Source organism: Pholcus phalangioides, unplaced genomic scaffold (assembly GCF_987345545.1).
Source record: "Pholcus phalangioides strain wild (caught in Gottingen) unplaced genomic scaffold, Ppha-v1.0 ptg000008l_1, whole genome shotgun sequence".
NCBI classification, from domain to species: Eukaryota; Metazoa; Arthropoda; class Arachnida; order Araneae; family Pholcidae; genus Pholcus; species Pholcus phalangioides.
The window spans coordinates 46,285,717-46,416,885 of NW_028301601.1; the positions used below are offsets into that span (position 1 = coordinate 46,285,717).

General features: G+C 39.1%; 4 protein-coding genes across 9 annotated transcripts; 1 reads left to right on the forward strand and 3 right to left on the reverse strand.

Annotated features, from left to right (window-relative positions):
- Positions 1 to 19,180: 19,180 nt before the first annotated feature.
- Positions 19,181 to 27,429, reverse strand: LOC149084404 (phospholipase A and acyltransferase 2-like). The gene is made up of 2 exons (XM_089234795.1): positions 26,648 to 27,429; positions 19,181 to 19,662 (listed from the first exon to the last, which is right to left on the reverse strand). Exons 1-2 carry the CDS (start codon positions 27,155 to 27,157, stop codon positions 19,453 to 19,455), a joined length of 720 nt encoding a protein of 239 aa, XP_089090921.1. The 5' UTR covers positions 27,158 to 27,429; the 3' UTR covers positions 19,181 to 19,452.
- A 6,799-nt stretch (positions 27,430 to 34,228) lies between these two features.
- On the forward strand, positions 34,229 to 68,329 carry Ars2 (arsenic resistance protein 2). Of its 6 annotated transcripts, none has more exons than XM_089234798.1 (18): positions 34,229 to 34,406; positions 37,669 to 37,798; positions 37,953 to 38,066; positions 41,591 to 41,737; positions 43,951 to 44,124; positions 48,057 to 48,226; positions 50,328 to 50,424; positions 50,564 to 50,600; positions 51,468 to 51,591; positions 55,658 to 55,954; positions 56,121 to 56,269; positions 57,951 to 58,091; positions 59,159 to 59,350; positions 61,510 to 61,671; positions 62,197 to 62,613; positions 62,729 to 62,915; positions 63,070 to 63,142; positions 68,114 to 68,329. In XM_089234798.1, exons 2-18 carry the CDS (start codon positions 37,680 to 37,682, stop codon positions 68,118 to 68,120), a joined length of 2,607 nt encoding a protein of 868 aa, XP_089090924.1. In that variant the 5' UTR covers positions 34,229 to 34,406; positions 37,669 to 37,679; the 3' UTR covers positions 68,121 to 68,329. The 6 variants fall into 6 exon arrangements, with proteins under 6 accessions (XP_089090924.1, XP_089090923.1, XP_089090922.1 ...); XM_089234797.1 differs by lacking the exon at positions 68,114 to 68,329 and adding an exon at positions 67,159 to 67,685; XM_089234796.1 differs by lacking the exon at positions 68,114 to 68,329 and adding an exon at positions 67,506 to 67,685.
- A 4,146-nt stretch (positions 68,330 to 72,475) lies between these two features.
- On the reverse strand, positions 72,476 to 87,079 carry LOC149084406 (protein AAR2 homolog). Its single transcript, XM_089234802.1, has 5 exons — positions 86,997 to 87,079; positions 79,468 to 79,780; positions 77,406 to 77,540; positions 74,049 to 74,271; positions 72,476 to 73,041 (listed from the first exon to the last, which is right to left on the reverse strand). Exons 2-5 carry the CDS (start codon positions 79,772 to 79,774, stop codon positions 72,561 to 72,563), a joined length of 1,146 nt encoding a protein of 381 aa, XP_089090928.1. The 5' UTR covers positions 79,775 to 79,780; positions 86,997 to 87,079; the 3' UTR covers positions 72,476 to 72,560.
- Positions 85,381 to 86,997, reverse strand: rngo (DNA damage inducible 1 homolog rngo). The gene has a single exon (XM_089234803.1). It carries the CDS (start codon positions 86,744 to 86,746, stop codon positions 85,625 to 85,627), a length of 1,122 nt encoding a protein of 373 aa, XP_089090929.1. The 5' UTR covers positions 86,747 to 86,997; the 3' UTR covers positions 85,381 to 85,624.
- Positions 87,080 to 131,169: the final 44,090 nt, after the last annotated feature.

Consider the following 131,169-nt stretch of genomic DNA (forward strand, 5'->3'; position numbering starts at 1 on the left):
TATCACCTCTTAAACTTTTTCCCATCTTTTCTGAATCATCCTGCATATGGAAGCTGAATAAATTTTGGATTGCTATATGGAAGCTGATAACTTCTTTCAAGGCAGTATGGAAGCTGAATAATTTCTTCGAGGGCCATGTGGATGCTAAATAATTTATTCCTAGGCCGTATAGAAGCTGAATAACATCTGCATTGGCCATATGCAAGCTAAATATTTTCTTCGAGGGCCATATGCAAGCTAAATATTTTCTTCGAGTGCCTTATGAAAGCTGCATAGCTCCGAGTGTCAAATAGAAGTGCAAACGACTAGTTAGTATTAAGCTGACCACATTATATCAATCATAGACACGAAAACGGAAAATCGAATCTATATAAGGCCATGACGGGAAAGTGTGCAAGAGTTAGTTAACATACATATTGTAAAACGCTTCTACAAGGATCATCAAGGAAAACAAAATGAAAAGGCGCAACAACGAATGTTCTAGAAAAACAGAATGCTGGAGCGGAAACGTCTACTGCTCTTTAAATTACAATGTTTGTTATGCTCAACGAAGCGTTATCTGCCGTATAATATACTGTGTGTATATTAATTTCTCCAGAAATATTTACAGCCGGTAATTGTTTTGGAGAAAATATACGATGTCGAGAGATTAAAAAATGGAAGATACACTGATTGCCACTAATAGCCGGACATCCGTAGAGAAATTCTTAACTGGAGCCTGTATAGTGTTGGTATGAATCATTCACTGCTGTCACAGCCTTCTGAAGAAGTTTCGGTTGCCGTTTGCAGGTATTTTCTTTCTTCAGCGTGATTTGGTATGGCTTTCGACCAATGCTCCACCTTATCCCAGAGATATTCTATTTGGTGCAGACCAGTGGGCCCCCAAACTTCTGACACCGACGCACACCGTCTTTCCAAATCGCGAAATTAGCTGGGGAAGAAAATCAAAAATAATGAAGTTTTCGTATGGGAGAAAAACCATATCAGTGTGTATAGCAGGCCGTTCAACCCGTTGCTCGCGCACACCCTGAAGTACTCAGAGTGGTCAATGCTCGTGTCGAGATTTCGTACTCGCGAGCACTAGATCAAAAAGTTCCAATTAAACATTTCGAAGGAATTGCATTTAAGTATTGAAATCATCGTCATTTCATGCAATCGCATGCCAAACTTGTCGTCAAGGTGCTGCTCTTCTTTTGATGATGGGTACAGAACAGGCAGTGCTCGTGACTGGAAAAAGGTTGAGGACCTCTGGCGTAGAGAAATGTCTGTGGCGTGTCTTGAAGTGTTGCTTATTTCTTGGTATTTGTAAGCGTCGGAGGTTCAAAGTTGGGTGATAACTCACTCAAATAATATTTTCGTTGAAATGTGATGAAAAACCCAAGTTTCTTAGCTTATTACTCGGTTGTGTTTGAGTGAAACCACAAAAATTTTTTTGCCATTCGTTTTCAGGTTTCTTTTCTTTACGATTCTTTGTTTTTTAGCTCTTTGTATAATAAATTCTTTTAAAAAATGGCATTTTAAAGTTTTGCTTATTTTTGAGTGGTTTTAAGAACAAAAAGTGATTTACGAAAGAAGTTCATCTTTGCTCAACCACGAAACTTCTTTTCGAATGTTTAACATGTTGTTGGTGAATGTGTTTTGTGATTCATTGCCACAACTAGCCACCCTTTTTCTTTAAAATAATCTTTGAAATTACCTTACGTATGACTTACATAGTGCTAATAGTGCAATGGACTTGCCATTTAGGAAGTCCAAAGAGATCTGTTGATCAAATAAATTAATGAAAATTCTACACATACTAAATTTAAACTTTCTTCCTCGAGCTTAGAAGTATTAAGTTTCGTCTGAATATAGAAATGCTCAATAAAAATCACGAAACAAGACCCTATCGTGTTCCTTCGAAAAGACTTCATCGTGATTAAAAGGAAATGTCAATAAACCATGGAAAATACTCCATAAAGATCAGAACAGGAAAATTTTCCAAGACAAATTGACTTGAATAACATTTCATTTCAAGCCGAGTGCAACTCAGGTCTATCGCCATCTATGGGCAATTTACTACCTAGTTGAGTTGGGTGCGTACCTAACAGTCCGAGTGCGTATCTAGTGTTGTGTATGATTTTTCAGTGCTGCCATCTATATTTCAGAAGTGAAGTGAGTGAAGTGTAGTGACTGAATGATTCAGTCATTACACTTCATAAGAATCATCATCTTCCGTAATGACTGAATATTTGTACTGCATGTTGCTCTCTGTGGCGAGACTTTTTAACGGGGAGACTTTTTTCGCATTTGCGCCTTGAGAAGTTGAGAACCACAGAAAAACGCTATGCGAGTCCGTCACTATGACCACTCGACCACCACAGCGGCTGACATGAGGAACAAGAACCCTAAAGTACAAAGTGCTGTAGAGGTGGGTTGGTAAGATACAGAGTTAGAGATGGGAAGAGTTCAGGGTACATGGGTTCAAATCCACCCACCTCCAGATAATTACATTTTTGTGGTCGGCTGAAGTTGGTTTATACAGGGTGTTCTGTAAGTGCTGACGCGGCGTATACCTAATGAATCGTTTGTCGTAGAGGGGTACGGTTTTAATTTAAAAAAATGCTCAAAATTTATTCAAAAATTACCCTGTACCAGTTTTGAGAGTGAAAATACAGTGTACCACAAAATGAAAAAAAATTAAATTTTTCACTATCTCTCCCTGTCCTTTAACTTAAAATTAGAAAGTTGTTGCCTTGCCTTGTGTGTCTCTCCTGAGCCCGACAAAAAAAAAAACAACTTATATATATAATTGGCCGCTGTGGTGGTCGAGTGGTTATAGTGACGGACTCGCGCTGCGAGGATCCGGGTTCGAACCCCACAGTGGTGGTCGGCTGAAGTTGGTTTTCTGTGGTTCCCAACTTCAAGGCGCAAATGCGAGCCGATCTCCCCGTTAAAAAGTCTCGCCACAGAGAGCAACAGTCCTACAACGATAAATCATTCAATCATAACACTTCACTCATAGTTAGAAAAACTGGTGGCAGATGGCAGCACTACACGTAACAAGCATTACAGAGAAAACAAAAAAACTTCACGTCAGGTTTCACTACACGTACACGCACATTCCCGCATGTAGGGCCTCCAAAAATGGCTCGGGGATCCATGATGTTCTTAAGTCAGCCACCTCGTTGGGCAGTTTGCCTGTTGTGGCGTTGTATTTGTATTTGTAAGTCTTTTGATGAAGCAGAGCATGAGCAAACTTTGCTATGCAATACACCGTCGATCTGGCCAAAGCACGGCGATGAATTTCACCTGCATCACTTAGAAAATTTTTAAAAGCAAAGTTTCATTGCTGATGGGTTTTTTGTTTGTTTGTTTTTTTTTGGTTTTTTTTTGCAATTTTTCATATTTTATTTTCGAAGTGTTTTACTGAGAAAGCAATTTTTTTTTTAAATGAAAAGCTTGATTTTTTTTTTTTTTTTTTTTTTTTTTGCACGCAGTTATTGAATTAACTGCTCCGAAAAGAAATATATTCAATGTGGCATTTTTTGTTCAAAATACTTTGGTATCATTATTTATTTGAATGTTTTTCGTTTTGAGAATACGAGGGAAATATTATTATTTTTTAAGTACAACCAATCAAAGAAATAACAAATATCAGAAAAACTGAAAACAGTTAATTAGAAAAAGTAATTTTTGTTTTAAAATGCAGAGAATTGCAAAAAAATAAAAACTGAAAACGTGATAATCGTGTTAAAATGATTTTAAAATAACCGAATGTTATTATTATTATTATTTGTTTATAATTCTCAGTATGTGTGGATCTGCGTTTCTGGCGTGGATCAAAAAGAACTTCCAAAAAATATGCATTAGTTTTTGCGAAAATATTTTTTTCCTACTAAATTCGCTATATGGGCCACTGTGCGTCGCTTCCGTGTACTTGTGAGCATTCACTTGTAACTCCTTTGAAATAAAGATTAATTGCCAGTGGCTCTTTTAGTATAACGGTCATTTAACCACGGTGTTCTTGCCCTGGTGATTATTCGTGCATGTCTTCCTTGCCCTAGTGATTATTCGTGCATGTCTTCCTTGCCCTAGTGATTATTCGTGCATGTCTTCCTTGCCCTAGTGATTATTCGTGCATGTCTTCCTTGCCCTAGTGATCATTCTCATCCACTTTTTCCACGTCTTTCTCATCCCACTGACCATTTAAACAAGTCTTTCTTGCCCCATTTGTGCAAGTCTACTTTACCACCAAAGATCTTTTATGCATGTCTTTCTCGTCCCAGTGATTATGCACACATCTTACAAGACCTGGAGATCATTTGTGCATGTTTTCCTTGCTCTGTGACCATTTATGCATCTCTTCCTGGTACTAGTGTTTATTATGCTCAGCGAATCCTCATGTGCCGTATAATATTTTATGTGTATATTAATTTTTCTAGAAATATTTACAGCCAGTGATTGTCATTTAATGCATATGTTCCTTGTCCTAGTGATCATTCAAGTGTGCCTTTCTTGCCCAAGTGATAATTTATATATACATATATTACTTGCCTTCAAGATAATTTGTGCATGTCTTTCTTGTCCCAGTAATCATTCATACATATGTTTCTTGCTTTAGTAATCATTCATGCATATGTTCCTTGCTTGTCTTCCTTGTCCAGTGATAATTCAGGGGTCTTTTCTTGCCCTAATAATCATTTATACATGCCTTCTTCGCTATAGTGATCATTCACACGTGGGTTCCTTTCCCAAGTCATGATTTATGCATGTCTTTCTTTCTGCAGTGATCGTTCATGCTTATATCCCCCTTGTGTAGTGATCATCGAGCCTTTTATTCCTTGCCCAATAATCATTTATGCGTGTCCAGGCCCGTCATTTGGGAAGGGGGGGGGGGCTGGCTTTGAAAATACACTAAAAATGTGTGTGGTATATATGTATATATACACATACATTGAGTACATGTCCTTTGCTCCCCCTGGAAAAAGTTGAAATGACGGCCCTGTGCGTGTCTTTGCCTTAGTGATCATTTGCATATGAATCTTTTGTTCTTGCAGCCATTCATCCGTGACCCTCTTGCTCTAGTGATAATTTTTCTAACTTATATTGTTCACATTGTGATGTCACAAATCAGTATCCTCTACCCGGCTCCGTGTTGTGGCATTGAGTCGGGGGACACCCTTTAGAAGCCGCGACACACAGTTTAAAATCCACTGGTTTAGTTCACGACTTTGGGTCATCCAGTCAACTTCATTCACTCTAATTGCAAAGCACCGCTTTATTCTGCATTTCGCTTCATTAACGGGTGTTATGTTGGGAAGGAAAAGGGGGCCTATATTCCAAATCATTGCCACAGGGTCAATAGCACAAAATTGCCCATATATTAACCTCACCGGTTTCGGTAATAAAGATTCCAGGCCTAAAAATCTACAGAAATTCACTCCTGAAACAAAACCAACAATATTGTCACGAAAAAATCTCGAGGATACAGCCCCGTGAAAAAATACACCACGAAAGCATACGGAAGAAAACAGAAAGGCTCTAAACAGATTTTTAAGCACTGCCTAGGAGTATTTATTCTCTGACAACAACAACAAGCGATTCTAACAAGGTCGCTCGCGGCTGGTGTGTGTGTGTGTGTGTCTGTGTATACGCGTACATAACAGCTAGCCTACATACGAAAAAAAAACAAAAAACACAACAGCTGTGTTTGCTCCAAAATCAAGGGCACATGGAATAAATGTAAACGACCGCGACCAAAAACACATTCTTCTCTAGGCGAGGTGCAGGCCCTTCAATATAAACAAACACAAATATATCCGAATATAGGCCACGGATTAGCGAAAGAGACAGAGAGAGAAGAATTCGTCGCGTCAGCTATAGCGTATAATCGTATTTGTTGACTACATTCGTCTAAGCCTCTTTGAATGCACATAATCGAGGTTTAGAGCTAGGCATGGCTTCAATTTGGAGCTTTAGAAATGGGTTTCTTTAATTAACTTGGATTCTTCCGCTATAGGAGTAGTGGTGAATGTTCGAAAGGATTCATGGAGAATTTATCTCGACAAGAAAATTCACTGACAACAGCTCACCCTTGAAAGATTGAATGGGTGACTGAGTCAGAGAGCAAGTGAGAGAGTGGTTAAATGAGCGTGTGACCGATGTTGAGCAAGTGACTGAGTCAGTCAACAAGTGAGCGAGCAGTGAGTAACTTAGCTAGTGAGCAAGTGAGAAAGGAGAGAGCGATTTCAGCGAGTAAACAAGTGAGTTCGTGAGTGACTTGTCCACCCAGTTTCTCAATCGCTCACTAACTCACTTACTTGCTCACTGACTCGTTCCTTCACTTACTCAATTTTGCGACGGCGAACTGTGATTGATATATACATATAAATTATATATATATATTGATTAAATATTTACATATATATTAGTTTTTAAAATTTTTTTTTCCTTTCAGTGAATTGTTTGTCGGTGAATTATCCATTCGATGAATATCTTTACGGTGAATTTTTCATTCGATGAATTTTCTAAACGGGGAATTTTCCGTCAATCAATTTCCCATTCAGTTAATTTTTCGAATTTTCCTTCCAGTGAGAGTTTTACTTTCTGTGATTTTTTTCCTTTCGGTGAATTTGGTGAATTTTTCTTTCGGTGAATTAGGTGAATTTTTCTTTCGGTGAATTTGGTGAATTTTTCTTTCGGTGAATTGTGAGGCGATGAATTTTGTGGTCACGGTTCGAAGAGTATTTCCATCACCGGATGCGTCAGCTTTGAGAGCCTATCTATTACGGTGCTGGCAAAGTTTTGACGGTATAATTTAACGGGGGAAACGACAGTGTTTTCTTTTAACGCCTTGTAGAACATTCTTATTATGTAACCAAGGAGCCTGGAGTTTAGTGATTCATGGTGTTTTTCTTGGCCTCTCGCAGCGACGACCACCATCACCACCGCCAGGAAAAGATCCAAGAGTCTTCTCGTTTTCCCACCACTGTACTTTCTATAAGCAGTGGCGAATGAGGGTGACCTTGGAAGGCAAGGAGTGAGTAGAGCCAGCCTATGCAAGTTACGTTGTGTTTGTATATTCCATTCTACAGGGCCAAGAGCCCGACCGCTGCTGTCAGATCCTTCTTCTAGAATGTTCCTTTGACGGGATCCACGTTTTAAAAAATCGCCTGCTTCAGCAACAGTAGCCAAAAAATTCTTCTACTTTTTTTTGTTCTTCCTTATTCTTGAAGAAAAGAAAAAGTGAAGAACTGAATAACAATGATGTCAGCAGCGTAAAATCAAGTTCTCGTCGATCAACTGGAGCTTGCTTTTCTTTCCTTCCGCTGTCTCAATAGGGCCATTTGTTTTTTATCGCCTCAAGTAGTGAGTGTACCAGAGTACTAATTAGATTCAAGTTTGAGTCGCACGTGAAAACTTTCCGGAACGTCTCAATTCAGAAAAGCTCCGTACGATTCGGCCAACTGCAACTTCAGTATCGAAGTACCCTTCCATCACTGAATTTATACCTTTCATGAGCTTTTCCAGTCCAGAATCGCTACCATTACCAAAAACAGTGATTTCCTAACGTTTGACACCGATTGTTTTACTGCCCAAGCATCACATACCCCCCTCTTTTTTCATGATCAAAAACCCGCGGCTTTCTTGCTCTTTTGATCGAATACTCGTGATTTCTTTGCCCTAAAGCCAGGGCCACACTCATGTAAAGATTGGGCTCAATATGTTTCAAGGTTAGTCATGGCCGAGTAGTGTGACCACTCCACCATCGGCAATGGTCGTCAGATATTGGGAGCTGGACGATATTGAAAGGCTGGTCGAAGAGAACTGAAGATCTTTCAGTCTCTAACCCAAGTCAAAGGAACCGCCTTCCTTCTCGATCTTCCAATCAGTCTCGCCACAAATTGGTCGCAATGCAAGAACGCAATGTAGAGTGTTCTGGAAGCAAATATTCGCCAAGGAATATTGGGACAAGCTGGGCCGGTGTATAGACAACCTATGCCACTAGTGCTTCATTGTAGCATGGGGAGGCAAACATGGGAAGCAATTTAAAGCAATTTCAAACATTTTATTTTAGCAATTAGTAAGCATACGTAAAATTTATGCGCAATTTGATCGAAAAATTGGAAAATCGAACAAAATGTATTGAGGCGAGTGTTAAAAAAAAGAGTTTTTATTATCGCCCTCTTCTGTTGACTTGAATTCTTAATTTCTGAATCGATGCAGATTAAAGGAATATGTTTATCTCTTTTTCATTGGGGGAAAAACTTCTGTTGTAAGTTATTATTTTTAATAAAGTTTATTGAAATCGAGCTCAATCATTGCATCAAAATTCTCTGTGATTGAGCTCGATTTCAATAAATTTTATTAAAAATAATAACTTACAACAGAAGTTTTTCCCCCAATGAAAAAGAGAGATAAATACCGGGTTGATAGCTTCTTTTTTTAAATTTTTTTGTGGTTGACGAACTTTATTCCGTTTTACGTCAGTTTCGGTTTCAATTTTTCGCGTACTCAAATAAATTAGCTTCGGTTTTCAGCGTCATCTATCTTTGAATTTGAATATTACTTTCTAATTTTACACGCACAAATTCTGGTCGCGTTTTTTTCACTTTCTATCGGGGTTTTTTTTCATCCTAGAAATTCATTTCTCAATAATTTACAAAATAATTTATTATTTTGATAAGTAGTGCCAACTTATAAAATAATCGGATACTGTTAAACATTGGTTAATACAATGTTTCTTGACTTCCCATGTGAAGCTACTACTACTACTAAACCATACATGTACCTCGTCCATATTCCTCTGCGGAACCTCTAACGAATTAGTACATGTTGTAATGTGCGTGTACGTGTAATGAAACCTGACGTGAAATTTGTTTCTGTGTAATGCTTGTTATTTCCAGTGTGCTGCCATCTGCCACCAGTTTTTTCTAACTATGAGTGAAGTGTTATGATTGAATTATTGTAGGCCTGTTGTTCTCGGTGGCGAGACTTTTCAATGGGGAGATCGGCTCGCATTTGCGCCTTGAAGTTGGGAACCACAGGTAACCAACTTCAGCCGACCACCACAGCGGCGACGGTGGGGTTCGAATCCGTATCCTCGCGATGCGAGTCCCTCACTATGACCACTCGACCATTAACCTTTACTGCGATAACCCCGAGATATCTCGTGAAATTTGATCTACTTTATTTCTTCGGTCACCCAGAAATATCTCGGGTTCTTAACACACTTTCATTTCCAATGTGGCAGTTATAATGCGGATCAGGAAAATTTTCAAAACCGCTCAAAGGGCTGAAATAACGTTAAAAAAAACTTAATGCAAACGACCTGTCTTTCTAAAATTGGGAGTGAGGGAAATTTTTACTCATTTTTTCTGAAGAAAGATTCAGCGTGAAGGCAATCAACCTACACCCCTACAACACGGCCCTGCCTAGTGATTCCCGCCCACGTAAGATTACGAAATACTTTGTTTTCATACTTGTAACTTACGTCATCCACGTATGAAAAAGCCCATATATATTAAATATTACAAGATTTTTCATATATATATTCGGCAACACATATACATCTGATGCCAAGTGAGTAGACTTAAAAAAGAAGCCTATTTGTGATAAATATAAAGGCCGAGAAAAAACGAATGTCAGTAGAATACCAAACTTTATTTTTGGAACGAAGCCAAGGCAATAACAAATCGGCCAGAACACTTTCACAAAGCTCTAAATTTTCAAACTGAAAACGAGGAAAGAACACACACACACACATAACATCGGTAAAACCCTTGCGGCCTATAGTATATTCGAGAATGAAGAGTTTAAAAAAAAAAGATGTTGGCAACATACGCTGCTCGAACGCAAACTACGTCAGCAAAATTCCTACGGCTTTTACTGTGATTTATGGCTTCTTTTATTTTATTTTTTTTTTTTTTACAGCCGTTTTAAAATAGTGAAACCTAAAGAAACTAACGCCAAGGTCGACTTGGAGAGATCGTAGTATAAACACGTCAACATTCAAATGAATGACATAAGAAATAATAATAAAATAGAGAATTTTTATTAGGCTAACGAAGAGAGACCGAAAACCGGCTTGATTGGCATCTGCTTTGGCCGTTATGAAAGCCGTTTTTGTCATAAAATAATCTTAATTTTGCAAATTTTAACTGATTTTCAGCACTTTCTTCCCGTGTACAGGGCCGTCTTCAGGTTATCGTGGGCCGTCGGGCGAAGAGATTTTTCTGAACCCCCCCCCCCCCCCCCCCACCTGACTAGAAATGCCTGACTACTAATTTGTGTGTGTATGTGTGCGTACGTGCGTGCTTACTGTCGAGATATTCAATCAGATCTCATGTTCATGATGTTCCCCTGTGCACTTGAAACCACCGAGCCGTTCCGGGTGGGCCCATGTATGTGCATTACTGTCATCAATGTGGCCTGACTTTTATTTCCTCTGAAAAGAATTTTGGATCACCCATGCATCGCTAATGCACGTTGTGAGGCCAATAAAAGTGGCAGTGGAAGCCCGGTTGAAATTTATATTAGATGCTGTCATCAGATGAGACGTATGATGAACGTTGAGTGATGTCGAGGGGGATATGCCCAACGATTTCTATCTATTCAGAAATTCATATAATTTTCGGGGAAGTCCCAGGTATTATGGGTGACAGTGAGTCAGTCATGCAGTGATTAAATAGAAACATGAGGGAGTTACCCATCACATATTTATCATATTGAACTTTTTTTTCCTGTGGAATACATTTTGATCCACTGTGATTAACAATTACTCTATCTCATGTCATCAGCGATTTTTCAGTGATTTTAGTTACAATTGGTAACTTTTCTCACCTGTGGCATCATTTTTGACGATGATTCAGGAAAAATTCCTGTATTTTCCCATATTCTTCTCCGAGAAATATGGTCAGCCTAGTAATGAGTATAAATCTTTCTTCCCGGCATCATTAATGTTGTTTTTATGTCCTTTAAAATTGAGATATTGCACTATTGTACTATTGCACCAAGGCAAAAAGACAGAGAACGCAGCTAGGGTTTCTCTTCCGGGATCCCGCACCTATAACGCAACCATGAATTTCCCGGAAATTCGAACTCATCCTCGGGATCCCGGAAGAAGAATAAGGTTGAACTTTACGTTACCGTACGTTCAACCTTAAGGTTGAATCACGTTACTCTGTACTGAATTAGGCATGCTTAAGCAATTTTTATCACTAGAAGCTCGCATTTTAGAAGCTGCAATCAACAATTTCTCTAATAAAATTAATCATATTAGAAGAGATAAATTATTAAATTAATGAATTATACACACAGTGTATTTAACACTTGACGAAATCTACCGCGTCTTAGTTTAGCATTGGCAAGACAAGAGATATTTTGTACAGTTAATTTCTCAACGGAACACTTCTCCACACACCCCCTTCGTTTAAAAATCGGAAGAAAGCCTAGTTCATTAGAAAAAGATATGGCATTTTTTACAGAGGGTTTAAATAATTTCTGCTGTGCCACTTAAAGGGTTAACTAATCCGAAATTTTTCTAGTCCTAGAAAAATTGCTGGAAGTGTAGAACGTGAAGTCAGCAAATCTCTGTTTCAAAACTAATTCAATGAAATGTTGTTTTTTTTAAAGAAAAAGGCCAGGCTCGAATTGTTTTGGCAATGGCAGAACTGCCATAACAAGCATTACACAGATAAAAAGTTCACGTTAGGTTCACAATACGTACACGTACATTCCAACATGTACCGATTCGTAAGAAGTTCCGCAGGGGAATATAGACGAGGTCGCACGTGCGGTTTAGTGGTAGCTCTAATTGCTTGAGGGATTGGTTGTACTTTACAAACATTGCAATTACTCCGAAAGGGGGGAAACCCCCAATTTTGTAGTTTTATAAATTTTTCTGAATTTCTTTTTAAAATAGTTTACGCTGCGATAATTCTTCTAATTAATGAGTATATTGCAGTGTAATAATTTAATTATATTAATTTATTGACCTCAGGCGAATTAGCCCCGGGCGCAAGAGAAAATATTGGGCCCCCTTGAATTAGAAAAAAGTGTAAAGTTTGGGTTTTTCGGGGCCCTTCAGAAGTCGGGGCGCCAGCTGTTAAATCCGCCTCTGCTCACCCATTGCTAAATATTATTGTAGGCTTAAAGCACCATTGGCAATCTGGGGGGTATTCACCGACAGAGTTTAAACTAGTCACAATTTTTGGATAAGAGATCGACACGGATTAGTTAAAAACCTGAATTTAACCGGTCCACGTGGATCTCCTATTAAAAATTCTGTGGTGTTTGGTCAGAACATGATAACTCCAAAATCACATTTTTGAGATATAAGCATTTCCATTGTCATTCAAAACTTCTAAAATAAAGCATACACATAAATACAAATTAAAATATCATACATCAGAATGTTGTTTAGCCGTACGCACGTATTTGTGCATTTATCTCACTTCTAATTAGTTATAATTAGCAAGACTTATTACTAGATCAAAAAGCCATTTTTTAGAGATATCATGTTCTGACCAAACACTACAGAATTGTGACTATCCGTACTAAAATACATTAAAATCGGTTGGTGCCAAGACAGCGTGATAGCAACCATGGAAATTCTTTATTTCTCGCCATGACAAAATATATCCTCCTTCCAAAAGAAATTGGAACTTGGTTGTTGGAGAACGATGAAACCTAAATTCCTGACCACGGGTAAGCCAAACAAATAGACAGATAGGGACCTCGATTTCTCCTACGTCAAACCGGCAAGCTTTTTGAAAAATTGCGGATTGTGCTTTCGATTGGAATCTGGAGATGGCGCTAGTTCTCTTTCGACAGAACTGGTTCTATGAGAAGCCGCTGCCATATAAGTCAAGCAACCGTTAACTGAATTCTTGCCGCCAATTATTTACAGTTGGTGCAAACTTCTGCAGACTGAACTGAGTTCTTCAACCGTTTTCCAATCGTAAACACGATTTATGCCCAGCTATAGACGAAGAGCACCCATGTGGCAACTTTGACAAATGTTTGAATTAAGACCAGTATAATATTAGTTCTTGAATGCAACTTGAAATAGATGGTTTCATTGAGATATGAATCAAGATCTCGCCGGTATGAAATCATACAAAAGCATCATGTACTCTTGGGTCTTCCCATGATCCCCCCGATCCTCTGGAGCAACAGGTTTGAGGATGGCTGGCCTATACCCATCCTAAGAAGTAAATCTCTGACCATGCCCCCCCCCCCAAGGGTAGGGCTGACAGGGCTCCAGTCCGGAAGTCCGGGATGATTCTTGTCTTTTTTTTTCACGTTATAAATTCACTGTAGAGGGCATCGCCAAAGATTGTGTGGGGACGTGACCTGACACATATACATAAACTTGAGTCAGTACTATATAAAATGGCAATTCTTCGATGCAACTTGTATGAGAGTATTCAATTGGGATATATATATATATATTTTTTTTTCCCCCATCAAAATGTACAAGGTGCCAATAATTAAAGTTGGTGTTCTGCAACAGGGCTATCTTGAGGATTTTGTCTGAATTTTCTGAGGGTCTCCTTACCTAGCTAGAAATGCCTACCTGCCAATACACATCCCTACTCTCGAAGATTTTAACCAAATCTCATTTTCATCATGATTCATCTGCACTTGAGGCCCAGGGTCGAGCGTTACTGGAAACTATTGCAAAGAGTCCACAGGTTACGGATATAATGGGTTCCGGGATCAAAAGTATTCAAAATATTTCATTCATAATCAAAAACAATTGCATTTCTTTTCCATAATCGTATGAAATAACCAGATATGATTCTCGTTGGCGAATCCCTTTGTTTTTGCTTCAGATAACATCGTTTTGCTCGTATATTTGACACGCACACACACACAACTTGAGTCATCGTGACGGTAACGATGACATCCTATTTGGAAAGGAATAAAATGATGTTTTAACTTCACGGAAGTCTTCTTTCTCCGTCCCGAGTTTTGTTGACGGTTCGGATAATCGAATAATGGCATCCGCGTGGGATGATTCACTTTCGTTGATTTCTTTTTTCAAGGAAAATAAACATGTTTATTTTTATTTTTGCCAAACGAGATTATCTCGTCCATTAACGTGATTACATTTTTATTCTCACGTGTTCATTCGCCTTCGTCTCGGCGAAGGACGTATAAGTTCCCAAAAAAATGTAAACACTTTCCTTATTCGTCAATGTCTTTGAAAATATTTAGATTACACATACGGCTCAACCCGCGGACCAAATGTGGCCCGCGAAGACATTATTATATTTTAATGAATAAGTAAAATGTGTGGATCACCGATCTGGGTATTCTTGTATCGATGAGCGGCGTGGGTTTTCTGAACACTGTTCAGCGGTGGTCAAAAAATCGAATAGAAAATGCTCGTTTTCATTCTCAAAAAGGTCTGTCTCTTCGCGTTCTCCTAAATTGATCCTTACACTTTCCCGGGGCTTACTTCGTCCTGGATTGGAGTATGCCGTCAGATTTTGGAGACCATACCTGCAGAGGGAACATAGACGAGGGGGTGCAGCAGAGAAGCTCCAAGCGTGCTCTTGATGGCACACGGGGCTTAAGCTATGAAGACAAACTTGATTTTTTTGAAAATGCTTACATTGGAAGAACGCAGATGTCGGGAGGATATGATTGAAGTGTTTAAAATTTTCAACGGGATGGATGAAATGGACCGTCAATCAACTGCTTGGACATGGAGACACCAGTATCGATTGGTAAGGGTAACAATTCGAGATTGTGGTTCAGGAAGTTTTTCTCCAATAGAGTTGTGAATATATGGACTAGCTTGCCTCGGGGGAGGGTCGTGAATTCTAACACAATTGACACGTTTAAAAAGAAATAGCATAACATATTGAGATAAATCGAGAAGCCATCCATACCTGGCCGAGACAAAGATAATTTTTTTTTTGGGCAGTATATTTATAGTATTTTATCATAACATTGGCTTTTTTACTACTTTTATTGGGTTGCTGTATTTTTGATATAGTTTAGATTTGTATTCTACATCCATATTTTTATGGGCATCTTCTTCTTCCAGCCACGTCGTTGGACATTTTGTTTGTTGTAGGGCCATTGCATTTCGTATTTGTGGGAATATTCAAATTATAGTGGCATATCTATAATTGAAGTGTTTAGACCGAATAACAGTCTGTGTCGTTTTTTAAAAATTTGTAGGAGACACAATAAAAGTCATCGTTGAGTAAGGGAAACACGTTTTTTGCATGGGATTGCTACTGTTGTGAAGGTGCATACCAACTACATATGCTTGTAGGAACTTACTTTAGGAACGCGTAACGGAAGATATATATATGGAACGTTATTCAGTCAAAAACGCGATATTGCAAAAATGTAGCACGGACCGTTATTCGACCGAATACTTTAATTCTAGATTGATCCTCTTAGTTAAATTCTAACGTGGAGGTGGAGGGGGCGCTTACTTTCCCCGAACTATTGTGTTCCTAATCAGGGCCATCATAATAAATTTGGGGAGGGGAGTTCCAACCATTTTGGGGGAACCTCTTTTCACATCATACTTCTCCAAAAAGTACATCGATTTATAAAACTGAATGGAATCATCAAAATTTTTAGAAATATAGATAAAATCTCTCTTTTGCGGACATCGACGGGACAGAAAAATTTGTGCGTAAATGAGAGATGACCGTTAATCAGGGGTTTGAAATGCATATATGTGTATGGAAACTTTAATTCTAGATTCCTTTGACACTTTTTTGACTGTGATTGATAACTTTACTTGCCTTTGGCCTTTGTGCGTATCTTTTGACTGTAATTATCTTAACGCATGGGGCCCACTCGGACATGGCCCGGGGGCCTGAAGAGCAGGGCTGACCTCACTAAAATGGTAACTGGTTAAAATTTTCGAGAATTCACCATGTAGGGCCTCAGGAAAATAATTTGGCCCGGGGGCCCATGACGCTCTTCATTCAGCCCTGGCCTTTGTCTGTGTTTTTTTTTTTTTTTTTTTTTGCATGTAATTGACGGACTCTACTTGCCTTTAATTATTCTTTTGGCTGTGAATGGTAAATTTTACATACCTTTGACAATTTTTTTGCTTTAAATGACAACTTTACTTTCCTCTGACAGGTTTTTTTTGGCTTTAATTGGCAGCTTTACTTCTATTTGATAGCTTTGTTGCGCTAGTTGGTAACTTTAATTGCATTCGACAATTCTTGAGATGATTGGCAATATCCCCAATGGCTCACGATTTTCCGTATTTTTATGAAGTAAATATATGCTCAGCTCAGGTATTTATCATGTTGAATGAATATTGATTCTTTTCTACCGGAACATCTTTCGCGATCGGGAAGGAAACTTTGGCTGATCGCATTTGACCCATGGGCTGGAAGATTTGCAATTCTGGTTCAAAGTGTGTATTCAATTTTTTGGGCCCTGTTATATACATGATTTTCTCATCATTGTATATACTATTTTGACGTGAGATGATCAACCATCGCCAGCTCTCACAACTCCTGATTGGTAAACGATGATTATGAGTTCATGACTCGTCTGAATCGAATGTAATGCGTCACGCTTTGTTTTCGAGGAATGATAGAAAAAACACAAACAGCAACACTCGGAGAAATTGGAGGTCGCGCCACGTTACGACGTAGCAATCGAATTTATCAATGGGCTCATTATGTTCGATTATCGATAGATGATTGCGTGAAAAGAACATCTACATCAGGCATGACCGTTGACTGCCCAGAAAGACCATCTTAGGATGATTTTGCGCTCTTTTCCAAAGGGATGGACGGTCTCGGAGAGCTATTATAACATCTGTATCAGTGGTTTCCAACCTTTTTAGGCCATCAGGGCCGTAACTAGAGCTTTTGTCAGGAGGGGGTGCCCCCCCCCCTTCCGGCGGTAGACTTCATAGTTCCATAACCAAGTTTTTTTTTAAATGTAAAAAGCATTCTTTTTTGCTTTGCCATAACGGAGCTTTGCAACCCCCCCCCCCCCATCCTGGTTCTGTCTCTTTCCCTCGTTACTTGTAACCAAAACCGCTCTTTCCGGGTGTCTGACAGATTATTACCTCCTAGAAGAGAACCTCCTACATAGAACGTCTCTAGGAGGTAATGGACAGATGCGGTCAATGGCATATTTACATGGGGGGGGGGGTTGCTTTTAGCGGGCTATCGCCCAGGGCGCAAGTTCAGAGAGGCAGAAAATTTGAGGAATGGATGGCCAAGAAAGTTAGTAGAATGGCAGAAGGGCGTCAAAATTTGCGTAATCCTCAGTAAATCCACCTCTGCCCAGACATCAAAGGATTTGGTGAGTGAGTGACCAAAAGAGTGACCTAGAGCATGTGTGCAAGCCTGTGAGTGACCAAAACAGTGTGCAAGCATGTGAATGACTAAAAGCGTGACAGAGAGAATGTGTGTGAGCATAAGAGTGACCAAAAGAATGACTTAGAGACTGCAGAAAAGGGGATGACAAGAGGGTTATAGCACAAAGTGGCAAATTCGAGGAAAGAGAAGTCAAAAAATTAGGATACAATGAGAGAACGGTGGAAAAATTCGTATAGCGCCTACATGCGGAGAAACCGTAAATGCGCCTCTGTATCCGGTCGCACTGGGACCCGCGTTTTGGGAGGGCCCCATGTTTTTAATTCTGCATTTTAATTTATTCTGAAATTATATTTCTTTTACTCATTCTGAATTTCCATGGGTGCTAGATTTGCCTCTGTCAACTATTTTTCTTATTCTCCATTCATCCATTTAGAATATCATTCGTTCTCAGACAATTTATTTCATTAGGTCCTAATTTTAATTGCTTTTGGAATTATTTCTTTCATCTATTTGAAATTTTCTTCGCTTTGAAATTTCTATCAATTATTTTTGTTAACTTACGTTTAATATTGCGTCTATATATACTTATATATATAATACTCATATTTATTTTATTTTATTATTTTCATCATTATTATTTTTCAGCATTCTTGTATATTTTGTAATAATGTATGAATTTTCGGATGACAAATTCCCCTCGACCACAGAATATATAAGATCGGGGCTAAGAGGGCCCCAAAATTATTAACACACCTCTGGCCCCGCTTTTATTTTCGCTTCGACTTCTTGTTATTCAAAAGTCAACTCTTATTCACCTTGAGAGAGCCAAACAGGTCATTTACTCAGTCACAAAGCAGTAGTTCTTAACCAGGAGTCCTAGGAGAGACTCCAGGAGATCTGTCAGCAAAGATAAGAATGCTATTATTAACTTATTGTTTTTACATTGCTATAAACAGAATATTATTACGTAAAAAAAGATTTGCGTGGCCTTCATTTTTCTTCATTTCATTCGCGCAAGGGGTCCGTTTACTTCATCTTACTGGCACAAATTGTCCGGGGAACACGCAACGTTAAGGACCCCTGGTCAAACCCCTTGTGAAAAAAAAAGAAAAAATTGTTTAAAAAGTAGCAATTTTTGAACCGATATAAAAATTGTGGGAGTTCCGAACCTTAATAGAAAAAATCATTCCAAATTGCTTTAAAAATCGAACTGCCCTCTTGTGGGACGTGGGACCCCACTGATCTATAAGAGTTTATGTTTTGTTTTTTTTTCCCCGTGTTTTCCACGAATATTTTTTTCCTTACTAAAATCAAGGATTCAAGTTATTTTTAATGATAATTACAGTAGATTCCGTTTTTATAACATCTGTCAAAAAACAGTTATGAAAAAACGTTGTAAGCTGGAAAACGCTTCAAACGGGAAATCTTAATGAGAATTAAGTAGAGTTGAGACCACGAAAGTAAGATGTATGCGGGAAAACGTTATAAGCGGGATCGACTGTATCACTGTAAATATGAATATTTATCTCACATGTTCGTCATGTTTCATTTTTTTTTTTTAGAATTCATTTTAACCCAATTGTGATTTGCAGAAGTGCTTCATTTCCCGCCATTGGGGATATTTCGGTGATTTTAAAAGCAATAATCAATAACTTCGATTGCTTTTGGCATCATTTTTTGACTACAATTTGAAATTGATTTCCCCTCATTTTTCCCATGGAAATCTGGTCAGCTTACGTAATATCAACATTCGGCAGGATTTCTGCAGATGGCACATTTTCTCATACAGAAATGAAGCCTAATGCACATAATGACAAAATTGAACGTCGAATCCTCAAACAAAAAAAAGCAAAAGATGATCGATTAAACTATTTTTCTCCAGAACTTTATTCAAGAAAATTTTACATTTGGATGATGAGATCATTACGCCGGGATGACGAGGATGATAATAATGAGCATCACAAAAAAGGGAGCAAAACACACTGTACATCGTTCGCATCGCGTGTATAAACAAACGTAAAAACAAAATCAAAGGAACGGGTCGCACATTCAATGTGCCTCGGGAAAAAAATTGCAACGCTATTTACAAAGTAACTATGTATACGTATTTACAAAATACCAACACGTGAATCTGATGATTTCACGTGCTAGCAGTCTCTTCAGCAACGACATTCGTAAATTTCGGTGGCGAACGGCTCAGAGGCGATCCGGAAGAACCGAACCTGGGTGGCGAACGACTCATCGGTGACCCGGGTGAATTCAAGACCTCGTTCAGACTGTTGACTAGAACGTTGTGGCCGATGGATGAGTCTGAGGACAGCGTCCGCATGACGTTCATGGTCACCATAGCCTTTAATGATAGGAAAAAAAAATACCATTATTAAAACACATACACACGCAATGTATAATTTCATATCATGGCATGCAAGGAAAAGCAAAACCACAAGCATCTTATTATCAGAGGCGTATTCACAGGAGGGCGACTCAGAGAGCTATAACCCAGGGCGGCATGTTCGGAGGAGGAGCCAAATTTGAAGAATGAGTGATCAAGAAAACCAGCACAATGGGAGGAATGCGGCAAAATTTGTATAGTCCTGCAGTAATATCATGAATCCGCTACTGCTTCGAGAGCAAGACACCAGGTAGGTCAGTGAGCTACCAGAAGAGTGACCAAGAGAGTTTGCAAGCATGTGAGCAACCAAAACAGAGTACAAAAATGTTTAGGGAACAAAAAGAGTACAAGTACCGGAAAATGTTCAAACGTGTGAGGGAACCAAAACGGTATGCAAGGTATACGGTTGAGGGATCAAAAGAGTTACCTAGCGAGCAAGGGTCAGTGTATAGAGCAAGGGTACCAAAAAGTTTACCTAGAGAGTTTACAACCATATGAGTGAGTAAAACAGTGACTGAGTGATCAAAAAGTGATCTCAAGAGCAAGGAACCAGGCCAGTGAGTGACACAGAGACTGACCTAGAGTGTGCAAGCATATGAGTGACCTAGAGTGTGCAAGCATATGAGTGACCTAGAGTGTGCAAGCATGAGTGACCTAGAGTGTGCAAGCATATGAGTGACCTAGAAAGTGTACAAGCACGTTAGTGGCCTGGAGAGTGTGCAAGTATGTTCCTGGCCTGTAGAGTGTGCAAGTACGTTCCTGGCCTGGAGAGTGTGCAAGCCTGTGATTGCTCAAAACAGTGAGCATGCCTGTGAATAACCTAGAGAATGTGTGAGCATTTGAGTGACCAAGAAAGTATGCAAGCATTTGAGTGACCAAGAAAGTATGCAAGCATTTGAGTGACCAAGAAAGTATGCAAGCATTTGAGTGACCAAAATAAGAAAAAGGCGTATTCACGTATTCAAGGTTGGGAGGGGGAGGGGAATAAGCGGGCTAATACTGAATGAGTGGTCAAGAAAATTAGACATGATGGGTCTGAGGACAGCGTCTGCATGACGTGCATGGTCACTATTGCCTTTAATAATGAGAAACATACCATTATAAAAATGTATGATTCCACACGTGGAATGCATGCAGTGAAAAACAAAGCCATAAACATCTTTATATTGCATAAACTTCCCGCCAACATGACAGAATTTGAATATTCATTTTTAGAGCTGCGATTGTGTTCCTCGTTTTGAAAATTTTCCCAGTGAAAAACAACATGTTATTGTTGCGACAACGAGAACGACGACATCAGCTGCTCGACATCATCATGCGTGCATTCGCGATATCTTTCGTGATGGTTGCACTGTGCATTGTCTGCATAATTGATATCTCACGCTCGCGCAGGTGCGTTATTCAAGAAAAAAGCCAAATTGTATTTCTGAATATTTTAGGGGCAGCAAAACAATTACCCATTTCGAAAACACGTGTTCGCACGCGTTTTTCATCAGCATGTACCAGGTGTGCCAGAAGTGCGTGAAATCTCTGCGAATGAATTACATATGAGCAAATGCTGGAAAGTTAAGGCAGCACCAAGGCTGCTCAACCTTTTGGAGAATGTCAGTGACCTGCAAATGAACTGCGGGTCACTTAAGTGATCTGGGACTGTGCGGCGGTGACGATGTATACGATCTTATTCCGAACTTGAATGATCTGTATTATGTTCGTGGAACACTTAAGTGAATTGTATATGTGCCACGAGTGACTTTAGGGATCCTTATATGTGTCGCGGGTCACTTTGGTGATCTGTGAAAGTGTCGTGGATCACTTAAGTGAGTTGATTATGATCACTATGCCACGAATTGCTTGAGTGATCTGTAAACAGCTGTGGGCCAATTAAGTGATCTGGAACTGGCATTCACAGTGAAGCCGCAATGTAAATAAACGCTGTTGAAATTAACATGAACTAAATCTTTTTACAAAATTATGTTTGAGCTCGCGAGACACATCAGACAACTCCGAGGACCCCCATATGACCCCGCGGGCCATGGGTTGAGTATTGGTCTGCACCAAAAGTATTGTATTAAACGGGAGATAAACCATATATTTCTGGTATGAGCAGTTTCTTCCCCATAAGCGAGCAGAGAACTCATAAGCTTTGCAAAAACTGCTAAGGGGCAAACATCTGGAGACCGTCCTCATTGCGGGGGAGGTGCCATATAGGACGAACTGTACTAACGAAGCGCCGAAGAAATCTCTGGACCGAGAAATGCTAAAGCTAGGTCCACACCCACACAGCGCTACGCCACTAAACTACCACTACGCTAACAAAACCTTTTTTTATGCGCAGCTTTTGGAATCACGTTGCGCAGCGTCATCGAAAAGTTTACGACTCTGTGCAGCTGCATATATTGCATATGGCTAAAATGTCTTTGGTCCCAACAGATGTGCCGACGTGAAGAAAGCACATCAATTTATGTTGAGGCGAGTTCAACGTTGCCAGACAGCGTTCAGTTGCCCGCTCCCAGGGGGCGTACCTGAGGGGGGCGATAATAGTTACGGGTACAATATAATATCTATCCTATGAGATAACATCGAGAGGGGAATGAGGAAAAAATATTCTGAGCACAGGGGGCAGCTTCTCGCATGAGCGAACGGGCACGCGTGCCCAGGGTCTCAAATGTCCAACTTTCCTGGGACAAAATTTCCACTTTCTTTCGATATTTTATTTTTCCACAAAAAAATATTAACAAATATTTTTAATTTTTTATCATCTTGAGGGATCATGGGTCACCCCCCCCCACCTTTTTCTGCTGCGTACGCCTCAGCCTCAAAAAATGCCATGCATATATAAGAGGCTCCCAAGAAGCTGTATCTGCTTAGGGCTCGAACTTATGGGGAACAAGACCTGACAGAGGGTCAATGAACAAAATAGTTTGAAAATATATGGATTAAGTTCATATTAGTTTTAAATGTAAATGTTTGTTATTCCGCCCTTTAGAGAAATCTATGTGAATTTCTGCCAGATGAATGCATGTTTAAACCCTCTACCGGCCGATTTCCGAACCTTTTTTTCCCTGAAAATCCACTCGTTTTAGTATAGCCACACAAATCGCTTCGTTAATTCTTTCTTGGGCATCAAGTTTTCAAGAACTTTCCATACATCCGACATACTTTGTGAATTCAGACTTTGTGATTATATTCGCAGAAAGTGGTCGGAATGGTGTTTGGAGGTGCTTCTGAGCGTGCCCAATAAATGATACGGTTATGGTATCCGATTTAACGTTGTTAGACCCGTAGTCATGAATCGTGAGATTATAAAACAAATGAAGGCTTTCTTCACCTGCCCAAAAACTTCATGATACCAAATGGATGAGTCGGCAGAACTGAAGATGACGAACTAATGATGAGTCTGAATATTTTTGCTACCAATGCGTACCTCATTACAACGCATAAAATTACATTTCTTTTTATCTTGCAGTACTTTTTCGGCAGCAAAATAATGACTGTGCTATATTTCCTGAGTTGTTTTCCTTCTTTGTTTCCCCCCCCCCTCAACTTATACACGCATTTTCAAAGATATTTATATGATAAACATTGTATTATTGTAAACACAAACATTGGATGACACGATGACTCATTGAATCGAGTGCGTCGCCACTTCGAGTGTTTATGTTATATCGAATGTTATGAAATGGCTCACTCGATGCCGTTACGAAGTCCAAAATGGTCTGAGATGGCCAGATAATTCGAGCGCCGCTGTGGTGGTCGAGTGGTCATAGTGACGGACTCGCATCGCGGGGATCCGGGTTCGAGCCCCACCGTCGCCACAGTGGTGGTCGGCTGAAGTTGGTTTCCTGTGGTTCCCAACTTCGAGGCGCAAATGCGAGCCGATCTCCCCGTTAAAAAGTCTCGCCACAGAGAGCAACAGTCCTACAAACAGTACAAATATTCAGTCACTACACATCACTCACTTCACTTCTGAGATATAGATGGCAGCACTGAAAAATCATACACAACACTAGATACGCGCTCAGACTGTTAGTTACACGCACTTACACTTCCGGCACAACTCACTAGGTAGTAAATTGCCTAAGGCAATAGACCTGAGTTGTGCTCGGTTTGAAAAAAAAAAAGATAATTCGAGCAAATACGATTTATTTCTGTAGTGGTAGCCAGGTCCTATCCAGGACGGTGTGTCGGGAGGGCCGAATTGTGTAAGTTAGTTGGATAGTCCCGTATTCTAGGGGACAGACAAATTTTCACACATTATTTTTCTCTTGAGAGGTGCGATCGGTCCTATCAACCTTGTCTGGATCCGCGCCAGTGCAGGCAGACATCTTAGAATGGAGCAAATTCAAACATCTTCAGCTGCGAATGGAGAAAGGATCTTCAACGGCAAATAAATCCGAGGCAGGCATCTCCAGCTTCGAACAGAGAGAAAGCAGATATCTTTCTGCTGCTGATGAAACCGAGGCTGCTAATGAAACCGAGGCAGACGTCTTCAGCTGCGAATGGAGTGTAAGCAGGTATCTTCAGCTGCAAATAAAGCGGTGGCAGGCATCTTCAGCTGCGAATAGTGTGGAGGCGGATATCTTCAGCTTCGAATGGAGCGAATGCAGAAATCTTTTGCTGTTAATGAAGCCGAGGCAGACATCTTCAGCTGTGAATGGAGCGGAGGCAGACGGATCCAGGATGATGTGTAGGAAAATGATATCCCATATCATTCCGCTCTTGGGAGGGGCGATAATCCCCATCGCTCCCTCTGGATCCGCGATTGGTGGTACCTGTTGCATACTTTTGTGACCAGTGGACTTGCAATGGCAATTGGGTTTTCACCTACATTTCTAGTCTGAGTGAGGTGTAGTTATTGAATATTTGTACCGTTGTAGGTCTGTGTGCATTGACGTCCACGAAGGGGAGGGGGGTTGGGGTTCTAACCCCCCCCCCCCCACCTTGAGCCAAGATTGTAGGCTCAAGGGATTGATATTTTTCACGAAAAAACGTAACTCCCTAGAAGGGAAAAAAATCTGGAATCCGCCCTCGAGAAAATTCTGAGTACGCCTGTGTGTGTGCACGCGTGTGTGCACGCGCGTGTGTGTTTTGAGGATTTTTAACGGGGAGATCGGCTCGCATTTATCTGTACTATCTTTCTTTTCCACTAAGTGTAATTTATGAGCTATAATTGGTAATTTCTTCCGCAATTGGCAATATTTTTGGTTATGTCCCGTATTTTTCCCTCAATAAAATATGGTTAGCCCTCCTCACTTCCTAATCATAATGAAATTATAACACTGTCATTTGATAGCATCTGATTTTTTCATACTTTAAAGCTTGAGTGCAGAACCTGTTCAGTCCGCGGATCATGAACTGACATGCATAGGGTGGCCATATGACCTGTATTTATGGGGGCATTCTCGTAATTTTCGCCATCATGTTTTTCCTCGTATTTTTAACGAAGCTTACTCGAATTTTCATAATTGACTGAAATCAAGGATCGAGATTATTTCCATAACTTATGAATTATATGATGCTAATTATATAATCTATTGTGACTTTCAGTAGCGCCCCCCCCCCATTTTTCCGCCACTGGTGATTTTTGAGCAATTTCAACGATATTTGGTAACTTGGTTGGTAATTTTTGGCTATAATTGACAATATTTTTGCCCATAATTGGCAATTTTACTTTAACAATTTTTTGGCTATAATTGGCAACTTTACTTACTTTTCACCAACGGTTCTCAACCTTTTTTTGACTCGGGCAGCCCTTTTCGGTATATAATTTCTATGACGGAGCCCTGTTTGACTCGAGGAGCCTTTTTGGTATATAATTTTTATGGCGGACCCCTGTAGATCTCTCTTTTTTTTTATTTGTCTATCAAATTTACTGATTTATTTTATTTTCCTCGAGTTGCCGCGGAGCACTGGTTGAGAATCGCTGCTTTTGACAATTTTTTGATGATAATTGACGATGTCCCATAAGGAATCCCGATTTCCCTAATTTTTATGATTAAAATATGATCAGTATTTTACTAGTGACTCTTTTCTATCAGAACACCGTCTACGGGCCATTTGACGCGCAGGTCGGAGGGGTTGCGTGCACCCCCTGTTATAAACGTCTAGCAAATGTCAACCTCAACCTTGGATGTAACGACACTTCAATTATAACGACATAATTTCGGGGAATCGTCGATGTCGTTACTCATTAGGCCGTTTAATGTCTTTCGTTTTAGGGCTATTGTGGTATTTTATTTGCTACGTAAGCCACTTGGAAGCCAAATAGACTAATGGCCATCGAATTTAAATTATGCTTAGAAAGTCTCATATTAACTATTATCACCAGGTTTTAGTTACGCTGCTGATTGATTTTGCAAATACGTGAGGACCGTTTGAAGCACGTACCGAATGGCTACGAAGTTTGAATTCAATGTCCCGCTTTTCAAACAGTCCTCACGTACTCTCACATCATGAATGCTCAAGGGGCACGCCATTGCAAACACAGCATAGACACCGGAACCTGGCAAAAAGGGGGGGGGGGGTCAAGGCTATTTGAGCCCCTTCTTAACACATTTTCCCCCTCCAAATTTTACGTACATACAATGCAACGTACCATTCCACTTCCTGCGTACGGGCTTGCCCGTATATGCTAGACGAATGACGATTTTAAGCCACATTAATGTTTTCTTCATGTCGGTGCCTCTGAAACACAAAACTCACCAGCATGCACCAATCCGTCAGAAATCCCCCCCCCCCCATCAGATTATAAGAGGTCCATCTCAGTATTAGTAACAGGCAGTAGCACTTTTACTTAATAATTAACTATTTAAGGGGCAAAATTAATTGTATCAAGGTGTTTGATGTGCACACTGCGTGCACATATAAGCCACGTTAATTTTGATGACCATTTCAATGTCACAAATGATATTAATAAAAAAAATGATGATTTCTCTCGACTTACCTGGTCACTCCACCCATGTCCATACTTCCATTCAGTGACGTAGTGCTCGCTGTTCCTCGTCAACATGTTGAACGGCACGACCTGATCCAGCTGCGTATAAGCGTTCTCCACAACTCGATCAACAGAAAAAGTCTCCAAGTTCCTCTCCTTGGCCCCAACGATCTTATTATTCACTCTGACGCCACTGAAACCGGCCACATCTAATATACTGGACAGCTTGACGGTAGCATAGTCATCAGTCGGTATATCCGAGTCGGAATCGAGTCCACAGACGTGCACGACGTTCCCATCACCGACGTACAACACCCAGTCCGTATATAGAACTCTATCGATCTGAACCAGATCGCCGACCGTCGCGACAAGGTCCGAAGCACCCACGAAAGCGCCAAGTCCAAATACATCAGCCCTGATGCAGAGCTTATTGTCTCCGGACGACTTCTTGGAGTCCGTTCCGATAGGCGGTGAAGCCCTCGCTGGTCTCGAGCGGTTCGTCTTCTTGTCCTCGTACATCACCAAAGTATTCTCTAGAGCTGGCTGGTGGAATAGGTTCTCGAACTCCACGAGCAGATCAAATTGAACAGAAGAGGCCGTTTTCACGCTGTTTTATATAATATTAATGGGTTCTATCGCACACACTCCCCCCTTGATGAGACCACGTGCTATCAATATGGTAACCACACAGATAAGGCAGGTAAACAAAAACAGTGTTGTCTTCCTTGTACAGCAACGGAAGAGATTTGATTCAGACTCGAACCAGCAGCTATGAATGACTGGCTGTGAATATCCTCTATCTACTCCTCTTCTTCTTCGTCATTTTTTTTTTCAAGGTTCTTTTTCCATCTTTCGATAGGCTGCGCCGCTGGCTTGCGAAATCACAGCTGCGTATGTGACGTCAAAACTCACACACACACTCCCAGCGTGTAACAAATCTAAAAAAAAATTATGGTTGTGGAAGCGAAAGAGAGAGAGAGATGGCTTTTTCTTTTCTAAGACTCTGAGGACAGCCAGTATAGCAAAAAAAAAAAAACTTGAATAATAATGTCTTTTATGTAATTATCAACATAATCTCGGCCATGACCAAAGAATCTACGTCGTTCGAAATCCATCGAGAAGTTATCTAATTTTTTAGAAACAAACACTGTGGGAAAAAAAATACCGCAATACTTCGGCTAACGAAGATAATTCGTTCCGGAACCATATTCGTTAGCCGAAATCTTAGTTAACCGAAACGCGATTTCAATATCAATCAAATTTATTATTATCATTATACAAGTTCAAAAAATATGAGAAAAATGTAGAAAAAAAAATTACCAAAGAGTCAAGTAAAAATTAGTACGGAAAACGTAATATTGAACGGATAAAACTGAATGTATATAGTACTGGATACATATAAAACAAATAAATGGCAATAGAGGAGTGCAATTTAAAAACAGTTTTTACATGTTGCATCAAAAAAAAAATTTTTTTTTAGATGTTAGAATAAGAAAAACAATTAGATTCAGCATGTAAATAAATTCAACTATTATGATTTTTAAGAATTACACACATGAGAAACAGAAAAGCATTCTGATGGTGATTTCATGTGTATTGTAGAATTTTGGAATTTTTCCCATAGGTTTCTAAGGAAATCGTTTAATTCGTTCTAGAAACCGTCCAAACTTTCCAAGTAACCTTCAGAAAACACTAATGTATAAGGAGCATTGTACAGAGTAAACTGACCAAGGCCGAGACATACAACGTTCACATCAGCAGAAGGAGAATTTAAAGAAAGATGGAAAACTATATATCTTTCCATTTTACACTTTTACACTGTATATTACATTATGTAGTCGTGTTCGTGAGCCATAATGGAAAAAAAAAAAGTGTATGAGGTGAGTTGCTTTGTGATTTAGTCAGCTCATTTCTTTCTCACAAGCACATGAAGATTGAAAACATAAATTCCTAGAGTCAGTGTCGTCTTAAGGCATGGGCCCACCCGGGCACGGCCCGGGGGCCTCACAAAAATGAGATCTGGTTGAAATTTTCGAGAAGTTGTTAGGTAGGGCCTCAGAAAAATCAATTGGTCCGGGGGCCCATGATACTCTTAAGACGGCCCTGCCTAGAGTGCCTAGAGTCTACGCCCTAGACGTCTAGACTGGTGATTAACAAAGGCACACAAGGGGGCAATTTGATTTTTTGAGGGGGTGGGCAATTCGGGAATGAGTTTTTCTACTAAGGCTTGGAACATTTCAAAACTTTTTTTTTATATCAGTTCAGAAAAATTTACACTTTTTAAATAATTTCTAGATGACTTCTTTTTCTTTTTTTTTTCCTCTTTCAGTGATCTCTTTGAAAGAGGTTTGAAGGTTTGATAGAGGTTTCGATTGGCACGAAAATTTATCTCACGATCAAGGACGGACTTGAGTAGTTTGTGGCCAGGTGCAAACACAGCTTTTGCGGTTCAACTAAAACGGGGTTTCCCACTCACCAGTGTCCATGATGCACGTCAAGTTTACATTGGCACCCGAGGATAAACGTCAAACTACTGTTTCATGTTCATGAAAAATAATCAAAAGCCATTCGACATTAAATTTGGACGATAGTGTCCGCTGCCCAGCGAAAAAATTGCAAGTGACAGACACTTCTTGATCATTTTCAGAAAATTGTTTAAAACATGGAAAAACGATTAATTCTAAAATCAATGAAGGAAATAATTTCGGTGTTGATGAGAGAAATAATTTTCCAGAACTGATAAAAATTCAACATTGCTGAAGGAAATAACTTTTGAGTTTTTCAAACAAATAATTTAAGAATAAGGGGGGAAAATAATTTATATATAAATCTATCAGAGAAACAATTTCGTAATTTCTGATAGAAATTCTTTCACAAGCGAAATAAAAGAATAATTGTATAATTATTGCAAGAAAGGATTTCGAGATGTACTGAGAAGGACAATAATTTCAAAAGTACCGAAAAAAATAATAATTAAAGAATCATTTAAATGGATTTCTGATTAAAATTAATTAATTTAATCAGTAATTAATCAAGAAACCTTTTCCAGAATTGGTGAAAAAAATTAGATCAGAACTAATAACAGTTAGTTAGCAAGAGAAGTAATTTCGTAGTTAATAAAAGTCTTCAATTATTTTTTGTCTCCGTTGAACTCGGGGCTCCCCATTGGATCCCTTATATTAAGATGTCACTAAATTGCACGAGTTGGTATCCCGCAGGATTCACGGGAAGGTTCGATTTGGCCTGCCGTGTCTGAAAGGTTGAAGACCCTTGCTGCACCGGAATGAGAGACGGCCATTGGAAGAGGGCCGCTAATAATTGTTATGCTGTTTCAATTTTAATCATGTTTTACGTCGTCTAATTTGAAATTGAATCAGTGAAATTTCATAGCATCCACATCAAAGCCTATAGACACGTCAGTGTTTATTTTGGGAGTTTAGACATTTCTTCAATTTTTCGGGAAAAATACGTGATGAATTGTTCTGAAATTTTGGGCATGTAAACCTAATACTTGAGTTTACGCTTTTCAGTGAAGATTTAGTCACGAGTGAATTTAGGGCAATGTTTCTTAAGCAGTGTCTTTTTCTTCTAATGGTCCCAATAACCTTATACCGCCTACCCACCCCCTCCCTCGGGACCCTTTCTACCAATTGAATTGTTTTGTTTATTTTCAGTATATTTATAGTGCGCACAAATTTCATAAATAAGGCCTGTCTCTCGGCCTTTGGGCTATTTTGGGTTCAGTGAGCTTTCCCGTTGTACTGTTTCTATGCAGGGCTGAATCAACATCATGGTTTCCTTGGAAAAGTGATGTTCATGATGAGACCCATGCTTAGCTGGACGTGACAGTTTACGTATTTACATCCTTACTTGAAAAATCACAGCACCAAATCTCATCGGGCAGGTCCCCCCCCCCCCCCATTGGACAGGAAACCCCAAGGACATGCTCGAATGGGCCCCATATTTAGGATCGCCCTGATTCTATGGGCAGTTCTGAAGGATTCTTAAAGTGGTCAACTCCACTTTCAAATGCTTTGCTTTCTCGAAAGTCTAAGTCGCTCCTTCTATCCCCCACAAGCTCCTCTTTGGTTCAATTATCTAAACCATGCGTATTTTATTTTCTACATGGGGTTTATTTCACGACGTAGGAATGTTTTCACATCTCTCTGTAGTCCCCTTAATTACCTGTCCTGGCTCACCTTCCATTGGATTTTCACTCGTGGCCCACTTAGAACATCCCAGCGACGATACCACGGGGGGGGGGGGTCGTCAAAGGCAGGTGAATTTGCCAATTATAGCCAAAAATACTTGTCAAACGAAACTAAAATTGCCAATTATCCAAAAAAAATTGACAAGTACAAATAAAATTGCCAATCGCAGCCAAAAAAATTTGTCGATGGTAAGTAAAGTTGTCAACTATCGCTGAAATCGCTGAAAAAATCCCCAACAGCGGGAATTGAAGAGAAGAATTACAAGAAATTAAAATGCAGTTAACCAGGAAAAGTATGTTTTCCCCCTACACATGTTCACACGCTTTGAAACCATAGAAATTCCCAGAATTCAAGAACCCGGAACTCAAGCTGCAAGCAGGGCAGCGATACGATGTTCAAACCATGGACCAGCTTGCTCCGGGACAGGGCTGCAACTGGATGCTTGGTCAGCCAGGACAATCACGCGTTTTGGCTCCCCTTGTAATTTTAAAGTTGAGGTTGTAGGGTGAAATTTACACTCCCCCTGGTCCAATGGCCGGGTCCCCCAACCAGACTCGCCTGCTCCCTAAGGTCGTCATGCGGGGGGGGGGGGTGGAGTCAAGAGGGTGAATGCTTCCCCCCCCCCTTCCGGCTTTAAAAATACTATACAAATGGACAAACAAGGCGAAATACATGTATACATATATTGAGTATATGTTCTTCGTCATCCCAATCCCGGAAAAAGTTGAAAAGATGGGCCTGCTGCTTTGCAGGCCTGCTCCAGGATAATATGTAAAAAAAAGACAGCTGGAAAACAGCTCTAATGCCGTGCAATGAAGGAGGCAGAGAGAGAGAGGGGGGGGGGGGGGTTCCACCTAGTTCCATTCAAAAACAAAGAAAAAAAAAGATGCAAGCAACACTCAATGCTGAGTCCCAGTTGTGCCACCTGTTGTGAAAATTGGTAAAAGTGAAGTTAAAACGGTGCGCACTCAGGCATCCTCCTTTCTCAGTTTTCGAATATGGTACCGCCACTGACGTAACGCCGGGTTTTCCTAGGTGTATAATTTCCGCGCCGTGTGCAGCGTGAAAAGGCTGATTGGTTGAAAACTTGAAATTCGGGTTTTTTTGACCAATCAGAGTTTTCACTCTGCACGCACTGTAGAAACCTGCTTCTAGGAAGAATCCGACTTAAAGCAACCCAACTTACATAAATAATATAATTGAATATATCGTGAGAAAATTCAAGGAAGATGCGGGGAGAGCTGTGTGTTGGGTTTTCTGAAAAATGCGGTACGTATGGCAAAGGACGTTCTACAAACTTTTATTTCGGCTATTTGATTCATTTCAGAAATACCGTATTTTAATGTGTATGTGGAACCCCATGGTATTTTAGGGCCTTTAAATTTGAAAAAAGTTGAAAAGATATATGCATATTTAATACTTATGTACAAGAAACACATATTTCTGGGACCCAATTTTTTGGCAAATACACGTCAAAATACGGTAAGCCTTAATTATCGTGCAAATAAACCTGACACACTTTTCCCGCCATTTGGCAATTATTCAGATTTCTGCCGTGATTAGCGATTTTATGTACGTGGAAATGTCCTCTCCCCTTGTTAATACAACATTCCTGTAAAGACTGGTTATACTTTTCGGAGATGATGATTACAAGGAATAAAATTCATCTCTGCCCCCCCATGGGGACTCGAACCCCACTCTCTCGTTTGCCAGACGAGTGCTCTACCAACTAAGCTATGGAAACAGATTGGTCACTCCCTTGGAGGGAATTCTATAGAATTTAGTAGGCGTACGCAAAGGGAGGGGGGTTTGGGGTCTAACCCCCAAGCCGAGATTATAGTGTTATTTTGCAGGAAAAAATATCACCCCCCCCCCACTTTGAGAAGGAAAAAAGTAGTAGTCTTCCCGATTAGGCCAGTACGTCCTATAGATATTGTATCTAGGAAGTAATGAGTCTCGTATATAATGAGTGACTCGAAACGTTACGCCGTCCTCCAATAACAATTTTTATTTATTCATTTTTATTCATTTTTTTTTTTTTTTTTTTTTGCCTTGTAGCATTTGCCACGAATTCACAATGGCACTAACAATTTTAAGGGAATTAAAATTAATTTAAAACTCTAGAATACTTTAAGACATTCATTGTACTTTATGTGCCTATTTAAGTGCCTTATGTGGTGATGACGATGCTCAGGTATAAAAAACTAAATTCTTCATTCAGCTTTGCTCCCTATAAACAAAGCTTACAAACTGACTTGTAAGATCAAACTTTCAGTTCAGTCATTTACTCAAGACCCAAGGAGACATCCAAAACTCCAAAACAAAGGACCTCCAAACAAGCAGACGACAGGTAAGATCTTGAGAACTGAATTTCCACACTCCACTTTATAGTAAGTAATGTGCTGCCATCTAATCTCAAATTTAAAAGTGACTCATGCGGTGATGATGAAGTTTAAAGTAAAAAAACTGTATTCTTTATTCCACTCAGTTCCTTGTAAACAAAGCTCATAAACTGAACTGAAAGATCAAACTTCCAGTTCAGTATCTCTCTTTTTCAAGACCTCAGGACACATCCAAAACAAAGGACCTCCACACAAGCAGACGACAGGTAAGATCGTGAAAAGTGAATTTTTCCACACTCCACTTTATAGTAATGTGCTGCTATCTAATCTCAAATTTAAAAGTGACTCATGTGGTGATGAAGAAGTTTAAAGTAAAAAAACTGTATTCTTTATTCCACTCAGTTCCTTGTAAACAAAGCTCACAAACTGAACTGAAGATTTAAACTAAAAGTTCGGTTATTTTATTTGAGAATAAGGAATCGTCCAAAACAAAGAACCTCTTTTAATGAGCAGACGACAGATAAGAAGTTGATTTTGTTCGGTTCCCTACAAGCTAAGCTCACAAACAGAACTGGGAGTTTAAACTTCCAGTTCAGTAATTTCTTCAGGACTCAAGGAGACGTCCAAAACAAGGAACCTGGAGAGAAGCAGACGACAGAAATTCTGATGCTTGATTTATATACAGTTGGTGCTGCCATCTAATTTCGAAATTTCAGGCAACTCATGCGATGATGAAAAAGAGAGAGAGAGAGAGAGAGAGAGAGAGTTTGTGTTATTTTTAAGTGCCTTATGTGGATGATCGATGTCGAAAAAAACTTGTACATTAAAAAAAAACCATTTGATATATTTTTGTGGTGCCCATTTTGTACTGATGCCCTAGAGATACAGCTTTTGCAGCACTGTTACAGTGTTCAATTTCAAACCAGACGACGAATGAGATGATTCAAAAAAGACGCTTACCCAAATCGGTAGACTCTAGCCGGAAATATGTAAGCTACACCAAGACCAAAGCTGTAGAGTAACTTACAAGCGGCTTTGACCGAGTCCAGTCAAGTCAAGCGTCAGACTTTTTTTATTTCAACGGCAGTGAATATTTTCATTGTAAATATATCATTTCTGGAATTGAAAACGCTCGGAGAGGCGAAAGCTTCCTCTCTCGGTATTCGCGAATCATCACCGATCATTTAGGACAATCGGATCATCAACATTAGCTCGGTGAGAAACTATCATTGTTTTGAAAGTCATTTTCTTTGTGAATCGTGGGTAGGCTTAACTTGTTTCCATGGGTGTGATTCCATAGACCCTAATGTTATAAACTTTATTTCTCGCTTTTTTTTTTTAAGCCTTTGTATATTGTTTACAATGTGATAAATGATAAAATAGAGATTCATTAGTTGCTTGTTTATCATTGGTATTCTTGAAGTAGCCTTGATGGATAGGTGACCTTTGTGTGTCAAAGGATCCTAGCGCTAGACTTGAATTGTCAGCAGCCACAGATTTGCTTTGAATTCAAGTATAGCCCCTATGTACAGTTTGTTATGATAGAAATAAATCCAATTTACTTGGGAAAGTTATAAAATTTTTCTTATATACATAGTATTTATTGATTTTTTAAGGTATGGCGAGAGTTGAACAGTTGAAATATATATGCTTGTGCTGGGCCGTCTTAATAGCATCGTAGGGCCCTGGGCCAATTGATTTTCCTGAGTCCCTACCTACTTCACCAAACGCCAATTCTGGCCATATCGCTATATTGAAATTTGCAGCCATTAATGAGATGGGGTGGAAATCGAAGACAATGTTTATCCGTGGTTGCCTCGATTAGGGAAAATATCTATATCCTCCCTCGAATTCGAACCCGGGACCGTGACAGCAACCTTCATGGTCTTAGATGAGCATCTTACTGCCACTCCACGCGGGCACTTGAGACCCAAACTGGAAAATTCCCGAAAAATTCAACTGCCTCACATTTTTCTGAGGCCCCTGTTCTCTTTAGAGCCCATGCATTACGACAGCACTGTGTATGAGATTATAATCTTTCTCTGTAGTGCTCCTCTCCCCCATGAAGTGCTGTTTTGGATATTCTTCGGTTTCTCATTTGCAACCTCCTCACATGTTTTTTGTAGCAATAAGCACAGGTGGCACTAATTCTGCTGGGTTTTCAAACAGGTTTTTCTTTTTTTCCTTCTCATGACTATTATTTCCTGGAAGTTTGCCATAATTATTATAGGCTGTGGTATTTGGATTTAGTCTGTTAGTATATGCACGTTTTCAGAGCTTGCTTTCTTGTTCATTATACATTGTATTGTACCTGTTTTCAACAGGATCGATACATGGATTCTCTCAAATTTCACATATTTATATTTCAAGTAATTTTTTTTCCATACTGGCCACTATACCCCACAATCATGTTTTTATTCAACCTATATATAGAAATGTCCGAAAACATGACAAGAAGTGCCCAAGAGTTCTGTCAGGTGTCTCTTGCCAAAGAGAAAAATCGCCAAAAGGGGATAATGCTGTGGCTATTAAATAAAAAAAATGAAGGGCGAAAACAACAGAAACCTAACAAACGAAAACAACATTCTTAAACTGTGTACGACATGGAGATTAAAAGGATTGGAAATAATAAAAACGAAGACTCTTGCAAATAACACAATGGTCGGAGCAAAAAAAGCTCTCTGGATTCAATAAAAAAACAGTTGCAAGATTGAAATTATAATGGCTAATATGTAAAAAATTTTAAATGGAAATGCGAAATATGCAACCTGAGAAAAAACAAGGTATTCCAACAATAAAAACTGAATGTAACAACTGGGAATATGGTGTACATGGTGCGATGTATAAACAAACAAAAAAATAAGCTCCAAAATATTAATGGGCTCTCTGTTAAAAAACACGATGCAAAACAAAGGCTTATTATTGGCGACCTCTTCATAGTTATGTCGCTTTCAAAAGACAACCAACAGTAAAAAATAGAATGGCAACCTAGAAACATAAAGCGGACAGAAGAATATGCACACGGAAGATAGCCTAATGGACGGCCATTGATGACCAGGAAGAAAAAGCACAAACAGGGCAGATAGGAAGTCGCCGAAGAAAAAAGGGATTGTTATATGCTACAGCTGTTGTGCAAAAAAATTGATAAAATAGAAATATGAAATGCACAACCTCAGAAAATGAGACATTTAAACCTGGTTTTCCCGAGGAGTAGAACTTTTGCGCCGTGTGTAGAGTGAAAACGCTGATTGGTTGAAAACCTGAAATTCAGGTTTTTTTACCAATCAGCATTTTCACGCTGCACGTGCTGTAAAAATCTACTAAGAAAACCTGGCTTTAGGTGTGGCTAGAGTTTGTTTTGTTTTATTCTCAAGCCTTGGTGGGTGACTGAAGTTGGTTTTCTGCAGTTTTCCAACTTCAAGGCGCAATTGCGAGTTAGTCTCACCTTTGAAAAGAAATCTCTGCAGAGAGCAGGCGGACCATTAATATAACCATTATATGCAGGCAGACCGTTATGCCATATTTGCGTAATATAAAAACTCAGGCACTTGTAATTTTCATTTAAAAATAGACAGATGGCAGTGCCGCCATTATTAGAAACAACAATAATTCTGACAACATAAGTACATCAGGACCACACATAGACTCAGAACACAATCATTTGGGCAGGGCTCTTGACATCGTAAAAAGATCTGGGCACCAGATTGATTTTTTTTATTTGCCAAAAATTTTTTCCCCCACAAAAAATATTTCTTTAGACTTTTCCAGGAAATGGTGCTCGCATTTGGTATTGATAGACATGCTGATACAGACTTGATAATTTTCAGAAGGTTAAACTCCTGTAGCTTTCTTACAAAAATCTGGAAATTCACTTAAAAATCTAGCAAACTGGGTGTCCGACTATTCTAAAGAAATGTCTAGTTTTTCCTGGAAAAACTGACATCACTCATGTGAAATCAAATAACATCAAGCAAGTGTAACAAAAAGTCAGTGTTCTTCAAAAGTTGATTTTTTTTTTCTCCATCTTCCGATGATTTTAGGGTCATTCGCGCAGAATGTTTGTTCACATCGTTTCTGATTGAACACAATATATATATTTTAAAATCATGCACCTTTGAAGTTTTGGCCTCCAATTTCACTTGTTTTTTGCATAGGGATTTCATTCCTAAGGGTTTAACTTCCATGTGTGTAAAATCCTTATTTTATTTGACTTCAATTTTTAAGTAGGGATTTTATCCCTTATGCTTTAACTTTTATGTGTGGAAAATCCCTATTTTATTTGGAAAAATCCCTTTTGTATTTTATTAGGGAGTGGTTTTAGTATAAAATACTGGGTCCGCTCGAAAATCTCCCTAATTTTAATTTTCAAAAGTTGAATGCTTTTCATCATCCTTGGAGTTCAGTTCAATTTCAATAAAACTGTATTGTGATGATGCTTTAGTTATGTTTCAAAGTTTGATTTCTCCTTATTCAATAGTATACTTGGAAATGGCAGACAGTGACGAAGAGTATGACAGGCGACGTGCTCGTGACAAATTCAGACGAGAAAGAAGCGATTATCAAGAGAGGAGGGATGATCGAGGAAGACGTGACGATTGGTCTGAAAGGTAATTTTTTAATGTTATTTTTCAGCATCTTCTGTGAACTTTATTGTTTTTGTTAAATTTCTTCGATGTGTGAATTTTGTGACATAATTTTTCTATTCATTACTTGAAGAGAAGCTATTTCTTGACTCAGTGTTTTGAATTAAATTTCAATCAGGGATAGAGGGAACAGAAGAGATTACAGAGACTATGATATAAGAAACCGACGAGATCGATACAGTCCAGTTCGTCATGAAATCAGTCCTCCAATTAAACGCATGAGGCGAGACTGGTGAGTCTGTAATTCCTTTTTATATTTATTCTGATTGCCACGTGTTAAATAACTTTTCATTCATTTCATATTGAGGTTATCAAACTGAAATAAACTTATCTAGCGACATGTGCAAACTTTTTTTTAAGTATGCTGGGTGTCCAAATTTGTCAAAAACTTCACCTATTTCTCTGTTTAAGAATTATTTATATAGAGTCTTAATTCCCCCCATTCTAAAACATATATCTTGTTTAAGAAGTATTCCTGCTTAATAAAGTGAAGATCTGATATAATGAGTATGGCTTATAATGAGTGATTGCTTAATAGTTAATGTTAAAGATACGAAAAGTATATTTGGTCATCGCGAGTTGAAAATTAGGATGCATTTGCTGTTACCTCAAAAAAATTCTCAAAAATGCCAATTTTTCATTCTTGCTCCTCAAGAATCAAACATGACTTATCATGGCAAATGCTCCAGAAAAATTAGTCTGAGGTAATTCTAACAAAGAATGGGCACAGAAAAGTCAAATTGTTTGGCTCTTCCACTTCAGGTGTGTCTCATTTAATGTGATTAATTGGTTATGCAAAATAATCACGTTAAATGAAATCTCATAAAGTGTGGATTTTTTTTTTCAAAGAGCCTGGTATAATAGGCTAACTCTTTTTAATGAAACAGACAAAATTTGGCTGACAAGCAGCATTTTTCATCTCTTTATAAAAACTTCAGTAGCAAAGCCAAATTATTCTACATATTTCTCACGAATATAAAAATTATAGTTTCACTGGAACCTTTTCTTTTTTATTAAATTTCTCATGGTATTGTCAATGTGTTAACATTGTTCATCAGTGAGATATGCTAAGATAGAGAAATCTGAGAATTTCTCTTGTATTTGTTTCAGCTACCTCATCAAATCCAATGCATTTTGTTGTCAAAGGATTTAACTATGTTATATGAGTTCAATTTACAAGTCCATTTTCACGATTAATGCTAAACTCCTAATAAATTTTGCAGGTTGGAATTCTTAAAATCAACTTTTAAAAATTGTGTTATAGCAAAATCACAAAGTGAGGGATACCTGTATACTTTTGAGATATGTGATTTTGACTTTTGTCTCTCCAAGCAACTAAGACCACTGGACCAGAATTTACAGTTTAAAGTTGTTTCCAATGGCTGAAAATATCGTACTAAGAAAACTTTCCGATTGGCAGAAAAATGTTGATGGTTGACTGTGGATCGTGGTTTTCCATTTTCATGGTGAAAATACAAGCCAATCTCACATTTAAATAGTCCCCGCACAGATAGCAATTAGGCGTACAACATTAAAAAAACCCATGCATGACACAACAAGCAAGACTTGACCTGTTGAGTTTTCTGAATTCTGAAGACAGGTGACACTACTTCAACACATGAAGCATTCATAAGAAACAAACTTCAAGTTAGGTTCACAACACATTCCAACATGTACTCATTCATTAAAAATTCCATAGAAGAATATGGATGAGGTGCATGTGTGGTGGTAGTGATATAATAATTGAGAATTTTAAATGCTTTGTTGGCAGAAAAAATACTGCGTTGATAACACAAGAATAATAATCGCTTTAATAATATGAGATTCTATGTAAAAATTTATTAATAAACTGCTGAGTGACAGAAAATGGCTAAGCAGTTCTGTTCATTCATTTAATATTAGAACAAAGTAATCTAAAAGACGTTTCAATGCAGATACAATAGGAATTTTATTATCTCACTGAAAAAAAAAGGGAGATTCACTAAGTTATAATGAGAAGTTTGTTATAATGGTAATTTTCCTCATGATTGTGGACTGTCATTATAACTGACTTTTACTGTATATTGGTTTTGATGACTATCGGGCAGATTCCACTTACTATTTTTTTAACATCCCTTTTGCTTACTACAAGGTATTAAGTAAGATAACTCTGGTAAGATGAGGATAAGTATGATACAATGCATGCAAGTTAACAGGTAGTGTGACTTGGGCTTTTTAATTGCTTCTTGCACATTCTTTCCTTCTGATCAACCTCTGAAGTTTTTCCTTCAGCAGCTCTTCACTCCCATTTAATCTGTTTTGTGACAGTGCCAGATTGTCTGGGAAAATGTAATGTCATAGTTGTATAATTTTTTTTAATTCAATAAAGTTAGAGCTGGAATAATATCTTTGAAACAAGATAAGTCTGGTGGCAACGTCCTGGTATTCATGTACTGTTTTGATTTAAATAGGAATGGTGAGGTATGCCTATATATAGAATGTTTGGGAGGAAAGACATATTTCAATTATTTTTGGAGCTCAAGAGAGCTGGTGTCTGGAGTTTTCCTGACCACAAGTTTTTCTTAGATTAATTTGTAGGTGTTTTCCAAGTAGCACTTACCAAAAGACCCTTTGTTGAACACAGAGAAAACCCAAAAGACATCCTGGGCCATTTCATAGCAGAAATTAGAAAAAAAATGTAACTACTAACTATGTTGTAGAAACAGCCTGTGGATTCCTTAGCAAACTCTGTGGACCACCTTCTGAAAACTGCTGATTTATAAGAAAAATGTGTACAAAATATGCATTTCAATTGCGCGAGAATTTATATTTTTATTCCCCTAGAGAGTTTAATTTTAATTTAAGTCTGTATTTGATCAAAAGTGCTTTTTATCAGTAAAAACAGTACATCCTGCATACAGATTATGTTCAATTTCAGCTAAGCATATATCTTTTCAAGCTATATACCAGATATAACATTTTTTCAGCTTCCTTTATTTTTTTATTTCATTATATAGGGATCCGATCATTATCTCATTAATTTATAGAATTAGAAGAACAGTTGAGCCCAGTCAGGGGTTTACAAATCAAAAAATAATTTATTCACCAGCCGAAATTTCAAAGATGCAAAGCATCTTTTTTTCCCAAAAAAAAGTTTAAAAAGTTGGTTTTTTTTGGTTTGTCCAGGATTTTCCAACCCCTTTCCATGTTAGTAGACACTGATATAATTTAAAAAAAAAATTGATTGTTTTCAGATCCCAATCTAGTAATGAAACATAAAATTTTAGGTGTTCATTTTCTAGTCACCATGGTGACCTGACACCTGGGATTTGTCGCCCTGGCCTAAGTATTAGTAATATAAAGTCTAAAATTTGCTTGTGCTCATTCTTGCTCATTATGTCCAAGAAAGGATAAGAATAAGAAAATCATGTTTTTAGGAAACACTTTGGCAAAAAGGTTTTTTTTGTTTTTTTAATTGTATTTTTTTCTATTTAATTTATGAGAAAAGTTTTCAAACTTCCTGTTTTAGCAGTCATGAAAGCATGAAATGTCTAATGCTATTTATTGAACAGCAAAGATAGTTATGGAGATCCTCATATTAGCTATGAACTTGTATTAACAATGCTCTTATGAAGCATGTTTGATTGTATTTACCATGAATGGTTTTGTTTCTGGACCATATTTAAATTTCCAGATGTGATGTATCCCATTTAGATTAATGTGATTGCAGAAACTATTTGAGGATTTTTTTTAAATATATATTTTTAAACGAATTAGGGAAGACAGAGGAGGATATGGTGGTGGCTATGATCCAGGTTTTCCTGGTGGTGGTGGTGGCGGCTTGATGGGTGGACCACCTTCTAGCTGGGCAATTCATCAGCCTCAACCCCAACAGCAGCAGCAACAACAACAACAACAACCAAGGTATTAAAGCATGGCATTGTACAAAAAAAAATTCATATTCGCATGAGAGACTCTGTAGCCCAGGTCTGTAAGGCCCTCATTGTTGTTTGTTCAGTTCCTACATACTTCTATTCAGAAAAGCACATCACTTTTGCATGAAATATAGGGGGGAGGGGGTCATACACCAGTCTTTTAACAAGAGGCTTGGAAGAATTGTAAAAAATTAGAACATTGCCCCCATACCAAAATCAGCCTCAAACTGTTGGTCCAGATCTGAATTGGCGCTTATATGCAGAAAATCATTAAGTATGTTTTTCTATGTCAGAAACCAATGAATTGTAGAAATAATTTGCCAAAGGCATGTTTTAATTAAAGGCTTTAAGAAATCTTTGTTTTGATAACTGGGATGAATATATTTTTGTTATCATAGATCAGGGCTTGACAAATTAGAAAAAAAATTAGCCGTCAGCCAAATTACTTTGGAGCCAATAAATTGTTTTCCCCTCTAAAAACTGACCAAATAATTTTTTCAAGCTCTTCTGGGCTTCAGTGACCTTTTCCCATGTTGGTGGCAATGCTAACTTAAGTCCTGAAAATTTTGCATGGTCCCCAGACTCCAAGTTAGTTATTACGCATAGAAAATTTCAGGCATCAATTCCGTTGCACCCAGGATTTGTCAAACCCTGTCATAGAGTTAATGCCATACATTGAAAGAAAAAAATGAAAAGTTTAACCAATTTATGCCGGAGGTTAGAATTTTGGAATTTTGTTTGTGATTTCAACTTTCTAAAACTCCATATTAGTAGTAAATCCATTTGTAGCATTCACCAACTTTATGCACAATATTATTCTATCTATCCTCAGAAAGCAAATCCACTTGACAATTCTGAATAAATATGATGGTTTTAAATGGGAAAATATAATTAAATTTTATTTGACATCTCTTCCAAAACTGGAATGTCAGACACATAAATGGATTAAGACATTTGATAAATGCTAGTCCTTGAACTGCTCCCACCACTCATAGAGAATGAGCTTAGTAGGCTGCTGAATTGCTTATCAATGTGTTACGATTTGGGGAAAATTGTCTCTTGCATGCATGGAGACATATCTCTATTTTGAACAGTTTGTGAGTTAACTTAATCTGTCACTGATACCTATGTACTTGGTCAGTTGCATATACAATCAGTCATATGTATTTCACGCTTCTTACACATATCTTCAGTGAAGTCACTGGCGCACTATATACCTGTAATTTCACAAAAGGATGCTTAAAAATTTAATTCATAAATCCCATTTTACTCTGTAAGGATCCTGGTATTTTAACGACCTGTGTGAATAACTTAACTGATCTTGCAGGGTGTCAATGAAATGATGGCTTATGATGTTCCCAAAAGATATATCATGAGCTCAAAACCAGTTCAGTCTTTTTCAGGTTCTGTCCACACCAAAGCATTCACTTCAGGAAGAGAGATAGCATAAAGGTAGCCTATGTGAAAATTATAGGTATATGTTTAGCTGTCAGTGCCAGCCTGTCAGTGTAAAAAGTTGAAGATGCTGTTTGAAAGTGATCGCATCTGTAGACCAGTTTAGTTAACCTTTGTGTATGTAATATGGTGGTGGTGCTGTCACTTAAATTTGATCAAGCACTTTCTTCAAAAGCAAATCTATAACATCCCATCTCACCATACCAGTCTTTGCACTTTATGTTTGATAATAATTTCAAATTAATATTGTATTGTAATACTCATGCAAAAAATCATGATTACCCTATTTTGACGTGTATAAGAAACTCTTTGGTTTTTTTGATTTTTTTTTTTTTTTTTGCTTAAAATTTGAAAAAAAATTCATCAAAGATATCTTTTACTTTAAGCTATATATTACAAATATATATTTTTTATTCATCATGGAAACCATTAAATTCCTCGTCTCTCTCGTCTGATAAACCATAATCAACACATCAACTAATTCATTATCGGAATCACTCTCATAAGTTGCAAGGAATTGAGTAATTTAATATCTATAATACAAATGCTATTCATGTGTGTTGTATGCATAAGAAACCCCTTCGTTTTTTGGACCCAATTTTCGGCAAAATGGGAGTTCCTTATACACATTACAATGCAGTAAATCTGCATTACCAACACTGATATTCTGCTTCAAATTTTTTTATTAGATGGTTTTTTTTTCCTGAGTTATTCATAAAATACATTCTAATAAGTTTATATATTTAGGGAGATGGAATCAGGACTAACTCAACCTCCAATGATGACATTCAAGCAGTTTCTAGCTTCGCAGGACGACGCCATTGATGATCAAGAAGCTGTAAAAAAGTACAATGAGTACAAGCTAGAGTTCAAACGTCAACAAATCAATGAGTTCTTCCTGACCCATAAAGATGAGGAGTGGTGAGTGAGATTACCAAACTAATGTGTTCCTTTGCTGTAAACTGTTATGTATGGCTTTTTTTTGCTCTGTTACGGTATTCACAGCCAAACTTTGTTATAAGTGAAAAATTCACATACCATGTATGATAACCTATTGGTTACAACAGATTTCCCTACCTATACTGATTGACTTGTGGGGATTATCTTGCTTGTGGGTCCAAAAGAATTACCGTTTCGCTGCATATAAGCTGGCATGCCAGGTAAAGAAATGGCGAACCAGCGGGCTAGATAATTTTGAGGGGAGGAGAACATGGTAAAAAGGGGAGGGGTGAGATTTTTTATGAAAATGTCTTTTTTTTAAACATGTTTTGGCTATATTTTTTAAGATTATAAATGTAAATTATACTCAGTGTGTGACTAATGAGATTCTCACTTACTCCTGGAAAAAAAAAACTACTAAAAATGGCTGCAAAGTAACTTTTACAAAGATTTGCCAAGATATTTTGAATTGAACTGAAATAAGCTATGAGAATATCGGAGAGATAAAAAGGAAATAATTCACTGAAATATCCCTATTGAATCTTGTGAAATATTTATGTATTCCGCTAGTTTGCACTATTGTGGATAAACATCTAACTAATAGGCACATATCACGATGCTGTAGATTTACTATTGTGTGTGATGTTAGAGTATGAATTATCCAAAATATGAATAGGCCTACATAATTATTGGTTTATATAGCAGTAAACTATATAAAATTGAAAGGTATAGTGAGAAGAAAAACAGAGTAGAAAATCTTTGATCTTGAAGTAGAAATAAAAAAAAATACTGGTCCTCTGAAATATAGGGAAAATTTTTTTTTAAGAGTCTCACCTGCTCGTCATTAATATGAATGGGATGTATATTTTTCCTTTTCATCATTAGTTTTCAATACAACCTCAAGAACATTCTTTTCTTGACTATTACAAATCGAACCAGGTTTTCACTCTACTTGACTTATTTTTGAAAATAAAGTTTTCAATCTAAAACTGGGAGAAATATTATGGTAGGTACTATTTTTTCAATCGCCCTGCAAATTGAAATAATTACAGCTTAAAAGTTTAATTAAAGGAGCGTTAATCCTTTGCATTTTTAATATAGTTTTCAGGTGGTCTATGTACGAGATATGATCCAAATGTTAATAGGTATTTTCAGGAATGTACCCATGTGACAGCATGGCCGATCCAAATGTTAATAGGTATTTTCAGGAATGTACCCATGCGACAGCAGGGCTGGAACTGGGGGTGGGCAACTGCCCCAGACAGCAAAATTTAGAGAGGCGGCAGTTTTAGATGGGAACAAGAAATACTGTTATATAATTATCTAATTTTAAATTTATAAAGCAAAATCATGGTTGCTCTGGGCAGCAAAAATCCTAGTTATGGCTCTGTGGCAAAGGCACAATGGGCTGTTTAATGACATTTCACTGTTCCCTGCCTAACATCAGTGGTCACGTGAAATTTTTTTAATGAAAAAGATACATAATGCTGGATTTTATTTAGGCAGCATGCATGGGGAAATAGTGGTTTCCAGATCACTCCAAAGCTCAATCCAGCTTTAAGTTATGTTTACTTTCATATTATTTTAGCCTTTCAGATAATAGAAACAGTTAGCTGGTTTTTGTGTAGGGTGAATAGATTTCTTTTCTTTAGTATATAGCATAGAGTATTGTAGAGAGTGGCAAATCACAGGAGCCAGATTACCATGGCGATAAGGAAATTTTATATTGGTGCCTGAAATTTCCCATATACGATTGTTAAATTGGAATCTGAGGATACCATATTTTTGTTTATTTCATGACAAATAATTAGCTTCTAATTTTGTTAAGGGATCATTAAGTCATGGAATTTCTTTTCATAATGTGAAGATTAGACACTCAAAATGAATTTATTAAAATCCTTATTCGGATTGCTGCATACAATATAACACCAGTTTGGATTGTCCTTTGTAATTTTGCTAAATATACAAATCCTTTTTTTTCTTTTCCCATTGCTTATAAACAGTGAACTTAGTATAAGTAATTGCTTAGGCCAGCAGTTGCTTATTGATAATTTTGAATGCTTAAAAAAAGTTTTTTTTTCTCTCTTGCATGCATGGAGAGATATATCTCGTGTTAATACAGTTTAAGGATTAAGCAACAATTCATGTTCTGTAGTGTCTGCAACTTAAAATTCATTCAGAATTTTATTTTATGCAATGTTTTTCTTAGATTTTTTTCCCTCATTATGGAATCAGCAGTGTTAGCCCAGTCATTTTTTAATTTATTGAATACGCAACACAGTAGCCAACCCCAAAACAAACACTTCTCTACTTCCCATAGGGATAGTTTTTCCATGAGTCGTACTACTGAATTATTTTACATAAATTTCCTGCCAACATCAGTGATACATAAATATATTATAAAAGAAAGGCTGCAATTGAGCTACATCAAATATACATGGTGTTCGTAAACTGTTTAGAAAAAAATGTAGGGACATTTCATTAGATAAATCACTCATCTATTTTAGTTAGCCACTCTGCCAGGATTTTATGTAAAACTCACCTGAAATTTCATATTTTTGTAAAGTGAAATACTGTAATTTACTCAAACCAACTGTTTAAACTATTAAACTGCAACAAAAACTTTTTTGACCAAGCTTTAATTTAAGATCTTTATGGGCAGTCTGCTATAAAAGTACATTTCTTGAGATGTCCATTACAAAACTTTTGGATCATATTTTGTACAAATGCATCAGTTATAAAGAGAGGCGAAAGATGTCCAATTTTCACAACCAAAATGAAAGGTAACGTAGCTATTTGGAAAATATTTGCGTCTTCTAGTTGTTAGATAACTTTGATCCTTTGTTTTTCTCCATACAGCATGAATAGAGGTGGCCACTTGTGCTATGGACTTCCATTCTACAAAAGGAATATACTTATACAACATATAATACTAAAATTTTTGCTGCCTTTTTTGTGTGTGTTTTAATGGAGTGATATAAAATTCAGTGAGCTGCTCAATTGAAAACCGATCTGCAGAAATTCAGATTAGGATTGCTGCGTACAATGCAGCATCTATCGCGTTGTTCTGACATAGTTTTGAGATTTAGGAAAACCCCATTATAGGGGTCGGTTTATGCTCACATTGTGTTACTTCCGTCTCAATGAAGTCAAAATGGACATATGTAAGTCTATTGCATTCAAATTATTGGTTGATTTTTGTAGTGATTTGTGATTTCATTATGTAAAAGAGTTTTTCTGAATATCTGTTAAATTTATTTTTGCTGGTTTTTGTTTTTGTTTTCAGTTTATAAAAAAATATGCGATTTTGTAAATTTATGTTGACCTTAAAATATTTAAAAGGGAAGGATTTCTCTCTCCCCTCCCCCCCTTCCTTGTGTGAACCGCACTCACCATTACGTGATGTTTAAATTAGTATGGATTTTGATGCCAACAATATCTTTGTTCCAGTTAAATTTGTTATGAGAATTTGATCCTACAGTAATTGCATAGATTATAGAAATTCTGACAATTTTTATTCAATTTGCTTAGTTTTCACAAGAATCATGAGTGGGATAATTTATATATTTGAAGCAAAAAAGAAAACCTTGCTCTGTGATTTTGGGAGCAGTCTGTGATGTGTTCATTGAACCAACACACGTTCTGCTGGCAAATATCATTGCAAACTGTTTTAATCAGAGCTCATTCTTGCCTATGTTTTCACTAAATCTTACAGAAATAAATGATTAGGTTTGAAATGCTTGCTTCTGGTACATATTTAACTGGCATTAGAAAAGTCAGGCTGGAAATTATATCAACTGAAAGTTCTCAATATTCATAAAATTTGAAGTAGTTGTAAGAATAAATTTCATGTAGGCTTGGTATGTTAAACTTTGGTTTGTTTTTTTATTTTTCTTTCCTTTGTGATACAAAAGGTTTAGATTGAAGTACCATCCTGAAGAAAGTTCCAAGAGGCAGGCTGAACTTGCTGCTGCTCTCAAAACTCGACTCGATGTTTTCATGGACTTCTTTGAAAAGAAGATGGTGGATGAAGTGAAAGTTGATGTGGAAAATTCTGAGAAAATTATCAGATTCTTAGACTCTGGTTGGTTTTGTTTTCTCCTTTTATTTTTCTTGTTACAATTATATTTATTTCAGTGAAGCACTCACTAACTGCTCTGTGAGAATTATTTTCCGAAGTCTCACTTTCGATAACCTGTTATACTTATTTTTATATTTAAGGAGAGAAAATAGGGTATTGTTTAGCATTTTTCCAATCAGTGTATATTTATTTTTATCTAGTCTATCCGCTCTTATCTGAGTATCTTGTGCTATTGGATTATCTCATTAAACATCTTCAAAGAAAAAAAATGAGGGGTTTTTAAAGAAAAAATGGTATGCAAGGCAAACATTGCTAGCTAACAGATCTTTAAACTATAGGGAAATTTTTTACTACTTTCATTGAAATTAAATCTTTATTTAATTCATTAAAATTTTAAACTGATCAAATCCTTTGAAGGGAGATTGTTTTTGATAAGTTTTTATTTATTTAATTTTGTTCTGCCTGTAGCAGATTTACGAACCTTATACTTCAGTGGCACCTTTGGAAAATTTACTTATCTCACAACACCACTGCTCAATCTTAAAGCCCTTTGATGGCTCCCTAAATCAGTGGTTCTCAAACTTTTGTCGCTCGCAACTCCCTTTTCCAGTTCATGTTTCATCTGCCGTACCCCAGAATGGTTAAGTAGATATTTTCACTCATAAAAAAACCACTTCAAAGCATAAGTAAGCATGCATCAATATTTCAAACTTGTCATGATGCCCCTGACAAAGGTTGTCAATGCCCATTTTGAGAAACATTGCCTTTAATAATTATGACACTAGTTACGGATAATGGCCTATAATTTTAAACATTCAATAAAATTTTATTTTCCAAAATATCATGTGGGAATCCCTAAAGCAGAATGCTTTGCATTGTTCTGCAACGAGCCCTAGGCTGACTGGAAATTTTCTGCAGTAAATATTCTCATAATAGTGTGTGCAATTTTCTTAAAAATTTTAGATTGTTTCATAGTAGCATTGATTGTCCTACGATGTATGTCGCAAATTTCTGCATATTCTATTTTGTGAGTGGACACATCCTTGAGTTATCATTGACCCATAGAATTACTTTTATTTGAACACATGTAATTGAGCCCTCTGGATATAAAAATGCTAAAATCACCCAGCTTTACATTTTCTTCAATTCAGAATATTCTTTGAGTTCCGAATTTACAGTAAAATCTTTTGTCGAGCTCAACTTGGATGGAGGTCAGTCAGTTCAGAATATCTGGGTAAGCAAGAGAGATTGAAACTGGTGTAAAATTAACTACGTATGTTATATATATTGAATCGGTTGGGTGCTGTATTCCAGGTCGATAAGATACTCGCAGAAAGTACCTTAGGACGTTTAGAGTTTGATACCCAGTTCGCGCGTCCTTGTCAGAAACCTTCCTTACACAGGAGTACAACAGAAACAGTGACCTGACCACAGAAAAATATTGCTACTGCAGGGAGTCCTGCATCAAGGGGTTAGTGCACCAACTTCTCAATGAGTAAGAAAAGTAAAAATAAGGCTGCCGCTCAGAAACAACAATAAATTGTAGGTCCCAGTCTAATTCGCCCTTGCAGATCGTGGTGTGACAAAAATTATCAAAATTTAATCTGTCAGGTGCTTTGAAGAGAAATATTAAATTACACAAATGCTACCCAATAATTAGGCAAATAAATTACAATAAAAGGGGGCAAGGTTTAGTTTTAAAACCAGGGAGTTGCTTGAGCATTGTTTTGCTGTGCAAATATGTGATAGTAATGCGGTGCCACATAAAGCCTGGTGTGTTATTCTATCTAAACATGTAAATAAAATATATCTTATTTTAGTTCTGAAATTGTCGTAATTATCAACGATGGGTAGCATCCCTCAGCCAACGAAGAGCCTTCTCAGTAACATAACAAGGTCACTTATAACGGATAAAGAAACAATATTTTAGGCCCAATTAGAAAAACATTAACAGTTTAAGGAATGTCAAATAAGAGGGGTTCTGTTGTATATCTCTATTGTATATAATTTTTAATTTCGACAGTAAATGCATAATTGCTGTGTACTAGAAGTATGAAGTTAAGGTTCTCAGTTAATGAAATTGGTTTTGTATTTATTTAATCAGTTGTAATCAAGCTGGAAGGTGGTACAGATTTTGATTTAAAAATTCTGGATCAGATTGCAGAGGAAATGAAAAAAGATGTTATCCCGCTTCCCATCATGTGAGTGCTTGGAATATACATTAGAAATGTTGTAAACTGAGAAGAGAATATCTGTGTGTATATGTAACATGATAAATAGTTACTCTTTTTTCAGGGCTTTTTAATTTATTTTTATTTTTGTATTTTCTATTTTGTGTAGTGTGAAGAAGGAACCTGGTGAGAACAAGGTGGAAAAGGTGAGTACATTCAAATTCTGAGTGTCATTCAGTATTTTCCCATTTGTGACTATTGATCAGAAAATTGTGAAACTTTAGTAACATCTCTTTGAAGAAATGGGGAAAATGTCTGAAGACCAAAAATTTCTATAATGTTGGATGTGAAATCACTGTTCATAAAAGAGTTTTACCTGTAGTACTTTTGCCGCGTGGCAGTCAAGTGGTTAGGAAGCTTGTCTCTGACTGTGCAGGTCTGAGTTCGAATCCTGGTTCAGGCATGGATGCTTACTAACACTAACAAATTCCCTGGAAAGATCATACGGATCTCTTGGGAATACGTAGGGATTACGTTATTTATTTCAAAACATGTTTTGTTAACTCAATTTCAGAATCTTTAGTGAAGCAATAAGAATGTGAGATGCTTGGATACCCTGTGATGACATTTGACCAGTTTGGTCACGTGTTTGCAAATTTCCATTTGCTGGATCAGGGGTGGCTTAAACTTATGGCACACTATACTACTTACAATATTTCGCAAAGGTTTGCCAGCAAAAAAATTTCAAATTTTTCAGGGAAGTAGCTGTCTGTGAAATGCAGGACATATGGCAACCTTAAATGAGACCAGTAACACACAAGATTCTTAGGCAGCTGTGTATTGGCACAAGTTAGAAAATGATTCTTCCCCCCCCCCCCCCATTGTGTCAGATAAAACATTTAATTATTCATTGGTTTCTGTAACTAAAACAGCTTATAAAGCTTTTATACTTGCTAAGATTAAGCATGATTGTTATTTTTCTTCTTTATCTCAAAAGAATTTTTCTTTTCCGAGTGCCGTATTATGTTTGTAGGTAGCTATATGAGTTTTAAAAATTTTTCTATATTTTGTAGCAAGATAACGAGTCCACAAAAGAGAAAAAGAAAAAAAGGAGGAAGACTTCTCATGATTCTGATTTTGTTGATAACGATGAGAGCTCTGTTTCTGAGTCTGAATTAGAAGATGACGATCCAGTTGGTAAGTTCATGTTTTACTTATCCTTGAGGGATTATTCAACATTTAAAAATTGGGTTTTTTTTTCATGAGAACCAATTAAAAAAAACACAACAATAACACGCATAGAGAAGAGTCTAACTGGAGGTTAAAATTTTGTACCCCTGGTTAATCCACTCCCAGACAATCAAGGTTCTACTGTATATTTACTTCTGTACTACCATATATTTTTAGCTAACATTGTTGAATTTTTTGCATTCTTTATACATTGCTAAAAAGGTAGTTCCATTACAAAGTTCTACTGTATTTGTGTTTATTATTACAAAAAGTTTCCAAAATTGTTAGAGTTTAAATCAATGTAAATTTGCAAAAAATTATTTTCATCAGAACATCACTGTCAGCATCGTCATACTTTGAGAATTCTGCCTTCAGAGCCGAGTCCACATCACGTGTTATGCATTCTCTCTTTTTTTGAGTGAATGTCAGAATCTCTCTATTGCAATAATAAGAAAAAAAATAAGTCTATTTGTAGTTGAGGAATAATATGTATCTGACATTCGAGTGTGAATCCTGTATAAATACACATAATAAGAGCCTATTTAAATTGACCACCCAGGGGCCCTGTATACTTATCACCATGGACAGGTGATAACTTTTTTTTTTTTGGAAATTGATGTTGCCTTAGTATTCAAAAGATGCCTTTCAAGGTTTTAAGAACTTATACCAAAATCTAGGAATGTATTTTAATATCTTGAGGTTCCTCGCAGACCCTAAAGGTCGAGCAAAAAGACTTTTCTAAGTACACATTATAAAAATCTTTCTAAACATAAATGAAGTTGATGATTTTCAAAAAGCATTCCCTGAAAAAAGAAAAACACTTAATTTAAAAGTTATTCAGTGCATGAGGCAAAACTGAATATATATATATATTAACCCAGAGACATACTCACAAGTCAAGAGTTCCATACATAAGTAATAACTGACAAGTAAATATGCAGCATTGCTGTTGTCACAGCAGTTAAAAGGAGAATTTTTCAAGCACTCCGAATATAGTGATTGATAGAGGGAGATGAAAATAAACCTTTATTGGGAGTGGGGACTTTAACCATGTTCCAAATTAAAAAAACAAAAAAAAAACATAGTTTGACGATAAAGGTGTCAGGAGAATGCCTCTATTGCTTCCTCTGTAATCACACTGTTATTACATTTCACTTTTTTGCAAAACAGTCCACTTTTTTTTTTCAAACAATGGAAGAGTACTCCTTGATTTTATTCTGGCTTGAATGAAGCCTTCATGACTCTCGGTTGTTGATACAGCAAGAGATGCTTCAGTTACAAGTTGTATGCACCGTTCAACTGCTTGTGTGTGACACGGAAAATTCGGTATAGGTGGAAAAGCAGGTTCAGATAATTTTTGTGGGTCCATTTCCTGATTTTTTATAATAGGTGGTTCAGTCACTTGCACTTGATCCCATGCAATTAGTTCCGAATAGTGCTTAGTAGAAAAGTTTATTTTCAGGACATGGAATGTACGGATTTCTGCTTCTGATAATCCTTCATTTCTAATTTTCAGAATTCCCTTGATTCCCAGTTCTTTGTAAATGAGATTCTCATCTGAGAGTAAGAGTAATAAGAGAGCAATAAATTCTCTGGGTGGCCATAGAAAGTGTTCTTTTGAATAACTGGGTCAATGATGCATAATATTTTGCAGGTAAAAACCTGGATAACTCCACTAAATTGAACAAATGTCTTGCTCCATCAGCACATGATGACTTTATCTTAATGTTGAACCACATTGGTTATGTACGCAGTCAAAATACTAAGATTTTCATTGGGCTTTTCTGTTGCAGAGTATAACCTTAAAATAGCATTAGCTACCTAGCATGTGAAAGTTTACCTGGGTCACAGTGTGATAATGAAGCAGGTAAATTACCCATTTCTATTGTCCATACCATTTCCATAAGATATCTCTAATCTGCACTTAAATCACTGTTGTCACTATCCATTATCGGAAGGTTATTAGAGATGATTGGTTTGAATTTCACAATATGTAATCTTTCACAATTTTTTAGACTTTTTCCGATATCACCTTGAAGCCTGTATTGACTGATGGAACATCCATCTGGATGCTTCACAAGATGCCTTAGAGGTAACTCATTGAAGTGAAAAGGACAAATAAGCCATTGCAAGGGATGGCCTATTTCTTTCTCTATTAATCTGATAACACAATTTTTACAACCAGTATTGGTAACAGTTCCGTCGCATCTGATCGCCATCAATTCTTTCATATCAAAATCTTGCTTCAAAAAGTCTAGGATTGATGCCTTTATATCCCTTGCTCTACTGCTTCTGGGAGTTGTGTGACCGAGATAAATTGACCCGGATTCCTGCAATATAGTTATATGTTCTTCAGATGTTATACGTTCTTCTTTCTATGGAAAGAAATCACCTTCTTTGACATTAGCTAAGGTTTTGTCTTTTCAACCATCAAAATATATTCCTCACACATTTATTATAGGAATTTTATCTTGCAAAAGAACTCTGTGTGATGCTCTTTCACGCCTTATTTTCATTCAGTCTATTGTCATATTTGGCTTCTTTCGTCAATAACCCAACATCTTCCAGCACAGCATTCGCAATAATTGCTGTTGATCAATCAGACACACCAGTTCTATCACAAGCAAGAGCAACATTTGATAATTTAGTTCTCATCTGTGAGGATGATGGTAGATCAAAAGCAAATGAAGTACTTGCTTCGGCACCGATTGATGGACCAGCTTCTGTAGAGGAAATGCTAAATTCAACGGTAAACTGTGTTTGGCTCATATAGATCACTTTCCTCAGAATCGTTGGATATAGATGAGTTTTCAGTGGTTGATGTACTAGTTTCTGCCGTTTCTTCTTAGATAACTTCAAACTGGATATCATTTTCCTTTTCCTTTATTGTTTTTAAATTTCTTTGTTCTTAGGACATCTACTCAACCAATGGCCATCTTGCGTCTACTTCTTTGATCTTGCAAGAAATCTTGCTCTAAATTTGGGACCTTTCTGAACTTGTCATACTTAGTCTCCAAAATCACATATGCATGCTGCAATGTTGAACAATTTCTGTGTTTCGCACTGAAAAGATTTCAAGTTCAACTTGAAAGTTTGATAATCTTTCCTTGCTTTCATATTTTTCTGAAGATTCTTGTATTTACAGTAAAAGTCTTTGAAAATTATGCATATCCGTTGGTGAGAAACCGTAGGAATTGAAGCAGTTTTCCAAATATTTTCTATCTTTTGACATGATAATTTCAAGAATGTCTGCAATAGCTGGATTTTTTCTTGATTGTTGTGCCTTCAGATTGCATTGAGTCAGCAAATAACAAAGCATAGCATCGCCATATGTGGGCAACAGCCGAGAATCCAACTCTTCAGGATTTCCTAAAATGTCATAACGATAAAAGCTTTTGGTCGTCATTTTGACTGCTATACACCCTCTCAGTTGAGGGATAAGATTGCAAATGAATACTGAAAACAAGGGAAAAACATAGAGATCACTGAACGAATCACGTGTTCAGGGGAACATAAAAACGTCCTCTGTGGTGTCATGTTACAGAATTCCACACCTGCTTAAAACTTTAGGGGCGATGAGGAATCTCAAGAAGTTTGAATTTTGTGGCAAAAATTAGGAATGGTATTTCTTCACATGAAACTATTTCTTCAAGTCCCTTTGCAATCTTGAACAATAAAGGCATATTTTAAACTCCATTACAATGGCAATTTCGAAAAAAAAAATTGTTCCACCCTAATGTACATGTAATACACATTTTACAGTGAAGATTGTATTTGTTAAGATATTAAGAACACTTGCTGGCTAGTTACTTCACCAGGTTTTACTTCATTTGTGTGACATTGATCATTTGTGAATGCACTCTGAAGGAATTAGATCAAATTTTTGGCCCAGTTCTAAGTCACATTCTTGCTGACTTTCATGATTATCTTCCTTTCATTTTATAAGGAACCTTTAATTAAATAAAGAAAAATAGAGTATTTCCATTGTTTTTGGTCTTTGTAAAGAAAATTCTAATCTGTGGTAACTTTGCAGATGAGAATGGAGAGAAGCCATCATCAGAAAGTGGTGAGATCAAGAAAGAGAGGAGGGATTCTGATTCAGTGTCTGAAAAAGATGATACTGTATCTGAGAAAATGGCACCTGACTTGGAAAAAGAAGACAGCAGCAACAAATCCGATGAAGAAAAAGTTATCAATAAAGAAAAAGAATCTGCACAGCCACAAGTGAAGCAGGAACCAGAGGATGAAGATACAAAAGAAGAAAAAATGGATGGCAGTGATAAGGAAGATGGTGAAGAAGTTGATGAGGTGGAGAAAGTTAATTCAGAAGGTTTGTATATTTACGGGAAAAAAAACTTTTTAAGTGTTTACTTGTGTTTAAGTGTTTTAAGTGTTATATTTTCAATTTGAACTATCAAGTGCAATAAACTTTTAAAAAAAAGGTGTGGATACTGGAGTTTAAATATATACCGATGCTCATGTTAATAATATTACAGGAACAGAAGAAACTAAAGATGAAGAGTCACAATCTGTTGTAGAAACAAAAGAGGAAGAAGAAGAGCCTAAGCCACGTGCATTGCACAAGACATGCTCAATATTTCTACGATATTTGGCACCAACCATTACAAAACAAGAAGTTGAGTCGGTGAGTGATTTCAAGTTCAAGAAAGTAATGAAATTCATTTTTAAAGGGTTAATGCTTAATTTTTATAGCAAATGTCTGAACTTTTAAAAGTCACTGAGAGTCAAACCTTATTAACAGGAACAAAATAGACCAAGGAATTATTTTTCATATGGATACATTGAACCAAATTTCATGCTGTCAAGTAAAGTTTGAAGTTTTTTCTTTGACACCAAATAAATGTCTGATGTTAACAAGGTTCGACCTTAATTTTTTATTTTTTTGATATTTTTCACAACACAATTTATTCCTGAAATTTACTCTTTTAAAACTTGTATTCCAAAACAATGTTTCCCCATATCAAATAATAAGAAACCAATTAACTTTCTCAGTGCTATCAAAGTGAAGTTCTCCAGAAAACTGTTAACCAAGTTCACTTACGGTCTTACAGCCGTAGTGCTACCAAAGTATTGATACTTACACAAAAATGAATCTGCATGGCTTAGTACAATGTCATATGCAGAACTAGCTGTTACTTGTGGGGCTTCGCTCATGTGGATTTGTGATATGAAAATTTCCCCTTATTACCCTTTTAGGGGTTGAATTTGGAAAATTTTCTTGTTAGTGAGCCTCTCCATTGTAAAATAAAACTGTTGACCAAATTCTATATAGCTTCAGTGCTTTCAATTCGGCGATGATGAACGAGTCAGTCAGTCGGCATGTTAATAATACAAGGTGTCCTGTAAGTCCTAATTCCACCTTTATCTCATCAACCATTTGTTGTAGAGTATGGGTTATAATTTGGAAAATGCTCAAAATGTGTTCAGAAATACCTCTATGTTTTGAGAGTGAAAGTATAGTGTCATAAAATAAAAACTCTAAAGGTTGATACGGTCTCGTTGTCCTCTAACTTCCAATTAGAAAGTTGTTGCCCTGTCTTTCCTGAGACCAACAAAACAATTCCACATTTCTAAGTGCAGTGTCTGCTGAGGTATTTTAATTCAAAAATTGGGAGAGTTGGGAACAGAAAGTATAAATGGTAGAAAGAAGTGTTGTCTGTTACTTTATGCTGTTCTTTCCCCCAATTTTGGAATTTAAATCTCTCAGTGAATATTGCGCTTAGAAGCATGAGTGGTGGTTTTTTTTTTAAGAAGACATGGAGACTGTAAATTTTGAATTTTTTTTTTGTTTTTTTGTCACTGTTGAAAGAAATTGGTACAGAGTTACAGAGTGATTCTTGAACATATTTTGAGCATTTTTTGAATTAGGATCATATCTGTACAGTTGAAGAAATAAAGGCCAGATTAGGACTTACAATACACCCTGTATATAGATGAACATAAACACAAGATGAATAAAGTAATCGTTTCATCTTTGAAATACAGTCTAACCGTGCTGTTGGCTTTTGACTAATTCAAAGTATTGGAACAAGTTCTTTTTGTAGTTTTTGCATGTTAAACCACTACTTTTTTATGTGCTTTCATGCTTGTGAGTCAAATATTTTTTGCTCATAACTTTAATTGCAAATGGAGGTGCTATTGAGCAAGACTGTTTTGCTCTTAAACAAGTTTAAATTCTTTTATTACAATTTATTTGGTAAGTTAAGCAGAAAATGATTGATAAACCTAACTTCTACCTATATTTGATCATCTAAAAGTTTGATTATTTGTGTTTTCACTGTGTATATTTGTCAAACTTTTTTTAGATGTGCAAGAGGTTCCCAGGATTTCTACGAGTGGCTATAGCAGAACCCCAAATTGAAAGGCGTTTCGTCAGACGAGCTTGGGTTACTTTTGAGCGATCAGTGAACATTAAAGAAGTTTGCTGGAATCTAAATGGCATCAGAGTATGTTTGATTCATTACTTCACTGTAATAGTAGCATAGCTGCCAAGTCTCCCAAATTTTACGGAAATCTCCCAAATTTTAGCTTCATCCCTCGCCCTCCCAAAAAGTTCTTAAATCTCCCGAATTTTTACGAAAATCACAAAAAATCCCTCTCTTTCTAATTGTCCCTAAAAATTCTCTACTTCATTTAAAAAACTTCCCGCTTATGAAAACAATCCCTACGAAATTTCTTGTGGGGCATGAAGCCTTTTTTTTTTTTTTTTTTTTTTTTTTTTTTTTCCTTTCGAAATGACGTCGAACGTCGTAAATGGGGAAATTCCCCATTTTACAAACCCTCTGGTGGTAACAAGAAAGTTGTTTGTCTTATCGTGCAGGGAAATAGCTTAGCAGCCAATAGTCCTGGATAATAATTGAAGATTATAGCGACGCGCATATGGTCAAAATTTCTTTTGTTGAAGTTACGTACGTGCGATATGACAAAACAGGAATAGTGATAAGCAAAAACATATTTAATCAATTTTAAAGATACTTATTTCGATAAATTTCCTTTCATCGAACGTTCCAGAAAAGGGCAGACTTTTCCTTTTTGTACAAGTTGTGTTACTGACATAAACATTGGTCATGGAAATACTGCCATCATCACTCATGTGAAATGAAAAAAAAAACATCAAGCAAGTGTCACAAAAAGTCAGTGTTCTTCAGAAATTGACGCTTTTTTTCCCTTCATTTTCCGATGATTTTGGGGTCATTCATTCACAAAGGTTTGTTCACAGCATTTATTTTCTTAGATCACCATTTTGAAGTATTGGCCTCCAATTTCACTTGTTTTTGAGTAGGGATTTTATTCCCTACACTTTAACTTTTATGTGTAAGAAATCCCTATTTTTATTTAGAAAAATCCCTTTCGTATTTATTAATGAGTGGTTTTAGCATAAAATACGGGTTCGCGCGAAAATCTCCCGAATTTTCATTTCCAAAAGTTGGCAGCTATGTAGTAGTTATATGTCACTATTTTTTGCTGACAAAGTTCAGGTATTTTTTCTCAAACTGGATTTTTTTTTTTTCAGTTGCGTGACAGTGAGTTAGGAGCCATTGTTAATAGGGACTTGAGTAGGCGGATAAGATCAATTAATGGCATATCATCCCATAAGCAAGTCGTCAGAGCCGATATCAAGCTTGCTGCCAGAATCATTCAAAACTTGGACAAGCTGAAAAAACTGTGGGATGATGGCGAGGAGAAAACTCCTGCTCCTCAACAAGTTTGTGTTTCCCTTTTATTTATTTATTTATTTTTTGAATAGATAAGTTTTTGCTCTTGAATTTTGAATAGTTATCAATTCATTTAGTAAGGTTTCAAGGTAATTATTTAATGCAGAGGATTTTTAACCTTCTGTGCCAGTAAAATGAATATAGTGGAACATGGATACACCCCATTAGCAGACACCTCTCATTAACGAACACTTTTTCAAAATTATGTCAACGTTCTTCAATGCATTTTACTATCAATCAACAGATACGTCCCATTAAGGAACAAAATTTTTGTTCCCAGGGGTGTTCATTCTCTATAGGTTCTGCTGTGCCATGAGTGTTTTTCAGAATAACCTTCAGTAAATATGAGAATCGGTTGAGCGTTTTCCAAAGTGGGCATCACATTGTGGCCCCCTGGGGGCAAAGGATGGTCCAGGGGTTATGGGTGTAATATAGATTCCTGTGAGTTGACTCAACTTGGGGTGGGTTGATGAGTTTCTGAAGAAAGGGGTGGTAGAACGAAAAGTTTTTGAAACTCAGAATTAGTTTATTGTGGTTTTTTTTCACTCAAGCTCGTGGACCCTCTGAAATCTTTCCAAGAATTGTTAATTTAGAACATGGGCCTTGAGCTTTTTTAATTATTAGGCCATAAGCACTGTTTACTCCTTCCATCAAGAGAAGAGCACCCATATAGCAACTCTAAACATAGACCAATTTCTTAATCAGAATTCTTGAATGATGTGGTTTTATTGGGGTGTATATGGATCAGGGTTGGCAATGTTTTGTCCAAAACCTCATATTTATAACTATAAGTGAAAAACTTTGCAGTTTGATGAAGAGGTAACTTCTGTAATCAAATGACTAAACTTTATATTACATAAATTATATTAAAATTACATTAAATATAATAAAATTTTGAAATTCAAAACAGTATGTGCAAAGGGTTATATGACAATTGAAAACTGAACTGTTTTGAGGTTAAATATTATATTTATGGAAACATGAAAGGTACAAGAATGGGATAGAAATTTGTCACATGAAAATTAGAAAAAAAGCAATAGATATGACTACAGAATGAAATTAAACTTACATAATAATTGAACACTAATAATCAAGCACAGCTGCACGTTTTAAAATTTGATAACACATAACTAATTTAGCTGCTTTATCTGTGCCAAAATGATTTCTAAGATAACAAAATTTGAAAATACTCTTTCGATTGATGCATAACTTGGGGGACACGAAAATAAAAAAAAACAATGTATTAAAGAGTCTTTTGATAAGCCTTCTTCCAGTGTTTTTCTTATTGCTGTCCTCCATGTGATAGAACTGTAAATATAGCTTGAATTTAATTTATTCAGTGAAATATTAGCTTCTAGCCTCATAAGAGCAACAATTTAAATTTAACAAAAATTTTGGGTCTTGAAGTCTTATCATGTAGGTATAATCAGTTTTTGTGAAATTGTATTCTGTTAGGTGCTACATAGTGGCCTCATTTTCTTTGAAGATTTTCCTTTATTTATAATTAGTTTTTGAAAATTGAGAATGTAAAATAGAAAGCACTTTTGTGTGTGTGTGTGCGCGTGCGTGCGCGCGATGTATTTTTAAAGATAAATGTTTGGACAGATTCGGCAGAGTTTTGGACAAGCACTGTCCTAAATACAGTACCTGCTTCATAATCATACATGAAAAATAAGATGTGAAGTAGAAATACCATGTACAACAAACTAAAAAATTTAAAACAGTGTTTATTTAAACAGTTATATGAGTGATATTAATTTACTACGAGATTTCCAGCTTATAAAACTATCAATTTGGTGAAACAATTAACTTAGAAAAAAACCAAATGACACCTTTTTAAAATATTTTTGATTTAGTTAGTTTTATTTTCTGCTAGTATTTTTTTTTTTTTAATATGTTAGTATCGGGGGGAAAAAACCAAAGGTTTCCACATAACATTTGAGGCTTGGAGGTTTTGGACAGTTTCAGACGCTTTTGGACAGTTTTCCCACATGTCCTGTCCAAAACCCCAACCCTGATATGAATATTTCATGAGCATGAAAATCAGGCAGACATTCAGCACTCTGGGGTTGATCCAAATGATTTTATTTCATATAAAAATCATTGTTTCCTTTATTGGAAATATAATTTTTATCTTCATATTATTTAGGGATTCATGCTGGTATCTAAAAATCCTCTGCTGAAGAATATCACTGATTATTTGATTGAAGAAGCAAGTGCAGAAGAGGAAGAGCTTCTCGGAATGACTGATAATAGTGAAAACAAAGAAGAGGAAGGTTTTGCTTTAGAGAGGGATGAAGTCCTCATTCAGGTGAGTTATTCCAACAAATGTTTATATGAATGAACTTGATAACAGAAATAAAGGTTAACTCGGCTGTAATGAACTTCAAGGAACAAAACATTCCGATCACTAACTGAAGGAAATTTAAATGAACTATGCAGATCTCTTTTTATACGTAATTTTAATTGTGCTTTTTTTCCTGGCAATGCCTGTAATGCTGCAGATCAGTATCTTCATATATATATATATATATGTGTGTGTGTGCTTAATATAAGCATGTATATTTTTCTCCTTGTTTTTGAGTTTTTCCCACTATTTTTGTGAGCTTTGGCCTGAGTTAAGTCCGACCGTTCATGTATGGTCCCGTTCAGTGCACACGAGCTCCAAGGTAAAATTGAGATATTCGTTGCCTTTGTGGTCTAGGGTGTTCACCCAGAAAGTGGAAGGACGTGGGTTCAATTCCCCTCAAAGACAGTTGAATTTTCTCTTTCCAAAATATATCTTCATATCAGCCAGCTGTTAAAAACCTTCATATGTATATTTTTTCCCATTCAGGTATTGGACCGTATGCTGTTGTATCTCAGGGTTGTTCATTCTGTGGATTACTACAACACCAGCGAATATCCGAGTGAGGATGAAATGCCTAACCGGTGTGGAATCATGCATGCAAGGGGATCTCCACCATCTAGTAAAGTTACCCAGCAGGAAATTTCGGATTACATTACTCACTTTGAACAGAAGAGTCATGTTTTCTTACAGACGCCGACAAAGCTAAGTGAAGAAGATGCTCTGAAATTAGGAAAGAAAGATCCTGAAGTTGAGACGGAGAAGTTCATCCAAGCAAATACGCAGGAACTATCCAAGGATAAGTGGTTATGCCCATTGTCTGGAAAGAAATTCAAAGGACCAGAATTCGTAAGGAAACACATCTTCAACAAACATGGTGAGAAAGTGGAAGAAGTCAAGAAGGAGGTAAATATTTCGGGAAATTTTCCAAAAATATAGATTGCTAAGAAAGTTGGAATCTGAGATTACATTTTTCTTCAATGCATATATGCAGGATGGTAACTTTTGGTCATTTATTTAGGTTGAGTATTTTAATAATTACTTGGTGGATCCAAAAAGGCCTCAACTTCCTGAGCATCCTACCAGCAAGCCACAAACTGGTCAACGAGGCGACTTGCACCTTCATCCTTTCCATTCTGGTATCTATCCTCCTCCACCACCTCCCTATGGTGGTTTTGGACCAAGAGTTCCTGGGCCCAATTTCGGAGGTAATTTTTTTTTTAATCATGCCGTCTTTTTAATAATTTTTTCATGTGAAATGATCATTTAAATTTTAACTCTGAATGATATTAGTTTCCAGAATGAATTTGAACTATCAAAGCTCTGATTGTATTATATCATTATATTCTATTTTCCTCATAGGTTTTGGTAATCAAGGTTATGGGCGACATGACAATATGTATCGATCTGGAGGATTCAAACGTAATTTTACACGGTAAGAGTTCATAGTGTCAAAGTATATATATTATACAAAAAAAGGAACATATAAACTGAGTGACCTCGGGTATTCCTAAAATATTGAATTAAAATTTGGTACAATATCCCACATAGAGAAATAATGTTTTATCTTCGGCCATGAAATAAACTGTTAATTTGCCTAAGAAACATTAATAATTAGTCTTGCTTAGCTGCCAAGTGTCCCCATGTTTTCCGGGAGGCTCCAGTATTTCTACTCCCATCTCCTAGGCTCCCAAAAAATCCTTATATCTTCAGAATTTAAACCATGATTGAAACCAATTCTGCTTTTTGGAGAAAAATCCTTTTTTTTTTCTGTGGTTTTATGTAGAATTCTTATCAATACCTCGAAAAATCTCCTAATTCTCATTGTCCAAAGTTGGCAGCTATGGTCCTGAAAAAATAACTGGCAGCATCATACAGTTGCAATCCTTCGAGTTAATGTTGGAGAAAATTTTTTTAAAGTTGCGTTGTTCAGATTTGTTGATTGTGATTCTCAGCTTACATAGAAACACATCAACCCCCCCTTTTTTTAATTATTCATATTCCCCCCCCCCCTCCCCCAAAAAAAAGCAAATTTCTCGCTATCGTTTGAATTACAAATTCTTTCGTATAAAATATTTAAGAGCGATAATTCAAATAATTAAATTTGTTGTCTTCTGAGAACAAGTTTATGTACATTATCTCATGTGGTCTGAATAGGCTAGGTCAGGAATAATGTATTTAATGATTGCATTTCAGATAGATTTAATGCTTTGGTAAAGGGGAGGGACTCTATTTTGGTTAACATAGATTTGAATCTTTTGCTGTGCATGATATTTGTACTTATACGAAAATCACATTATTTTCGTTTTTATGAAAATATTTTTTGGTTATATTCTTTTTTTCCCCGTTTTTCAGTTAAGTTACATTTTGATTTCCAGATGATATTTTATATTTTGATTCCCAGAAAACAAATATGGTTGATACCATATCAAGTTTTCATTTTTATTTTTTTCAATGATATCCTTAAAATAAATATACTAGTCAGGGAAAAATTAAATATTAACAAAAAACAATACAGGGTAAGCAAGAAGCTCTAGACATATTTTAAAAATTAATTAAAAATCAACCAATTGATATAAAAAGTGTGATTCACACTAAAATACTCAGTGAAAAAAGTTTAGGTTTTTTTTAATTTGATGAATTTAAAACATAGTGAAAAATTTCACTTACAGATGCTGCTGTATCACAAAAAAACTGGACATGACACATAAAATGTGAAACAAATATGATTAATGTTTGTTATGGTTTCTGTTACATGAAACTCCCAAATTTCAACATGAGCATCTTTTGTAGCTCTGACTCCATCTAAATCAGTTTCCTAACCTTTTTGTTTCATCGCCCCCTTCAGAAGTTTTTTTCTCCCATCGCAATCCAACCCATAGGATCCTATGTTATACCCATAGCTTCTACCCCCCCCCCCCTGGAACTTTCCATCGCCCACGTTGGGAATCACTGATCTAAAAGTTACTCTATTTCCACCCATGTGGCTTCTAACATTGCAGAAGAATCTCGATCACATCCGTGATTCTCTTCATTTCCTCAATGTTGGTGGACGTGTAGCATATACTTTGTCTTTAACATTCCTCCACGAGAAGACGTCAGGGCATAAAATCGGGAGACCAGGGTGGCTATAATGTTGAGTTTTTCATGATACAGTACCATCCGTGGATGAAATTTTGAACTTTTTTTAAATTTATCAAGAAAACAAACTTTAGGCCATGATAATTATTTTCGTGCAAACTGTACCTTTCTATGTCGATTGGTTGCTTTTTTTAAAATTAATTTTTAAAATGTGTTGGACTTCTTGCCCACCCTGTATATCTGGAAGAAAAAAAATTTGTTAGATGCACGTAATCTTGTGAGGAATGTTTGAAGCTGTCATACTGGACAACTTCCTGCAGCTGAAGGGTGAGTGGCAGTCTCATCTGACAAGGTTAAACAAGATTAAAATCTTGCTTAGGATAAATCTTGTCCTGCACTTGCAATATGTTAACAGAATTATAATGTATATGTGTGTACAGGTGTTCCTCACTTTGTGATTAATAATCATGTAAGAAAAAAATATTTTGTGTAAAATTCTGAAAAATATAAATTGGGGGACAATGGTGATGAAGGTACTGATTTCTTTTGACAAAGAGAACTTGCATATAATTTGCTTTTATGGTCAAAATATTTGATATTGATATACAGTTGAGCCCAGATATAACGAAGCCACATGGAAATATGAAAAACATTTGTATAATATCTGATATTCATTATAGCTCATACATGATACATATTCCAGTTTAATGAGAGAAATATACTTCAAGCAGTGTTTCTCAAACTATGGTTTGCAGACTAAAGGTGACTCTTGAGATAGACTTGAGAATCTAATTATAATTGTAAATTATTCGTGTGTCATACAAATTAACGATATTCACATAGGTTTGAATAAAATATTGGTTCGGCCCATAAACTAAGTCAGTTCTCAGTGTGCATCAACAACCTGTCGATATTGGTGTGTGTCTGTTCAGTGCTCTAAAGTGATTCTCTACATTAAGTTATTCTGGGGAGCTGCAAATAAACATTGGCTAAAGCAAGGGAACCATAGGTGAAACAAAGAACCACTGCTGTGAATGGTCTGTCAAACTGTTACAGACATTTCACTAGTTTTGAGGTTTACAAAAACTGAGAAACACTGACATAAACGAAACTGTGGTTATGCCAATCCTTCTTTATTTGAGCAGTTCTGGAAATCAATAGAACCATAGAGAGCACATCTCTAGCCAGATTGTCATCTAGCTATATATGGCACTGACAGAACACACACCCATAGCGTTTCTCAGAATAGTATAGTAGTACTTCACAATCCGATTTTGTTTCTGAGATAGAATTTTTATGATTTTATGAAAATTTTAATTCTTGCCAAAAACTTGGTTATATCTGATATTCATAAATATGGCAATCTGTTATGCAATATTTTTAATACTATTTTGATATTGCAGGTTCACTGGGGTGGGGAAAAAACGGTTGTAGCAGATATTTTGTAATATCTAATTTCGTTATAATCTGGCTCGACTGTATATATAGAAAATCTTACATCGTGTGTAAATGAGGTTATAGATCACTTAAGTGAAGTGAGGTTGTAGATCACTTAACACTAGTATTGCTTACCATAATGTTTATGGCACAGCTACGACAAACCTCTGTGGGCTGCAGAGCTGCAAAAAGCATATTCATATATATGTCTGAGAGTTGTAACTGTGCGACAAACATTTTCTTGAGAAAAATATGATTTTAGCTGTTCATTCTGAAGATCAGGATTGCCTAATAACAATGAGAAGTCAACCGACTGCTCCCATTATCATTGCCCTTGTCAGTAATTATTTATGCATGCTTCCAACATACGCATGTCCTTTTTCCTCTCCTGAATGTTTCAATTTATTTTGAGTTTTTTCATTTATTTTTTTTAGAACTGCGATTTCCAGAGTATGTGCCGCTACTTTATGTGCTAGCATTGATGAAAGTGATAATATTTATGTTTCGCATTCCCAATTGGATTAATTAGCTCAAAATTTCCTAATTGAATGAAGTTCAGCAAATTTGTTTTTCGGTATTTTGTGAGATTAGGATGATTTCACATCACATACTTTGCCCTATTTGGTGACAATATACGTCTGTAATGTAAGTTAAGGTTTGGTTAACAGCCCTTTGATATACTGATGTATCACCTCTCCTCATAAATTTTTCTAGCCAAGAGAGCCATGTAGATTGATGTTTGTCCAAATATTTTGCAGTCAATGAAAAAAAGAATATTGAGATGGTGGTTGAAAGAAAAAATCATGAATGTTACTGTAAATTGGCACATACTGTAGCTCACTTATTCTGATAATCGCTATATACTGAGAAACTTGGTTATTGTTGAATTAGCCGAATCTTTGCGAAACATCCTTTTTGCTTCATCTCTTGCAGCCCTCGCACAGATCCCAGGGAGATCATAGGCTATCATGATTTGGACTCTCCGCAGGACGTGGACTATTTCTAAAAAAACCAAACACATAAATTAATGAGAAAATAAATCGGCAGGTTTCATTTGAACCTGATTTTGTTTTCGTTATTTATTTAATTGTTCGGTTTATGAAAAGACTTCGGCAAGAGTGCCCCAGAAACATTCCATTTGCGAACGAGAGACGTTGCAAATAGGGTTCGGCTGATTTTTTATTTGTTAAATGATGATGAAAAAAAAAAAAAATCTACTGTGGTGCATCGTTGTGCAACATTCGTCTGTGAACAGTGCTTTTTCCCGTTTCCCTTTGCAGAAGAAGTCCTCGTGATCAGCGAAAATTCACTTCCTACCGAGATCTTGATGCCCCTAATGATATGGAAATATTCTAGCATGTGTGTGTAATATAAAGCATTTTCATCAAGGACACTATCATTTTTTTCCCCCGTTTCTGTTACTTGATTTAGTTGTGTAATTAAAATCATTCCATGTTTTTCTTTTGCCTTTTTTTGTCAGTTTTGTCTTCATTTGTGAAATTAATTATATCACAGACACACACATGCACAAAACAATCAACTACTACCTTAGACTGTTACAAAAAAAATGGTTTTTTTTTTCCTTGACAATATTTGATTACATAAAGACAATGAGTTTAACAAAGAAATGTTTTTCATGGTCGAAAAGGGCTTGCGACTTTGGGCTCTTTGTTTTTTCAACTTCTTAGTGTCTTCAAGATACTTACTGTTCTTAAAAAAGTGTAACTTAATCGCTCTGTACACATCCAATTTCCAATTTTTAACCCTTCGACCTAAAACAGCATTTCTTCGTTCAACGTTGGTTGTTAAATTTAATCAAACACTTACAATGAGTTTTTATTATGATTAGAAAGTTAGTTGCATTTTTTTTCTTCTCTGTATATGGCAGTTTCTGAAAGTACAGTGGTACCTCGACCTATGAGTGTCTCCGTGAATATTCGACTAACGAGCGTGAAACGTTCAAGAAAAAGTTGTAATAAACTGATTCAATATATGAAAGCTCGGGCGCTTTTGAACAAATCAAAGCCGACAGATTGTCGGACTTCTGTGTATTGTATTTATATTGTAAGCTGTATTTATTCTGTATAAAATGTTCTTTACTATATACCATGTTGATTTTTATATATTTTTTGGAGGTTGTGAATGAACTGATGCGATCTACATTGTTTTATATGGAGAGATTAGATTCAAATTACGATTTTTCCTTATGCGAAATAACTTTCTGGAATGATTTGATCTTGAAAAAAGGGTCGAGGCACCACTGTAGCTTGACTGTGCATTAAAATTTCTACACCAGTAATTCCAAACCTTCATGTACCTGGGGCAGGGGTCCATGCTTAAACACTATTTGAATGCCCAGATTCCATAAATTTCAGATGGGAAAAAGTGCATTTAAAAAAACATCAAGGCTCTTACTTTTTAGTAAAATGCCCTTTCTCAGTTTTGTTCTACTTTACCATTAAATCCCATCAATGAAATTCATGTAATTCATTTTAATTGAGGAGGGAATCGTCGATATATTCCCAAATATTATAAATGTCGTAGATTGCAATTAATGATTCTGCCAAAGCAGAAATTGCATCTTTTTTAATGTTATTTGGGAGGGGGTATATATGTGTGTGTGTACCATTTGGTTTATTAATTTTTCATTTGCTTAGTTTGAGGATTCAACAAGTAGTGATTAAATACTTCTAACTGGTTGAAAAAAAATAATTTTGTACTTACTACTTTATGGTTTTGGACAATAACCAACATTCATCGTTTAAAATTATGATGTACATTTTGTGTATCAGTGGAACAACAGTTTGCGTAACAAAGCAGTTGGATACATAGGCCTATTCTGAGTTTGGTGATGCTACTCAATAGCATTCAATTGTCTTCTGTATTTTTAGGGTATAAACAATATCTACAATGCTCAGCAAAGAGCTAGAAATGAAAGCGCTTCATTTGTCAAAAACAATTACACTGGTGTTGAACAATGAAATATAAAAAATATTTAAAAAATCCCTTTAAAAACAGGATGGAAAACACAGTAAAACCATCCAGTTCACCTTGACTTATTTACGTCAGACCTTGTAATTTACATATTTTTCACTGTGCTTGTGGTCTTGAAAGAGCATCATTCTTAAAAAACTTACTTGCCTTCATAATTTGCTGTGCATTGTTGAAGAGAGTTGACAGACTGGATTGTGGAAAAAACTCAAAAAAAATAATAATGTAATATATATTGAGAGGAGAGAGACAAGAGAATTATCTGTTTTGGCCAAAAATTGTGTTTTTGTAGCTAAGTCATTTTGCTTAGGCTTGAGTCAATCTTATAGGATATTGAAATAGTGCTATGAAAAAAAAAAATTTTTATTATATGATTATGTGGTGTCTAGAGGAGGTACTCTTCCCCCACCACTGTTTAGTCCAGAAGCATACATAATTTCAGAATCTGTAGGGGAACAAAAAACATACGGTCAAGTTATACTTGGGACAGCATCCTAAATTGGGGGTTTTCGTTTTAATATGTTGGTAGCCCTGACGGTTGTTGCAAATTATGTTTAAAGCGAGTCATCACGTTTGATATTGTGTGGTTTGCATCACAGTTACGTTTAGACATGGGGGGGGGGGGGGTTCATTATTTATTGCAGTTATTTTATTTACTAACCTTTCTGAAAACGAGGACCAGTAAAATGTCTGAAACAGTATGACGGACCACTTGTGTGTAATATTATGGGAAAATCCTGTAGTTTTCGTTGTTCAGATCTTTTTCCCTGCCTTTCTCAAGGATACTTGTTTCCAATTTGTAATATTTACTAAGTTGTGAATACTCGGTATTTTCAAAATATAAATTATAGCAAAAGTTATAAATATTTCTCAGGTTTAATGTTGTTCTGTAATTTTTCAGCAAGTTTAATTACAATTGGTTATTGTACCTACTTCTAACAAGGTTTTTAATGACAATTGATGTCCCATATTATTTGATTCCAGTTTACAGAATTTGATTAATTGATCAATTAATTTCTCTATGAAATATGGTCATCAGATCATTTGAATATTTTTCATGAAATGCATTTTTGTTTATTGTGATTTGTAACAGCCCTTTATTTCCTTCAGCAATTTTAGCAGTAATTAGTAAATTGCATTTAAGGCAATAAATTGAAATTGTTTGGCAAAATTTTGTGATATCCCGTATTTATGATCAGTTTCCTGCATTCTTGATGATGTAAGGTGAAGTTTTCATTTGAACCCACATGAATATTATCAATTACAACAGATGAATAATTTCACCAAGACCACTTATGTCATCGTAGCGGACCACAGTTTGAGAAACTCTCATTTAGGGAAATATTAGGTAATGTTCGCCCCTATATAAAAATGCTGATTCAATCTTTTATCATCATTACTGTTAGTTACAGCCCAGCTTGAGTAGAAAAAAGTCGTTTGTCTAAACTTTTGGTACACTGTCCCCTGTTACGCACACTACATGGAATTACAAATTGATTACATAGGAATGGTCATAGCTGCTAGTTTATATGGGCAGCTGTTCACAACCCATTTTATGAGAACTTACGTGGGTTGAACAGATGTGTTCTGATATTGATTGCATTGGCTTAAGCTCGTCAGTAGTGATGAATTGCTTAAAAATTTAATTTTGTTTTTACATTTTAATTCAGAGGTCATCAAATACAGCACCTCAGTGGCACTAGGGTCGGTCACGCGGACTGAGCCTTCCACTTCCGAAACAACGTGCAGAGTCCCGCAATAATTCATGAATATTCAATACAATCGCAACCTGCATACGCCCTCGTTGGCTGTGTATACAGACGTCTAGCAACCCTCGACTCCCCGTCCCCATTTTATTCATATCGGAGCTCCTGTGATGAAACATTATTTCCTACACAAGCTCCGCAAACTTGACCATGCACTATCCAAATGAGGCTGGGTCCGGACCTGCCACGCTGAACCATTCAAAAACCTGCTTTTATTTAACAGCAGGGGCGGTTTTGACGAAAAACAGGTTTTTGGACATCTAGTAGAGCCAATACCTTCTATAGCAGGCCTTCACATGAAGCTTTGACCCAACATTTCAAGCCAACCCCTAAGATTTTGTATCTATTTTCTAACACATCCCCAAATCACAATATCTGCCACTTTTGGGAACATGGACATTATATAGCTGCCAAGTTTCCTGAATTTTGCCCATGATAGAAAAAAAATTATTCCCAAATAATTTAGCCGGAAAAAAAAAAAACTTACTTTCGTTTTAATCCCTGAAATGATGTCACAAGTGCAATGCAAATTGTTGCCATTGCATCAAATCGCAAAAAAAGATAAGATTTGCCAAACAGCCAGCATAGATTCTGCCTTTTCACATCCGAAATTAGCGAGAGGACTTGTGTTGTATCTGCTTTGACCATATGTAGGGCTGCATCTAGATACTACATACATCTAATCAACCAGGGTAATCACATATTTTGTTATAGAGGGGGAATTCAGCCCCAGTCGGCCTGATCCTCCCTCTTTACTGCCCTACCCATATGTTCCATTGAGTTTATGCAGGGATCTTCAACCTTTTCTAAGTAGCGAGCACTGCTTGTACCCATCAAAAGAAGAGCAACCTTATGGAAAGGTTAGCATAGGAATGCCACTTCGACCCGTTGCTCGCGAGCACTTGATCAACATTCTAATATAACACCATGTGCAAATTGAATTCAAGGATTGAAATCTTGATTTCACGCATTCGTATGTCTAACTTGCCGCAAGGATGCTCTTCTTTTGATGATGAGTAAAGGCAGGGCTCGTGACTGGAAATGGGTTGAAGAACTCTGCTTTAAGGTGTGTTGGAATGTTGTTCACGTGCTCACGAACATGAGCATCAAGCACTCTGGGTATTTCAGGAAGCACTGTAAAACCCTATAATTTCACTTCATTACTTTTTTTCAATAAACAAAATCCCTTTTATAATTTTTTGTATGAAATTTGGATCCACACCAAAGTTGGCTACCATGATATTGTTGATCCTGTTTTGCTGTCATTTTACTGTTCCTAATTTGGAATCTATTTGAAGTATAACTGAGTATATTGGATAACTCAGTTAATTGAAGGTCAGGTAATCAGAGTCCTACGTACTTGCTCTCAAAAATTATAGTACCAAATTCCATTATCACAAGGTCATGTGTTAAGATGGCCCGCTAACATGATGTTTTTGCAATTGAATCAGGCACACCACCATTGTCGTGAGATCACATAAAGTAAACATGACTATTGCATTGCTATTTAGTTTCACTATTCAGAAAGCATGCTAATGAAATGAAAAAGACAGGATATAAAAATGATCAACATTAATGCTAGGTTTCAACTACAACTGGCAGCTCATCATCCGGAATTTGCTGAAAATCCCACTTATAGGTCTTCGAGAGGTTCTTCTCGAAATTAGCAGCGAACGAACGGAAATCTTCATCACTGCTGTTCTTGGCATTTTCAAAAAATATCTGCAAAGTGTGGATGAGAAAATTATTGTCTCCCGTTATATCCACAAAGAAATCCAAAGGAATTTCTTTTATCTGGAAATGCAGGATGGTGAAAAATGTCTTGAACAGTTCGACATGCTTGTCTAGTCCGGAATCCACAGAGCACAAGATCTCTATAAGCTTCTTCCAGTGCTCAAACGCGTCATAAACGTGACCTATGAGGAAACATATGAGAGCCATCTGCAGTTCCCCAAGGATATCTTCTGGGTTTTGATAAGTTGAGAGTAGTTTCTCAAACCTGTACGTTGAATCCATGTTGTGGCGTGTTATTTCTGCTGCCCTGCTTCCTTCCGGATACCTGAAAAGGAGAAATTATTTACCTCATTATTCAAATACCTGGATGTTTGATGATAAACATTTGTGCATGGAAAATTCATTGCCAACAATTGTCTCGTTGACATGGAAAAGGATGTAACTAAGTCACAAAAATCAAATTTTGCAGGATAAGCCAAAGCCATAAACACCCATTATTAATGCCACCTTTGGAGAGCTGCAGAAACTATTTCTTCTAGTGACTTACTTTACCATGCCAGTGGCATGAATTTGTACTATCTTATCCATGGAAAAAATAATTCTTGATATTTTGTGACTTACATGCTTCTCCCATGTTAACATGACAATTTCGTGAAAATTCATTGACAAAACAATTCATCTATAAAGTGACATAGTGAGTGAGTGGATGGTCAAGGATGACTCGGAGTGAATGAGCAGGTGAGCGAGTCACTCATATGGTGACTCACTCAATCGCTTAATCACTAACTTGGTCTCATATGATCACGGGCTTGTTCACCATTCACTGGTTCATTCAATCACGAATGGTTACTTCCTCAGTCATTTATAAAGTTACAAGAGAGCCACTCATGAAATTCATTCACTCATAAAGTTTCTCTCGCTCAGGTCCTTCACCAGCTCATTCCCTAACTCTTTTGATCACACTTGCTCACTGGTGACAAACTGTTGCTAGTAAATTGTTTTTCTGTGAATTTTCTGCAAATCAAAACACTTTTATCGATATCAAATTGATTTGTGAACATTTTCAACTATATAATTCTGCCTATTTATCGTAGTACAAATTAATCAACAGAAATTTATGCAAGTAAAAATGTTTCCAAGTTTTAAGACATGGGTAAGTCAAATGTCAAAATTTAATTTGAAAGGTTAAATTTGTATTTCACACTTTTCAATATTGTTATTCGTTCAAGGTGGTGAAATGTATAAGGGGAAAAAAACAGATTTAGAAACAAAAGTTTTCTTACCAATAATTGAATCTAACAATTATTCAAGAGCTGAAACCTATATATATACCTGTTATCAGGAATAACCGTGAATCTGATTTCAGTTCCTGGCACCTGCTTCATATCGGGCAAGAGACGATCCTCTAAGCTCATGTGAGACCTTTTACTAGGACCTTCCCCTGCATCGTTATCATCACTTAACTGCTTCTTTGGCGGTGGGAAAGACTGCGGCAATAATTGGGTGACTGAACTGATAACTCTCGACAACGGTTGCAACTTCATCAGCAAAGGTTCTGAAAAAACGTTAAAATTTCAGACTTGATAAAATTCAAAACAATTAAGTAGAAGAAAAGATATTTAGAGAAACCACTAAAAAAATTCCACAAATAAGAATGAAGAAAAAACAAAATATAGTGCAACCTCCAAAATTAGACATTCCAATTAACGGACACTTTTTTTTTTTAAACTAAGTTAGTCAACAGGACTATGCTATACATTAATGAACATTCCTCGCTAACAGACGAAATTTTCCTTTAACATTAGTGTCTGTTATCAAGAGGTTCTACTGTACAGGGAGTATAATAAACACTCCAAAGTTTTAAAGCCGTATTTCTCCGAGAGAAGAGCACTGAGAAAAGTTAACTGGTGGCAGCTTCTGCAGGCAAGAAAAAATTTAAAAGTTCAAGTATGTGCACCAAATACACATACAACATCACAATAGGCAAAATACCCAGCGAGGTGGCTGAAAAAAAGATGCCCAACTGATACAGCAACTCAATTAAAAATGCAATCACAAACATACATATACAAAACATACATATATGGTTATAGTGACGGACTCGCGATGCGAGGATCCGGGTTCGAACCCCACAGTGGTGGTCGGCTGAAGTTGGTTTTCTGTGGTTCCCAACTTCAAGGCGCAAATGCGAGCCGATCTCCCTGTTAAAAAGTCTCGCCAACAGTCCTACAACGATAAATCATTCAATCATAACACTTCACTCATAGTTAGAAAAACTGGTGGCAGATGGCAGCACTACACATAACAAGCATTACAGAGAGACAAAAAACTTCACATCAGGTTTCACTATACGTACACGCACATTCTTGCATGTACCGATTCGTTGGGGGTTCCACGGGGGGGCCCGAGGTGCATGTATGGTGTAGCAGCAGTAGTAGGTAGGGCCTCCAAAAAATGGCTCGGGATCCATGATGTTCTTGTCAGTCACCTCGTTGGGCAATTTGCCTGTTGTGGCGTTGTATTTGTCAGGGGTGGGAACTCTGCGCCGCACTGCGCCAAAACGAATATCTTGCGCCATCCTGCTCCAATAGCGTATTTTCGCATTTTTCTGCGCCAAATAGCGAATTTCGCTTCAGTATGCCCGGAATTTCGGAAAGGACGCCAAAAGTTTTTTTGTTCCTGCTAGCCGCGAAACGTTTCTTTACGAAAAGAGCGTGTTTTATTCCACTATACTTAAACTATCGGCCCCTGATCGGGCTTTCCATCGCGAAACCCCGATATTGTCCGTGATCGTGGAACTGAAGATGGTTTGCAGTGCCTTTCAGCTTTAAAGTGCAAATTCGAGTGTTTCCGTTTAAAAAAAAAGTCGTCACTGGAAGCAGCAGAAATTACTGTAGTCGATTGTCATTGTGTTAAATCCCGATGTTTCGTGAAAAAAATTGTCATTCCGGGAGTAAAAAGCGCATGTTCGCCGAATTACGAATGTTAGTTTAGAAACTTTGCCGAATAACGAGTGTTAAATCGACGATGTTGCCGAATAACGAGGGTTAAATCGCCAATGGTGCCGAATAACGAGCGTTAAATCGCCAAATAACGAGTGTCAGATCGCCAATCTCGCCAGATAATGAGTGCTGAATCGCCAAACATCGAGTTGATACTTCCGAAATTTTCTCCCATTTTGCAACAATTTCTTTCCAAGTATAAAAAAATTAAAAACTTATAAAAATTTTTTTTAGCTCATTTGAAGTGCTGCTGTTCAAGGCAGCAAATAGTGCCCTCAGTAAGCAAAAATCATCCTAAATAGACGGGTGCAAAAAATTTTATGACAGCCGCTCTTTCAAACAAGGTGTCAAAAGACTAAAACACCAAAAACAAAAATCAAGCTGATGAAGAGATGTTTCATAGCAAAAGACAGTGCAGTTTTATTTTGAAAAGGGTTGAGGGTTAACGAAAATATTCTTGTTAATTTCACTGCTCCAATTTATAAATATCTGCTCCGAATCCCACATTTTGCTGCTCCAAAATTGCTCCAAATCCAGAATTTGCTGCTCCAAAATTGCTCCAAATCCAGAATTTGCTGCTCCAAAACTGCTCCGAATCCTGAATTTTGCTGCTCCAAAGCTGCTCCGAAATGGACTTAGTCACTTCCCACCCCTGATTTGTATATATATACATGATGAAATATTATACAATGCCCATAAGAATACTTATGGTATTCATCCACATCTCCTTAGCTTCATTGGTTCATGCAAGAAAAGTTATAGCCATATAAATTTTGAACACACCTCGTGCGAACATTATTGTTAGATCTTTGTTAATGTATATAAGATGAATCAATTAAATGAACATATATTTTTTTAATAGGTTCATTTAGGTTTTCGCGGAACAGTCCCAAAAAAACTAGGGTTCGAAACATTGGAAGTATCTACATATACAGCAAGCTGCTGTGAATAGCAACCTCTGATTGCAGTAACGAAGAATTAGGTAGTTCATAGGGAAACTAATTCTACACTAGCTCTCCAATACAAGCTTTTGCGTTCTTATCAATTTTGGCGTTTCTTCGATCAGAGATGGCTAATCAGCTAGCCATAATAATGTTAGTTTTGAGATGGCTATCTAAATCAAAATTTTACAAACAAAAAAAGTGGTGATTCTGATGAAAATAAAAGTCTGTTAAATTTTGTTTTCCCCAGCATGCCAGGAAACATCAAGGGAGAACAGCATGCTAGGAATACCCATATTTTCCTGGCATGCCGAGAAGTTCAAATTACAGATTCTGGAAAATTTCTAAAAATCAGTTGAATGCATACTGTGATCCTTATTAAACCTCGTCTTTCCTGGCACGTGTGGAACAAACCAGATCTTGACATTAAAAAATCTGGCGTCCCTCGAATTCAGCAGAATACAGGCTAATGCAGGGCAATATGCTAACCAGAACTTACAATAGTGTGAGAAATTGTCATTGTAAGCAGCAAGTATCTTGAACATTAAATTAGCTCATAGACATAATTTCTAAGAGCGAGATGAACAGTGAACACAGAACTCATGATGAACAGTGCTCGTTAATCCAATTTTTACTGCATTTAAGAAGCAAAGAACAGAAAAAAACACCAATGTGAAGGAGAAAAGTCACAGGAACTCGTTTTCAGGTATATCATCAATAACAACATTGATAGGAATATAGCATACCACTTATATTACACGTCAGTCTGTTCCAGTTCTTGAGACCTTTATACGGATATGAGCCCAAGTATGGATCCAAGTTCTGAAGATTACTTGCAATGCGCTCAATCTCGTCAGCCTCTGCTGCTTCCATCGACAGCTCTAGTAGGAACGAAATAACAAATTAACTGAGACACACAAGGTAATATTGATTCAATTTCAGATTTCATCTGGTCAGGTTTTTACTGGCATTGTCTGATGAATAAAATGTTTTTGCACTATATGGCTACCTGGATACCAAGCAGAGATGAAGTTTGGAAAGAAAATTTGCATGCCTCAGTAGAGAATCGAACCACCAACCCCCTCGCAGTCCACTATATTATGCAGAACCATTACTTTGAGTCTTGAGCTTGTCAGATGCATGTAATCAATAAATGTGATGATAATTATTTCTTAGGACAGGCCTCACGCTGATATAAGTACAATAAGGGGAACCTGTATTCTCTATCTTCCATTTAACTGCTGTGTTGGTCATAATGATGGACTCGTATTGCGAGGATCAGGGTTCAAACTCTACCAGTGCCACAGTGGTGGTCGGCTGAAGTTGGTTTTCTGTGGTTCCCCCAACTTCAAGGCGTGAATGTGAGCTGACCTCCCCATTAAAAAGTTTCACCATAGAGAATAACAGGCCTGCAACAGTACAAATATTCAATCATTACACTTCACTGATGGTTAGAAAAACTGATGGCAGCACTACACATAACAAGCATTGCACACAAACAATATTCACATTAGATTCACAAAACATACATGATCTAATGTATATATGAATTGACATCATCGTGCCCTCCAGACTTCCACGTCTATCTCCGCCTATGCTGTCTGGTACATTTTTATTGGTCCGTTCAGATGGAATCACCCAATTGGCTGACAGGGTCCTGGTGTGCACTCATTAATACCTGTGTAATCAAATTTAGGCAAGCAAAGATGGTTCCTTCCATTGTTTCAACAGCCAATCTGTCAGCAAACAGTGATCAACCATGGCAGACCACGACAATGCATCGATATAGACCAAAATCTCCATAAGACTCATTCTATTTCAAAGATCTTCAAGATCCGCAAATTATAGAACCGAATATGGGGGGAATGATGAATGCAGACCAACAACGATATTGTAGCCTAAAAACATTTATTCTGCATTCTATATTTTATCAATGTTCTAATTGCCGCCAATGACTTAATGATACAGAGAAACTAAAATCAATGTAAATTAGGACTTGACAAATCAAATTAAAATTTAGGAGCCAGCTAAATTTCTTCGAAATCAAGCATTTTTTCTTTCCTTGACAAAAATGGCCTAAAACGCGTCTTTTTTTAAATTTTTCTGGGACTTATTAACTGCCGTTGTGCTGATCTAGTGGTCATAGCGACAGACTCTCATCGCAGGGACCAGAGTTCGATCCCCACCGGCATCACAGTGGTGGTTGGCTGAAGTTGGTTTTCTGTGGTTCCCAACTTTGAGGTGCAAATGTGAGCTGATCTTCCTGTTAGAAAGTCTCGCCACAGAGAGCAATAGGCCTACAATCATAGGTGGAGATAGACTTGAAAATCTGAGGGGGGGGGGGCACAATTATGTCAATTCATAATACACATATACATTAGATCAGTTGACTCCACTTTTAATGCTGCCCCCCCCCCCCTCCCATGTTGTCTACAATGGTACAAATATTGTCATTACACTTCGCACAATTTGAAATATAGATGGCGGCAGCACTGGGCTGGTGAGAAATTACACCTAAACCCTCAAACTATTAGGCACACATACTTTGTTCTAGACTCTACCAGACATGCTGACATAAATTCCGAAACTTTTTAGTAAGTCCTAAAACTTCAATTTGCTACTGCCTCATGGAAAATTGTAGACACCAATATCAATAGTCGCTATGGTGACCTGATACCTGCGATTCATCAAATCCTGATGTAAATGATACTTTGGAAAGGATATACTTTGCTTTTGCAAAGATCATAGCAAGAATATATAAGCCTATATAAATCATAAGTTGCTGTTCAAGCAAAACTTTGTCCTCACCTTCTTTGTCTTTATCCCATTTCTTCAAGACGATCTCTTTCTTATGAAAGTAATGGAAGAACCCAGTGCGGGGCGCAGTCATGCCGTCTTTACTCACAGCGCTGTAGTACACAAAATGAAGCCCTGGTGGAATCATCTTCACTCCACGGAACTTCTCTCCGACGGCAAAAACCTTCATGTCTATTCCGAACACAGTGCCAACTGGAAGATTGAGGACGACTAGAACAGCGCCATTATCAAAAAGCTTTCTCGCTGTCTCTGGAGACAACCTCAATGTCTCTGGGTTTTCCCTGCTCGCAGACATCATGAGAACCTGGAAATGAGATAATCATGGCAAAATATAACAAACAAGAACTGTCTTTTTCTCTATTTTTGGACGAGAGAAGCTCGCCCATGCCTCTGAAGTTTTCATTTCAATACAGTGACTAGTTTTTTTAGGTTAGGTTCTCTAAACAGCCCGCTTAAATTTCACTTTTTCTTGAAATCAAGTGTATACCAGTTTCATCCCAGCAGTATTTGTCAACGACAGCGGCATCTTAATGGGTGGGGCCAATGTGGTCCCCTAAAACATTCCTCTTGAGAAATTTCTACTTGTGGGGAGTCTTAAAATATGTATTAACCCCCCCCCCCCCAAGCATACTTATGAATGTGTGAGTTGTGTGTTATGCACCTAAGTGCTGGTGTGGGTGGAGATAGGTTTGGGGGTGGCGGCACAAGATGATATCAGTACATACATAAATATATACAGGGTGCATAGCTAACTCTTCACACCACAAATTACTGGCTAATCACTGATCCTGAGGCTTGAGACGTAGCATGTATATTTAAGATACATCATTTGTGTTTCAAGGGGTTGGTATATACATAGTTATTATAATGAAAAATTAACTTATTTCGTCACCCTGCCCTAAAAAACCAGAATGGGAAAAAGTTGCTGCCCGAGGATTGTTGTCTTCCGAGGCCAAAAAGAAAAATTTCATGTTATTCAGTACAATATTCGCTGAGATATTGGAATTCAAAAATAGCTGAAAATGAAGGGAAGAATCACACAAAGTAATGGACAAGCTCACATTCTGCGTTTTATATTCTTTCCCCTCATTTCAGCAATTTTCAAATATCTCAGCAAATACAGTCAAACCTCATTAATGAGCCACTCTTGGGAGAGCAAAAATATGACTTATTAAGCGGAGTGACTCATTAAACGGAATAAGCCATAGCTGTGCCAATTCATGCCTGAGGACAATTGGGACTTCCAAAAAATGGCCCGGTAAGCGGAGTGACGTGTTAACCGGGTGGCGCACTAACGAGGTTTGACTGTACTGTACTTACAAACATGGAATTTTTTTTGTTGGCCAAGAAAGACAGGGCAACAACTTTCTAATTGGGTTTCAATATGAATGACGTATCTACACATTAGGGGCCATTCAAGTATTAAGTCAACAGAGTCGTAGCCATTTTTGACCCCATTGACCATTTTGTCAGCAAAACTCTGACATCCCCTTCATCAAAAAACATTTTCACCAGCTCTGCTTCTCTCCTCCTAATATTGGGATCAGAAACGCATGCTGGGGGGGGGGGGGGGCATGGCCCTCCTATGCCTCCCCCCCCCAGACTATCAAGAATTTAGTTTCGATGCAAAAAAATATCCTTGATTACAATCAATTTCTGTTAATTTCGGTGTTATTTGAAGGCTAAGAACTCAAAATTTCTCTTTAAGAAATCCATTGTGGCCAGACCCCCCCCCCCAAACTTTTTTGTGCCCCCCACCAAAAGTTGATCTAGCATACGCCTCTGATTCGATTGCCCTTCGAGAATGTACATAGGGAGTCTGACCACAACCGCCTGATTGTGATACAGTGAACTTTGCTATGTATGCACAGGGATTATTTTTCACATGGATTATATAGACTGAACACATTATATTTTTAGCTCGTGTTTTAATTCCAGAGATGTTTATCAGTCAATGGCAAGATGGTTGATTAACCCATAAACTGGCGTTGTGAAAATTCTGTGCGTAGATGGCGTTGTCATGTCATTTTCTAAATGTATTAATACATTTAGAAAATCAACACAGAAAATTTTCATAAAAGCAATGGGTTTTTCACATGACTCGATTCATCTGCCAATTAGTTCAGTAAATACTTTTTCAAATTTCTTCAATTATTTTCTCAAAAATGGTATTATTAAGACACACATTAGAAAAAATGGAGGGATACGTGACTTTTGAATTTTTTTTAAATTCTATTGTTACGATCTATAGACGATAGATGGCTCTCCAAAATGTCGGTTTAGCGGAAATGTGTGTGATTGACAGAGAGTGTGAACAGAAAGTTCCAGAGGGATCCGTCCCTCCAGACAGTGGCGCTACAAACCTGATACTATGAAATAGAAATTTGTGGAATGTTCTTTTTCTCAAAGTTTTGACCGGAGCTATAAATATGAGGCGATCGCAAGAGGGATTCCAGATTAGAGAGATTTGATGAAAAGTCACAGTTGTGATTTAACTTTGCGAGAAAGTTGTTAGCTCTCTGATTAGGTTGTAAATACGTGTAAATTGCTGTTCTGTAAATAAATCGGTGTTTATGCATCGAACCACTTCTTGTTTTGCAATCTTGAAAAAAGTCTTGTGAAAAATTATCTGGAACAATATATAACATTTTTGAACGCAATTTTCAAGTTGATAAAAAATTAACAGATATGATTGAAATATACTCAGAAAATAAAATTTACAAATTAAAATAGTACAGTAAAACCTGTCTTCAACGGAATCGCAGGGGACCAAGATTTTTTTTTTCCATTGAACACAGGTTTCCACTTAATAAAAAGGTTCAATTGATATAATGTGTAAAATTTTGTAACGATCTCGTGTGTGATTGAAATAAAATAAATTAATGAAAGATAAAATAAATAATTTAAATATAGATAAAATAAATAAATAAAGAAGTGGTTTACAATTACCAAGTACTGTATTAAGATTTCGACAGCATCTGTAAAAAATTCGGACCTACACTGTTTTTCTTCTTAAATAACGACACATTTGCGTTCTTTTTATAACTGAATTACAAGAAGCCAATTAAAAACCCCATTTAAAGGTGTTCAAAGGAAAACCTGCCTAAAAACACCAGATTACTGGACGAGCTGGATTATCCAGAGTCTACTGTGTATACTGCTAGTTGGCAAGGTATTTTGGTTGCCCGTTAGCGCTGATGTATTGATGTGTATATTTGAAGGATGCACCCATCCTTCATGAGAACCAGGAGTAGCATTTATTATGACGGGGTGCTTTCACTCTGAAATTTTTACACATCAAAATAATTTTTATGGGAAGTGCGAGTGGATAAATAAGCGCAGGTAAATGTGCAACACGTTTCAGTGTTGAAATGCTGCTATAATCAACTTTCTATTCAATGCCTATAATTCATCTCAACACCCCCTCCTTTCTTGCACTTCCACAAAAAGTGTCACCTATCTCTAGAGAAGCTGGTTTCATAATAAAAAAAAATTAGGTTCCTTCACTTTTTTGATCAAGAATCTTTCACTCTTCATCCACATTTTTCCAAATGACTTTCCTTTCTTTAGTTAGGAAATACAACAGGCAATGTAATATTAATAGGCAACATAACATGGATAATCATGATTTCATAAACTAGGAAGATTTCTAAAAATGAGGAGTAATTCCCAGATTTTCAATAAGTAAATTTTGTCTTTGGATTCAGAATAAATATTAATTTATTAATTTTCATGTTTTTTCATAGAAGTGCACAAAAGCACATTTGTGAGATTGAGTGAATAAGATTTTGCTTCAAATTATTTTTACTAAATTTTATGTAGAATTTTAATGTGTTATATATATATATATATATGCTAAATAGCTCAATTATTTCTTCGAAAACTCATAGGAGAGAATATAAACAGGTGCGCACACTATGTCCCCAATTCAAATCTCTCCCGTCAAAGAAGAATTATTATATTGATATATTTACTCTCATCAGGGCATTTTTATTTAGGAAATTCTCTCCCGACATCTTAAATCATCATCGTTACCCCCCTCCCCCACATCCAAGGCGGTCGTGACCAACACTTTGGGAACCACTGTAGCAAGGTAATAGAGTTCAAGAAAGAAAACTCTTTTCAGAAAGTTGTATCTTAAGGGCGGCAAAATATTATTTGCCTCAGGCGGCAGAATTTCTAGGACCGGCCCTGGTGGGAGCGCTTTGATACCTCTGAGATGTGAAGCGGGGTGTGTCTGGTCCTTCAATGTTCAATGAATAGCAGAGAGTGACATTTGTGTTTTTCACTGAGTGACCTAAAATTTTCTAAATATGGTTGCCGAATTGGAGTCTAAAGGTGACACAAAATTTTCTGATTTTATTAAGCTATATCTTTTCACATGGGAAAAGTAAAAGAAAGCATTACTTAGGACGGTTTTTCTTGAGCAAAATACAATACTCTTAAGAAACTGGGCTGGCACCTAAATATTTTTTTGATTTGTCAAGTCCTGATTTGCACGATCATATATCGCTTTAAATTGAATAAACTGGCCCCATTGACACATATGCTACCTTCAAAAAGTTCTCTGGAAATAATTTCACCACAGAAGAATGAGTACACATAGAAGGGATGGCTCGTGAAGGAGGAGTGACAGCATATGCCCCCTCCTTGAAAATTTCAAAAAAGTCATTAATTTAATAATTCAAATGGATTTGATACCAACTTAATGCCAGTGAATTTCTTTTGTTTTTTCAAGTGATTTTTTAAAATTAGAAACTAAATGTTTTCAAAAGTCACTGATGAAAAAAAAGTGTCCCGTAAAGTACAGGTCATATACTACATATTAGTTTGAGATATGGGTGTGTCAGAGTATGTGCTGGAGAATAAAGAAAGAAGCAAAAACCATAGAACCATAGTTCTCAGTGAAAGCAACAAAATTTTGAAAAATTGAAATGGCAACACTCATTCATTGCAAAGTGGTTGATGAAGTGAAAAACCGTGAATGATGTTGGACTGTAGCAGCATAAACATCAGTGCAGGATGTAGACAAAGAAAGATCTCTTTTCTTTTCCCATGTCTATCGCCAGTTTTTAACCTATTACCATTAACCTGTTACCATTCCGTCATTTATGGGTTTTCACTGTTAATCACTTGCCATTCATAAAAATGTGTGTTGCCATTTGAATTTCTTTTGCCGTTACCATAACTGCAAGAGCTGTGGTTTTTCTCTTCATTCTTCAGCGCATACTTTGAAACACCAGTCCTAATTTCATTCACATCTGATTTTTGTAGCCGCTCAACATTAGTACATCATAAGTAGCACCAACTTCACTAAAGGCCAGTATTATATCACAAAATTTTGATAAAAGTTCTTTTAAAACCTGAAAAATTCAACTGATAAGTGTATTTTTACATTCGGGCAAATGTATCCAATGGCTTGTCTGTTGTTTTTCCCAAGTTTTGTGAAAGATCCTTTATCAAACTTTTATTATATAATCTCAGCCTATAGTTAAATGAACAAATATTCCAAATCAAAGCCTATAGAGATTGTACATGTTTAACTGCCATTCAATATAACCTCAAACTCGTTATAGAGTCAGAATTCTGCAAAGTAAATGACTGTTAAATCAGGATCAAGTGCCAATACCGATTTTTCAGTCGCCACAGCAACCTGGTATTATTAATCAAAAGCCCTAATTCACACTATCATATATCACTTGGAATCAAAGAAACCTGTTATGACCGAAACAGCCGAGCCCTGTTATAGTGCCAGAAATTTTTAATGAACAACTCTTTTGAGTAAAGAGATTAGATATGTTTAACTGTGACTCGATACCATGCCAAACTCATTACGGCACCAGAATTCAGCTGTGGTGTTAAATTGGGTATTCGACTGTTAGCAACATAAATAATGACTAGAAATTTCGAATCACAATTTCAATTTACTCTGTAAGCGAGACCTTGATACATATTATACAAGAGACAAACATGCAAATTTAAAATTCTTGATACATATATATATATTGCATTTTTTTATATCATAATCAGCTGTGTTTTACATATTTTTACCATTTTATAAAATTAGCTTCCGCACATTGATAACACAAATTTTTACGATTTTGAATTTGTTTCTCGGCGACACGATTTCAGTTTGGGTCCCACCATCTCATTCGAGAGAAGCAAAATCTTCAGTATTCTGTCTATCTTTGGGAATCTCGTTCTCAGTCAGGAAAGGCGTCTCGGTCCCGGTCGTGCCAATAACCAGCACATCCCGCTTCAAATCGATGCAGCACTGGTGGCGCTTCAACATGTCCAATCCCAACAGCATATCCATCTGCTGGTCTTCCAGGATCGAGAAAGACGAGGTCAGGAACGTGTTGTTGATCTGTATCTGACCCAAGTGGACTCTACCGATAATCTTTTGGACGCCGACCCCCTTCGCCAGACCGGCCCAACGCTTATCCACGAGCCTCATGATACCGCAACGCTCTGCACATGCCTGGCTCATGATCGTGGTCTGTGCTCCGGAATCGATGAATGCCTTCACTGGGTGGCCGTTCACTTTGCAGTTAATGTACAGCATCGTTACTTGACCAAAGCTCTCCGGGTGATACTCAATAGCCGCTTCCATGTTTGAATCCACGTTGTCCTGCCGGATCTCCTCCGCTATCAGTCTCTGTGCCTCCGGGTCAAACGGGTCAGCATTGATCATCTGAATCCGGCGCCTCTCGTGCTCGGCTTTCTCCTCCATCTGCTTCCGGAGCACTTCCGAGAACTTCTCCTGGCTGCCGGTCCTGAACGCCTCTGCGAGACGGGGATTGCTCTGGTCCAGTCTTCTAAGCAGTGCCGGGTCCTGCATCAGGTGCTGCCAGATCTCCCCGGCATTGTTGGCTGAGGAGGCGGCGGATGATGATGATGGCACTGGTGTCGAAGCTGCTGCTGGTGGTGGTGGGGGTTGCACTGCAGCAGTGTCGTTGGCCACAAGCGGGGTCGAGGACTGAGCCAGGGATGGCGGTATCCTGATAGCACCGAAGTCAATGTTCAAAGCTGGCAGCGGCTGGGGAGGTGTCATTTGCTGTAGCAGCAACACGTCGCCTTCCCTGACCCCGAAATCGCTGAGGCCCTTCTTGTTGTCCAGCAGCGGCAGTCCCTGGTACATGACGACGATCTCTCCCGTGGCGATCCCCGTCTCGGATTCGCACAGGGCCTTGAAATTTTCCAGCTCGATGTTGGGATTAACGTCGAGTGTCAGGATGAAATCCGATAACGTCGTGATCGTGACTTTCATGGTACCGGTTTGACAAAGAATTTCAGACGATGACACACGCGAGCGTGGTATGTAGGTATTTTTTTTAACTTCCCAAAATATTTAATTCCTACTAGCTTCTTCCGACTGGAAAACCGAACCTATCGACTCTCCAAAAGTTGAAGAAAGTTTCGAAAGTGTGAGTAAAAATAATCTACTGATTTGAATTATTACGTAAACAAGGAAAACACAAACAAAATAATTTTTTTTTCTTTTTTTCTAAAACACTCACCCGAGAGCTTTTTTTTCCCTCCTGTCTCCGACTGTTGCCACTGGATTAATAACATTCTCCGCTTTCATGAAGACACAGCGTTGGTTTTTCACATTCAGCCAATCATACGTAGTTTCTTATTTCTAAAAGAACTAATTAAAATATATCATTAGTTTTGGTTGATATTTCAAAGGAGCTGTTGGAGGAATTTACAAAAGAATCATTTTAAAGTGCCGTTATATTGATATTGTGACCATATAACCCGTTTTCACCCATCTTGCGATTTTTTTGATAAAACATCGTCAGCTTATTTATAAAAGACTCGGCTCAGTCGTCTGTATTTTATGTTCGTTCAATTTAATATAAAATTTGCAATCATTGACCCATAGAAATGATTAACTGCTCGACATCACTTGAACAGTTCTTGCGTTTCCGCAGCCTTATTAATGTTTCTAGTATTATGTAAAAGATGGCAGCACGTACACCGAGTGATCGGAGGAAATTTATTGGCGGAGAAAAAGAAGCGCGAAATTCGAAAACTGAAAAATTATTTCCAAACTTTTGTAACGAAATTACGGACTTCCAACCAAAATGCAAGGCTATCTTAACAGCATCACAGGCCCTTGCCCCAGACAGTGATTTTTCTGGGGCTTCCCCCCCCCCCCCTTCCCTGTGGCTACGGAATTTATACACACTCACTATGGAAAAATTTGACCAGATCTCATTTTCATGAGGCCCTTTTCTGCATTTTGAGGCCCCCCAGGCCGTGCCCGGGTGGGTCCATGTGTATAGATGGCATTGCTAACAGCGCCTTAACGTATGGACGAACAGGGCCCATAATCAACTGGGACCACCAAAATTATTTCTGAATTATTACTTTAAAATTATCCACTTTTATTTCTAAAATTCTCAAATTATTCATAAGTTTCCATCGATTCTGAAATTATTTCTTTCAGTAAATAACAATTTCTATCAGTTCAAATTTTTTAAATAATTTTAAAATCACATTTCTTTTAGTTGATTCCTAATTTTCACCTATTTTAAATAATTATTAAATTAAAATATTTTCTTTCGATTATTTTGAATTTTTTTTCCATTTATTCTGAAACCATTTCTCTCATTTATTCTGAATTTTCATTTATTTTGAAGCAAATTCGTTTGAATTTTCATTTATTTTAAAATCGTTTCTCTCATTTTTTTCGGAATTTTCATTTATATTCTCAAACCCCATTCCATTTTCTTTTAAATTTATTTTGAAACTATTTCTCTCTTTTTTTTTTCTGAATTTTAATTTTTCATTCCACTCCCTTCCCGGTTGCGTTGGCAAATCACTCCAAAGTATATGTGCCAATACAACCAATATTTGCTTACTGAATTAGGCCAGTAGCCAGGCCAGACATTTCGTTCGTAAGGGGACCACTTTCATTTCGGGAAGGGGGGAACCAAAGTGATAAAATAGGTTTGGTCATCTTCTCACATTCCCCCGCCGCCCTCTACGGCCTTGTACTGAAACATATATCCTTTATAAGGGCCATCTGTTGCATACACAGCAAAGCTACTTTTGGTAAATGTCAAGACTCTCGCACATGTTTCTCATGCGCACTGATCCAGAGGGGGTGCGAGGGGGCAATCGCCCCTTCCAAGAGCCCTAATAATATGGAGAAAATTTGTCTGTCCATATGTAATGATCCCTTGCATCTACGCAGTAAGTCTTTTCTCCGACACATCGCCTTTCCAAGATTCACTTGGCTCCTGCCGCCGCTCCATTCACTGCTAAAGGTGTCTACCTCGGCTGAGAATATCTGCCTCTGCTCCATTTGCAGCTGAAGACAACTACCTTCGCTCCACTCACAGCTCAAGATATCTGCCTCGGCTTTATTCAGCGCTGCTTTCGTCCATTCGTAGATGAATATTTCTGCCTTCGCTCAGGCACGCAGGGCCGGATTAACCATTAAGCAAAATAAGCACGTGCTTAGGGCATCAAGAGAAAAGAGGCACCACAAAAAATGATGAAATGGTACTTTTTTTTTAAATTTAAATTTTTTCCCCCAGCATCAACTATCCGGTAGAAAATCCTAAACAACTTTAAGAGCACTTGATTGTACAGTTGAGGACCTTTATCGAAAGGTTGACCAGGGCTGTAACTAATTGAGGGTGGGGAGGGGTTCTGGTGCCCAGGCTCTGGACCAAGAAGGGTGCTGAATTTAATATTTTTCGTTAAAAATTATGGGTGAGGCGTCAAAATTGATACTGATTCCCCCAAGCAACACGGAAAATTTTTGTCCCGAGGGTGACACAAAAGCAGAGAAACTAAGTTAACTAAAACAAGAACTTGTGGGGTCAATGCTCAGTATTTGCATTGAAATTTTGCTCTATTTCCATAAAGTGCCGTAGGCCCACAGCTGTTTCAACAGCATCATAGGCCTCCAGGTAAAACAAATTTTTCTGAGGGGTCCCCCCCCCCATTTAACTATAAAATACCTACCTACCAATTTTCATCATTACTCATTCCAAAACTTTAACCAGATCAAATTATCATGAGGCCTCCCGGCAATCGATGCTCCCGAGCCTTGGGACCATAGGCCTTGAGTAAAATGAATTTCCTGAGTCCCCCCACTTAAAAAAATTGCTTACCAGTTTACACGCTTATTCTTGAAAATTACAAACAGATCTAATTGTCATGAGGTCCCGGGTCATGCATTCAGATTAAAAGTAAAGGGGGGGGGGGGACACCGAAACCATTTGCGTGCTTAGGGCCTTCATATGGATTAATCCGGCCCTGCAGGCACGGATGCAGGGAAGGGGGTGATGGCAACGACCGCATCGCCCAAAAAGCCGAATAATATGGGAGAAATTCTGTCCAGTAAAATACGAACTGACACAATCCGTTCCCCCTCATCACGTGGTCCTGGTTCCGCGCCTGCAATTTTTCATGGGATGATTTTGTGAATCGATATCCCAGGAAGAAAAAACAATAATAAATCTACAGATAAAGGTACAATAAAATAAAAACTGACGGCTATTCAACCCCCCCCCCCTCCCAATAAAAAATTATATGTTCAGCTTCAATCTTTTCAACGAATATGCTTTCGTCCTTTTCGGACGATCACGTGACTTTTCCCCCCCAAGATTCCTAAATTTTCATTCCCCACTGTCAGAAATCATTTGGCTTCCTCGTTTTAAAGACAACAAATTTTTTTTTTTTTTTTTTGTGCAAAATTCAAAATAAATTCTTCACCCGCAACCATTCAGCTATTAATTATCAGGTAATTTGATTTAGAATTATTCCGAATCTTCATAAATTAGACTGTACTTTTAATGGTTTATCTCTAATTATACCACAAATACACAGACGAGATGCCCAACGAAGTGGCTGAGATGCCCGTGATTCATGCTTATAATTATTTTACATAATAAATCTGATCTCCTATAGTAATTGGTTTTGTATGTTGAAGGGTTATTACATTAATCTTGGGAAGTCTTGACACATGGGCATTGATGGGTAGTTTCTGAGGGGAAGGGGACTCAAGATCATCTTCCATTACGGAAAACATCACGTAGGAGGCCAATTGCATAGGCCTATTGCTGTGTCCAGAACCCTCCTCCTCCTCCCCACTCTGATACTATAAACCGTACATGCTCAAGCCATGCATGGCCCTGCGACCTCAAACTTGATTTCGTAAAAATGAACTAAGCAGCACATATAACCAGATTCACTTAAGTTTTTTCACGGAACATTCTTGCTTCACTTATGTGACCCGTGGCACATTTAGACATCACTCAAGTCACCCGCGGTACATTCCCAGAGAACTTAAGTGAAACGCAATACATTTACAGATCACTTAAGTGACCTGGGATGCTCTTATGTATCATTTAAATGTGTTGCGGCACATTCTTACTTAACTTAATTTGCCCATGACTCATTTCGAGATCACTTAAAATACCCGCGGTGTATTCCCGCGGCACTTTAATGACACTCAGCACATCTATAGATCACTTAAGTGGCTCGCAACACATTTACAGATCACTTAAGTGAATTGGGACGCTCTGTTCTAGAACAAAAAATAAAGTGACTCGTGGCACATTTTTACTTCACTCAAGTTGCCAGAATCATATTTCCAGGTCACTAAAGTGACCAGCGGTACATTAACAGATTACTTAAGTGGCCCACGGTACACACTAACAGATCACTTAATTGACCTGGGGCAGATCACGTAAAAGGCTCGCGGCACATTCTTACCTCACTGAAGTAGTCAGGCACATTTTCAGATTACTCAAGTGGCCCACGGTACATTAATTAAATGATCAATTAAGTGACCAGGGGCAGATCACTCAAAAGGCTCGCGGCACATTCACATTCTCACTTAAATGGTTCATGGTACATTTCCAGATCACTTAGAAAAAACCCTCAGCACATTCCCATATCACTTGAATGGCCTTCAGCACATTTAAAGATCACGTAAGTGACCGCGGCACATTTCTAAATCACTCAAGTCATCAGCGGCACATCTCCAGCTCACTTGAGTGGCCCGCGACACGTTTTGAAATGTGGAAAATGAAGTGGCCCGCACTCTTGAAAATGTTGAGCGGCGCCCTTGCTATAAACTATTCGGTTTTATCGGGGCTCTTCTGGAACTCTCTGGCTTGAACTTGGCGCTTTGAAGAACGGGCAGTTTTCCAAAGCCCTTAAATGCTCGGTCAGCGAAGGATTCGTTGTTTTACGGCCTGTAGGCCACACGAATTTTGCGCCCTTTTCCATTTCTAGTCTAATTTTCTTGACCACCCATTCTTCAGATTTGCCACCGTGTTCAGAATCACTTCTTTGCCCCCATCTTTCTCTAATTCATTCTTTCTCACTCACATGCTTGCGTACTTTCTTAGTCACTCGTTGCTCTGGTCCCTCACTCTCTGGGTCGCTCTTTTGATCACTCCCATGCTCACGTACTCTCTAGGGCATGGTTTTCCAAACTTTTTATTCCATCGCCCCCCCCCCTTCTTCAGAAACTTTTTTCTCTCATCGCCCACTAACTCAAGCGAACCCATAGGGTCCCATGTTTTATACTCGAAGCTTCTATCGCCACCTGGACCATTCCATCGTACACCAGGGAGCAATATTTCCTGGTAAACACTGCTCTGGGGCATATATGCTCGACCCATGATCCGCGGGCCACGGAGTCATCTGATGTGACACGCGAACTTAAACCTAATTTTGTAAAAATGAACTAAGTGGCATATTTTTTTTACCAGATCGCTTAAGTGATCCGCAACAGTTTCACATCACTTGATTGGTCCACGACACAGTTCCAGATTACTTAAGGGATCCACGGCGCATTTACAGGCTACTTAAGTGACCCACGGCCCATTTAGAATGATCACTAAAGTGACCCGTGACACATTTTCAGATCACCTAATTGAATCATGAGCTGTTCCAGATCACTTAAGTGACCCGCGGCCCATTTAGAATGATCACTTGAGTGACACGCGGCACATTTCCAGATCACAGATCACCTAATTGACCTTGGACCGGTTCCAAATCACTCAAGTTATTGGATCATTATTTTTATTATCACAATTATCACGCGGCCCATTTACAGACCGCTAAGGTGACCCGTGACACATTTACAGATCACCTAATTGAATTTTGAGCGGTTCCAGATCACTCAAGTGACACCTGGAACATTTATAGTTCACTTAAGTGGCCGACAGCACATTCTTACTTTACTCAAGGCCCATTATCGGATCATTTGAGTGATCTGCGAAGCAGTTTCAAATCACTTGAGTGGCCCGCGGCACACGTTTTAGGGCCAATGAAGTGACTCGCACTCTCCAAAAGGTTGAGCATCCTTGGTATAGACCATAGTTTCCCAACCTTTTTTGTCCCCCATCGCCCCTTTCTTCAGAAATGCTTTTCTAACATCACCCCTCCCCAACGCAATCTAACCCATAGGACCCTATGTTATACCCGTAGCTTCTACCGCCCCCCCCCAGAACATTCCATCACCCCCAGGGGGCGTTAACGTCCACGTAGGGAATCACTGGTATAGACAGTATCAAGAGAGGAATTCCCGTATGCTTCAAACCACTCTATACAGATGTTATCAGTTTAACATTTCGAGTTTTCACACACAGGGCCGCAACTGGGGGGGAGGGGGGGGGGAGCAGTTGGGTCTGGTGCCCTGGGCGCTGGACTAGTAGAGGTGCCGAATTCATCCTTTACCTGCTTAGTCTACATGCAAGGGCACCAAAATTCCAGCTTGCCTCGGGTGACAAAGTATCTAGTTGCGGCCCAGTTCACACACATGACCAGCATTATTTTTTCTTTATTCTTTCTACTCAGCTTGTGAGCCCGCCTTCCTCATCTGGCAGAGCCTAGAGGGCATCGAAAAGAAGACAGAGCTGAACAAAATTCACCTGGCGATGGAAAAGACGACGAAGAGGGAAGCCCCGAACAACAGCACCGACAACAAAGTGGCAGTGGTGGCAGCAGATGGTCCCGCCACCGAAAAGCCAAAGGCATTACTGAAACCAACGTTCCCGGTCCGGAAGATCCACCAGCTGATGACGAAGAAACAGGACAAGGCCGGCAAGGAGTTCACCGCGGAGGCCGCCCTGTACGTGTCGAGCGTCATGGGACGCATCGCCACCAAGATACTGGAGATCTCGGGCGACTACGCCGGCGCCAGGGCCAAGGGTCCCAGGGGCAAGATCACATCTGAAGACCTGATGCTGGCCGTCGAGTCTGACCCGGGCCTGCACCAATTCCGACGCCACCTCAAGAAGTAGAGCCTGTTCTTGTTCCCACCACACGTTCTCACTTTGCTTCGTCTAGAAATTGTTTTAGTCAGTCCGATAGAACGAAATTTGCACCAGTTACCACGACGTCACCATTGGGACACCCCCTTTTCTCACGATCCTGTAAATTTTTAATAAAAGATGAATCGAAAAAACTTTCGTGTTTGCCAAAATTACCTTCGTTAAGATTATCTCAATGAGATTCATTCATGGTTATGTTATTGGGGCCTCCTAGAGCCGTCTTAAGGGGGCTCCCCCTTACCTGGCGTAGGCGCGGATCCAGGACGATATGTTAGGAGGGTCGAATTGTGCAAGTTCTCTGAATCCCGTATTTTATAGGTCAGACAAATTTTCCATGTTGTTCGGCTCTTGGAAGAGGGGGGGGGGCAATTGCTCCTACTTTCCCCTCCCTCCCACCCACTGGATCCGCACCTGAGCGAAAGCAGACATCTTTTGCTGTGAATGGAGAGAAGGCGGACACCTTCAGAGCCGCTGTGGTGGTCGAGTCGTCATAGTGACGGACTCACATTGCGAGGATCCGAAGGTTCGAACCCGCCACAGTGGTGGTCGGTTGAAGTTGGTTCCCAACTTCGAGGCGCAAATGCGAACCCATCTCCCCCACTCCCCCATTAAAAAGTCTCGCCACAGAGAGCAACAGGCCTACACAACGATAAATTATTCAATCATTACACTTCACTCACAGTTAGAAAAAAACTGGTGGCAGATGGCAGCAACTACACATAACAAGCATTACACTGAAGCAAACTTCATGTCAGGTGTGTGTTTCACTACACCCACATTGCAACATGTACCAATTCGTTAGAAGTTCCGCAGAGGAATATAGACGAGGTGCATGTGTGGTTTAGTAGTCATCTTCAGATTCGAATAGAGTGGAGGCAGGAATCATCAGTTGCCAATGAATCCGAAGCAGATATCTCCAGCTGTGAGTTGGCGCAAAGGCAGGCTGATCTAGGGAGATGTGACGGAGGAGCGACTTATTGTGTAGGTGCATTGGATTAACCCGTATTTTACGGGGCAGACGAATTTACCCCATTTTTCGGCTCTTGGGGGGGGGGACGATCGCCCCTTTTAACCCCCCCCCCTCCTCCCCGGATCCGCGCTTGACCTGGTGAAATATAAATATTTACGAAGCTACTACGAGCCGCTCGGAGGGGGGGGGGGTGGCCGCCCTGCTATTCACCCTTGAAAAGAAGTCTCGCCAAGACAGACCCACAAGGTTTACAGGGTAGTAAGGAAAAAATCGCCAAGTCACGTTTTACTGGCGAACTGTCGTGATTCCAGAGTCATACTTCCAATTAGGAAAAAGTATTCAAATGGCGTGTAAGACGTGCGACGTGAGGACGCAGCAGATACGTCGTTATTATTTCCAAGGGGGTTGTACAGTTATTAAAATACAAAAACTAACTTTATGTACAGATACCCTGACCTCAAAACGTCAATTAGAAATCTGTTGCCCTGTCTCTCCTGATGCCAAAAAAAAAAAATATTCCACGTGTGTAAGTGATATATTTGCAGAGATATTTAATTGAAAAATTGCAAAAAAAGACCGTGAAAGAGGGAACGGCATAAATAAGGGAAGGAAGCGTTGTCCATTAGGGGCCATTCAAGTATTACGTAAGCAGATTTTCAGCCATTTTTGATCCCCCCCCCCGTCAGCAAAACACTGGACCCCCCCACCGTCAGCAAAATTTCGTCAGCAGCTTAGAATATTTCAGATCTTCAAAAAGGGGTAGTTGATGACGTAAGCAACCTTCAACCCCCCCCCCCCCCCGATGCTGACGTAATACCTGAATGACCCCTTAGTTTCTGCTGTTCTTTCATAACTTTGCCCCGAATTTTTTGAATTTAAATATCTCAATGAATATTACAACTTGGAAACGTGCTTTTTTTTGGATCGAGAGAGAGAAAGAGACAGGACAACAATTTTTTGAGGACAGGGTGTCCACAAAGGAAGTTAGCATTTCTTATTTTAATAACTATGCAAAACCCCTTCCAATATAAATGACGCATTCGAGGTCTATACGTTATTTGGATACTTTTTCGTAACTCTGGGACCCCGGCTTTCCTTACTATCCTGCATACAGTACACGTATTTACTCATCGTTAGTTCTCATTTGCAGTCCTCCGTGGGATCTTTTGCGGGGGCCCCCCAGACCAGACTTTCACGGCCCCTTTATGGTGAATTTATAGTGCGAAAGAACAAAAAATGATGAGAATCGTCCCGGGCCCCAAGGCTGGAGTCTTGTCAGGCCTACCCATGTGAATACCAGAGAGCGAGAGAGAGAGAGTGACGCGCGCAAGTGGGGGGGGGGGGGGAGGGAAAGGGAGGGGGTCTTCAACGTTTCAGACGCTGCAGGCCGAATTGAACTTGCCAGAGGGCCACCAACTCATGTCATTTTGAGGCATCTTGATAGAACAGGACAATTTCTTTGATTAGTTTTATTAAATTTTGATTATGGTTCTAAAAATATTTTTAACACTGATGTTGAAAAGTTTTTGATTAATTACCGATTAAATTAATTGATTCCGATGAGTTTCAATCAGTAGTTATCCCAGGGCGGTAGGTTCAGAGGGGCGGCAAATTTGAGGAATGAGTGGCCAAGAAAATTAGACTTGAATGGGAGAAAAGGGTGGCGAAATTCGTGTGTGTATATGTATATAATCCTCAATAAATCTGCCTCTACCTAGACAGCAAGGGAACTAAGTCAGTGAGCCATCAAAAGAGTGACCTAGAGAGTTTTTAAGCATGTGAGTGAGCAAAAAAGTGACTTAGGCGCGGGAGGACGGGATTACAATGTAAAAGTTTTGTAAAAGTGCTTTTATAAAACTTGAAAACACAACCAATAAGCTAATCGATTACATTCGAGCAAATGCAACCAATCTGTTTATTGGTTGTATTTTCCAAGTTTTATAAAAGCACTTTTACAAAACTTTTATAGTGTGATCCCGGCCTTAGAGTGAGAGCAAGCATGCGAATGACCAAAGAAGTGATCTACAAAACAAAGGACAGAATCAGTGAGCGACCTAGAATGCGTGCAAGTATGTGAGTGACCAAAACAGTGCGCAAGCATGTGCGTGACCAAAACAGTGCGCAAGCATGTGCGTGACCAAAACAGAGTGTCAGCGTGTCAGTGACTAAAAGAGTGACTTTAACACGGCTGTACTTGAAGGAGTAGAGGGAGGCCAAGTGCGGATTATATAGCATAGGGGGTGACGAATTCGAGGAAAGAGAGTAGTCAAGAAAATTAGACTAGAATGGGAAAAGAGCGGCAATTTCGTGTGGCCCCACGGCACGACCCATATAGGAGGTCGTGCCCACGGGCGGCAAAACCATCACAATGCGCTTCTGCGGTTGACTGTACCGGACGAGGGGCTGATGCGAATACAATAGTGGGGCGATGGGAATCTCTAATCCATTTCGATGTCCCCAAGCATATTAAAGGCTCCAGATTTTTTTTCTTTCTTTGCGGGGGGGGGGGGAACCGGGGTCCAGAATTGCATATATTAATACAGGATTTACAAAAAAAGCAAATTGATAAATATATATTTTTCATTTCCATTACCGTGAGTGCGGGGGACCGTGGTGACAGCACTTGTCGCACATGGTGGTCGCTGTGGTGGTCGAGTGGTCATAGTGACGGACTCGTGTGAATTCTTTCACGCGAGAACTCACCTTTTCTCCCGTCCTCGCATCGCGAGGATCCGGGTTCGAACCCCACCGGCACCACAGTGGTGGTCGGCTGAAGTTGGTTTTCTGTGGTTCCCAACTTCAAGGCGCGAATGTGAGCCGATCTCCCCGTTAAAAAGTCTCGCCACAGAGATGAACAGGCCCACAACATTGCAAATAGTCAATCATTACACTTCACTCATAATTTGAAGTATAGATGGCAGCACTGAAATATCAGATACAACACTAGCGACATACTTAAAACCAAACATGGCCCCCGCTCTGTCCCTTGCGGGATATAAGCGGATAACCTTGTGGCTGGGCCATGCTGGAAGAACTCTCCTGGCATCTGGGCCCGGCGAACACCCCCTTGACTCGCAAGCCCCCGCCGGGACCCCACTCCAACAACACTAGTGACAGTAACACGGGTGTACTCAGACTGTTAGGTGCACTCACTATGTTGCAGACTCTGCCACGAAAGCTGGGCTGGAAGAGATCTTGGCAACGGGATAAGTCCAGTGGCGGAGACCCTGGCGTTCATTCGCCCTTGTCGCACACCCTTAATGATGGCACCGGATTTTTCCTCTCAATCAACACGTCACGCATTTAAGGGCCCTACCGAAGAGAGCCTATCTTAAAATCGGCTGAAAATATATCGTGAGCAGAGAGCCGGACGTAGGTGCGAAGGTTGTGGCCCACCGGGCCGCTAAATTTTAAGGGCCGCAAAACGAGATAAAAACAATTCGATTACATTTTTTGACGTTAACGTTTTTAACAAATCAAAGCTTAAAAAAATTTTGTCCGAGATCTCCGAAATTCCTACGTCTGGCCAAGGGTTGTCGCAGAACCCCCCCCCCCCCACCCCGCAAAGCCAAGGGAAAGATGCAGGAGTGTATCTAATGATCCCGGGCGCTGGCTCAGAGATGGCGTTTAATTCTACTTTTAAAATTGTTCAAAATTACACGAGAGAGGCGTAATGCATGCTTTTCCGGCTGAAAGAGTGTCTAGTTGCGGTCCTGGGTAGATAATCGGTTCTCTAGCCCCCCGAAAGCTCTCCCACCTTGAGGCACACTTGCAATTTTTTCGTAGGGTAGCAGGCACTTTCACCCAAATTTATTGCCGAGAAGGTTTTCTTTATTTTCTTCATAACCATGAAATAGTACTTTGATATACATTCCCGGGTGCCAGTTGGGGGTTCCCGGGTTCCTGGCGTCCTAATTCCATCATTGACTCGAATTGGGAAACGCCGTTTTTTGAAGGCCGCAAAGCTGTTTTTTTTTTGCACCGGGTCGCAAAACACTTGAGCCCGTCCCTGATCGTGAATTTGGGAACCCATAAGGAAAAATGTCCTCTCACATAATAGATGAAGTCATACATTTTATAATACAAAACAATATCTTTCGTAATAGTGATCGTTTCGTCATCGTAAATCCGAGATATTGATAATATAGTCGAAGATCGATGAACCAAGTCTATCAAGGTCTACCAGAGATGGTTCTGTTTGATTGGCTCTCGTCCCATAACAATAACCAAACGCGGCGTCAACGCAGTTAATCTTTTAATTGGCGTCGTTTTATTTCTCAGAATTTATGGTGTCGATCGATTTCTATGTAATGTATCGACAAAAACACCGCGCATTATTTTAATGTAATGATGTCTTCGTGTACGCAATGTTGACGTCATCGCGGCAGTGGCGTCAAAGGGGGAGGGGAAATGGCATTCATTGGAAAGCAAGAAATTCCGTTCGTTTGGCGAAAAAGTCAAGGCCAAAAAGATTTGTTCTGGATCGGAAAAAAGGACAGTTATTGTAATTGACTGCCTTCGGTGAGGAACAAACAGTGTGTGCGTGTGTGTTTTTTTCATTCCCCGTGTGTGTTGCCCGATAAACACTGCCTAAAAATGGATACGCGTTACCTGGCTATCAGGCTTCCGGGCCTGGACCAAGTAGCCATGAAAGTGTACGCGTATTGTGGGGTCTCGAAACTGTGGTCTTGTGGATATTACTTCATAGTGTATCTCCCGTCGAGCGTCCTGTGTTTTTGCTGGAGGACTCAGCTATACGTCATCTGCTTCCCGTTCAGTTTCACTCGGAGGACATTCGTGCGGGTCCGGAAGTTATTTTCCAGGGTCCTCTCCGTGGTCGCGAAACGTCGGCGGGACACTAAGGAAGTCCTAAGGGATTTCATCGAATGCGAGCTGGACGAAACGAAAGGCGTCCTGGACTGTATCCACGAGCTTCAATGGAGTTCCCTCGCTGCTTCGACCAGGGTGAGCGACGTCAGGAGAAGGATCCTAACCTGTAGGGGTGTGCTGGAGGAACTGCGAAACAAAACGAGGAGTGGCGATGGGTCATCCGATCAGCAAATCTCTCGGGTGAATAACGTCCTGTGTAGTGTCGAGAGGATCCTTAGAAACTGCAGCCAGGATGATCCGAAGTATTGGAAAATATGTGATCCGGTATCGAACGGGATCGAACCATTAAAATCACTCATCAGCATCCGATCAGATCCCGATGACGACGGACTTCGCCACGAATCCATTTATAATAGCATCATCGAATCGCGGAATACAAGCCTCAGCCACGATCGGTTCGAACAACCCCGTCATCACCAGCTGGTATGCATCGACCACGATCGGGCGAAAGACATCGGACACCACCAGCTGAAATTCATCCATCACGATCAGCGGGAAGACATCGAACATCACCAGCTGAGATACATCAACCACGATCAGCTGGAAGACATCGGACACCACCAGCTGAAATACATCGACCACGATCAGTCCGATCGCGACGGCCACTGCCAGCTGGGCTACGCCAGCCTCGACGAGACGAGCCTGCTGAGCCTTAGCATCATGGTGTCGGATAAGGTGATCGGGTTACTCAACGACGAGAACAAGAAGCTGAAGGAGTCCCTGACCGGAACCAAAGGCGAGCTGGACAGCACGAGGCACAAGCTGCATACGTTGAACGAGAAGGTCTCGAACCTCGAGTGTCTGCTGGACGTCGTCCGAGAGCGGCTGTCCCGTACCGAGGCCGAGAGGGACGACATGAGGGACAAGCTGTCGCAACTGGACAGCATGATCGAGGAACAAGAGGTCTTCCTCGTCGAAGACGACGACGCCTTCGACGATTACTACAGCGAGTTGAGCCTCAACCCTCGAAGAATCTCGTTTCAGTAACCAATGATGGATCTAATTGTATTGTAAGTACAAAAAAAGGGAAGATATAAAAACTGTTTAGTCAATTAGTGTCCGGTTTCCCATCAAATTATAGTCAGATCTCATTTTTCTTTCAAGAAAGTAGACCGGAAGATAGCGTAGTCAGTATATCAGTAGCGTAGCTAATTGGGACAAGACCCCCACATCCATGCTAGGAATTAGGTGTAGTTGTGCCACAATCTAAAACATACATGCTCAACCCATATCCTGCGGGCAAATGGGGCACTCAGTCATTTAATGTGGCCCGCGATCTAAAACTCAATTTTGCAAAAATGAGCAAAGTGGCACTTTACCGGATCACTTAAGTGTGCCGCGGCTCTGTTACATATTGCTAAGTTGTCGTTTTCAGATCACTTCAGGAACGCCACGGCACAGTTCTAAGATTTCCAAATCAATTTAGGCACCCGCGGCATAGTTCCAGAGCACATAAGTGGCACGGGTTACATTTCCAGATCACTTTAGTGACCTACAGCAGTTTCAGGTCACTCAAGTGGCCCGCGGAACATTTCAAGATCGCCGAAATGACCCCCGTGGCGTAATTCAACATCACTTAGAAGAACCGCGGCATATTTACAGATAAGTTGAGTGACCCACAACGGTTGCAGAGAGCTTAAGCCGCCCGCGACACACATACAGTGGAACTTCGGTTAGCGAGCTTAATTCGTTCCGCAACCGTGCTCGTTATACGAATCGCTCGTTATTCGAATCAAACTTCCTCATAGGAAATAATGAAAACACGGATAATTCGTTCCACAATTATTCATTCAAATAAAAATGGCTAATAATGTAAATTTAATCAATAATACAATGCAATAATATATATACAATTACAATAAAATACATATGTTGGACGAGCCAATGAATTATTAATTAATGAATGAAATATTGACCTTGGCCCGCGCCTATCCTGGGCAAGAAATCAGTGAACTTCCTTCTTGCGGGGAGGGTGTCTCAACATGATGGGTGCCCAGGAAAAGTGCAGGGTCGTCATAAGAGCCCATCGTCTAAGAGCCTTCCCACCCTTGGATACAGAAATTTCTCTAAGGCCCCGTACTTGGACAGAAATGCCTGTCCAGTATGCTATTCACATATTGAAGCTCTTGAAAATTTTGCCCAAATATCGTTATCGTGAGCACCCCTTTCAAACTTAAGGTCTCGGCACTGACAGTGTTCTGGTGAACCTTCCCGTACTTGGCTGGGGAGATAATAATAAGCTTACATATTAATTACATCCAGAAATTGTACCAGATCTCATCCTGTGCCTCCCCTCTATGGATATGAGGGCCCTACCCATATGGGCCCGCGGATTTAGATGGTCCTGGTTCCATGCTATGCTGAATTCAGAAAGCATTAACATTTTCTCCCACCATAATTAACTTGAAATCTATCGCCTCTCTCTGAGGGCCACTCTTCGGCACTTATCGTGGTCCCCCTTCATCTGATTTTCACCTGTGCTCTCCCAGAATATCCCACAAACGCTACAAGGCCATATGGCCCCATGTTAAGAACCACTGCAATCTAACATGTTAATAAGATAAATTTTTTGATTGATTTGAAATATCTGCTGCCATCTACCGAATAAAACTAATTATTTTTCAATTGACATTGGTAAAAGGTTTTCTGATTGGTGAACTATATTGAAAAAATAATATATGATACAATAGAGTATTTAAAAAAAATATATTTACTAAATTATCTAATTCGTTTCAAAATTTTAACGGTTGATATTTTTGCAAAGTAAAATAACGTAAGTAAACAAGCAAAGCAAAACCACCTTTAATATTGTGTTTAACACAGTTTAATTTGGGTATACGTCGTCTTTGATCTCAATCACTCTTAAAAATGATAGACGACCTTCCCGCGCAAACACTTTTTATCGTTCTGATAGACGGCGTTACTTCACAAAATTTACTAATATTATATTACTGTACATAAATATCAACTGATAAAATTTTTCAAGTAAATTTAATAATTTTATGTATATTATTGCTTTTTAAAATATTTTCAATATGACACAATATTTTTTTTATTGCTTTATTACGCTATTCAGAAGCCGGTTAGCAACTTCAATCGAAAATTTAAAACAGTTTTATTCAATAGGTGACAGCAAAAGTTTCAGTGAAATTATTTTTCTTTGCATGTTATATTATAACTGTATTAGTTCGCAACCTGATGCCACGTGGCCCTAGGATACTCTAAAAGGGGGCCACAAATTGAAAAGGGTGCCACGACAAGTGCTGAAGGGGGCCGCGCACACAGAAAGAGAGGTGAAGAATCGGATTGATTGAGTGAATTCAAATGAAATATGTACAGTATACAGACGAATACCGTTATAGCGAAAATCTCGTTTTAACGAATACTTTTTTAATCCCTCAGATAAGTTTACATAGGAACAATGCAAAAGCCTGGAATTCCTTTATAACGAAATTTCGTTATAACGAAGTGATTTCTCCGGTCTCTTGGAGTTCGTTATAACGGGATTCGACTGTATATATATATAATGTAATAACGCCATAAACAAACATGCGATACGATAAATATAATACAAATTAACTTAGTCCTCTTCTCTCTCGTTGTTTAGAGCAGTGTTTCTTAACCTTTTTCAGCTCATGGGCCCCCTACGGATCACATTTTTTTCTCGTGGCCCCCGTCCTATCCAGGCCCCCCCCCTACCCTCATCAAAGATTGAGATACTTTCTATTTTTTTTATTATGAATGAAATTTTAATAAATCAGATCAATCTCTGGAATCCTGGCTAGGCACGGACTCAAAAATGGCAGATTATCATCTCTCCCAGGCAGGGCCGTCTTAAGAGTATCATGGGCCCCCGGGCCAAGTGATTTTTCGGAGGCCCTACCTGGTAAATCCTAGAAAATTTCAACCGGATCTCATTTTTGTGAGGCCCCTCCTCACTTGAGGCCCCCGGGCCGTGCCCAGGTGGGCCCATGCGTTAAGACGGCACTGCTCCCAGGAGTCAAATTATATGTTAAAAAACAGTCTGTGTAAAATACGGTACGATCCAACGAACACGCACGATAAATCGACGCTCCCAACACATCAACCGTTGCTCTGGCGGCCCTCCATACGTAGCTGGAAGTAACAGATGAAAATCATAGTACCAGATCCCATATAGTGCAGTCCCCCTCCCTCCATTGTAGACATGAAGACATGGGTCATGCCCACATAGACCCAAGGGTTAAGATGACCCTGGTTCTGTGAACGGATCTGATGAATTCTGAAAGTAGTAATATTTTTTTCAACCATGTTTCACTTTTAAAGCTTTTTTCTCTTCACAGCTCTCTATGACTCCCTTCACCACCTGTCGTGGGGATCACCTTTCTTATGATTTTCTCCCGTGGCTCCCTTAGAATATCCCAGGACCGCAAGGGGGCCATATGGCCCCAGGTTGAGAAGCACTGGTTTAGAGTATCTCGTGTTGGGCGATTTACGGACTCACTGTTAGCATTCTTATTCTTTTTGTGATTTTAAAAAGAATGTATCCAATGACACTTGCTTTTTGATTCCTTTTTAGGATTTCTCGGAGATGGCAAATTGCATTGTCGTTGGACAGATTTGTTGCTTGCTTCTATTTCGTTGGTCTTTAATACAGAATTTTGCACGGATTCCCATATTTTACACATATCTCTAATCAATTTGAAAAGTCAGGGACTTCTCTCTTGCTCAGAAAAAGATACCCTCAATATAAGCTTTTGCTGTTGCATGCAATGGAGGTCCATCATTTCGTCTATGGCCAACTCCTGGCCAAGCAGAATTTATATAGAAAAACAAGCGCACATATGCGCGATTACAATGCGACATCTAGTTTCGTATAATAGTCATACTCAATTTTTTCAGTGAGGCACGTTGACCGGACACTGTAGGGGATAATATTACCCACAGTTCCGCAGTACGTGTGTGCACGAAAGCGAAAAATCATCAGCTTAGTTGTAAAAACGTGACAATAAACAAAGCGCAAAATGTTTTGCTCGTAATGCGAATCATCGCTCGTTAATCGAATCAATTTTTTTTTTTTTAAATGTTTGCTCGTTATGCGAATTGCTCGCTAACCGAACCGCTCGTTAACCAAAGTTCCACTGTGCAGACCCCTCAAGTGTCCCTCCCCTCGGCCCATTTCCAGAACACCTAAGTGACCAGCGGTACTGTCCCACAGCATTTAAATGGGGGCAGGAAATCACTTCATTGTGGTAGGCCTGAGCTATAGTCGGTTTCAGATAAAGCATTTAAATGGCCCACGGCACATTTACAAATCACTCAAGCGACCCTGGCATAGTTCGAGATCACTCAAGAGGCCCGTGAAACATTTATTTTTCACTATTTTGACCTACGACGGCACTGTTCCGGATCACTTAAGTGGCCCGCGACACTTTTCATATTAATGATGTATCCCGCACTCTTTAAAAGGTTGGCACCGTTAATCTGATACAAGGATGCTCGCCTTTACGACAGTGCCGGTCACGTGGTTTGTAAACGCGTCGCGGCGCAACTTCATTGATTTTAAAATGCGTTCCGGACCACTTAAGTGATCTGGAATAGCGTAGCAGGACACTTACGCTTGCTATGTTCCGCTGATAACTTAAGTGGACCGCGGTACATTTTTAGATCATTTTAGTGATCTGGAACTGCCCGAGTAGTGTGATGGTAGGATGCTCGTCTACCACAGGAAAGGTTGCTGTCACGGTCCCGGGTTCCGTAACGAACTTGAGGCGGCCACCAATAGACAATGAGCTCATTTCCAACCCATCTCATTAATGGCAGTAAATTGCAATGTAGCGATATGGTGAGAGTTGGTGTTTGGTGAAGTAGTAGTGATCTAGAACTGTGCCACTGGCAACCTGAAAGGTGGGGAACTGCACCGATGGCTGCTTAAATGCTCTGAGACTGTGCCGCAGGTCACCTAACGCTCAAGTGCTAAAAAGTTATGCCGCGGGTCACTCGAGTGATCTAAAATTATGCTGCGGGTCACTCAAGTGATCTAAAATTATGCTGCAGGTCACTCAAGTGATCTGTCGATGTGCCGCTGGTCACATTAGTGATGTGGGACTGCACCGCTGGTCATTTAAGTCATCTGTGAGTGTGCTGCTTCGTTTATTTTTAAAAATTGAAGTTTGAGGTCACGGTCACTTTAGATGAATTCAAGGGTCACGTTCGGCCCGCGAGTCATGGATTGAGCGTTCTAAAAAGTGAGTGAAGACTGATTCACTTCCTGGACACATTCTCGTTACGCCACTGTATTTTGCAAACTATTTTTCTTGTATTTAATTATATAATGATCGTAATTGTGTATTAGATATTGATTCTCGATACCTGCTGGTCTGCGATAACTGGTCACGAACATGTTGTTATCGGACACGAATTATTGCGTGATAATCGCCCGTAATAATCGTGCCATAGCGAATGATCTAAATCTAAGCGTTTGAGAAGTAACGCACTGCGTGCAAAATGTTTGTTTAGGAACAGGGGAAAATTCTGATTGGAATTTTATTATATCGGCTCAACGTTGCCGACAAGAATGTTTAATCAATGTTGAGCGAAAATCTTATGTGGAGGGCCTGGCCAACACCATCTATAGCAGAAGGCTTCAACGCGAAGCTCGTGACTTCACTGAAGAAGTCATTTCACCTGCAGCCATTGGATATAGCAGGACGACGCGTGTGATATCTCACGAGCTTCGCGCGTAGGTTTTCGGCTACAGATGGTGTTGGGCTGGCTCAGGTGCTTTGTGACCCAGTGTGAAAAAATATTTTCCTGGACGATGTGTCGGGAGGGGCTAATTGTGCAAGTTCTGTGAATCTTCCCGTATATTACGGGACAGGCAAATTTCCTCCGATATTATTCTGCTCTTGGGAGGGGCGATCGTCCCTATCGCCCCCCCCCCATCCCAGATCCGTGCCTAAACGAAGACAGGCATCTTCAGCTACGAATGAAGCTTAGACATATCTTCAGCTGCGGCTGGAGCGGAGGCAGGCATCCAGGGAAGCAAGTAGATAGTTTGTCACGAGGGGCAAGCACGCATTTTGGCACGCCTTGTAAGGTTGAAGGGTGAAATTTGCGTCTCCTCTGGTCCTGCAATCCCCCCCCCCCCAGTTACGGCTCTACGTACAACTTCAACTGCGTATGGAGCGGGGTGCAGACCTCTTCAGCTGCCGAGGCAGACATTCAGCTGCAAATGAAGCGGAAGCAGATATTTTCAGCTCGAATACAGTGAAGGAAGTCATCTTCAGCTTCGAAAGGGGCGGATAAAGAGCGATGTGTCAGAGGAGCGACTTATTGTGCAGGTGCATTGCACCACTCCGTATTTTACGGGACAGATAAAATTTTCCCACATTGTCTCCCTCCCGGCTCTTGGGAGGTCTGCTCATTCGCATCTGAAGTTGTCTGGCTCTGCTTCACTCACAGCTGAAGATGTTTACTTTCGCTCCATTGTAACCTGGAGAGGACTGCCTCCCCTCCACTCACGGCTGCAGATGTTTGCCTCGGCTCCTTCGTGGCTGAAGATGTTTGCCTCGGCTCCTCCGCGGCTGAAGATGCCTGCTTGCCTCCGCTCTATTCGCAACTGGAGGTGTTTGCCTTCGCTTCATTCACAGCTGAAGATATCCGCCTGAAAACTTGTCCCGTAAAATACTGGACGATCAAACGGACTTTCACGATTTGCATCTCCCGGCATATCGTCCCGGATCCGCGCCTGGCCAGACACGAAAGGTTCCTGCGACTAGAGTCAAAGACGTTGCTTGAATTTTAAATTAATCAGTCCAAAAATGTCAGCCTTTCCCATATAAAGATTAGGCCTTAGATCATCAGATGCAAGACAATCAAAAATCCTTGAGAAAATGCTGAGGTGGCCTAACGAGAAATCGTGAGACAAACTCGCCTACACTAAGCCACACTGACTTCATTGAAGCCATGTATTAGAGGTATTTAAGTGTATTCAGCGGAACTCGTACAAAACAATTGAACATTGCAAGTGATTTGTCCCAAAAAAAAATCCCCTTGGCGTGGAGATGGGTTTAGCCCCAATAACGAAGGGAAAGCCGCCTCACATGTGAATGTCGAATTTATGTAGATGGGGGGGCCCTCACAAAAGGAAAATAAATGGAGCATTCAAGTGACCCGAAGCACCGCGGGTCCGATCCGTTCTGTACGACAAGCCGTGAAACCGAACTGCGAGTCACGAAACCCGGCTTTTAGTTAATGATGATCGGGCTGGCGATGGAAAGGACACACAGCAATTGCACACATCCGCGTACAGGTATCGGTTACGCTACTGGTTGTGCTGACGGTGGTGGTGTCACTAACCTGTTGATCCCGTGCACGAATAACGAAAGTAGATCAGACAATAGCCTGGAAATGTACCAGTGAGTTCATTTGGGTCGAGATGGACTGTAGAGTCATTTTTGTTTTTCCATTTCCTCGCCAATGGTCAAAATTCAATTGTCGCCAATCGGGAATTTTTAGATTTTCCCGTAACGAACCATTCCCGCACATCAGGAGTTCTTAAACTTTTTCAGCCGCGACCCATAGGACTGTTTGTTTGGTTTTTTTTTTTTTTTGAAATTGCGTCAAGCGAAACCATTGACGCAATAAGTGCATTTATAACAGGACTGGAAGTGGCTGTGAGGTACGACCCATCTCGAAAGTCCCTCCGAATCAAGTTTGTGTCGTGGCTGAAAAAAACCCTTGGCTGTAAGTGGATTTGTTTGACCCTTCTCGGAAGCCCCCGCTTGATTCGCAGGGGCTCATGAGCTCCTGGTTGTTAGTAATTTGAACGACCCACAGGAATCCCTATTATACGTGAAACGATATTCATGGTTATATATATTTTGACGCGCGCGTGTGGCTGGGTGCTCCGGGGCCCCCCCTCCCTCCCCATTTTAACTTATAAAAATGGTGTCTCTTCAGTATTAACACTGAATCAAATTTGCTAATAATAAATGCCCGTAAAATTAAATATTGAAGTAAAGAAATCAAATACTCGAAACGAATCTTCAATGATTTGGTGCCCCCCCCCCCAATTTGCCATTCCCTGTTCACTCACGCCCATTATTGCTCCACCATTCTTGAGTCGTCGTGCCCCCAACACATGATTTTTACTGGGGGCCCCCTCACATTTTTTAAAAATTTATACTATAAGAAACTTAAATATATCGACCATGGTCCTCATCGTAGAGTGTGGCCCCTAGGCTGGAATCTCTGACGGGACCCCTTTATAGTTAATTTATAGCGTGAAAAAACAAAAAATGAGTCATCCCGGGCCTCAGGGCTGCAGCCCTACCAGCTCCACCCTTGTGTGGGGGGGCCCATGATGTCGATACCCGGGCCACAAGTAATATCTGTTTCTCGCATGGGCAAACGAAGCACGTGCCCAGACGTCAAAAATTGTTCTTTCGTATTTTAGGCACGGCCAATATGCCGCCTCCCCCTTCGTACGTCTCTACCTCAAGGAACACAATATTGTATAAGGAGCCAGAACTTATAAGGAACAATCTCTTACCTTAAGGGTTGAATTATGTCGACCTTTCTATTTTAAGGCTAGGTGTGTTTTGGTAGCTTCGCAGTTGAATAGCGATTATATTGATTTTGAAAAGTTTTTGTTCACCCCCTGCACCAGATTTCTGCTTGGGTGACTGCGGCGTCACAATTAAGAGCCTCTCCATCCTGAAAGTTGAAACAGTTTTTACATAGGATACATAGCAAATATACGGGGTGTGACGTTTTACTGGCGAACCGTTGATCCCCTAGAGACCGCTGCTCCGCGATGCTTTTGGGGCTCCGTGTGCACTTCCCAGGGGCTCCGCGGTCACTCGAGGATAATAAAATAAATCAATAAATTTGATAAAAAAAACAAAAGAGGCCTAAAGGGTGTACCGGCATATAAATAATATACTAAAAAGGGCTCCTCCATAGAAATTATACGCTGAAAAGCGCTCCGCGAGTCAGTAAAGGTTTAGAACCACTGCCCTAGAGGCATATTTCCAATTAGAAAGTTTCCAAATAACGTATAGCACTTAGATATGTCATTCGTGTTTCAAGGGGTTGCATAGTTATCAAAATAAAATAAAAAAAATTGACTCTTCATGCACAGTCCTCGTGTGCCCCAAAACCCCGTTAGAAAGTTGTTGCCCTGTCTCTTATGATGCCAACAAGAAAAATCCGTTTCTAAGTGCAATATTTACCGAGATATTCGGAAAACGGAGGAAAAAAACAGCGTTAAATGCGGGTAAAATTAAAGGCCGCATTAGCACTTACAGGACACCCTGTACATTCTATACTGTACATCCGGGTTCGAGCCACACAGTGGTGGTCAGTTTCGAGGCGCAAATGCGAGCAGATCTCCCGTTAAAGTCTCGCCACAGAGCAACGGGCCTACAAACAGTACAAATATTTGGTCGTGGAAAAATCATACACAACACTAGATACTCACTCACACTGTTATGTGTAGGCATTTACACTTCCGGCACAAATCACTAGATATAAAATTGCCCATGTCAATAGACCAGAGTTGTGCTCGGTTTGAAAGATTCAATGATTATTTCTGTGGAAAAGAATGTCGGAGTTGTTCTGCTGGTGCTTTTCTCTTCTGTGTGGTGGTTATAATCAAACCTCTTGATTCGTTTTTGGACATTTTTTTATCCACCTAGAAGTGACGATTCTTGGATTGCAGAAGTTATCTGTACCTTTTTCGAGATGCCCAGAGCCATCTAAAAACATGAGTCTCATCCGGGCACAGCATGAGGACTCGTGGCCTCGCCACATCCTGCAGTAGGGATCCTAGATCAGACTGTTAACGGGGCCATCTATTTGTAGGGTGAAAAACAAACGAGAGGGGGAAAAAAATCATCTCGGGCCTCCGAGCTCTAGACATGTCAGGCCCCCCATGGGGGGAAGGAGACTGTTGCATATGGGCTTCCACTATAAGATATCTGGCACAATTACGTATGACAATATGTTTTATTAGGGTGCCTAAGCCCTTTCTTTTTTGCCCTGTGTCTACGATGCTTTAGAGACGGCAGTAGCGACTTTTCTTATATAAATATTTGTTTGAGTTACGTAGAAGAACCTCTCTCATCATCATCAAGGGTTCCGCGGAACCGCCTTATAACTATCACGGGTTCCGCGAAAAACTTCACGTTGGAAACCCCTGGTCTAGATAGATCTCAAGAACACGGCCCCATTATTCGTTATAGACTTGCCTGGAAGAGTTTGAGTTCGAATCTCGTTAGGACATCACCATCCATCTCGCCTCAAAACTGTTGGTCCCGGTCTAATTAGCCCATTACATGACTCCAAATGAATGATCTCACGCATATGTCCGGCTTCCCATGCATATGATGATGATAATAATAGGCTTTAAAAATGAAGGTGCGTATCTAATGAATATATCTCAGGCCTGGAAATTATTTCGACGTGATCCATCATGGAGGGGGGAATAGAAAGTTACAGCAGAGCGAATCCAAAAACAGCAATTAGACCATAGAGAGAAAGAAAGGTTATTGTTTTCCTGAAATGGATATTCAACTGCATATCCCTTGAGGGACGTGCTGCGTCTCTACGAGGATAACATTCTTGACATTTTGGGAGCGAGCAGTGAAAATGGTTATGGGACGGTTACGCCATCTTGAGCACCGTTCTCTCATGAGAGAATTTCTTTTTAATGAGATGAAGTCGCAGAGAAGTGAAATGGTTTTCTCGCCTCTCTACGAGGATGGGGTTTCACAATACCATTCATGCTCAACCCATGGCCCGCGGCCCTAATTTGGCCCTCGATAAGCTTCACGTGCTAAAAAGATGGTCTCGGTTTCTCGTTTTGAAATTTTTTCGTATTGCTGCTGCTGCTGCATAGAAATTTCTTATAAGTTGAAAATGTTTTGTTTGATTATGACCCGCGAACGATTACCAAGAGCCACTCAAAGTGGCCCACGAAAACCACCGAATAACTCAAGTGGCCTGCGCGACGTTCAGATAGTTTAAGCGATCCGTGGTATAACTCTAGGGGTTACTTATGCTACCCGTGGCACATTTCTCTCTCTCCAGATCACTCAAGTGGCCAGTGGAGTATTTTCGCATCACTTGAATGACCCATGTCACAATTACAGATAATTTATGTAACCCTTGAGGGTAACCCTGAGAGGGTTATGCTCAGAAAAAGCATTTGGGAGCCCGGGGCATTGTTAAAGTTTCCCGTGCCTAGTTACGGGCCTGCCTTGGCATATTTCCAGATAATTCATCACAGACCCATGGCGCAATTCCAGATAATTTGTTACCCTTGGCATATTTCGAGATCGATCACTCAAGGGGCCCACAACACTACCACTATTAAACCAGGAATACACCCCGTGTACGGTGCATTGAAGTATTGTGTATCCGACGTATTGAACAGTGGTCCGCGACACTGTTCAATATCAGTTGAACGAAGTGTGGCACATTTCCAAACCACTTGAATGATCCCGCAGGACAATTCTAGATAATTCAAGTAAAGGGCCGTTCAAGTATTACGTCATCATCGATGGAGGGAGGAGGGGGTTTCAAATTTGCCTACTTTTGATGACGGGGGGGGGGGGTTGAAAGATGCTTACGTCATCAACCACCGTTTATGACAATGTTAAATATTTTTAATGGCATCTTACTCGGTGCGCCAAAAACGAGAAAACCTTTCGATAGTTTGTGGGCACTTGAAGTAAGTGCCCCCCCCCCCCATTATGCCGCGGATCACTTAAATAATCTGAGAATGTGCGCGGGTAACTTGAGTGATGTAGAATCACACTGGGGGCCACTTAAGTGCTCTAAAACTACGTCACATGTCACTCAAGGGATCTCTGAATGTGTCACGGATCCCTTAAGTGTTCTTGAACTGTGTCCCGGGTTATTTAAGCGATCTGAAAATGTGCCACGGGCCGCTTAAATGCTCTGGAATTGTGCTACGGGCCGCTTAAATGCTCTGGAATTGTACCACGGAACACTTAAGCGATCTGTAAATGTGCCGCTTAGTTCATTTTTACAAAATTAGGTTTGAGGAGGGCAGGCCGCATCAGACAACCCCCAGGGCCATATTTGGTTCGCGAGCCAAGGGCCTTTATGCGATTTATCATTATATGGCTTAGAGGGTGGGGTCGCAATGAATTAATAAAGATAAATTTTGAGTTCATAGCCTTCAAATAACGTTGAGATTAACAGAAATCGATTATAATAACATATAAAAGTATTTTCTTCCGAAATTTCAAATTTACAAAAAAATATATTATTTTTGCATTAAAAAAATAAATTTTTGATCGTGGGAAGTGCACTGCAGTGTACACTTTACGCCACATTTCCAAATTACTTTAGTGGCCCGCGGCAACTGTTCCAGATCAACATATAGCCTGCGACAAGTTCCCAAACCAATGAAGTGGCGGCACTTGAAAAGATTGAGCACCCTTTGCATTATATCAGTGATTTCCAGCGTGGACGTTAACGCCCCCTCCAGGGGGCGATAGGGTATTCCGGGGGGGCGGTAGAAGCTACGGGTATAACACAGGATTCTATCGCGTAGATTGCGTTGGGGCATGGCCCCCCAAGCGATATTCTGACAAGGCTTCAGCCCGATTCTCATGGTATTTTGTTTTTTCACGCCGTAAATTCACCATAAAGTCTGGTCTGGGGCCCACCGAAGGTCCCACCCTAGGAGCTCCGCATCAGGGTGTGGGGGCGATGGGAGAAAAAAATTTCTGAAGAAGGGTGTGATGTGGGACAAAAAAAGATTGGGAAACTGCATTATATGAATGTTCAAGAACGCCAAGTATTTGTGAGTGATAGCCAAATCTCGCCAATGTTTGTTTTTCAGATCCAGACACTTCGGTGTTCGTGATGATTGATAGTCGTTAATACAATTACCTGGGCGAGTCATTTTAAAACGCCCGAAACGGGTCCCAAATAGTTTCACGCCAATTGATGTTCATTTTTTAGGGCTGAGCTGAACAATTATTTTTTTTATATATTTCGATGGTACCAGAGAGAGAGTCTCTTCTTCCACTTGTCAGACCAGACCAGAATGAGAGAGTTTAGCCTACCCTTGTAAGGGCCACCCTTCCTGATATAGTAAGCTGAGGAAACTTGGGACTTATGTATTGATTTTCTGTTAAATAAATACGTGGGGACCCGTCAAAATTCCGAGGTGTCTAAACCGCGTACATGGTCATCCCGTGGCCCCTCGGAGATGTAGCCCGCGATCTCAAGCCTAATTTTGTAAAACGAACCAAGCGGCACATTTTCCAGATGTGACTTGAGTGGCCCGTAACATATTTCTAGATCAGTTAAGTGGGTCCGAAGCACATTTTGAGATAACTCGATCGGTTGCGGCACGTTCTCGGATCACTTGAGTGACACGGTACAGTTCAAGATCACTTCAATGTATCGCGGCGCATTCTCGGATAACTTTACTGGCCCGCGGCATATATATAGATATAAGCGTAACAAATTTACAGATCACTCAAGCGGCACGCGGCACCCGCAGTGCGGTTGCACATCACTCAAGTGTCCTGTGGCACATTGGGGAGTTAGAGAGATTATGGTGTATTTTTGCGGTATAAATCAACCCCCCCCCCCTCGGAAAAGAAAAGAAAGTTGAAAGTGCCTCCCCCTTCTCCCATTGAGAAAATCCTGCGTACGCTACTGCAGTTCCACGCGGTTGGATGGGAAATGCCTCCATTTTCACGAATGGTGATCATAATTATCATGTTGTACTTCGAGGAGGAGACAGAGCCGGCTCGGGATCAAACGAAATCTGACTGGATGTCATGCGGACAATGGAGTAATGGCAGCTGTGGGTCAAGGATGTGGCATTCACTTTTTAAGAGGCCGTAAAGAAAGAAGTCTTCTCTCACAAAGTGATGCACAATAAATAATCCCATTATAATCCGACGACAACAAATAATCAAAGAAGCATCAGCCGAGAAATGTGGCGTGCATACATCATCGCGATTGGCGAATTTTCGCGTGTGTGTCTGTCGTATCGCGTTTGTTTTTTAACTGAGTGAATGTGAGCGTGTTCCAAATCGCTAATCTTACGGGTCAAGTTGACAATATGGTTATGTGGGACGGGCGGCCATTTTAGTTATACCGAAAAAGGTCTTTACTATGCACAAGTTTGAATTCATTGTCAGTAACAGAGTTTTCTGTATGCAGTTCCCACCCTTTGCTGCCTGACTTATACAGTAAACAGTTTTGTTTCAGAAATCGTATAAAAAATCCTCGAGTCTAATGCTATAAAGCAAAATTTCTGCAGTTCTTTTGAAGGTTTTGACAGCATCTGTGCACAATTTTGTAAGTCCTGCATATTTCATTTGGAAATTCAACCTTTGCACTGATTTCTCCCGTAGAAAAGTTTGCTTTTCCGAACGATTTCGTAGCAATTTCAAGAAGCAACTGCCTAACTACAAACGACTTATTAACAACGACAGCATCAAGTACGGAAACGGTTTTTGCTAATGTAGGGGCGGGTGGATGATGCAAAACTCATATAGGCAAGCAAAGATTGCATGAAAAAATTTCGGTAGAGCACTTCAACATTTTGTGTGATTCCCTTGGCCTATTGGTTTAGGAAACATTCGTAGTGTTCACTCGCGGCCCACTTGTCCAATTCATTGGCTCCCCAGCATAGTTTAGTAGATCTTTTCACTTATAATCCGTCTCAAAATTTAGACAACGCACTTGTCTTAAAATAAGAAAAATACGGCGAGTAAAATTATCACCTTTCAATTTATCATCAAGTCGCAATAATAAATCAGAAAGTAACTCTGACAATTTCGATAGATGCGGCTTGCGGGTACGTACTTTGCGCCCCTACAGCATTTCTAGTAGGGCTGGGAATCGATTAAAATGTTTAACCTGGTTAATAAAAAAATTTTAATCAATTAATCGAATATTCTCTTTATTGTGGGAATTTTTGATTTCTAAATTAAGTCTGAGTTCATGTTACTAAATACTCTCGGCTCCGACGCGAGCCGCTGCTTTGGGTCATTTCAACATCTTGAAAAGGGCCTGTTCCTCATAAGTTCGGGACTGGGCTAGTTTGAATTTTTGGGGGCTCTAATACGTAGTCTTCAGTTTGATAATACATCCTGGAGTCAAATGCCCTAGGGTGAGATCTTCGGTGTGCCCGCAGGCGAGGAAGTTTTTCGCAGGACCAAAAAAACGGGGGGGGGGCGAAATAGGATTCGTTTCGGGGTCCCAAGGCCGCAGCCTTGTTCGGGCACGTAAATTTCTATGTGTGATAAAAAAAAACTAATTTTGAGTAATTTTTTTGGCTTTCTGCCTGAACAACTTTTTACCACCTTTAAGACGCCTCTGGCTATAACTCTAATACTGTAACTATGCCAATAAGTGATGAAAGCCAATCAATACGAGATACCCATTAAGTGACAATCCCCAATCAAGATAATAGACCGCAACCGCACAACTAGACTGTCCCGTTGATTCTGTTGACAGATAAGAAGGTATTTGACTTCGACTGACAAATGGCCTACTACTCGTGTCTAGATAACATGAACGGGATTAAATAGCTGCTAATTAATGTAAATGTTTCTCATGTCCAATAATTGAATGAAATAATAGGACAAGGGAGAGATGAAAGCAAAGATTCTCTGTTGAATATAGACCTTTTAGAATCTCGTCATTAACTATGATATTATTATCCAACATTAGCATTCAAATCGTGTTCAAAACCGAACGTGTTTTTTTCGCACCTATTAAATTTCAATTGGAGTTTCTCCTCTTTGCCTCATCTACAGCAGTGGCCATCAACCCTTATTGATGCAAGTGCTGCCACCCCTTGCACAAGGAGCTTGCGTACCTCTTAAAATGCGTAGCCTAAAAGTTCACCCTTCAGATATGCATACCTGACCTCGAAACGCATTGGAAACCTATCCACATGATGAGTTCTGACGCTATGATTTTCGAGTAAATATGTAGGCTATCACTTCCAGCTAAGTACAGGGACCCTGAACACCATTTTACCAGGGGGACTCATGAAGACGGCGTGCATAGAGATTTCACAAAATTGAAGTTAACTGGATTCTATGGGTCTCAGGTCAACTTAATGAAATTTTTGTTAACTATAAATTTAGGGTCTTGCTCATGAGCCACCACATCATGGAGCAGGTCCTCCTAGGCTAGAACCTTCAACGGGTCCCCTCTATCGTAAATGTATAGTGTGGAAAAACAAAACATGACTAGAATGGGGACAGTTGGGACAATGGGGACAACTAGGGACAGTTGGCCCCCTCTCGATAGGAGGCTCAAAAGTAGAGAGCAATGTAGGCATGTGTAGTGCTTTCAATGACTTTTTCGCGTCGGTTTTTAATGGAGATAATGATATTCGATATACGGGTGTTGCATGGGGTAATAAAACGCTCAACGATATTCAAGTGGAAGACGTGGAGGTCCTAAATCTTCTAAGAAATGTATGTGCAAGCAAAGCACCAGGACCAGATGATATCTATCCCAGGGTTCTCAGGGAAGGTGCTAATGAATTGTTGGGGCCAGTCGCACAGATATACAGGAGTAGTGTTGCTGAGGGTATCGTCCCGAGAGATTGGAAACTGGCTAACGTTGTTCCTATATTTAAGAAGGGTAGTAGAGAAGTGGTGTCTAATTATCGTCCAGTGAGTTTGACGAGCTCCCTCTCGAAAATTTTGGAAATTATCATCAAAAGGCAGTTTGTGAAGTGGATAGACGAGAATAAAGTATTGTCGGATAATCAGCATGGGTTCAGGAAGGGGAAGTCATGTGTAACTAACCTCCTTTGCTTCTATGATTACGTGACTAAGGCTTTGGGTAAGAGCAAAAATGTCGACGTGGTTTACCTTGATTTCCAGAAGGCATTCGATCGGGTCCAACATGGCAAACTCTTGAAGCGTTTACACGAGATTGGAATAGGGGGCAACTTGCTGAATTGGATAGAATCGTGGTTAAGAGATAGGTCGCAACGAGTTATGGTGAACGGGGAATTCTCTGGTTGGACAGACGTCACAAGTGGAGTTCCTCAGGGAAGTGTCCTTGGCCCCATACTTTTTTCACTTTTTATCGATAAACTCGATCAGGGTATCGATGGAATTACTAGCAAATTCGCAGATGATGTGAAGCTAATGGGGGTAATCGGGAATGAAAGCGATAGGGAGTTGCTCCAGACCAACTTAAACAAGGTTGCAGCATGGGCAAATGAATGGAGCATGACGTTTAGCGTGGATAAGTGCATGGTCGCTCATTTTGGTTCGAACAACCCACGGTTCTCTTACGAGTTGAATGGTGTCACTATCCCGGATGCAACTAGAGTCACCGATTTGGGAATTCTCATTGACGAGCGACTTAAGTTTTCTGAACATTGTTCAGCGGTTGTCAAAAAATCGAATAGAATGCTTGGTCTCATTTTCAAAAAGGTCTCTTCGCGTTCTCCTAAAGTCATTCTTCCGCTTTTTCGAGGCTTAGTTCGTCCTGGACTGGAGTATGCTGTAAGGTTTTGGAGACCATACCTACAGAGGGACATAGACTTGGTTGAAGGGGTGCAGAGAAGAGCTACGCGTGTCCTTATTGGCACACAGGGCTTGAGTTATGAAGAAAGACTTCATTTTTTGAATATGTTTACATTGGATGAACGCAGGTGTCGAGGAGATACGATCGAAGTGTTCAAAATTTTCAATGGGATGGATAGGATGGACCATGAACTTTTAGTACACCGCCAATCGACTGCTTTTACAAGGGGACACCAGTATCGATTGGTGAGGGACAATGCAAGGTTATGGTGTCGCAGGGAATTTTTCTCCAATAGGGTTGTTAATAAATGGAATAGCTTACCCCCGGAGGTAGTAAATTGTAACACAATTGACACGTTTAAAAAGAAATACGATAAACATGTTGGGGTAAATCGGGAAGCTATCCATTCTTAGAATAAGACAACCATAAGTATGCTTTATGGGCATTGTATAATATTTTATCACGTGTATATATTGTTTATAACTTGTGTTAATTGCATTTTTAATTGGGTTGCTGTATTTTTGAAACATATGACAACCATATTTTTATGGGCATCTTTTTATCAGCCACCTCGTTGGGCATTTTGCCTGTTGTGGTGTTGTATTTGTATTTGTATTTGAATCGTCCTGGGTCCCAGGGCTAGACCCCTGTCAGCCCCCACCCTTGTGGGGACCGTGGTCGTACTTCTCAGAATGATGGCCACGGATAAAGAAAGATCGGGTGGGTGATCACAAATGAATGAGAACACGATGACATATATTCCGAACATCCATAAATTCTCGGTTTAAGAACAGCGACAGTGTTAAAATTACACACAATAGAAAGTCCTCCGTAACCTCGCATAACATTAACCCGAATCATAACGGCTTCAAGACATATAATACAGCCCCGCTATAACGCTACAAAAAATCTTAGTTTTAAAAGTTTAATATTCATGTCGTAACTGTTCACATTATTTATGTGTTACACGCGCGCGACAGTGAGAGCAATGTCCGTTTATATGGTTTTTTTTTAAAAAGTGACAGGATGTTATTTTTCCCCCATACTTATAAAAAAAACCTTCGAGAAAGGAACAAGATGCAACAATCACGTCACTCACAGTACGTACGCGAGACAACAGACATGGCTAACATGTATGTAACAGAAGAACATGTAAACGAAGAAGCTTTCCACACAGAAGAGAGCACGACCTCTTTGGAAAAAAAGGAAAAGAAATGCGAAATAAAGTGTTTTTAAGCGTCATTATTTCAGTGAAAGGGGTTTCGTGTTTCGAAGCTGTAATGAGAGAGTGAAGCGCATACGCCACTGTCTGTGCCCTCGAGGAAAGTAAAAGCCTAAATTTAAACCTCTTTTTTTTGTTGTCAAACTTTTAAAATGTCGGTTCCACAACCATGAGTTCGTATCTGGTGTCTATTGAAAATGAAACCTTTCCCTGCGTTTCATTTTCTAATGTTTGTAACAATTTGTTTTGTTTCATTCTCGATAGGTAGTTATCTATCGTGTAAAAGCATAGGTCTCCGACCTTTCGCGGGCCGAATTAAACTACCCACGAAACCCACGGGTTACTCAGTTATACCGTTTCATTGTGTGAATTTGAATTTTTATTTGTTTTCAAATAACTTTTACATTAATTCTTTTTATAATCAATTATTTGTTTTATTAAATCCATTGTGAAATTTATGTGACATTTATGAAATTTGTCCCGGTTTTTCTGAAATTATTTTTTCATTAATTTTAAATTTTCATTGATTATGAAACTGTTTCTTTCAAAATTATTTCTCAAAAATTTGTTAGTTTTTTTTTTTTTCATGAATTATTACTTTTAACAATTCTGGAGTAACTCTTGACGGTTCTGGAGTGACTCTTGACGGTTCTGGAGTGACTCTTGACGGTTCTGGAGTGACTCTTGACGGTTCTGGAGTGACTCTTGACGGTTCTGGAGTGACTCTTGACGATCCTGAAAATACTCTTGGCAATCCTGAAAATACTCTCGGCGATTCGGGGGAATTGCTCTTGATGATTCTGAAAATGATCTTGTCGATTCTGAAAATGATCTTGACGATTCTGGAATTATTCTTGACAATTCTGAAATTATTTCTCTTTCAGTAATTCTGTTACTATTTTTTTCATTAATTATAAATTTTCATCAATTATGAAATTTTTTTTCAGTAACTAAAATTATATCTTTCATTAAGGTGTGCTTTTAACATTTCTGTAAATTCTGTAATCATGTATACCCTTTGGATGTCGAATTTGGCCTCTCGAAATATGTAACCTTTGTCGAGGTCATCGCTGCTAGCTGTCGACATTGCTGATTGCCTGTTTAGTGCTTTGCAGGGGTATTTTTTTAGACTATTCTGGGCAGGGATGCAACTTGGGGGGGGGGGGCATCGGAGCTCGAGTTGAAGTGAAAAGGTCGAGTAAATACGTTTTTGCGACTCATGAATGTTTTGTTGTCTCTCCCTTTTTACCCCCGTCCTCGTATCTGGGGTCACTTGAACCACACGAGGAGAAGAACTCAAAGAAAGGCATTGATATTGAACTGCATTTGTTTTTACCTTCCAATTATTCTTTTGGTTAATGTTGAACGAAGAGCGTAAGGCCGAACACATACTGGGGATGTGAGTGGAGAGGTACGAAATAGCGGCGAAAACAAATGTACTGTTTTGTTCTGCGCCTCACATACTCGGGCAGCGAGACGAGGAGGAGAAAGAGGCAGCTCCAAGAGGTACGCGACTGTTTCAAGCCGGTTTGTTCCACAGAATCCTGCGATTCCGTGACAGCTCTTTTGGGGTTTCACATGATCAAACGCCACTCAACTCTTAAAATTCCCGAATCCCGGAGTGCTTTCAAGGAAAACTTTCCTGTTATTGATTCTCGCGAAACTGTTCTTTGTTTTGAATTTTAAACAGGTGTAGAGTGCTGTTTAAAAAAAAAAAATTAGACCACTTGAAGGACTAACCTAGAGAATGTGGAAGCATGTGAGTGACCAAAATGATGACTTGGTGAGCGAGGAATGAAAACAGCAATCTAGAGAGTGTGAAATTTAGGTGAATTACCATAAGAGTGACTTGATACAGAGACATGTTTATGGTGTGGGAGGAGGGGCTAAGCGAGACATAGTTCACGGCGGTTAATTTGGAGGAACGAGTGGTCAAGAATAATAGACTAGGATGGGAGAATGACGGCAAAATTTGTATAGCCCACAGAGACCACAAAACTGTAAATCCACGTCCATAGGGGGCCGCGGGCCGAGCCCTCATCAGATGGCCCCTAAAACTATGCGAGTGTTCGATTTTCCCCTTGGAAAAATGAAGCATTAGCCCAAGCGGCACTTGTTACTTATCATAGCACCTATCCCATGCGTAGTGTTATCCATATAGTGTTCTTATGCACCTTGGCGGGCCCATGCACGGGCATATGCACTGAGGAAGTTTATTAAAGAATCAAGCAATATCTTCCTTCTTCGAATTAGAAACAAACAAAATGAGTAAAACAACACTGGAAGTTTGAAAATTAATAAACACCCTCCGTTCAAAAGAATCTAAGAACAATTGTTATTCACTGTTGATCTAGTGGCGCTCTCTCTTGTAAACATATGTAAGGAACATAGTAAAAGACGCACGTGCATGAATCCTCACGGTCATGTTTAGGAGTATCTGGTAACCCTACTCCATCGCCTTCTCTCGCATGTAGTGCACCTTCTCAGTGCGTAAATGATAAATAATAACGGTATGCATTTTAACTGCTTACGGCTTGAAAAATACCGCTGAGATGAATATATTTTTTTTTATTTCGGTGGTACCAAAGCTCCTTTTTATGTATTTCCCAGACCTTTCGTTTCTCTGAGCACAGAATTTCGATATCTGCGAGGAATGAAAAAATATCATCGTACCTTCTACAGTATGAAATTTTTCTTTCTGAATAGTAAATTCTCTACGTACATATTCTTATTACAGTAGAATTCCTAACATCCGGCTCGCGACTATCCGGCCTAGTTTCTAAGGTCCATGGCGTCACCAAATTTTCGGAGCTGCCGCCAAACTTCGCTAAGTTTGTTTGCAGTTCTGAGAGATTTACAGAGGAATGCGCACATTTTAATTTTTACATAAGATATTGACTATTTACAAGCGAAAAATAACATAATAAATAAGAACTTTTTACATAATTTTCATGCCAATATTTATATTCTTGGACGTGCATTTTTTTAAATAAATTTTTAAAACGTACAGTACATAACAAACATTTACATTATGTATAAAGTACTGACTTGTGCACCAAGAGGTCACAAAATATGAATAGGAGCAGTTTTTGGTAATAAAATAGTGTTTTTGATGGTATGGTGCGGGTAAAAAGTGGGCATTTACAGAACTCCGGCCTTTCTGTTATCCGGCCCGTCCTTCCGCCCCATTAGATCGAATTATCTGGATTCTACTATATTAGTCATTCTCAGACTGTGTCTAAATGTCTATATTTTGTAAACTTATTCACCATGAAAAAATGGTCTTGAGATTTATACATGATATTTCGATTCCTGAATAAATTTTGTGGTGCTCAGACTCGTGCCATAAATTACCGTTGGTGATCGAACATCCACAGCACCCCCGGCCCCGACGCAACTGCCTTCTCAGATACTTTTTTTTATATCCATAACCAACAAATGGGTAAAATAAAATTTTATCAGCCAAATATGTATTTTCAAAAATAACTATACAGTACAGGATGCATTATATTGAGAAACATCATGAAACTGGAACCCCACTTCTGCTATCTATCAAATAAAAAACACAATTGTTATGATTCTTCGATTGGAATTGATGACCGGTTTTTGATTAATGTGTGCTGCATGTAAAAAAAAAGCAATACAATATCATATCAACAAATAAATTTTGAGCAGAAATTTAAAATAAACTATCAAGTTTGTTGCAAAACTTTACCAGTTGATTTTTGTGTGCAGTAGAATAACGTTAGTAACGCTCGCAAAAACTGGCCCTCTTCGGCTTCCTAGGATTGTAATGAAAAATCATATGAACCGAAAGCAGTTTGATTCCAGTCAAAGGAAGCCAACGAGGACCCCGACCGACTGAATTTAATTTTCTCCTCGCTGCCTAGCCCGAGGGGACTGCCTGCCGACTTACAGACTGCCCTTGCCTATGAAGGGGGTTATAGGCAATTTTGTGTAGATGTGTGAAGTACTTGTAAGTTAAGGTACCATTGGGGGCTAAAAACCGATGAACCAGCTGTCATCGTGAGTGAAAAGAAATGGATGAAACTGTTCTTTAGACGGCGATTCTTTGGATCCATATACTGTATACAGTAAACAAACACGCTTAACGTTGGGATAAAACTATAAACAATAAAGGATCACGGAAACATCAAGATTCGAACAAAAGCTTCAAGACACTTTTATATGACGTTAAAAGACGTTCGTTAGTCAAGACTTCCATATTAAAACGCTGTATAAAAAAAACGAAGTCTCATTTTCCACGGGATTCCATTTTCAGCTTTATCCTGTCCGTTTATAGCCTGCGTTATCTCTTCTCACGATCTCCTTCCTCCTCTCACTTTATCTAATTAGTATTTACTTTGAATCGAAATAATAGAGGAGAAAAAGTAGGACACACACACATTGCTACTGCGTCTTTCTTGTATTTTATAAATGGGATCGCCCTTTTGTGTGTGTGTGTATCTGTTGAAAGTAATGGTGCTCCAGTAAATTAGTCTAAATTGTTTATCTCTTTCTCTCCGGCCATGTTTTTGCGATTGTCTTGGATCGTTATAGTTATTATTGTTATTTCCCCAAAGCACAGTAGGATAAGTTGTGTCTCTGTCTGTGGTTTTACTTTCTTTTGTTAAGGATCGTTACTCATCACAGATTTTTTCTTATCTTGAGGTTTTTCCTCTCAAGATGCTATGTATCAAACTGGGAGTGCACAACCTCCGGCGTGTGGGTTGAGTTGAATGTCGGGCCTCCGTCTAGTGGTTCCGGCAGAGAAGTACCGATACACGCACAACACGATAAATTCCCTATCGCGAAATTCACACCAAATTTCATTCACAAAAATACGGGAAATTGGGATCCTTGCCGATTTCAGTCAAAACGAATTGAAGACCAGAAATGATAAACACAATGAAAGTGCCAAATTTTGCAGGAGAGCGGAAAAACAATTTTCAGGTGCCATAACAGAAAAGGTACGAACATAGTGCATATATTTACAGCAGCTCTGGATGCAGCTACACAAAGGACGCAGACTGTAATAAGATCGGATAGACGTTCTGAATGGCCTGGATACTCGAGTATTCAGGCTATTCTAAATCCGCTCTCTGAAAACGCAATGGCCAGAAGGATCAGGAGTATACTTGTATCTCACCCTTCTTTTATTATCCGTGCCCGTTGCACTTTGACTTTAACTTGATTAATTTGATTCTTCGTTTTACATAATTTTTAATTTCCTTGCACTATATGTAATCTTTGACGTATCAATAAATATTAGTTTTGCCGGAGATGCCCTGGACCTCCCTCGGGGGGGAGGGAGCCCTGAAGAGCTTACGTTGCTTCTTGTGACAGAGCCTGGGTGTCTCGCGGTTTCTCCAGTCTCCAGATTAAGCCATAACGATTACAACCTAAGACCAGGATTACACTGTGGAAGTTTGAATGTCTTTTACAAAACTTGAAAAAAAAAAACCAATCAATAAGCCTGTTTGTTACATTTGCTCCAATGTAACAGGTACTCTTATTGGTTGCTTTTTCAAGTTTTATAAAAAGGTCTATCAAACTTTTACAGTGTAATCTCGGCCTAAGAAAGTAAAATGCCCAGAAGCCGTTTGCGCTCATTTGGTCATTCTGAGAAGTCTTCACCTTCGAAATGCTAACCAGAGCCGGATTTACAGATTTTTTTTTCTTTCGTGAAAATTCACCTCCCCCCCCCCTTTTCCCCGCAATATCAATATTTACATTCATTTTCACCACTCACTTCCAAGGTCGTTCCGTTTTTATTAGCATTATAAATGAAGTTCATCGGCCGAGACCACTAATTAGTGACGTTATAGCCGAGTTGTCGTAACAACTGAGATCGCTATGGTCGAGTATGATCTAAGTGTAAGGCCGGGATTACTCTGTAAAAGTTTGATAAAAGTCCTTTTATAAAACTTGAAAAATGCCACCAATACGATTATTGATTACATTCTAGAAAATGCAACCGATGATCTTATTGGTAGCATTTTTCAAGTTTTATAAAATGACTTTTATAGTGTAATCCCGGCCTAAGATAGGTACTGCAGATATGGGTATGGTTCAAGATAGTTGTTGTAGACAATATAGGTATTGCTGAGCCGGAAGATTCTTCTATTACTATTATTACCACCATTTGACTTTTTCTCATGTGTTTTCTTAAGTTTGCAGAGGACGTTCCAAAATAAAATAAAAGAAGAAGAGCCTATTTGAGCGCATCGGAGAGGTAGAAACGTAACATACTGGCCTCGTAATCAAATGGCGCATATCGTTGCTGCTTCTTCCACCGATCAAATAAGAAAGAAAAAAACACACAACACAGAAGTAAATGGTGCTTTAAGATGTTATAACATTTGTTGGAGCAAAGAAATGGACTCTTTTAACACTTTGTGGAGGGAACAAGGCCATAAGGTTCCCTCGTGTGTGTGTGTTTTTTTTCTTCTCTTAATGAGTGTCTTCGGACATTTTTTACATTAGGTCTGTTGTTTTCTTTGTTCCGAGCTATTAATGAGTTAATGGACGGCTTAACCCTACGGTTGCCCGCAAGCTTTGTAGGACTCTGTATTATTCAATATGTTTGATGGTACTGAACAAGGCCGCAACTGGGGGGGGGGGGGCAACCAAGTGGATCAGAATGGGCGCTGAAATCACCCTTTAACTGCTCCTTCTACATGCATACTACGCCAAAATTCCAGCTTGCCTGGGTGACAAAGTATCTATTTGCGGAGCTGGTACTGAATTCACGGAATGAACCAATCTTTAGCCCCTGGGTGAGCTGAATTAGTCATTGGATGGCTCTGAATATATATCGGTAGTATACGATCATATTTAAAAAGCTATTTCTTCACACATTAATTTTTTCACAGCTCTCTGTGGGTCTCTCCTCCCCCCATAACAACATGTCATGTGGCTCCCCCTTTTACTTAATTTTTCACCTTGGCCCTCTTAGAATATCCGAGGACGATGAGGGAGGGGGGGAATCGCCTCAGGTTGAGAGCCACTGCCCTAATCTCTGGGCTGCAAGCTCTCAATGAAGGAGTTGGATAACTACAAATGATAGTATAGGCCGGTGTTTCCCAACCTTTTTGATGTCGCGGACCTCCTGTGGTCGAGATAAATGATCCGCGTACGTGTAGCGTCAGACGACCGATTTCCGACACCACCCTCCCGTAAAATGTAAGACGTATTGTTTTTTACATATTTTTCGTATCATAAAAATTAAAAAAAATTACATTTAACTCATAGCACAAAATATGTCATTCATGGCAATGGTAATAGATGAAAAAATGATCCTGCGGACCCCCATGGGTCTTCGGACCACAGGTTGGAAAACACTCGTATATCTGGGGGTATACATGCTTAACCGCTGGTCAAGTGTGGACCTCGGTTTCATCTGATGTGTGGCCCGTGACAAATTACCAAACCAATCTACGGGCCCACGAAAGATTATCAAATCATGCAAGTGGCTTGCAGCACATTTCCAGATCGTTTGAGCTGCATATGGCACATATCAGGATAATTTGAACGACCCCAAGCACATTTCAAAATTACTTGAATGACTTGAGGCACACCTGTTCCACCAGTTTCATCACGGGGCTCACAGCAAACTTCCAGATCACTTGAGTGACCAGCGGTATTTTTATAGATGAATTTAGTACTCTTGACACACACACACACACATTCCAAGTGACTCAAAGCGCATTTCCAGATCCCTTAAATTGCCTGTGGCACATTTTCAGACTACCTGAGTGGCTCGACACGCATTCCCAAGTGGTCCACGCAGTGCCGTAACCAGGCAGGTGTACCCCCACAGGGCCCACTTGTAAGGGAAGAGGACTAGATGGGGGGAGGTCTAAATGAATATTCTTGCAAATGGCTCAGGAATGGCTGGTTACGGCACTGGATCCACGATACGTTTCCAAACCAATGAAATGACCCGCACCCTCCAAAAGGTTAATCACCCTCGGTATAGGCCAATGAGGTGATCGAACCATGTGATGAGCTCACCTTCAGGCACTTATTCGAGACCACAAAAATGGCTTACTATAACCACACTGCTTTCAAAACACCAGCCTCTCTCTCTCGAAAAAAAAAATCAATTATAACGGTCACATTTGCATCCAAACCAGTGTCCCATAGACAGTCATAAAGTACGACGAGAGTGTCAATTAGAATGGCATGATGTATATTCATTATGATAACTTGTTTGCGTGTCGCTCGCGGTGTCATTCCGACGACAATAGGTCACCGGGACCCGCCTATTGACACTATTTGATTCCGGGTATCGGTTGCCATTAAAGATCGCTGTCGCTTTCTCTGAGGTGGTGCATGGGCTATGGGTGGTGTCTACCTGGTGGAACACCTCGGTCACATGAGCTGAATACGTAATCGATGGCTCAGTGTGTCGCAAAATGACATTTACTCCATTGTGTTGACATTTTTTTTTTTCTTGGCTCGAAGTGTTTCTTGCCTGTGAAGGACCAATATTATCGGTGAAGGTCAGAATTGGAGCAAGAGAAGCGAGAATCCACCATTGGGATGAGGTGAGGGTCAAGAAACACGTAGATGCTTACGGCTCTGAGGATAAATATAAATATGAGAATATACACGTGATGGGCCATGTTATGGCCGCTGGTAATGTTAAGGTAATTGGCGTTGTTGCTAGCAATAGCGGGCCGAAAATAACGTGCTTCATTTGTGGAGTTTATTCCCCTCTTGCTCCGGTTATAGGCCATGTCAATATAGACATTTGGCGATAAAAGATTGATCGGACATTTAAAAATTGCGCCCGATTTGAGATTGAATGTCATGCGTGCGATTTTATAAGTGGATGATGATCATCAATCACAGAGATCTTCAATAATGTTTATATTTCACGATGATACAAACACCAAAAAAGGCAAATAGTCCAACGAGGTGGCTGAAAAAAGATGCCCGTAAAAAATATTGATGTCAAAATACAACCAAAGTATAGCGACCCACAATATAAGAGCATAAATTACGAAAAAAATAATTTATAATATATAATACACTGCCTATAAAAACAATTATGGTTGTCTTAATTCTAAGTATGGATAGCTTCTCGATTTATCCCATTATGTCTATCATACTTCTTTGTAAACGTATCAATTGTGTTAGAATTCACGACCCCTGGTGGAAAGCTATTCCATTTATTAGCAACCCTATTAAAGAAAAAAAACTCCCTACGACACAACCTGAAATTGTCCTTTACTAAACTATACTGGTGTTTCCTTGTCGAAGCAGTCGATTGACTCATGGTCACATCCATCCCGTTGAAAATCTTAAACACTTCTATCATATCCCCCACCCCGGACACCTGCGTTCTTCCTCCAATGTAAACATATCCAATAAATGAAGTCCCTATTTCATATCTCAAGCCTTGTACGAAAACAAAAGCACTCGTAGCTCCTCTCTGCACCCCATAGCTGCCTCTAGGGGCGTGCGACAGGTGCGGTCGCACCGGGCCCCGCACTTACGATAATAATAATTTCTTTCATAAATTCTGAATTTTCATCACAACTCTGGGATTCTGAATTATTTAAATTGTTCTCAAATTATTTTTTTCATTTATTCTTTCATTTTCAGTTCTCCTCCCCACACTATGTATGAAATCGACGCTAAGGGGGCACCGAAGTATGGCGGATGAGTCAAATAGGGGTTTCAAGGAGCTATAAGAGTTGAAGCAACGGACGGTAAGAAATGACGTCATCATTAGAGCGATGAGCACTTGTTCGTGCGTGTTATAGAGTCTTAACGCGACGTGATAACCAGAGCAAAGCTAATGGATGTCTCGTGATCATGTCCACCATCAAAAAATAAAATAAAACAAAATTGCGTAGGAAACACCTTACACGCACACCACATACACCGAGTAACAAACATCTTCAGTAGAAAAAGTCATAAAAAAGGGATTCCTATGAAAAAGGGATGGGCGTCAAAGAAAAATGATGTCTGGGCGGGAAGCACACAAGCATAGCTTGGATGTCTCCTTGAGATGTTTACACCAGACACACACACGCGCTTATGCAAATACAAGGCAGGAGGGATGATGGGAGGAAAAAAAACCACTCAATTAGGGAAATCGTAGTATATACATAATGTTTACCACAGGATACTGTCTGTCGAGTTTCGAGAGGCGCGTAGGCGTTGAATGACAACATCCAGAGGATGTCGAGGGCGATGATCACTTTGTACTCGCGGAAGATAAATTAGACGTGGTCATTAACACACACACACGGAGATTTCCCATATTCCAAGAAGAAAAATCCAATTATAAGTTCACTAAGACCCAATGGTAGATGGCGTCATCGTCATCATCTCGGGTATCTTCAACACCGGAAGCCAATTGCGTGTTCAAACACCATTTCGCTCAGTGTAATCCCAGATGTTGCTGTACTATATCTAAGACGAGGAACCGACTTAGAGATTTTACGGCGCTCCTACATGTATGCATGCATCGTATCGTCCCTACAGCAAGAAGGCTGGCCAAGTCTCACCTAATATGCTTTGCAATTTTTGCACAGTAAATTCATTGGAATAAATTAATATGGCTAACCAAAGCGCTCCAGCTCTGGCTCTCAGAGAAATTATGAGACGGCTTTTTCCTCAGCCCAATACATCAAGGAAATAGACCTTTCCTGGATATTATACCAGGGTGAACTCGGAAAGGGTCATGGTCTCCTCCGGGAATCGAACCTAGGTCCTCTTGCAAACCACGTAAGCATGATACATTCTACACCACCTAGACACGACCCTACCTTCCTTATTTCACGCCCCGTTGCCTGAGGTGCTGAAGTAGAGGCATTAGTTTGTGGGTGTATATATATATATAGAGCCTCCCTTTTTTTTTTAATTTTCAGCAAATGGCCTCAGCTGGGACGGTAGAGGCTACACGTATTGGGCTGAGAAAAAGTCGTCTCATTCTCTCTACCGTCCTACGTAGGGGGCCATTTCCTGATGTTACTAATGGTGGCCTTTACTTCAGCACCTCATGCCACAATGCGCGAAATAAGGAAGGCAGGGTCGTGGGTTCGTTGGTGCATATGGGGTGCATTTACCCGGTTTGCAAGAGCACCTAGGTTCAATTCCCGGTGGAGACCCCATGTGACTTTTCTTTCCGTGCTTTCACTTCAGTATAATATTCGGAAAGGGTCCTTATATCCTTGTTATATAGGGGTTATATCAGGTTATATCCTTGATTCCTAGCTCTGTCTGTATGTTAATAAGGTCTAAGCATAAGCGGATACAGGATCTTCGAACAAGGGAAGAACGAATGTCTACCTCCACCCTTCCACCTATGCTAATGTTCTTCACTGAACGTGGGGGAAGGGCAATTTCCCCCTTCGTCCTCCCCTATCCACCTATAAGACTAATATTTTTCACCCACAGTATTTTGGAGGGCGGTATTGAGCGCCCCAGAACTAATTCAGAAATCGAAATCTGTTATTCAGGATGAATCTTATGCAACCAGCCTAATGAATTCGCTAATGATTCCGTAGTTCATGCATGAAAACCCGCTAAACATTAGGACGTATCAATCTCTTTGCTTTGTAGAGTGGAATAGTCAAATAATTTGTGAATGGTGCTAACAGGTGGCGCGTTAATGAGTGAGCAAAGGTGCTAAGTTCAATTCAATCTTCAAGGACACAAAAGCTTCCAAGACATCAGAAGCCTTACTTTATTTTTATGGGGGGGGGGGGGGGAGTTTCTGAAAAACAGTATAC

What these genes read in the sequence shown, in the direction of transcription:
- LOC149084404 (XM_089234795.1), bottom strand. Translation starts at nt 27,157, where the DNA reads ATGTACGAGGACAAGAAGACGAACCGCTCGAGACCAGCGAGGGCTTCA. An exon ending in GACATGGGTGGAGTGACCAG is followed by an intron (nt 19,663 to 26,647) that starts GTAAGTCGAGAG and finishes CTATCATTAAAG; the next exon opens with GCTATGGTGACCATGAACGT.
- Ars2 (XM_089234796.1), top strand. Translation starts at nt 37,680, where the DNA reads ATGGCAGACAGTGACGAAGAGTATGACAGGCGACGTGCTCGTGACAAA. An exon ending in CAACAACAACAACAACCAAG is followed by an intron (nt 41,738 to 43,950) that starts GTATTAAAGCAT and finishes TTATATATTTAG; the next exon opens with GGAGATGGAATCAGGACTAA. An exon ending in CAAAACAAGAAGTTGAGTCG is followed by an intron (nt 56,270 to 57,950) that starts GTGAGTGATTTC and finishes AACTTTTTTTAG; the next exon opens with ATGTGCAAGAGGTTCCCAGG.
- LOC149084406 (XM_089234802.1), bottom strand. Translation starts at nt 79,774, where the DNA reads ATGATGTCTGCGAGCAGGGAAAACCCAGAGACATTGAGGTTGTCTCCA. An exon ending in ATGGGATAAAGACAAAGAAG is followed by an intron (nt 77,541 to 79,467) that starts GTGAGGACAAAG and finishes CGTTCCTACTAG; the next exon opens with AGCTGTCGATGGAAGCAGCA. An exon ending in ACTGACGTGTAATATAAGTG is followed by an intron (nt 74,272 to 77,405) that starts GTATGCTATATT and finishes ACGTTTTTTCAG; the next exon opens with AACCTTTGCTGATGAAGTTG.
- rngo (XM_089234803.1), bottom strand. Translation starts at nt 86,746, where the DNA reads ATGAAAGTCACGATCACGACGTTATCGGATTTCATCCTGACACTCGAC.